This window comes from Lathyrus oleraceus, chromosome 7 (genome assembly GCF_024323335.1).
Source record: "Lathyrus oleraceus cultivar Zhongwan6 chromosome 7, CAAS_Psat_ZW6_1.0, whole genome shotgun sequence".
Lineage (NCBI taxonomy): Eukaryota > Viridiplantae > Streptophyta > Magnoliopsida > Fabales > Fabaceae > Lathyrus > Lathyrus oleraceus.
In genome coordinates this window covers 140,544,285-140,688,463 of record NC_066585.1, presented here as the reverse complement: position 1 = coordinate 140,688,463, position 144,179 = coordinate 140,544,285, and positions in this window count along the sequence as shown.

Below are 144,179 nucleotides of genomic sequence, written 5' to 3'. Positions count from 1 at the left end.
AAGGAAGAACAAGAGGTGAAGCTGTGGCATAGACGCCTTGGACATCTCCACTTACGGGGAATGAAGAAGATCATATCCAAGGAAGCAGTCAGAGGAATTCCAAAGCTGCTTATTGATGAAGGAAGAGTCTGTGGAGAATGCCAGGTGGGAAAGCAAACCAAGATGTCACATCCGAAGCTGGGACATCTTACTACTTCCAGAGTTCTGGAACTGCTGCACATGGACTTAATGGGACCTATGCAGGTTGAAAGTCTGGGGGGAAAGAGATATGCATACGTGGTGGTTGATGACCATTCCAGATACACGTGGATAAGTTTCATCAGAGAGAAGTCAGATACATTTGATGTCTTCAAAGACCTGTGCATCAGACTCCAAAGGGAAAAGGACAACTGTGTTGTCCGAATTAGGAGTGATCATGGTACGGAATTCAAGAATTCCAAGTTTGATGAGTTTTGTTCGTCTGAAGGAATAAGTCATGAATTCTCTTCTCCTATAACTCCCCAGCAGAATGGGATAGTTGAAAGGAAAAATAGAACTATCCAAGAATCTGCCAGAGCTATGATTCATGCCAAGAAGCTCCCTATGCACTTTTGGGCTGAAAGTATGAATACCGCGTGCTATGTTCACAACAGAGTCACCTTGAGAAAAGGAACCTCCTCCACTCTGTATGAAATATGGAAAGGCAGAAAACCCACTGTGAAGTACTTTCATATCTTTGGAAGTAAATGCTACATTCTCACAGATCGTGAACAGAGAAGGAAACTGGATCCCAAAAGTGATAAAGGTATATTTCTAGGATACTCCACTAACAGCAGGGCGTACAGAGTGTTCAACTACAGGACCAATGTCCTGATGGAATCCATAAATGTTATTGTGGATGATAAAGAGGAAGGAATCGATGTCATAGAGGATGTTGCAACATTCCCTGACAGTTCAACAGACATTCCAGTCAAGTCTGAAGAAGTATAGGAACCTCCTCCTGAATGTGAAGTAGATGCAACCGCCAAAATGCCATCTATCAGAATTCTGAAAGACCACCCTAAGGATCTTATCATAGGGGATCCCAATAGTGGTGTGACTACCAGGTCAAGGGGAATAATCTCAAATTCCTGTTTTGTTTCCAAGGTTGAACCCAAGAATGTGAAAGAAGCCCTGACTGACGAATACTTGATTAATGCCATGCAAGAGGAACTTGAGCAGTTCAAAAGGAATGAAGTATGGGAGCTAGTTCCAAGACCTGAAGGGACCAACATCATTGGTACCAAGTGGATCTACAAAAACAAGTCTGATGAGAAAGGAGTAATTACTAGGAATAAAGCAAGACTAGTAGCTCAAGGATACACTCAAGTTGAAGGGGTTGATTTTGATGAGACGTTTGCTCATGTGGCTAGGCTTGAGTCCATCAGATTGCTGTTAGGTATAGCATGCATTCTGAAGTTTAAACTGTTCCAAATGGATGTGAAGAGTGCATTCTTGAATGGCTACTTGAATGAAGAAGTCTATGTGGAACAACCTAAAGGGTTTTGTGATCCTAACCAACCTAAGCATGTATACAAGTTGAGGAAAGCCTTGTATGGGTTGAAGCAAGCACCTAGAGCATGGTATGAAAGGTTGACCGAATTTCTGACCTCAAATGGATACAGAAAAGGTGGAATAGATAAAACCTTGTTTGTGAAGGATGAAGACAGCAAAATCATGATTGCTCAAATCTATGTGGATGATATAGTCTTTGGTGGTATGTCAGAACAAATGGTAACACATTTTGTTCAACAAATGCAATCTGAGTTTGAAATGAGTCTGGTTGGGGAACTAACCTACTTTCTTGGAATGCAAGTCAACCAAATGGAGGACTCTATGTTTCTCTCCCAAAGCAAGTATGCCAAAAACATAGTTAAGAAGTTTGGTATGGATAATGCTAGGCACAAGAGGACTCCTGCTCCTACTCATCTGAAGTTAACCAAAGATGATGGAGGGCCTAGTGTTGATCAATGCTTGTATAGAAGCATGATAGGCAGTCTACTATACCTAACTGCAAGTAGACCTGACATTTCTTATGCAGTTGGAGTGTGTGCTAGATACCAAGCAGAGCCTAAAGTGAGCCACTTGAATCAAGTCAAAAGGATTCTCAAGTACATCAATGGAACTTGTGACTATGGGATGCTGTACTCACATGGGTCTGAGCCTGTCCTATCTGGGTACTGTGATGCTGACTGGGCTGGGAGTGCTGATGATAGAAAAAGCACATCAGGAGGATGTTTCTTCTTGGGAGACAATCTCATATCTTGGTTCAGCAAGAAGCAGAATTGTGTATCTCTGTCCACTACAGAGGCTGAATACATAGCTGCTGGAAGCAGTTGTTCCCAACTGGTTTGGATGAAACAGATGCTCACTGAGTACAATGTCACTCAAAACGTCATGACATTGTTCTGTGATAATCTCAGTGCCATCAATATTTCCAAGAATCCCATCCAACACAGCCGGACCAAGCATATTGACATTAGACATCACTTCATCAGAGATCTGGTGGAAGACAAGGTGATCACCTTGGAACATGTAGCCATTGAACTTCAACTGGCTGACATATTTACAAAGGCTCTGGATGCTACTCAGTTTGAAAACTTAAGGGGCAAACTGGGAATATGTCTCTCTGAGAACTTATAGAAACCACTGATGTTTGGGATGTATTGTTTAATATCTCTGCCTATTAAACAATCGGAACTATGCTCTGATTGGTCAACAGATCATAGCTATGCCACTTGCAACAAGTGTGGCAACAGGAGGGTAAGGAGACAACCTAACGTGAGAAGGCCTATGCACCGGCAGGAATTCAAGGATGTTGTTCATGCAGGAGTGGTTCTGGATGTCAGAAACAAAGTCATGGCATCTGATATGGCTGTACCTACAGTAAAGCAAAAGTGGGTGATTACTTGATCAAAGTTGTGAAGCAAGATCAAGTGGGTGCTAACTTGGTTGAAACTGTGAAGTAAAACCAAGTCTGTAATTCTGTCATTTTTTTCTGTTTATGTTGTTGGCTTTGGCAACATTTTTGACAAAAAGGGGGAGTAACAGGTGATACCCCAGACAACAGATTGGTCTGTTAAAACAGACTTTCATGACAGATTCGAAGATTCCCTCCCCTGCAGCTGATGTGTGTTGAAGTTTTATTTAACTTTTGTACCTCTGTATGTGTGTTGTGGATGTGTGCTGCAATTAGAAGTTTTTATTTAACTTCTATATGTGTGATGTTATGTGAATTTTAATTTAACTTCCATGTGTGTGAGTGTGCTGCCACTCTGAGTGTATTAGCTAGGTCTATTTCCTGCTAGATGTGTGATTCCGCTACTATGAACTCTGTTATGGGGATCAAAGTGTTTTAGCCAAAAATTTGCCAAAGGGGGAGTTTATAGGTGTTTAATTGGCTGCATTATATGGTAAAACACTAGCTGGATTCTAATGTCTTGACTGATGTCATGACATGGTGTGTATGTGTGACTGCATTGTAGGTTAGAATATCTAACTGTACTCTGATGTCTTGACTGATGTCATGACACACTTGAGTAGTTACTGCAGGATTAGCTAATACAGGATTTATTGAATGTCAAACAGGATGTTGTGACATTCAGCAGATACTAAGGAATAGAACAGCTGGTGTTTTGTTAGAACTTAGTATTTATTTCCAGTCTGGTTATCAAGGAAATACCAGACCTGGCATAAGGCCTACTGACTGAATGTCAAACTGGATGTTATGACATTCAAAATTGACAGCATATACTGAACAATAGACAGAGTGGTGTTCTGCTATACTTCAACATGTTTCTTAGTCTGTTCTTCAAGAGGATAACAAACTGACTTAAGAACTGACTTAAGGCCAAATGTGTAAATGTCAAATTGGATACTTTGACATTTATTAATGTAAGTTGTTACTGTAGTATGGTCATTTTGGTCATATACAGGTCAGCAAAATTGTACAGTCTGTTTTCTGGAAAAACAAACTTAGCATATGATCCTTGATGTTAAGCTGAATGTCGTGACATTCATTCCTGACAGCATATGCTATATTGTAGATTGTTCAGTTTTCTATTTCAGCTTTTTCTCAGGCTATTCTTCAGGGATTCAACAGCTGAGAGAAAATCCAGGAAATCAACAACCAAGCTACATTTAATGAACCTAACAAATAGCCTATTTGTTAGTAACCTAGATGTGGAATTTAGGGGAACCCGCGTGACCTTAAATTTAGGAGAATACAAGTGCAAAGGCCCAAGTACTGCAATATAAAAGGAAGTCGTTCCTTCATTTAGAACTGGGGATTTTGAGGCGTGAAGATTGAGTGTGTCCATCATAATTCACTGTTGTATTTTTGTGAGTCTTGTATTAGACATATCTTGTAAGCCAAGCCATTATCACGTAGATGATTGCTTTGGCATAGGGTGTTCATTGAGTTGTAAGTGTTGTGTCGCTCAAAGCTTTTAAGAGTGAGTGTTGTGTATCTTGATTAAAGCTGTTAAGCACAATCAAGAGTTGTTTGAAGTGTGACTTCAAAATTGTCTTTAATATTGATTAAAGGTAGTAATCACTGAGGTGATTGAGGGGGAGTGAGTAGGAACTCTGATCTTAGAGTAAGATTGAAATTGCATTGGGTAGGGATTAAGTGAAGAGTTGTAAATGGGTGAGTTTAGCTTTGAATTAATACTACTGATAGTGGATTTCCTCCCTGGCTTGGTAGCCCCCAGATGTAGGTCATGTTGGACTGAACTGGGTAAACAATTACTTGTGTTATTTACTGCACTTACTTTTAAGTTCTGCATAATTCTTGTCTGTGAAGAATTGGATGTCATAACAACCCGTGTGACATCTAAAGTCTGATAACTAGAATTTCAATTTGGCTCACCAACCGATTGAAGATTATCAGTCAGTGCAACCCGATTTTCCTGACAAAGAGATTTTGTACTTGAAGATGAAAGATTGTGATGAACCATTGCTTGAAGAAGGGCCAGAACTTGGTTCCGGTTGGGGCATGGTATTTGATGGAGTTGTTAATTCATATGGTAATGGCATTGAGGTAGTGATTATTACTCCTCAAGGCACTCATTTCCCGTTTATAGCTAGATTAGCTTTCAAGTGTACAAACAATATGGCTGAGTATGAAGCTTGCATTATGCGGCTCGAAGAGGCCATTAATCTCAGAATAAAGTATCTTGACGTCTATGGAGATTCAACTTTAGTTGTGAATCAGATCAAAGGTGAATGGGAGACGAATCGGCCTGATTTAATACCATATAGAGACTATGTGAGGAGGATTTCAACTTTCTTTACAAAGGTTGAGTTTCATCATATCCCTCGAGATGAAAACCGAATGGCAAATGCTCTTCCAATGTTGGCTTCAATGATCATAGTAAAATTTTGGAATGAAGTTCCCAATTTGAATGTGATACGTCTTGATAGGCCAGCTCATGTATTCGCTATTGAAGAAGTTAAACATGAAAAGCCCTGGTATTTTGATATCAAATGTTTCCTCCAAAGTCAAATTTACCCGCCTGGAGCATCTTTGAAAGATAAGAAGACTTTGAGAAGATTAGCTGGCAATTTTTACCTGAATGGTGATGTGATTTATAAGAGAAACTTCAATATGATTTTGCTCAGATGTGTGGGTAGACATGAGGCAGACCTATTGATGACTGAAGTCCATGAAGGTTCCTTTGGTACTCATTCTAATGGACATGTTATGGCTAAGAAGATGTTGAGAGCAAGTTACTATTGGCTGACAATGGAATCTGATTGTTGCAAATTTAAGAAGAAATGCCACAAGTGTCAAATTTATGCAGATAAGATTCATGTTCCTCCGAAATTGCTGAATGTCATTTCCTCTCCATGTGGGGAATTGATATGATTGGCATGATTGAGCCCAAAGCTTTGAACGTACATCGTTTCATTATGGTGGCTATTGGTTACTTCACAAAGTGGGTTGAAGCGGCATCATATGCGAATGGGACCAAGCAGGTTATTGTAAGGTTTATCAAGAATCAGATTATATGCCGTTATGGTGTGCCAAGTAAGATAATTACTGATAATGGGTCGAACTTGAACAATAATGTGGTGAAAGCTCTTTGCAAAGACTTCAAGATTGTACATCATAATTATTCTCTCTACAGACCCAAGATGAATGGGGTTGTTGAAGCTGTGAATAAGAACATTAATAAGATCATCCAAAAGATGGTTGTGACATACAAAGATTGGCATGCTATGCTACCATTCACTTTGTATGGGTACCGAACATCCATTTTCACTTCAACAGGGGTGTCGCATTGCGCGAAAAACCGGCGGGAAAACAAGAACAACAGAGCCGCCACCTTGTGTTATTTATCCCAACAGAGGGAAAGGAAACGCTCAGAGTAAACCTGGAAAAAGCATGGTCTCGCGACCAAAGAGAATGGGATCGGGAGTCGGTTATGCGAAGGAAAGGTATTAGCACCCCTACGCATCTGTCGTACTCGACGGGATCCACGCACAATAGGAAGGAAAATGGTTGCTAAAACACTACTCACACACACACACACTGGCTGAAAGAGACACAAGAAAACAAACAAGACTGAAACTGACTCGGCAGGATGTCGCATCCTGGGCCTACTTAGTCGATCAGGCATAGACATCAGAGTCAAAGTAGTTCGGACTAGGGAAACGACACATGCTCGCTAGGATATCGCATCCTATGCATACGTATCTCCTTTGACGAAGGAGAATCAGAGCATTCGTAGCTCGGCTGACACGCACACAAACAACCACAGGCAAAGGCAAACGTGGAGCCTGAATGCCAATCACTGGACTTATATCAGCATCCGAACCGAACACACACAAAGAGTGTGGAGACACAAAGGTTAAAGAGAAAAGAAAAGGCGCCCGGAGAGATCAGCTCATCTCCTGCCTACGTACCTCATCTGGTATGAGGATCAGGGCGACGTAGTTCCCCTACGGAGGGACACAGGACTAGCCTAACCAGATAACAGAGGGAGACACAACTAGGGAGACTACGACTCGAGCCTAGATGTTATCATGCAAATTCATCCCTAAGTTAAGGTTTCTAGCTAACTTGCACAGGAAGCAAGCCTATCCTAAACATGACTTACACAGGAAGCAAGCCACACCTAACCTAACTTGCACAGGAAGCAAGCTAAACTAAACCTAACTTGCACAGGAAGCAAGTCAAACAAACACACAAGCACAAGTAGCACACACTATACACAAGCAATGGGCTCATACAAGGTTAGGTTTTAGTCGAGGGGTCATATCAACCTCAACAAACAAACCTCTGTAACTGGGTAAAGTTAGCTCTTAACCTTGCCATTGAGGGGCTAAGGTGAAGTAGATGAAAGGTGAGTGAAGATAAGACTTCACAGCTCTTATCCCTGGCCTGGGAGAGCTGAAGACAAGAATGTGTGGGTTCAAAAAGGGGGAACCCTTCTACACATTTAAAACTGACTCAACTGTACAATTGTACAAGATCTTGGGTTTGTATCTGCAATGCATCAACACAGTGGTGTGAGCAAAGCAGATGACACACAGAATAGCAGGGGATAGATTGCATATCCCTTGGGTTCTGCCAATTGCCTCTTCACTTAGGAGGTCTTTGACTCTATACAAGGACAAATGTAAACAGTCACAAACATTGCCTCTTAAGGAGGACTTCAGACAGTTGCCTGGCCAAGTAACAGGCCAGGTCTTCCAGACTACATGAAGATAAGAAATTATACCTCAATGCAAATTGCTCTTAAGCAAAGCAAAGCAAAGTTCTTAAAGAACTATAAGCAACTAAAGGTACCTGAAACCAGTCAGACAACATCAGTATACAATTCAAAGTTAAATCAAAATGGGATAGAGATCAACAGTCAACACAATCAGTTAAATATGCAATGCACAAGGCTCAAAGCATGTGAGCCAAGCAACCTACAAAACAAACAAGTTAGTCATGATAATCAATCAAGCTCAATCAATTTGTATTGATCTCTTTGGATATGTGTTGCTTAACCTGAAACAACAAACTTAAACATGAGCAACATGACCACTAGGAGAAGCCTAGGGTCAAAAAGAGATAAAAAAGTCAAAACAGCAAATGACAAGTGTCCAAAATCAAAATCAAACAATCAAGAAACAAACTCAATTGGTTTCATGTTCATATCAATCATCATCATTATTTCATCAACAAATTAGGTTAAGGCATGGCATATGGAAGCTCAAAGGAGTCAACAGAAATATGCAACTCAAATCCAACCACAAACAATTCCAAAAATTCTCAAATAATTCATGATCAAACATCATCCATAACATGATAAGCACACCAAATTTCAGCTCAATTGGATCATGGGAAATAGGGAAATGAAAATCAGAAAGGCAGGGCAAGTTCAAACATGCTCAAAGAAGTCAACCAAACATGCACCAACTTCAATAAATCATAAATCAGTGACAACATATGAGAAATGAATGGGATTAAAACCATGATAAACTTTAAGATGTCTACTAATCACATGTCAAATTTCATGTCCATCCAATAATGTATGAGAATTTCACAAATCAAATGAGAACAAGTGTCACAAAAGTCAACAATTTGGACAAACAGGGGAGAAATTATCAAACAATTAGGAAATGCCATCAATAATTCCATAAACAATCACACATATTCTCAACATCCACAAGCATGCTCATGAAAAAAATCATATCATTTAGAGTTCATTAGGCAAGGTAATTAAAATCATGAAGTTGGTCATCAATGGTGTGACACAAATTGTCACACCCTAATTCAAAAAATTATAACTCACAAGCCAGAAATGATAAATTCACAAACTCTACACCAAAATCACCATGAATGTGTCTAGTTTAAGCACAAACAATTTGGGAGTCATTGGATAATGTATCATCATTTCACAATTGATTTGGCAAAGTATACAAAAAATGGACCACATGAACAAACCCTAGCACAATCCAAAATTCACACATGCAAAAAATCTGGAAAAAACATGATAAAAAACTAGAGATCAAGATGAACATTTTGCAAAAAGTCCCATGAATTTTGGATGAAAATTGATTGACTTATGATTTTTGTAAGATGGTGTCACAAAATGAAATAAAAATTAAGAAATAAAATAATTTAGTTGAAATTGTAACACGACAGTGGCATTTTTGAAATTATCTGGAACTTTAAGTGAAACTCTGCGTTTCACTTAAAGTAACGCCGCGCCCTGATTGGCTCATGGCCAATGTAACAGTACTCCCATGCAGACGGAAAAAACCAAACACGGGCAAATGGAATTTCTGGGCTGAAGAAAGAGCTAGGGTTTGCTACAGTACATGTTCATCCTCGATGATGAACAAAATTCCAGAAGTGGGAATCAAGCATAGTATTCAAACCAGCAAACATCATACAATCCAAATCCAAGTTTATTTTTCATTAATTCGAGCTGAACAGTAAGAAACAAACACAAACATATATGATAACCAAACTTTGAATCAACATTTCTTCCTTAATATCCAACCATTTTTCTTGGTTCAAAGCTCAAAACAATCATGGCAAAGAGATCTATAAGAAGCATATCATGATTTTGGGAATGGTTAAGTTCGAATTTCTTACCAGATTTGAAGAACTGAGTTGATTTGTGGTTCTTTGGCTTCAAATGGCTGAAACAGATGCTCATGAAGGTTTGTACTGGTGAATGGATGATGAATCTTAGCTCAGCAGCCTTGCTTCTAGCTTCAATCAAGATCTTCCATGGCAATGCTTCAATGGAACAGTAGCATGAAATGGCTTTACAGCTGGGGTTTAGGGCTTGCAATGAACTCAAAAATGATGGTGAATGATGAAACCACTAACACAAGCTCGAGGCCTTTGGAGTTTTCAGCAAAATTTTCCAATGAAGAAAATGAATGCTTGAGAGAAAAGTGAGTTTTGGTCTGTTTTCAAAGAGTGGCTAGGGCTTTTCAGAATGAAAATGAATAATATATAGTCTGTTTAAGGTTGGTAAGCATGATTAATTGAAATGGTAATTGGAAATTTGGTTAATGAGGTGTTTTTGCCATTTTGCTAAAATCCAAGCCAAATTACATGGGGTGTATGAATGTACACGAATTTGGGCTTTAGACAAACTCTAAATGTCATTTCTGAACCATTCCAAGTGGTAAAAATCATTGGAAATGCTTATTTTAAAATTCCATTTTTCCACCTCACTTAATTAATTCAAGTCACTTTGAAAATGGCCATTTTGATTGGTAAGTTTTTGATGAATTGTGATGACAAATTTGGAAAGAGGGCATCAAATATGACTTGTAGCAAAAAACCCCACCCAATTTGGCCAAATGGTTTGGAAGATATGCCACTTTGAAGTTCAAAAATGTTTGAGAATGATTTGATCATAACTTGCCAACCATACATGGGAATTGAGTTTTCTTGGACTTTTTGGAAAGGCAAGAACAAGATCTTCAACTTTCATGTTGGGCAAAAATTCATTTGAAGCTTGTATGATGATGTAATTTTGAGGATCAAGACTTTCCATTTTTGGCAAATTCCAATTACAGGTCAACTTTCTATTTTTGGAAATTTCTTGTTTGACTTCAAATTCTTCAATGTGGATGCTTGACATGTTATATGAGGCTTATATGGACATGAATGAACCCTTTCAAACCATCTCCCACCTTGAAATCCATAAAATCAGGCACAGTTGACCACAGTTGACCATAGTTGACTTTTTAGGGTTTCTGGTGAACTGTGCATTGACTGATGACTTCTGAGCATCCAATCCTTGACCAAAACACTTCAAAAGGACCCCTAGGTCATGTGAACATGTTGGACCAACCCTAGGGTCTTGCCTCCTTGGAAATTGTACTTGCTTGCTTGACTGACTGATCTCCTGACCAGTTTGACCTAATTTGACTGATGATCTTGCACTTGGGGCAAAGGACAATGCAATGCTATGCAGTGGACTATGTTAAATGTTATGACCTAATGTGAGAATGTATGTACAAAAGGTAGGTGCAAATTTGAGGTGCTACAAGGGGCAACCCCTTTCTCTCTTGTTTATGGCATGGAACCTGTGCTCCCCGTGGAGGTTGAGATCCCATCATTATGTGTTTTGATGGAAGCCAAGTTAACAGAAGATGAATGGTGCCAGACCAGATATGATTAGTTGAATTAATTAAAGAGAAGAGATTGACTGCGATGTGTCATGGTCAGTTGTATCAGCAAAGAGTGAATAAAGCTTTTGATAAGAAGGTCAGGCCTCGTGGGTTTAGAGAAGGTGACCTCGTGCTCTAGAAGATTTTATCCTTCAAACCTGATGCTAGAGGAAAATGGACTCCTAATTATGAAGGCCCATATGTTGTTAAGAGAGCCTTTTTAGGCGGTGCTTTGATTCTTACAATTATGGATGGCGAAGAGTTCACTCGTTCTGTGAACGCTGATGCAGTCAAGAAATACTTCGCCTAAAAAGAAAAAAGAATGGCTCCCTAAGTTGAAAACCCGAAAGGGAGACTTAGGCAAAAATGAGCGTCTCAGTGGATTGAAAACCCGAAAAGCTGATCCAGGCAAAGGTTAGGGACATAAAACAAAAAATTTATCCTGGTAGATTGAGTACCCCACCTTGGGGAAATCTAGGCAAAAATTAGGGATTATGGTAAGTAGCTGCATTCATTTGGTCCTAATCTTGGAACCGATTTTGAGCAAGTCATTTGGTTCTGATTCATCATTCTCAACTGAAGACAAGCACAATGGACATTGAAGTTGGTAGGGAGAGTGTAACACCCCAAAATTTGCCCTCCTCATTCGTGCATTCACTTTTTAGGTCATTTAGCATTTCATATCACATTGCATCATGTCAATCAGAATTAGCTCCAAGAAGCTCGGACATCATCCAGGACACTTTGTGGGTTCTACTTAGACGATCAGTCAACACAAGGAAAAGACTTGAGGTACTACCAACAGGGCCAGATGGGGCCTATTCACCGTGCAAATCGCCAGGCTGGAAGAAGCAAGAATCTGCTGCTGAGCTGTCATGCTCGCTAGGCGAGCAGATGCTTCGCCTAGCGAAAAGTACTGTCATGCTCGCTAGGCGAGCAGGTCCTTCGCTAGGCGAAGGGCGCGCACTTCAGAAAATATCAGAAAGATTTTGGGCTTGAGTTGCCCTCATTTGAGCCCACTACCCACGAAATCAGTCTATAAATATAAGAGTTGCAGTAGAGGACAAAACACTTGGAGTTTCACCGAAGAAAGGTCTTGAGAGAAGGAGACCTAGGAACTACTCTGCAACAATCTTCAGGCAGCTCTGAGAAGTTCACTCCGACTCACACACTCTTTTGCCTCCGCCTCACGCAAACCCTAACAGAGCTTTGCAAATCCAGCCGCGCCGTTCGATCGGCCTCTCTCATCAGGTATGCCTTTGTTCCTATTACTCTATGCGTTGAATTTGAATACTATGAATGCATGAGGTAACATCAGGTTTTGCACACGGGTTTATGTTTGCGTATGAATATGTGAATAGTGTCTTGAATGTTTAATAATTTCGTTTCCGAAATGAATGCCATAGGGTTTGGAATCCTTAAAATCGTACTGTTATCGATGAGAAATTCAAAACCCGCAGGTGCTCGCTAGCCGCTTCGCTAGGCGAGCACGCAGCGAAGCTTCGCTAAGCTTTCGCTAGGCGATGCAGTAGCGAACACGACAGTTTCCGTTTTTTCTTTGTTCTGTTTGTTCTAACCTGTCTTGTGTTGCCATGGCATTGTTTTTCCTGGATTTCATCTTGTTTGTCTAACCTTTTTGTCGAGTTTTTGTGAGGACTCACATACTATTGCAGGGATACCATGCGGATGTTTATTCTGATTACTCGTATTAACTGATTTTCTTTGATGGTCTAGCTGGAGAGATCTCAGGGTTGCTAATCCTTTAATTGCTGTAACTTCGGATCTTTATCCGTGTGGTAATTTTTTCCCTTTCTCGTACTTTATCGCTTTCTTAGGAGGCAATGTTTGATCCCCTTGGTGGCATTTTACTTTAAGATACATGTTTTGCATGGTGTGATCGTTTCCCCATGGGATACGAGGCTTCGGATAGTCTCCCGTTTGCATGCCAATTAAGGTAGCACTGTTCCTTCGTCTAGGACTTCCTTTTTGCATGCGCGTTCCTACAACGCGAACAAACCCTAAAACCCAAAGCAACATGTTATCTCCTTCTACTACAGGTGAGTAAGTCTCCAAAGGTCGAGCATCTGGTAGATTGCGTAGTAACGTTGTTCGTCCAAAACCCAATCCATAACCCCGTAGTTAGCCGAACTACGGCTTGCTCTAATTCTCATTCCAGATGAGATACGTAGGCATAAGACGCGATGTCTTAGCGAGCACACATCCCCCTAACCCATAGGTCAGCCGAGCTACGAAGACTCTGATTCTCATATTCAAATGAGATACGTATGCAGTGGATGCAACATCCGCGCGAGTCATTTTCATTTAACCCCCCTTTTTTTGTAGTAAATAAACACATTAGGTAAACCCACACCCTTTAGACAAGAACCACAAAAGTGGATCCCGTAGAGTACTACGGATGCGTAGGAGTGCTAATACCTTCCCTTCGCATGACCGACTCTTGAACCCAAGATTTGGTTGCGAGACCCCGTCTTGTCCTTTCCTTTTTCAGGTTTACTTCGAGCGTTTCCTTTCCCCTCTTTGAGATGAATAACGCACGGTGGCGACTCTTCTGTCTTTTTCCTTCGCCGATTGTTTTTTCGCACACTGTGTTTTTCAGGTTGCGACAGCTGGCGACTCTGCTGGGGACCAAGAAGTTGACCTCTTGCTGGTCCATCTTCCCTAAGCGAGTCCCTCCTAGCGTTTGTGATTTCTTGTTCATTGGGTGTTCATGCTTTTGTACATTTATTTACTTACTTGCTTGCATTCATCTGCTGTATCTGTTGGAGCTGTTGTTTGTTTGTTGGGATGGGATGTTCTACGAGAGATAAGCCCATTACCCAGGCTTGAGTGTACACACAGGTTTTAGAGTGGATAATCATGAGGCTTGCGTGGCATGTTGCTACGTTAAGTCGTTCGTGAAGAACCACACCCAGACGAGGTTTCTTTTGGATATATTATGTCCTACGGATGTTCCGTAACGACATGATGTTCCTTTAGAAATCGTCGACTCTGGTGACCATTTCCCGAGAACTCAGTCGAGGCCTCTCCTCCGAGACGTGATTATGTTAGCTCTAGTGGGCGCATTCTCGCTGATCAATCCGAGGACCCCGAGACTGGGAACTTGCTTTAGGATGTTCTGTTGAGGGGAGTCAGTGGAGGTCTTTTATCCCGTAATAATGCCAAACCTTCAGTGGTAAACGTATTATTCGCGACTGAAGGGCTGAAGTTGACGAACTTCTGTTCTTAGAACCTACTAGTGAGGGGCGGGCTAAATTCAGGAAACCTTAACCTCCAACCAACCCGGTTTTCTGGAGCAGAGCTTTGATCTTGTATTATATTCCTCAGTGGTTTTCTCTTCAGACAGTGCAACCCGACAGATGTTCAAGCAGATACAGCAATCCTGATTGACATGCCACTGCATTGCATTCACATCATCACATCATTTGCATTCATATCATTTAACACATGTTTATCCATTTCAAGGGGGTTTACATCTTCTTCTTGATTCCAGTCGGAGTTTTTCTGGTTCTCTTAAGATGGATATTGGCAGAAAGAGACTTGTCGCCTACAAGTTTCCGGTGGTCTGTCTGGAGCCCATTCAACAGTTGATGAAGTTAATGGATCCTGGTTCTCTAGAAGGATTCCGAGAGGATTACGGTTTGATTCTAAGTTTCGTCACAGTTATTTCCAAAGATCAACGTGACGCTCTATTCACACTGCTACAGTTTTATGACCCTCCACTGAGATGTTTCACTTTCCCGGATTATATTTTGGTCCCTACCCTGGAAGAGATTGCCAGTTTTCTCAGAGTTCCTATCAGGTCACAGTTATTATTCTACAGTTCTGAGTTTCCGCCCGATCTCAGTATGGTTGCTTCAACCACATATTTGGAGGAACCAGTCTGGAAGGCTAATATGTGTCAGAAGGGAGAAGTTAGTGGTTTTCATCTGAGTTTCTTACTGGGAGAAGCAAAGAAGAAGCTGGAAGACGGTAACCAGAGGGGTTTCAATGCTGTGTTGGCTCTTTGTGTGTATGGGATTGTCTTGTTCCCTAATGTTGCCAAATTTGTGGACATGGATGCAATACGCCTCTTCGTGTTGAGAAATCCAGTGCCGACCTTGCTAGGAGATTTCTTTCATTCAGTGCACCACAGAAATAAGAATAAAAAAGGAGGATTGTTGAATTGTTGTGTGCCTTTGTTTTATAAGTGGTTCAGTTCTCACCTACCCAAATCAGGAGTGTTCATTGATGTCAAGGACTCGTTGAGTTGGTCGAAGAGATTGATGGGGTTGAGAGCTGAAGATATTTCTTGGTGGTCCGACCGGAGCTTGCTTCGGGCAGATATTATTCATAGTTGTGGGAACTTCCCAAATGTTCCGTTGGTAGGAAGAAGAGGAGGAATCAACTATAATCCTTCTCTAGCAGTTAGACAGTTTGGATATGCTTTAAGAACTCCGCCTTTGGAAAAGGATGTGGAAGAATCTCTGTTTTTCCATTCTTCGCCTGATTTGACGGTATCCCGTAAGGCAGCTGAGGCCTGGCTCAAGGTGATCAAGAGAGGAAGAACCGCCCTTGGAAAAGGAGATTGTAGAACTTACCCTCGGTATGAAGAGTGGCTCCAAGGAAGAGTCGAAGAGTTTGGTCTGCCGTTCCCTATTGAAGAACCTTTGTATCCACCTACTCCTGAGCAGTCAACAATGGTGAGCCGAGAGGAGTACGATAAGTTGAAGAGTGCCATGGAGGGACTTCAAACCAAGAACTCAGAGTTAAGTGAGAAGTTGCAAGACTGTATGCATCAATTCCAGGAGGCAGAATATCAGAAGGGGGAAGCCGTCAGAGTGCAAAAGGAAGCAGAGAGGAAATTTGCTGTGGAGGTGGACTTCTTCAGGAAGACAGACGAAGCCTTGAGATCATCCAGTTCTGAGTTGAGGCGAGTCAAGCAGCAGTTAGTAGATGCTCATGGTAAATTAGCTGGGTGGCAGGAGAAATGGGATGCATTTTCAACTTCTCGGAAGGCAAAGGAGGAGGAGACAGTAGCCGAACTGACTAGTCAGATAGAGAAATTGACGACTTTGCTGAAGGGGAAGAACAATGAGCTTCTATGCGCTCGTTCTACTAATGGCTACATCACAGGTCAACTCCATGAGACTCGAGGACAGATTGAAGAACTCAAGATGTTGGCAGGTTTGAAGAAATCCAGACATGAAGAGGTATTCGGAGAAGATGATGGGAATTACTACAGAGAGCATATCAACGAACTGGATGGGATCATTCACAAGAGGAATCTACTTATCCGGCATTTGACAGAATCTCCAAATCATCCCGACACGGTGGCATTACTGGATGAAGTGAGGAGCAGTCCTTATAGGGTGTATACAGGAGGCTGATTCCTGGTTTATGTTCCTCCCTTTACTTTTTGTTTTGTTGTTGTGTAGTGATAATCCACAGGCTTGTTGTGGGGATCCTCTTTTGATGCACTTTTGGCTAAGGCCCCTTTCCTGGAACTCATTTGTATGTTGGTTTCCCTTTGTTGCATCTTGATCTCAGAAGTTTATCCATGACTCAGTCTTCTTGCACTATTCGCCTGATGTGAGACTGGAATCAAGGGGGTAGAATACCGTTTGGATTTGATAAACATGGCATTGCATTTACATATTCATTGTCATATCTTGCATAACAGGTACCGCTGCAGTGTTCTCATATTGTTTGGTGTCCCACTAGCAGGATAGCTGACTCAGGCATTCACCGATACGGTACCCGAAGGAATCAACAGAGAGCGATGGAGAGCCTACAAGCAGAGCTCGCCGAGATGAAGATTCGCATGAATCAATTCATGGATTTGGTTCAAGGGGTGGCTCAAGGACAGCAGGAGCTTAGATTGTTGGTGCAGAGGGATCCCCCTATTACTCAACCGGAGACGTTGGCTGATCCTCCAGCTGGAGAGGCTAATGGTCCCAATGGACCGGGGCTTATCCCAAACCCGCATGTCAACCTAGATCAACAACCCGTTCAGGATGGTCAGGATGATCAGTTCCCCTTGCTTCAGGAAGACTTTGGCATGGACCCCATGTTTAGAAGATTGGAAGAGAGGTTGAAAGCAGTGGAAGGACAAAATCCTCTGGGAGTAGATGTTGCTGACTTGTGGCTGGTCCCAGGTGTGAGAGTGCCACCGAAATTCAAGGTCCCGATATTTGACAAATACAATGGCAGCTCTTGCCCCAAAACTCACGTGCAAGCCTATTTCCATAAAATGGTTGCATACTCTGATGACGAGAAGCTACTTATGTACTTCTTCTAGGACAGCCTGGCTGGGGCATCTTTGGAATGGTATATGAGGCTGGACCGAGCCCACATCCGTTGCTGGAGGGATTTGGCGGAGGCTTTCGTGAAGCAGTATCAGTATAATGCAGACATGGCTCCGGACAGAACTCAACTTCAGAATCTGTCTCTTAAAAGCAACGAGTGCTTCAGGGAGTACGCTCAACACTGGAGGGAGACAGCTTCCCGTGTTCAGCCTCCGATGTTGGAAAAGGAAATGGCCAACATGTTCATGAACACTCTGCCCGGACCTTACTTGGAGCGTCTGGTAGGTTGCAATGCTTCCAACTTTGCTGATGTGGTCTCTATTGGAGAAAGGGTGGAGAATTACCTGAAGACCTATAAGAGCCAGAGTGGAGGTGGATGCTCATCAGGGGTGAAGAAGCCGTTCATTCAGGGACAGAAGAGGAGAGAAGGGGATGCAAATGCCATATCTTCTTATCAGAACAGGGATAACCGGAGGAATAACTTTCAGAATTAGCATCAGCAACCGTATGTTGCGGCTGTGACCATTCCAGCTGCAGCACCACTACAACAACAACAACCACAACGTCAACCAGCTCAGTATCAACAGCAGCAGCAACCGGGTAACAGACCCGCTTATCAACAGAGGCAAAGGATGATGGACCGGCGTTTCGACACCCTTCCAATGTCGTATGCTCAGTTGCTTTCTAGTCTTCAACAACTACAACTTGTGCAATTGCGCACTCTGGCTCCTCCTGTTGGTAGACTTCCGGTGGGTTACGACGCCAACGCTAGGTGTAGCTTCCACTCTGGGGCACCTGGCCACAATATTGAGAACTGCAAAGCTTTTAAGCACGTAGTTCAGGACCTCATAGATTCAAAGACCATCGACCTTGCACCAGCTCCGAATGTCGTTAACAATCCCATGCCCCGGCATGGTGGTGCGAACGTTAACATGATAGAGGGAAAAGCCAAGTCCATTAAGGATGTGTTGAAGTTGAAGACTCCATTGTTGGATATCAAAGGATGCTTGCTGAAGGCCGATGTTTTCCCCGGTTGTGGGAAGGGTTGTTTGGATTGTGCCACTCAGAGTGGAGGTTGTTTGAAGCTACAGCAGGGTATCCAGGCCTTGCTCGACAAAGGTATCCTCCAGGTTGAAGATTTGTCTGTCCAAGAGTTTGTGGAAGGGGTTGAGGAAGAAGGGTTTGAAGATGCTACTGATGAATTCGCAGATGTTGTTCCTACTGATTCTGTAATCCATGATGATGTATTTATTTTTTCCAATGTGGTTGATCCTGATGTAATTGAACTTGATCCCGATGTTTCGGATGCTTGCATTTCAATGAATGAGATTTCCGAGTACGACTGTGATATTGCTAATATCACTATTTTCTACCCAACCAATCAGATTAGTGTGCCAGAAGCGCAACCCGTGCCACCAGTGCGACGATCTACTATGACCATCACAACCCCTGGTCCTTTACCTTTCACCAGTGAAAGGGCCATTCCGTGGCATTATGGGGGGAGCGTGTATACGCACGATCATAGGGTGGAACGGCCACTGAAAGTAGAAGAGGGTCAGAAGCCTGAACTTGACGGTCCCGCAGTGGATAATGTCGGTGGAATCGGCTGATTCACCAGGAGTGGTAGATTGTTCTCACCACCGGTTACCCAAGCTGATAATGCTGATGCTGTGGCGAAAACCAAAGGCAAGCAGGTCGTGAATGAGGGTACCTCTGCACCCCAGGATGGTTCTGAGCCCACTTTTGCAAAGGATGTGGACGAGCTTCTGAGAATCATAAAGAAAAGCGACTACAAGGTAGTCGATCAGTTGATTCAGACTCCGTCCAAGATATCCATTCTCTCACTCCTGTTGTGTTCGGAGGCACACAGGGAGGCACTTCTGAAGGTTCTTAATGCTGCATATGTACCTCAAGAAATCTCGGTAAACCAACTAGAAAGGATCGTCGCCAATGTGCATGCAAGCAACGGGTTGGGTTTTACCGATTCTGACTTGACACCAGCCGAACGCAATCATAACAAGGCTCTGCACATCTCGATGGAATGCAGAGACACCGTGCTATCGCATGTTCTGGTGGATACAGGCTCCTCTCTCAATGTGCTACCCAAGAGAGCCCTGTCGAGGTTAGAAGTAGAGGGATTGGTCTTGAAACCTTCAGATCTTATTGTGAGAGCCTTCGATGGTTCTAAGAGATCGGTGTTTGGAGAGGTAGAATTTCCAATTCTGATTGGATCACAAACCTTCAACACTGTCTTCTACGTGATGGATATCAGTCCTTCCTACAGTTGCCTGCTGGGTCATCCTTGGATCCATAATGCTGGGGCAGTCTCTTCAACTCTACATCAGAAGATTAAGTTTTCGGTCAACGGACGAATTATCACCGTCTGTGGTGAGGAGGACATCCTGGTCAGTAACCTGTCTACATTCAAGTATGTAGAAGTAGAAGGTGAAATTCATGAGACTCTGTGTCAGGCCTTTGAGTCAGTTCAAGTCAAGGATGCAGCTCCGGTGGAAGAGGTTAAAGCGGGTGCCTCTATCTCATCCTTTAAGCAGGCACGGGCCGTGGTGGATTCAGGTGTTGCTCCCGGTTGGGGGCGTCTGTTGGACTTACCAATGAAAGAAGATAAGTTCGGGATTGGGTATCAGCCAGTTTTGACTTCTACAACTTCAACACTTCAGGGGCCGATTACTTTCTCCAGTGCTGGCATCATTCAGTATGGCCAGGTCTCTGCGGTCAACGAAGAAGATGGGGATACTGATTGTGACATTGACAACTGGGTGCGTCCGAGGATCCCGGGTGAAGTCATCAACAATTGGTCTTCTGAAGAGATTATCCAAGTCACTCTTCTTGAAGAGTAATTTTCTTTGTTTACTCATGCATATCCAAGTCTTACGTTCCTCCCAGGGCGTAATGACTCATTGTAGGGCTCATCTATGTGACACTTGCATTTTTATCATAAATCAAGGACGTATTTTTGCATTCAAATATTTCGTTCCCTGTCTTTCTATTTTTGCAGTTTTTCAAAATAAAAGAATGGAAATGTTTTGTTTAGTTTTCACTTCTTGTTCACATTCCTAAGCACATACCATCACTCATGCAGATGCACATCACCGGATCCTATTGATAACGGTTCTGCTATGGCTCGTTTCGACTTTGAAAATCCAATCTTTCAAGCTGAAGAAGAGGGTGATGAAGACTGTGAACTCCCTGAAGAACTTACCAGGTTATTAAAACAAGAGGAAAGGGTCATTCAACCGCATCAAGAGTCTGTTGAAGTGATTAATCTCGGCACCGAGGACGCCAGGAGAGAAATCAAGATAGGGGCTGCTTTGGAAGACAATGTGAAGAAGGGGTTGATTGAATTGCTGCAAGAGTATGTTGACATTTTCGCTTGGTCTTATCAGGACATGCCTGGGCTGGACACAGACATCGTGGTACACCGCTTGCCTCTCAAAGAAGGTTGTCCTCCGGTCAAGCAGAAGCTCAGAAGAACAAGACCAGAGATGGCTGTCCAGATAAAGGAAGAAGTGCAAAAGCAGTTGGATGCAGGGTTTCTAGCAGTCACCAATTATCCGCCATGGGTTACAAACATCGTCCCAGTACCTAAGAAGGATGGAAAGGTACGGATGTGTGTCGACTACCGGGATCTGAACAGAGCTAGCCCTAAAGATGATTTCCCATTACCTCACATCGATGTTTTGGTGGATAATACAACTCAGTTCTCGGTATTCTCCTTCATGGATGGCTTTTCTGGCTATAACCAAATCAAGATGGCACCAGAAGACATGGAAAAGACAACTTTCATAACCCCATGGGGCACCTTCTGCTACAAGGTGATGCCGTTTGGTCTGAAAAATGTCGGAGCAACATATCAACGAGCTATGGTGACTCTATTCCATGATATGATTCATCACCAAATCGAGGTTTATGTGGACGATATGATTGCCAAATCTCAGACAGAAGAAGAACATTTGGTGAATCTGCAGAAATTGTTTGAACAGTTAAGGAAATTCAAACTGAGATTTAATCCGAACAAGTGCACTTTCGGGGTGAGATCGGGAAAATTGATGGGATTTATTGTTAGCGGAAAAGGGATTGAGGTGGATCCTGACAAAGTAAAAGCGATACAGGAAATGCTTGAGCCAAGAACAGAGAAGCAAGTCCGTAGTTTCTTAGGGAGGTTGAACTACATTGCAAGGTTCATCTCTCACCTAACAACCACGTGTGAGCCAATTTTCAAATTGCTGAGGAAAGATCAGGCTATCAGGTGGAATAAAGATTGTCAAAGGGCTTTCGAGAAGATAAAAGAGTATCTACAGAAACCTCCAATCCTTATACCTCCAGTTCCTGGGAGACCTCTGATAATGTACCTGTCAGTGACTGAGAACTCGATGGGGTGTGTATTGGGACAGCATGACGAGTCTGGTCGAAAAGAGCATGCCATATACTACCTTAGCAAAAAGTTTACCGACTGTGAAATCAAATATTCGCAGCTTGAGAAAACTTGTTGTGCTTTGGCCTGGGTTGCTCGCCGACTGAGGCAGTATATGTTGAACCATACTACCTTGTTGATTTCTAAGATGGATCCAGTGAAATACATATTCGAGAAGCCAGCTCTCACCGGAAGGGTTGCTCGTTGGCAAATGGTACTGACAGAGTACGATATCCAGTATACATCCCAGAAAGCCATCAAAGGGAGTATTCTGTCAGACTATCTTGCTCAGCAGCCGATTGATGATTATGAGCCGATAAAGTTTGATTTTCCGGATGAAGACATCATGTTCCTCAAGATGAAAGAGCCAGTTGTTGAGGAGGGACCTGATCCGAACGAAAAGTGGACTTTGTTGTTTGATGGGGCTGTCAACGCCAGAGGAAGTGGAATTGGTGTTGTCATTACTACTCCGAAAGGTGCCCACATGCCTTTCACCGCTCGTTTGACTTTTGAGTGCACAAATAATGAAGCTGAGTACGAGGCCTGTATCTTAGGTATCGAGCAAGCCATTGATCTGAGAATCAAGACTCTAGACATCTTCGGAGATTCAGCTCTAGTGATCAATCAAGTAAATGGTGATTGGAATACTCTCCAACCCACTCTGGTCCCCTACAGAGATTACACGAGAAGACTGTTGACTTTCTTCACAACAGTAAAATTATATCATATACCTCGTGATGAGAACCAGATGGCAGACGCACTTGCTACTCTATCCTCCATGATCAAGGTAATTCGTTGGAACCATGCTCCCAGGATCGAGGTGATGTGCCTTGACAGGGCCGCGTACGTGTTTGCTGCTGAACTGGTAGTCGATGACAAGCCCTGGTATCACGATATCAAGTGCTTTTTGAAGAATCAAGAGTACCCTGCAGGGGCATCCAACAACGACAGAAAGACTTTGAGAAGATTGGCAGGCAGTTTCTTCTTGAACAAAGACGATGTGTTGTATAAGAGGAACTTCGACATGGTTTTGCTCAGATGCGTGGACAGACACGAGGCGGACATGTTAATGCAGGAAGTTCATGAAGGTTCCTTCGGTACTCATGCCGGCGGACATGCAATGGCTAAGAAATTGTTGAGAGCGGGTTCTTATTGGATGACCATGGAATCAGATTGCTTCAAATATGCTCGGAAGTGTCATAAATGCCAAATTTATGCTGATAAGGTGCATGTGCCACCAAATCCTCTGAATGTGATGACTTCGCCGTGGCCGTTTGCTATGTGGGGCATTGACATGATTGGAAAGATTGAGCCGACTGCTTCCAATGGGCATCGCTTCATCCTTGTTGCCATCGACTATTTCACCAAGTGGGTCGAAGCAGCGTCGTTCGTGAATGTCACCAGACATGTGGTTGCCCGTTTCATCAAGAAAGAAATCATTTGTCGCTATGGGATTCCCGAAAGAATCATTACTGATAATGGTTCTAATCTCAACAACAAAATGATGAAGGAGTTGTGTCAGAACTTCAACATTCAGCATCACAATTCTTCCCTTTACCGCCCTAAGATGAACGGCGCTGTTGAGGCGGCAAATAAGAACATAAAGAAGATTGTGCAGAAGATGGTCGTTACGTACAGATATTGGCATGAGATGCTACCCTTCGCCTTGCACGGGTACCGTACTTCAGTACGTACGTCGATTAGGGCAACCCCTTACTCCCTGGTGTATGGTATGGAAGCAATCCTACCTGTTGAAGTGGAGATTCCTTCTCTAAGAGTCCTGTTGGATGTCAAGTTAGACGAAGCCGAATGGATTCGGACAAGGTTCAATGAGTTGAGTCTTATCGAAGAGAAGCGAACGGCAGCCATTTGTCATGGGCAGTTGTATCAGAGTCGTATGAAGAGAGCCTTTGATCAGAAAGTGCGTCCTCGTTGTTTCCAAGTCGGAGATTTAGTGTTGAAAAGGATCCTTCCTCCTCAGACAGATCACAGGGGCAAGTGGACTCCTAACTATGATGGACCGTATATTGTCACCAAGGTTTTTGATGGTGGGGCCTTAATGCTTGCAACTATGGATGGTGAAAAGTTCACTTCCCCTGTGAACTCAGACGCAGTTAAAAAATACTTCGCATAAAATAGACCCGCTGGACAGTAAAAAGAATAGTCCAGGCAAAAATGGGCATCCCGACGAACCAAGAAAATGAAAAGGTTCGGGCAAAAATTAGGGATTAAAAAATAAAAAAGATCGTACACCCGGTAAGTTGAAAACCTGAAAAGGCAACTTATGCAAAAATGGGTATCCCGGTGGATTGAAAACCCGAAAAGGGCGATCTAGGCAAAAATTAGGGATTAAGCGAATGACTGCGTTCTGAGTTAGTTCTGAATCTCATCTCATGTCGATGACTGGAAATTTTCGAAAGGTAGGAAACAGTCCAATCACCTTTTCAGAAGGCTGATCATCTGGAGGATCTTGAAGACTGGCAAGTCATAGCAGAATTGGAATCCAATAGAAATCCATTTCACATTGCCATTAGATTAAGTTCTGTTTTTATCTTTTGTGCGATTACCTCTTTCCAGGGATTACTTCCTGATGTAAATGCTTATTCAGAGGCCATTCAATCAATAAAATCATGTTATTCAGCATATCTCTGTTTTCATTTTCATTTTACTGTTTTGTTTGCAAAAATGACGTCCGAATTTTTGATAAACATTGCATCATGACACATAAGGGCTTTACAGGTACATGCTTAATAAACATTTAAAATTGTTGTAAATTTTAAGTGCTTTGGATCGTCTATTCAGAACAGATACCCTCGGGGCATTTCCTTAAAATCCCTTGCAGATGATCATGAATATCTTCTCCAATGAAGTCGCCAACAGACGAATTCAGTGTCTTATCCCTGCAGAGCTGATCAGAGTGTTGGATTCTTCAATCCCCAGCAGGTTCTCACCACTGTACTTCCCAAAGCGTTTGTTTAATGACATACACTCCCCAGTAGAGTTGACAGTGCCAGATTGTATATCCCCAGCGGAGTTGACTGTGCCAGACTGTATCTTCCCAGCAGAAGTGGCTGCTCCTTAGAGTTCGAGGCCAGATCGATAAACCCAATGCCAGATCCATGGTTTCTTTCCTTGAAGTAGAACCTCGGTACCGTATCAGTGTTTGCTTCCCCTGCTGAGTCATCTCTCGCAGATCGTGGTTGCCAGAACCACTATCGCTTTCCCCTACAGCAAGTTTTCAGTGTCGTTCTCTCCCCAGTCAGAATCTCGGCATTTCATCATTGCTAGAACACCGTGTGGCGGGTCATTTCACCACATATTTCCTTACGCTGTGCATCTCCAGCAGCCTTGCTAGAGCCCAAAGGATGGTGATCATTGCCCCAGCAGATCCCCTTGCCTCAACTTGGCATTCTACCCAGCATTTCGCATCCCTGCATGTAGAATCATATTGCATTGCATTCTCCCAAATCGCGTAGCATTTCCATTTTCATGGAGCATTACGCCATTGAAAAATTCAAACATACGCATGTAAGCATAAAACATTCTCGGTATCCCAAGTGATAAGCTAGAAGTTGTTTCCAGTACTCAGACTGAAGATTGTTCATGACTCACCTTGGTTATCCCCAGCAAGTGTCATTAGCCCATGCACCGCCTCTATTATCCTTCCCTATTTCTGCCGATGCTGACGGGCATGAAGTTTCCGGTATCCAGACCGAATTGGCGTTCAGGCCAGTGTTCCGATATTCAGATCGAAGTGGCGTTCAGGCCAGTGTTCCGGTATCCAGACCGAAGTGGCGTTCAGGCCAGTTTTCCGATGTTCAGATCGAAGCAGTTTCCGACGATCAGGTCGATGCAACTTATGGCATTCAGGCCAGTGTTCCGATATTCAGATCGAAGTGGCATTCAGGCCAGTTTTCCGGTATCCAGACCGAAGTGGCATTCAGACCAGTTTTCCGGTATCCAGACCGAAGTGGCGTTCAGGCCAGTTTTCCGGTATCCAGACCGAAGTGGCGTTCAGGCCAGTTTTCCGATGTTCAGATCGAAGTCCTTTCCAGTATTCAGACTGATGAGCGGCATTCAGGCCATGGTTATTTCTGTGTTACCATTTATTTTGGTATCCAGTTTAACATTCTTTGTCGGTATTCAGACGGACATTCACCGTACTAGACGGATTCTTCTTTCAAGACCACCTCTTTGCCGATTTTGACGGGCATTGTTACTTCACTTTACTTCAGTGCAAATTTTTGGGCTTTTATTGTATTCAATCCCTTGATACCTCGAAAGTACGAAAGTCGCCGCCATCTTCTTTCCGGGTCTCCAGTTGATTGAATAGGGGCAGCTGTAACACCCCAAAATTTGCCCTCCTCATTCGTGCATTCACTTTTTAGGTCATTTAGCATTTCATATCACATTGCATCATGTCAATCAGAATTAGCTCCAAGAAGCTCGGACATCATCCAGGACACTTTGTGGGTTCTACTTAGACGATCAGTCAACACAAGGAAAAGACTTGAGGTACTACCAACAGGGCCAGATGGGGCCTATTCATCGTGCAAATCGCCAGGCTGGAAGAAGCAAGAATCTGCTGCTGAGCTGTCATGCTCAATAGGCGAGCAGATGCTTCGCCTAGCGAAAAGTACTGTCATGCTCGCTAGGCGAGCAGGTCCTTCGCTAAGCGAAGGGCGCGCACTTCAGAAAATATCAGAAAGATTTTGGGCTTGAGTTGCCCTCATTTGAGCCCACTACCCACGAAATCAGTCTATAAATATAAGAGTTGCAGTAGAGGACAAAACACTTGGAGTTTCACCGAAGAAAGGTCTTGAGAGAAGGAGACCTAGGAACTACTCTGCAGTAATCTTCAGGCAGCTCTGAGAAGTTCACTCCGACTCACACACTCTTTTGCCTCCGCCTCACGCAAACCCTAACAGAGATTTGCAAATCCAGCCGCACCGTTCGATCGGCCTCTCTCATCAGGTATGCCTTTGTTCCTATTACTCTATGCGTTGAATTTGAATACTATGAATGCATGAGGTAACATCAGGTTTTGCACACGGTTTTATGTTTGCGTATGAATATGTGAATAGAGTCTTGAATGTTTAATAATTTCGTTTCCGAAATGAATGCCATAGGGTTTGGAATCCTTAAAATCGTACTGTTATCGATGAGAAGTTCAAAACCCGCAGGCGCTCGCTAGCCGCTTCGCTAGGCGAGCACACAGCGAAGCTACGCTAAGCTTTTGCTAGGCGATGCAATAGCAAACGCGACAGTTTCCGTTTTTTCTTTGTTCTGTTTGTTCTAACCTGTCTTGTGTTGCCATGGCATTGTTTTTCCTGGATTTCATCTTGTTTGTCTAACCTTTTTGTCGAGTTTTTGTGAGGACTCACATACTATTGCAGGGATACCATGCGGAGGTTTATTCTGATTACTCGTATTGACTGATTTTCTTTGATGGTCTAGCTGGAGAGATCTCAGGGTTGCTAATCCTTTAATTGCTGTAACTTCGGATCTTTATCCGTGTGGTAATTTTTTCCCTTTCTCGTACTTTATCGCTTTCTTAGGAGGCAATGTTTGAGCCCCTTGGTGGAATTTTACTTTAAGATACATGTTTTGCATGGTGTGATCGTTTCCCCATGGGATACGAGGCTTTAGATAGTCTCCCGTTTGCATGCCAATTAAGGTAGCATTGTTCCTTCGTCTAGGACTTCCTTTTTGCATGCGCGTTCCTACAACACGAACAAACCCTAAAACCCAAAGCAACGTGTTATCTCCTTCTACTACAGGTGAGTAAGTCTCCAAAGGTCGAGCATCCGGTAGATTGTGTAGTAACGTTGTTCGTCCAAAACCCAATCCATAACCCCGTAGTTAGTCGAACTACGACTTGCTCTAATTCTCATTCCAGATGAGATACGTAGGCATAAGACGCGATGTTTTAGCGAGCACACATCCCCCTAACCCGTAGGTCAGCCGAGCTACGAAGACTCTGATTCTCATATTCATATGAGATACGTATGCAGTGGATGCGACATCCGCGCGAGTCATTTTCATTTAACCCCCTTTTTTTTTGTAGTAAATAAACACATTAGGTAAACCCACACCCTTTAGACAAGAACCACAAAAGTGGATCCCGTAGAGTACTACGGATGCGTAGGGGTGTTAATACCTTCCCTTCGCATGACCGACTCCCAAACCCAAGATTTGGTTGCGAGACCCTGTCTTGTCCTTTCCATTTTCAGGTTTACTTCGAGCGTTTCCTCTCCCCCCTTTGGGATGAATAATGCACGGTGGCGACTCTTCTGTCTTTTTCCTTCGCCGGTTGTTTTTTCGCACACTGTGTTTTTCAGGTTGCGACAGAGAGTAGTGATCATTGTATTCAATGTAGCCATTTTCCATGTAAATTACTAGTTTTCAAACTTTGTAAAGTTCTATGGAGTCTCGTCATTTACGGACTACCATTCTATTAAATAAAGTTGAGCTTTTATCCAATTGATTTTATTCTTATTTACTTATGCTAAATAAAATTGAATTTTTATGATGATAATTTTGAAATAAATTAATGAATAATAATTGTTTTTCTTAAAATAATAAAAATAATCACTTTAAAAATAATCGATTTCGGCAAGGAATATCAACAACAATCTGAGAACAGGTAAGTCTTGAAGTGTGAAGCATTGATGGTCTTCCCCAAGCAGTTGGTATGATAACTTGTTTCCTCCCCAACAGTTTATCATTTATCCCCATCTTGGTTGATGAGTTTCTCCCCGAATATCTCATCATCCCCAGTAAAGCCAGTGGGTTTCATCTCCAGTTGAGCTGATGATTGATCCCTTTTGCGAATTCATGTTCCCCAGCCAAGGTGTTCATGTTTGGTATCCTCCAGTCTTATAATTAGACCTTGGAGATTCGGAACCTTTATTTGGTTTCCATTTACATAATTGTGTTACGTAACTTCAGCAGTTTCTCCCTTGTGTGAATCAGATCCGGTTATCTTTGCCTTGGAATTGGTTTATTTTGCAATTTACAAGAAGAATTCAATGAGTATTGAGGAATGTGACGATCTTGGTCATAGCATCCCCCAACAATTTGCTTAGACGCCCTACAGAGTTTTACCTCTTGTATTTCCTGGGGAAGTTCATCTTTTGATATGAAAACCCCTTGTTCCCGTCAGCATTGGATTCTGAGATGTGTTTGTTTTTGTCCCCTGCAGGGTTATCTCCTATTTGATATGGTGTTGACCAAAAATTCCCCACAGTGTTGATAATTTTGATCCTCAACAGATCTTTTATCTATCCTCGGCATGATTAGTTGATCTTCCTTCAGTAATATTCTCTTCTTCTCATGGAGTTTGTTGTGATTGATTGGAAGCATTTTCTCCATGACTTTCTCAACAAGAGTTTATTTATTCATAGCCGGATTATTTATTTTCATCCTTAGCATTTTCTCCAGTTGGTGTTTCCATCTTGTTGAGATTAGTCGAGTGTTGCAGCAGTGATTCAAATCTTTGTTATTTGTATCCTTTGCGTTGTTTATCAGCATAATCATGAATCATATACATGCATATTCATGCATAAAACCCAGCGTCATATATTTCATTACACATTTTATCGCATTTGATTTCTTTATTATGATCCCCTACTTCGGTAATATCATTTACCTACGCCGATTTGGTGTGTTTGTCCTCCTTCAATTGAAGAGTGTCATCCCCTTAAGCAGAAAGAGTTTAACCTTTCTCATTTCCCCACAGAGTTATTTCCTCGTGGATGATTTTTATTCCATTTTCCTCCCTAGTTAATTATCTAGACGGAACCGCTCCCCTTGAGTTATATCCTCATTGGGTTGAGTCTTTGTTTGACCGTTTCTTCTCGATTCTTGAGTGCTTTACTTTTGCTCAATACCCGACAAAATGGAATCTGCTTCCTTTGCTTTCCCCAGCGGATTCGTTTCACGTTTCCCCAGGTAGTCTATCCTTAATATAATCACTTTAACTGGTGACGTATATTCTTCCCTTTGTGGTTTTCTACCCAGTAAAAAGGTAGTTGTAATCCCTATTCTTATTCCCTAGAGAGTCCATCCTTGATATGTTCACTTTAACTGATGATAGATTTTCTCTCCCTTTTTGGTATTCTACCCAGTAACCGGTAGTTATAATTCCTATTTTATCTTTCCCCTCTAAGTCTATCCTTGATATGTTCATCCTAACCGGTGACGGATATTCTCTCTTTGGTATTCTATCCAGTAACTAATAGATATAATTCCTATTTCTTCCTGGCAGTTTATCCTTGATATGTTTACCGTAACCGGTAACGGATATTCTTCCCCATTCCCCAGGTGGTCCATCCTTGATATGCTCATCCTAAACGATGACATATATTCTTCCTTTGAGTTTATCCTTGATATGTTCACTTCAAGAGGTGACACATACTCTCTCTTTTGTCTTCTGCCCAGTAACCGGTAGTTGTAAATCCTATTTGAATTCTCTCCCCAGTAGGTTATTCTTACCCAATAACAGGTAACGAATACACCTCGTTCTCCTTAGTAAGTCATCCTTAATTAGTTTACCCTACCCGGTAACGGATGTCCCTCTGTCAAAGTGTATTATCTTCCTACCCAGTAACCGATAGTAGATAGCATATCTCTAGTACTCTAGCGTTGAAGTTCATTTTTCCCCAATTGAGTTTGAGTGCGTGTTTCCTTAGTGGAATCTCCAATCCTCTATTTGGTTTCAATACTTCAATTTTGTTCTGATTTATTCCTATCCCCTGCATATTTCCCTTATCCCCGGACCGAGTCCTTCCATTGATTTATTTTCATGGAAATCCCCTCGTGTCTCCAATAGTTTTTTAGTTGTAGCCTGGCCTACACATAGCTTTTTATTCCCCCCAGAGTCTTTGTCTCCCCAGTGGTTTTTCCTTATGGAATGCATTACACTCATGTGGATTTTCAGTCTCTCCAGATTCTTTTTCGTTGTGGCAATATATTCCCTGCAAAGATTATGTTAACATTCATATCATACGCATAATGAGGCCTATTAGGGACCAAAATTTATTTCTATCTGTTGTTATTTAAGTCCATTCTACTGAGTTGATACGAAGATTTTAACCTTCACATCCTCAGTTAGAATTTCCTTAACTAGGGGAAGCTTTAAGACCCCAATTTTGACCCTAAGATCCCTCATGATATCTCATCATTTGCATTGGCATTGGGATCACACCTTGGAATCCTCCTTACCCCCCATTCATTGAGTTTGCATTGGGAGAGATCACCAAGCATATTTGATTATAGCATACTTTTTTTTTCATTGTTTACTAACCAAAATACCAAAAATATATCTATGTATAGCTTTGTTTCTTTTGTAGGTAGTGTGTGCATCCACCAATGCCTCATCAAGCTCATATATAGGGTTTGAGACCCTCAATGCAAGGATATTAATCAAGATATAGCTCACATTTTTTCTAGACATCATATATGGATCCCCATGTTCTTCATTTGTCATTTTGATCAACAAATCATCATGAGTTTGAACCTTGTTGGCCTTGGAAGCCCTAATTCATCTAGGTATCCTGTGTGACTTCCTTAGGAAGTTTCTTCAACATTTGATCAACTATATCAAGGTATACTTAATTATACACCATCTTATACATATATGATCCTCCATTAGTCCAATAGATCAAGATAACCTCAAGTTTTCAAGTTGGTTCATGGTGGTTGACCAGAGAAAGTCAACTGGTCAAAATTGGGGTTCACTAGACCCTATATAATACAATATTTGTCATATGAAAATGGTTCCAAGAGAAACATTACTCCTTATGACATTCCAAACAACTTTCATGTTGAGGTCAATAGCTAGTTTTGTTTGGAAAGTCATATTTTATGGTGAAAGATTATAGGTCATTTTGTCTGAACCCTAGTTAGGAGGTCAACTTTCAAGGACCATAACTTGCTCAATTTTTATAAGATGAAGGCCATCCAAGTTTCATGATAAATTTAAAGATGTACTCTCCAAAGTTTATTATTTAGGAAATTTCAAATTCAGATTTCAAGGGCAGGTGCCAAGAGGAAACCTTATAGGTCATTTTGGGCCATTACCATTGAACAAGAGATTTTCCTCAACTTCTAAAATACATAACTCCTTCATGCCAAATACAAATGAGGTCAAATTTGTGACCAAATTGAAGAGGTTTGAAAGAGCTACAACTTTTATGAAGGAACGTTTTCCATTTGAATCCCATAGCAAAAGTTATTCAATATGGAAGTAGTGGACATTTAACTTGGTACTTAGAAAAATTTCAAATATGTTTAATTTCCCAATCTTCCACCTCAAAATTGATCATGATACAAGCTTCAAATGGAAAAGTTTTCAACATGAAAGTTGTTCCCCTTGATCTCACCTTCCCAGTAAGTTTAAAATCACTTGATTTTGCCAAGGATTGAATGACTTTCACATGGCTTTTCTTCAAGGTCCCATTTGGATGATTCTCATTACCATTTCCAAATTCCAATTGCATGACTTCATGACACACTTTCAGCATTGCTCATGATCAATTTTGGACCGTTTGACATCATTTTTTGGGACTATCACACGCCCATGCATCCATGTAAGTGAGAATTACTATTTTTGTAATTTTTATCGAATTGTATGGAAATCAATTGCATTGCCTATAAATACAACCCACTCTGCTTAAAATTGGGGAGACTTTTCCCAAGCTTTGATCCTGAAACCCCACCCTTCACCATTAGAGGATAAACTTGAAGGTTTTAAATTGAAAATCAAGTTTCAATTTCACTTCTATTTTAATGTTGATACTCCAAGAATCCAAGTCATTCTTTGATCTAATTCTACTCCTGCAAGCTTCTGAAGTCAAGCAAAGGCCAATTGGAAGAAAGATCAAGCAAGACTTAACCTCCTCGAAGGTGATTTTTCAGAAACTTGATCTCTTCGATTCTCTCTCAATTCTTCACCATTCTCTTTGATTTTTGGTTGGCTGAAGTCCTACCAATGTAGGCAACAAGATTGAGTTGCTTTGAGGTCAAATTGAAGCAACTCAGTTCATGATCCTCAAAATTCAAACCATTGTATCTTTCAATATACTTGGAATTGGAGAAAATTGAGGCCATATTCGAGCTCCTGAGCATTTTTCCTTTGAAATAATGTCCTTGTTTTTCATTTTTCATTGAGTTGAAGGTGGACAAGTTCGGTGAGGTCCACCGGAGAAGATGACCGGAGTTAGGGCTCCGGTGGTGTGTTGGCATCTTCTCATCCATCTGATTATGGTCCAATGATCTAATCCTAGCCTTTGGTTTCAATTACCCACTTTACAGCGTGTTGACTTGGATGTATGGTAGACACCACACGTGTGGCCATCAGATCTGCCACCTCAATTAATGAGGGAGATCTGATGGCCCTTGTTTTTTCTTATTTTATTTTAAATTCTAATTTTATGTTTAATCCTTCTATTTAATTTAATTCATAGAAATTCCATTTTTAATCCAAAAAATATGGGACTTTCACAAAAAATCTTTAAATATTTTTCCCTTCCATATTCTGAATTTAAATTATTTTTTGGATTAATTTTGATATTTTTCATGAATTAAATGTTTTTGTGCATATTTTTAATTGTTTAAAAGTACTCCTGACTTTCCAAAAATAGTGAAATTTTTTGTCTAAAGTCCTTTGACCTTGTTTGACCTAGGATAAATCCCTTGGCAATTTATTTGGTGTTTTGAAGGGATTTTAGGTTTTGACCAACTTAAAATGCATTTTTATTCATTTTTTAAATTGATTTTTAATTGTTTAAATGCTTAAAAATATTATTGAGCCATTTTTTATGGTCTTGTAATGTTTAACTTTCTGTTTGAGCCTTGGTCAAGATTGATTTGACTTTTGTTGGATCAAAACCTTTGGATTTAGGGGATTGATGAAATGTATGATTCATCTCCTAAAATGAATGAATGGTTTTGATTTGATGAAATTCCTCCCATGATCAATTTGTGTTTCAATCTTCCCCTCCCTCTTCATCTTCATCCCTATCATTTCCCATTCCCTCATTTGACCAATGAAATCTCCAATGTCTAAAGGTTAATTGGTTCATCAATGACATGGTGTCAGATGAATCAATACAAGTGTGACTGAGATAGGTCCATCCCTTTTGATCTTTTCTTTTAGTGTGTGGTATGTTTTAGGAGTTTGGTTCTTCATACCAAATCTCTAACATGCATTAACACCTAAATTTTAATTGATCGGCCTCAGATAGTCGTGACTTCTACATAAGTCCAATTACAATTGCTTAACATAGAGCTAAATTTGACCCTTATGGCATAGAATTCTAGTAAGTGAGATTGTAAGTCTCCCATTATTCATGGCATTGTATGGAGACTTGACCTTTTTTCCTTTCATGGGAGCTAGTGGCATATTTGTTGAATTATCCAAGCTGGAGCCCTTCTCATGGAAGATGTCTTGGTTTAAGGAGCCCTTCTCTATTGTCCTATATGAATGACCTTATCACTATAACCCCACAGAGAATTTAAAAAACCGTTATAGTCGATCCCTCAAGAAATAACTCACTAACCATTACTCGGAGCTTTATATCCCTAGTCCGCCAGCGTAAGCAGGGTTAGGTGATGTATAAAATGTTAATTCTCTATGCCACTACTCAGTGTCGCATCACGCGAAAAACCGGCGGGAAAACAAGAACAACAGAGCCGCCACCGTGCGTTATTTATCCCAAAAGAGGGAAAGGAAACGCTCAGAGTAAACCTGGAAAAGACATGGTCTCGCGACCAAAGAGAATGGGATCGGGAGTCGGTTATGCGAAGGGAAGGTATTAGCACCCCTACGCATCCGTCGTACTCGACGGGATCCACGCACAATAGAAAGGAAAATGGTTGCTAAAAACACTGCTCACACACACACTCACTGGCTGAAAGAGACACAAGAAACTGACTGAAACTGACTCGGCAGGACATCGTATCCTGGGCCTACTTAGTCTATCAGGCATAGACATCAGAGTCGAGGTAGTTCGGACTGGGGAAACGACACATGCTCGCTAGGATATCGCATCCTATGCATACGTATCTTCTTGGACGAAGAAGAATCAGAGCATTCGTAGCTCGGCTGACACGCACACAAACAAACACAGGCAAAGGCAAACGTGGAGCCTGAACGCCAATCACTGGACTTACATCAGCATCCGAACCAACAAACCCACACTGGAACCCGAATGCCACTCGATGGACTTACATCAGCTTCCAAGCACACAACAAGACAAAACAAAGACACAGGCGCCCGGAGAGATCAGCTCATCTCCTGCCTACGTACCTCATCTGGTATGAGGATCAGGGCGACGTAGTTCCCCTACGGAGGGATACAGGACTAGCCTAACCAGATAACAGAGGGAGACACAACTAGGGAGACTACGACTCGAGCCTAGATGTTATCATGCAAAATCATCCCTAAGTTAAGGTTTCTAGCTAACTGGCACAGGGAGCCAGCCTATCCTAATCATGACTTGCACAGGAAGCAAGCCACACACACACTTAACTTGCACAGGAAGCAAGCCAAGCAAAACCTAACTTGCACAGGAAGCAAGTCTAAACTAACCCTAACTTGCACAGGAAGCAAGTCAAACAAGCATACAAGCACAGATAGCACACACTATACACAAGCAAGTGGCTCAATCAAGGGTTAGGTTTTAGTCGAGGGGTCATATCAACCTCAACAAACAAACCTCTGGAACTGGGTGAATGTGCTCTTAACCTTGCCATTGAGGGGCTAAGGTGAAGCAGATGAAAGGTGAGTGAAGATAAGACTTCACAGCTCTTATCCCTGGTCTGGGAGAGCTTAAGACAAGAATGTGTGGGTTCAGAAAGTGGGAACCCTTCTACACATTTAAAACTGACTCAACTGTACAATTGTACAAGATCTTGGGTTTGTATCTGCAATGCATCAACACAGTGGTGTGAGCAAAGCAGATGACACACAGAATAGCAGGGGATAGATTGCATATCCCTTGGGTTCTGCCAATTGCCTCTTCACTTAGGAGGTCTTTGACTCTGTACAAGGACAAAAATAAACATCCACAAACATTGCCTCTTAAGGAGGACTTCAGACAGTTGCCTGACCAAGTAACAGGCCAGGTCTTCCAGACTACATGAAGATTAAGGGATATACCTCAAAGCAAGTTGCTATTTAAAGCAAAGCAAAGCAAGTTCAAAGAACTAAGCAACTAAAAGCACCTGAAATAGTCAAGCAGATGTTAGTATGCAACTCAAATCAAAGCAAAAGGAAACAGACATTAACAGTTAATCAGAAGCAAATGGATGTGCAAGGCACAAGACTTAAGGCATGTGAGCCAAGCCAACTACAAAACAAACAAGTTAGTCAATGATATTCAAACAAGCTCAATCAAATAGGAATGGTCTCATTGGTCATTTGTTGGTCAACCTGAAAACATGAGCTCAAAGGTGAGTAACAGGACCACTAGGACAAGCCTAGGGTCAAAAGGGAATGAGAAAGTCAAAACAGCAAATGACAAGTGTCCAAAATCATGTTCAAACATTCAAGAAACAAAACCAATTGGGTTCACATTCATATCAATCATCATCATCATTTCATGAGCAAATTAGGTCAAAACATGGCATTTGGAAGCTCATAGAAGTCAACAGCAAGACTTAACTCAAAAGCAATCTTAAACATTTCCAAAAATCACCAAATAAATCATGATCAATCACAACCCACAGCATGGTAAGCATGTCAAATTTCATCTCATTTGGACAAGTGGAAGGCAGTCAATGAAAATCAGAAAGTCAAAGCAATCTTGAACATGCTCAAAGAAGTCAACCAAACATGTATCAACTTGAAAAATTCATAAATCAGAGATGGCATATGATAAATGAATGGGACTAAAACCATGGCAAGGATGAGGATGTCTAGTTATCTCATGTAAAATTTCATGTCCATCTAATAAAGTATGAGGATTTCACAAATGAAATGGCAACATGTGTCACAAAAAGTCAACATTTGACTAAGCAGGGGAGAAAATCCCAAACCATTAGGAAATGCGACAAATAATTCCAAGAAAATTAACATGTAAACTAGACACACAATAGTACATTCATGCAAAAATTCAAATCAATTGGAGGTCAAGAAGCATGGTATCAAAAATCATCAAGTTGGACATCAATGGTGTGATACAAATTGTCACACCCTAATTCAAAAAAATCATAACTCACAAACCAGCAATGATAAATTCACAAACTCTACACCAAAATCACCATGAGTGTGTCTAGTTTAAGCACAAAAAATTTGGGAGCCATTGGATAAAGTATCACCATTTCACAAATGTTTTGGCAAAGTGTACAAAAAATGAGCACATGTCACAAACCCTAATACCAATTAAAATCCACTCACCAAAAAAATCTGGAAAAATCATGATAAAAACTAGAGATCCAGATGAACACAATGCAAAAAATCCCACGAAATTTGGAGTTAAAATGGACGAGTTATGAATTTTGTAAGTTGGTGTCACAAAATGAAATAAAAATTGAAGAAATAACATGATTTAATGGTTTAATTAGGGCACGGTGGCAAACTTGTAAATATGGGGGCACTTAACCAAAACGCAGCGTTGCGTTTACAGGCGTGGCGAGCTACCATTGGCCACATGGCCCAGAAACGTGGAAAAACATGCAGGGCACGGTTTGGAAGATCAAACATGGTTTTGGCATGAAGAAAATTAGGGTTTTGGCCGTGTTCTTCATTTCAAAATTCCAGATTTCCAGCAAGAAAAAGTTGCAACCAAAATCAACAATCCACATACCATTGTGTTCATCTCTTAATGCTCATCAATATTCCAAGATCAATTTACCCTAATACGAACTAACGAGGATGAACCGAGCCAAAACAAATTCACACATCAAACTTCAATCCAACATAACTTTCAAAATAAACAACCATTTTCAATCATTCAAAGCGCAGTGTGATCAGGGAAAGGTGATCTACAAAGTGTGTATCATGGTTTTGGAAAAGGTGAGAGTCGAAATTTTACCAAGTTGGAAGAGCAATGTTGATACAGTCGTTATTTGGTGTTTTTGGCCTGAAACAGATGTCCCAAAGGTCTTCAAATGATGAATGATGAAGAAGGTTTGGCTTGAAATGGCTTGGTTTGGATGCAAACAACTTCTGCCATTGATGATGCTTTGCAAAAACAGTCCACAAAAAGCTCTTACAGTTGAAGAATGGTGGTTGAAATGAGCTTAAGATGATGCCTAGATGGTGAAACAACAATGTTTGCTCGTGGTCTTTTGAGGGTTTTTGACAGATTTTTGGAAAATGCAAGAAAATGGATTTTTGAGAGAATGAGATAACCAAGGTTTTTCTGTGATATCTTGTGGCTGCTTCTAGGGTTGCTTCTTGCAGAAAATAATCTCTAAGTACTCTGTTTGATAGTACCAAGCATGGTCCATGAAAGAGTGGGATAGAGTTGGTAAAAGTGTACTTTCTTTCCAATTTTCAAGCAAGTTAGCATGGGTGTATGTACTGCATGGGAATGGGCTTCCAACAAGTTTTAAATAACATTTCTGAACATATTCCAATGGCCAAAGTGATTACAAATGGTTATTTCAAAAAGTCAAAATTCAACTCACTTGAAATTAATTAAGGCAAGTTCAAAAAGGCCATTTTGATTGGTGAAGTTTTGGTGAATGATGGTTACATTTTTGGAAAGAGGGGATCAAATGTGACTTGTAGGAAAAAACCCCACCCAAATTGGCCAAATGGTTTGAGAGATATGGCCTTTTGAAGTTCAAGAATTTTTGAAAATGAATTGATCATAACTTGCCAACCATACATGGGAATTGAGTGTTCTTGGACTTTTTGGAAATGGGAGAACAAGATCTTCAACTTTCATGTTGGGCAAAAATTCATTTGAAGCTTGTATCATGATGTAAGTTTGAGGATCAAGACTTTCCATTTTTGGTAAGTTTCAGTTACAGGTCCAGTTTCCATTTTTGGAAATTTCTGATCTGGCTTCAAATTCTTCCATGATGGTGTTTGACATGATATGTGAGGCCTATTTGGACATGAATGAGACCACTCAAACCAATTTCCATCACCAAATCACTGATTAAATGGACAGTTGACCAACAGTTGACTTTTAGGGTTTCTGACTAACTGTGCATTGACTGATGACTTCTGAACATCCAATCCTTGACCTAATCACTTCAAATGGACCCCCAAGTCATGTGAACATGTTGGACCAACCCTAGGGCCTTGGCTCCTTGAGAAATGCACTTGCTTGCTTGACTGACTGATCTCCTGACCAGTTTGACCTAATTCTCTTGATTGGCTTGCACTTGAGGCAAAGGGACAATGCAATGCTATGCAATGGACCATGATATGCTATGACCTAATATGAAAATGTATGTACAATGATAGGTGCAAATTTGAGGTGCTACAGCTGCCCCTATTCAATCAGCTGGGAACCCGAATGGATGATAGCAACGGCTGTCAGACTTTCAGGGTAAGCAGGGATTGAATACCAAGAACCGTAGAAATTTGCACTCTGCCGGATATGATACAAGAAGAACCACGTCATTTACTGATGACGCCTGCAATTGACAACTTCAGAAAGGCGAAACCATTTACCGATGGTTAGAAGATGGTAACTTGATATTTACCGATATCAACTTCAGCAAGACCATTTACCGATGGCTGTTGGGAAACAAATCTGATGTAAAAGGAAGCAAGACCATTTACCGATGGTGGCTTCGAAGAAACTTGACATTTACCGATATCAACTTCAGCCCGACCATTTACCGATGGCTACTGCAACTGGGGATCTGATATTTACCGATATCGAAGCATACGGGGCCATTTACCGATGGCGTCTCCACTTGAGGAGGAACAAAAATCTGTGTGGTGTAATCAGACAAGACGTTTACCGACGACTTCTGGGGATCTTGATTTTATCAACAAGGAAACAAAGCATGACCAGACATTTACCGATGACTGGGATGAGACTCGACGTTTACCGACATCGAAAGATGATGTTTACCGACATCCAAAAACGACCAGACATTTACCGATGACTGGGGAACACTTCACTAAAGGAAAACAAATATTTGCAACTGGAAACCAGATAGGACATTTACAGATGACTCTACTGGGGATTTCTAGCTGGGGATTTATCAGACATTTACCGATGACTGAGGAAAAGACTCGATGTTTATAGACATCGAAAGAGGATGTTTACCGACATCAAAAAAATGACCAGACATTTACCGATGACTTCAGAAAAGACTTGATGTTTACCGACATCGAAAGATGATGTTTACCGACATCAAAAAATGACCAGACATTTACTGATGACTGGAGAGAAAACCCGATGTTTACAGACACCGAAACAATGGTGTTTACCGACACCAAAAATGGTGACCAGACATTTACTGATGACTGGGGAGAAAACCCGATGTTTACAGACACCGAAACAATGGTGTTTACCGACACCAAACAAAGAAACACACGCGGGTGCTAGCATGACACTTACCGGTATCACAAGAACGACATCTTAGATATGTCAAGGCAAGGTTGACCACTTGCTGGGGGTCTCACTGGGGAGAGACAAATTTTCTGTCACCAACGGGTGAGGAAATAAACTTCTGTGGGATATCAATCCTGAATGCTGTCAAGAGCAACTGTAGCAGACTTGCTGTGCTGATGTTGAATGAAATGATCCGCCTCTGCCGGGGATACGGTCTGGTGAGGTTAACACATGAATGCATATATTTGAATTTTTCTATGGCGTAATGCTCCATATGGAATGGAAATGCTACGCGGTTTTGAGGATGCAATGATCACTACATGCAAGATGCAAAAATGATGAAAAACTCCGGGTGGGGAGCCAAAACTGATCGGGTACTCCAACTTTGCGGGGAGACTCTGCAGGGAGAGCAACGACTTCTCACTCCTGTTGGAGAATAGCACTGCTGCTGGGGGAAGGTAAACTCCGCTAGGGATATCCTTCAGTCCACAGATAGGATAAATGTTGGAGATAAATTTCAACGAACCTGCCTCACTCGGGGAGGAAATCGGCAAATACGGGCCTACTGGGGATAGGCAATCCTTGGATCTGCTGGGGAATAGAAGGCACTATCCACAGACGTCTCCGCAGGGGAACATAGCTCTGATAGCTTCCAAACTTTGCTTGGGGAAAATATCTGCTGAGGAAACGTCCTCACAGATGCCAATCTGAAAAACAGCACAACAAAATGCCCCAGGGGATATATGGACAAGATACGCTCAAGTGTCCTCGACATTCAAAATGATTTTCAAATGTTTTGTCATCCTGCACGTTATTGTGTAGCCTTCATGTTCTTATATATGCAATGCTTATCAAAAATTCGGACATTTTTGCAAACAAAACAGTAAAAATAAAAACCAAAGAGCTATTTATCTGAATAACGACTTTTATTGATTGAAAATGTGCCTGAAAAGGCAAATACATTGGGAGGCAATTCCTAGAAAGAGGTAATTGCGCACAAAAGGAAAAATCTATCCTAACGGTAACGTGAACACGGCATCCACTATTTCCCAATTCTGTTATAACTCACAGATCATCAGTTTTCCTCCCAACTCTTTGCTTTCTGAGAAGAATGACTGGACGGATCACATCTTTCGAGATGGCAGACGACAAAGCTTGATGAAGTACAGACAACTCAGACTATAGTCTTTGCTTTAATCCCTAATTTTTGCCTGGATCGCCCTTTCGGGTTTTCAATCCACCGGGATACCCATTTTTGCCTAAGCCGCCCTTGCGGGTTTTCGACTTACCGGGTGTACAAATTCTTTTCATTTTATCCCTAATTTTTGCCCGAACCTTTCCTTTCTGTTTTTTGGTTCGCCGGGATGCCCCTTTTTTGCCTGGACTCTTTTTTTCTTTTTGTCCAGCGGGTCAATTTATGCGAAGTATTTTTTGACTACATCTGAGTTAACAAGAGACAGAAAATCTTCACCATCCATAGTTGTAAGCATCAAGGCTCCACCGGAGAATACCTTTTTCACAACATACGGACCTTCATAATTAGGAGTCCACTTGCCCCTGTTGTCTGTACCGGGAGGGAGGATCCTCTTCAAAACTAGATCACCGATCTGATAGCTTCGAGGACGCACTTTCTGATCAAAGGCTCGCTTCATCCTTCGCTGATACAACTGTCCATGGCATACAGCTGCTAGCCGTCTCTCTTCGATAAGGCTCAACTCGTTAAACCTTGTTCGAATCCACTCGGCTTCGTCCAGCTTGACATCCAATAAAACTCTCAGAGAAGGAATCTCCACTTCAACAGGTAGGACAGCTTCCATACCATACACAAGGGAGTAAGGGGTTGCCCCGGTCGACGTACGTACTGAGGTACGGTACCCATGCAAAGCGAAAGGCAGCATCTCATGCCAATCCTTGTACGTAACGACCATCTTCTGCACAATCTTCTTGATATTCTTGTTCGCCGCTTCTACAGCACCATTCATCTTCGGTCTGTAAGGAGAAGAATTGTGATGTTCAATCTTGAAATCTTTACAAAGCTCTTTCATCATCTTGTTATTGAGATTCGAACCATTGTCAGTGATGATTCTCTCAGGAACTCCATAACGACATATGATTTCTTTCTTGATGAACCGGGTAACCACTTGTTTGGTAACGTTAGCATAGGAAGCTGCTTCCACCCATTTGGTGAAATAGTCAATCGCAACCAAGATGAAGCGATGTCCATTCGAAGCAGTAGGCTCAATCTTCCCAATCATATCAATGCCCCACATGGCAAACGGCCAAGGCGAATTCATGACATTCAGAGGGCTTGGTGGTACATGCACCTTATCAGCATAAATTTGACACTTATGGCACTTCCGAGCATACTTGAAACAATCGGATTCCATAGTCATCCAGTAATAACCCGCTCTCAACAATTTTTTAGCCATTGCATGTCCGCCGGCATGAGTACCGAAGGAACCTTCATGAACTTCCTGCATTAACATGTCCGCCTCGGGTCTGTCCACGCATCTGAGCAAGACCATGTCAAAGTTTCTCTTATACAGCACATCATCCTGATTCAAATAGAAGCTTCCAGCTAGCCTTCTCAGGGTTTTCTTGTCATTCTTCGACGCACCTTCAGGATACTCCTGAGTCTTGAGGAAGTTCTTGATGTCATAATACCACGGCTTCTCATCAATCACAACAGACTCGGCTGCAAACACATACGCAGGCCTCTCGAGTCGATTCACCGCAACATGTGGCACATGATTCCACCAATGAACTTTGATCATGGACGACAAAGTTGCCAAAGCATCAGCCATCTGATTCTCATCCGGGGGACATGATACAACTTCACCTTCTTGAAGAACGTCAGTATTCTTCTGGTGTAATCTCTATACGGAATCAAATGCGGCTGATTCGTATTCCAATCTCCATTGACTTGATTGACCACTAGAGCTGAATCTCCATAAATGTCAAGAGTTTTGATCCTCAGATCAATGGCTTCTTCTATCCCCATGATACAAGCCTCATACTCAGCTTCGTTGTTGGTGACGTCAAACGTCAATCTGGCAGAAAAAGGTATATGAGCACCTTTAGGATTGATCAACACTGCCCCACACCGTTACCGTTCATATTCACAGCCCCATCAAACATCAGTGTCCATTTGTCATCCGGATCCGGTCCTTCCTCGACAAGAGGCTCTTCGCAATCTTTCATCTTAAGATACATGATGTCTTCATCAGGGAATTCAAACATCATAGGCTGATAATCTTCAATCGGTTGCTCGGCGAGGTAGTCTGACAGAATACTACCTTTGATGGCCTTTTGTGACGTGTACTGAATATCATATTCTGTTAGAATCATCTGCCAACGAGCAACGCGTCCGGTGAGAGCTGGTTTCTCAAAGATGTACTTCACTGGATCCATCTTAGAAATCAATAAGGTAGTATGGTTCAACATATACTGCCTCAGTCGGCGAGCAGCCCAGGCCAAAGCACAGCAAGTTTTCTCGAGCAGTGAATATCTTGTTTCACAGTCGGTAAACTTTTTGCTAAGGTAGTATATGGCATGCTCTTTTCGACCAGACTCGTCATGCTGTCCCAATACACACCCCATCGAGTTCTCAGTCACTGACAGGTACATTATCAGAGGTCTCCCTGGAACTGGAGGTATAAGGATTGGAGGTTTCTGTAAATACTCCTTTATCTTGTCAAAAGCTTTCTGACAATCATCATTCCACTTGATTGCTTGATTCTTTCTGAGCAGTTTGAAAATTGGTTCACACGTGGCAGTTAGATGAGATATGAACCTTGCAATGTAGTTCAACCTCCCTAAAAACCCACGGACTTGCTTTTCCGTTTTCGGTTCAGGCATCTCTTGAATAGCTTTGACTTTCGCTGGATCAACCTCAATCCCTTTTTCGCTGACAATGAAGCCTAACAGCTTCCCTGATCTCACCCCAAACGTACACTTGTTCGGATTCAACCTCAGCTTGAACTTTCTCAACCGGTCAAACAGCTTCTGCAAATTAACCAGGTGCTCCTCTTCTGTCTGCGACTTCGCAATCATGTCATGAAAAAGAGTCGTCATTGCCCTCTGATAGGTAGCACCAGCATTCTTTAGTCCAAATGGCATCACCTTATAGCAGAACGTGCCCCAAGGTGTAATGAATGTCGTCTTTTCCATGTCCTCTGGCGCCATCTTGATCTGATTATATCCAGAGAAACCATCCATGAAAGAGAATACCGAGGATTGAGCCGTATTATCAACCAATACATCAATGTGAGGTAATGGGAAATCATCTTTCGGACTCGCTCTATTCAAATCCCGGTAATCGACACACATTCTGACTTTACCATCCTTCTTCGGCACAGGAACGATGTTGGCCACCCATGGGGGATAACTTGTAACAGCCAAAAAACCTGCATCCCACTGCTTCTGAACCTCTTCCTTGATCTTAGTTGCCATGTCAGGACTCGTTCTACGAAGCTTCTGCTTGACCGAAGGACATCCTTCTCTAAGAGGTAATCGATGCACCACAATGTCTGTATCCAACCCAGGCATATCTTGATATGACCAGGCGAATATCTCCACATATTCTCTCAGCATCTCAATCAGCCTCCTCTTGACAGAGTCCTCTAAAGCAGCCCCAATCTTGATTTCTCTTTTGGCGTCCTCAGTACCCAAATTAACAACCTCCAACTCCTCCTGATGAGGTTGGATGACCCTTTCCTCCTGCTTCAGCAATCTGACCAATTCTGCAGGGAGTTCACAGTCTTCCTCACTCTCCTCTTCAGCTTGGTAGATGGGATTGTCGAAATCATACTGAGCCATAACAGAACTGTTCATAGTGAATGCCATAAGATCGCTTCTGCATGTTTAATGCTTTGTTTTAGAAAAAGAGTTCAATAAAGTCACAAAAACAAAAACATTGCCATTTTTATTGTTTTTGAAAAAAGATGAAAACAAAAAATAGAAAGACAGGGATCACAAAGTTTGATTTCAAAAAATGTCCTTCATTAATGATAATCATTAAAACATGATGAGGCCCTACAATGAATCACTACGCCTTGGGCAGATCGTAGGATTTTCATGCAAAATGACAAAACAACAGAAAATTACTCTGTCAGAAGAGTAACTTGAACCACTTCTTCAGCCGTCCAGTTGTTGATAGACCCCCCTGGTGCACACGGGCGAACCCAGTTGTCCAGATCACAATCACTGTCACAGTCTTCACTACCGGTTGCAGAGACGTCGCCATGATTCATCAGCCCAGCGCTGGTAAAAGTACTCGGACCCGCTTGACCATTCTGCTCTGCTTGGAGAGGCTCGTAACCAACGCCAAATTTGTCTTCTTTGACAGGCAAATCCACCATCTTGCCCCAGCCTTCAGCTTTGCCAGAATCAACAACCTCCTTAGCCTGCTTGTAAGAAGTAATTGAAGCACCTGGCTTCCTCTGCTCAGCGTACGCCACTTTCTCAAGAGCCACAGTCTCAAACGCCTGGCATAAGGTTTCGTGGATCTCGCCATCCACCTCAACATATTTGAACGAGGATAGATGACTCACCAGAATCTCTTCTTCACCGCACACAGTCACAATCTGACCGTTCCAGACATACTTGAGTTTTTGATGGAGAGTCGACGAGACTGCCCCTGCTGCATGAATCCATGGACGCCCCAATAAACAACTATAGGCGGGCTGGATGTCCATAACATAGAAGATGATATCGAATACCTCAGGACCTATCTTCACAGGCAAGGTAACTTCCCCACACACAGAACGTTTGGATCCGTCGAAAGCACGAACGATCAGGTCACTGGGAGTAAGCACAAACCCTTCCACATCAATCTTCTTCAGAATCTGCTTAGGCAACACATTCAGCGACGACCCGGTGTCTACCAATACGTGAGACAACACTGCCCCCTTGCACTCCATGGTGATGTGCAAGGCTTTGTTATGGTTTCGCCCTTCAGGCGGTAAGTCCAGGTTGGTGAATCCTACACCATGCCTGGTGCTCACATTGGCCATCACACCCTCCAGTTGATTGACAGAAATCTCCTGAGGCACGTAAGCCAGATTCAACATCTTCAGCAAGGCATTACGGTGTGCCTCAGAGCACAACAACAGTGAAAGTATAGAAATCTTGGACGGAGTTTGATTCAACTGATCTACAATCTTGTAGTCACTCTTCTTGATTATCTTCATAAACTCCTCCACGTCCTTCTCAAATGTCCCCTCGGGCGCTTCCTTCTGGACAGGTTCTTCCTCAACCACAGCTTGCTTACCCTTTGCTTTGGCGAGAGCCTCAGCATTATTGTCCCTCAAAGGCTGCGGTGCGAACAGACGACCGCTTCTGGTAAAACCTCCTGGACCCCCTACATTATCCACAGCCGGACCAACAGTTGCAGGAACTCTATTCGGTAAACCAATTGTCACTGGAGTTTGATTCACTGGTCTCGTCTGACTTTCAGCCCTTCTGTTACTGCGGTAAGCATTATCATACTTCCACGGCACGGCTCTACTATTCTCAACAGCCCTTCTTCCAGACGCGGCGATAGTAGTTGGAGCACTGATGGTTACAGGCACGGAAATGGTAACTGGGGTACCATTTGTTGCAGGTGCACTAACGACCCTTTGTCCACGTCCTTCAGACGGTTTAAAGTAAATGGTGATAGTTGACACTGTTCCACGATCTTTTACAGCCCTACTGAATTGCAAACAACCCTCATCCATCATACCCTGGATACCGGCCCTTAACTGGTCGCAACCATTCTCAGATTCTGCACAGCCCAAACAATCCTCATCACAGCCCGAGTAGACACCCCCATTCAGCAGACGGCCCTTCACAACTAGCAGAGAAGTCTGAACATCATCAACATTAACAACCAGATCTTCAGCTTCTTTCCCCTCAATATTGTTCACTCTATGCCCACCATGCTGAGGCATAGGGTTGTTTACGACGTTAGGCACTGGAGCGAAGTTGATCGCCTTGGCATCGATCAAATCTTGGACCTTGTGCTGGAGAGCCCGACACTTCTCAGTATGATGCCCTGGTGCCCCAGAGTGAAAGTCACAACGGACGTTGGCGTCGTACCCAGGAGGCAATACTGTAGGCGGAGCCATTGTACGCAACTCAACCATCCCCAACCTGAGTAGTTCGGGCAGCAGTTCGGCGTACGACATGGGTAGCGAATCAAAACGTCGATCAGGCATCCTTTGTCTGGGCTGATACGGACGTTGTTGTTGTTGTTGTTGTTGTTGCGGTTGTTGAACTCTTTGTTGTTGTTGTTGACGAGGTTGAGGTGCCGGAATGGTCACTGCAGCAGCTTGACGGTATTCAATTCTGTTCTGATCTCTGCGGTGTTGAACAGCATTAGTTTCACCCTCTCTTCGACGAGGTGCCCCAGCAAACGGCTTCTTAGAAAACGAGGAACCAGCATCTTGGATCTTCCCAGTTTTAATCAAGCTCTCAGTCCTCTCTCCACAAATGACAACATCAGAAAAACTACCGAATGGGCAGCTCCCCATCCGGTCCATAAACACACCCTGAAGAGTACCGATAAACATGTCTGTCAACTCCCTCTCCAGCATAGGGGGTTGAACTCTAGCAGCCAGTTCACGCCACCTCTGGGCGTACTCCTTGAAGCTCTCATTGGATTTCTGACAAAGACTCTGCAGCTGAGTCCGGCTAGGCGCCATGTCCATGTTGTGTTTGTATTGCCTCAAAAAGGCCTCACCCAGATCCCTCCAACAGCGGATAGAATCTCTCTTCAATTCCATGTACCAGTCCAAAGAAGCCCCAGATAGACTATCTTGGAAAAAATACATCCACATCTTTTCATCATCGGTATACGCAGAGATTTTTCGATAATAAGCCTGCACATGGGTGCGAGGGCAAGAAGTACCGTTGTATTTATCGAAGGACGGTGCTTTGAACTTGTAAGGGATTCTCAAACCTTCCACCAACCCCATATTGGTAACATCAAAACCGAGAGAATTCTGACATTCCATAGCTCTAATTTTCTCAGCAAGGGCATCAACTTTACGATCCCTCTCATTAACCCTTCCCAGAACGTCTTCGTCTTCACTGAGCAGAGAAAACATATCCTCTTGTCTGTCAACAATCGGAACAGGATTACGGGCCGGGGCACGGACTGCTCTGGCATTAGCGGCATCTGGAGCAATAGGTTGACCGTTGATTCGAATACCCCCCAACTCATCACCTACAGCATAGTTGTTGATGGGTACAGCAGCAACAACATTGTTATCATTGACCGGGCCTCCCTCTGGCGGAGCATGGTTGACCGGTGGAATTGCAGCCTCTTGTCTCTGAACCATGGCTCGAAGTTCTTCTTGACCTTGTGCAACCCCTTGCATCATATTCATAAACTGGGCCATGTTAGCCTTCATCTCAGCCAACTCAGCTTGAACTTGATCCATACCTCTCTGTTGATTCAGTCTTGTTGAGTAGCGGTGCGGACGTTGATCAGCTATCCTGCCTGAACAGGAACCAAGAGTGAGAAGTCACGACCAAGAACACCTGTTATGCAAAATGATATGAGTATGGTGCTAATGATGCGTATGATGCACATGATATGTTCATTCCTCAGGCATTCAAAGAGCCTGAGTCATCCTCAAAAGATGGCAACCTGCAGCAAGAACAACATAGAAGCACAGAAACAACATACACAAGAGTGATGAGTACAAGGTGAAACCAACAACCTCATCTATATGAGTAACAGGATCATACAACAAAGTCGACAAAGAAAATCCAAACAATCGGAGTACAACAAAAAATCCCATCCAACAAGCCTGGAGGTGATTCTCAACATACATATCAAAGATACAAGCTAAGACAAACGGCCTCCCGGAATGAGAGTCTTCAAGTACTGACACTGGTCTATCAACAGGTCACATTCTGAACATTCTGGCAAAAGAGTGATCTTCTCCTTCAGTTGTCGTCTAAGCTCTACCACTTCTCCTCCAAGGTGGTTCTCTGATGCCTGTCTCAAGTCTACTTCTTTCTTCAACTGGATGTCTTTATCTCTGAGTTGCTTCTCCAAGTCTCTGATCTTCTTCTGATAGCTGGCCTCAACCCTCTGCAGCCTCAAGCACTCCCGGTGTTCTGCATCTAACATGCTCTCCATCTCCTCGTAGGATCTCTTCTTGCTTCTCAGTCTGCTAGCATCTTCTTCTCGCACTCCTCTGAGTTGATGAGCCAAGTTCAAACTATCAGCTTTGGCTTTGTACAGCTCCATCTGGGTATCTTGCTCCTTCCCTCTCAAACGGCGATTCTCCATCAGGGCTTGCTTGTAGTGCTCCGCAGGCACACTCTCAGCAAGGATCAAAGGTGGTTGCTCCTGCAACGGCTCCATCCTATCGTAGGGTAACAACAAAGTTTCTACTCTCTCCTTGACCCAATCAGTGTAATCAGGCATAGCAACGGCAAACTTCTTCCCTAAGACAGATCCATCCTTCATACCAATAGACTTCCAAGCTCTTCCTATCTGCTCCAATCTATCCGGGTCACTCTGCTTCTCAAAATACACACTTTCAGCTATCTCAGCCTCAAGTGGTCTCCCTCTCATCACAAACCCCAACTGGCGAAGAGAAAGAACCGGGTTGTAATTGATGCAACCCCTAGTCCCTACGAGTGGCACATTACGGAATCCTCCACAGCTCATAATGACGTTACGCACATCCATCCGGTAAGATTGCCACCTGATATCATAGGAGGTAAGAGACATAACCCTCTGAGTCCACTTATGCGTGCTCTGAGCATCCACAAAAGGTCCACTGACTGGCAGAAGAGACAAGAACCATCTGAGCAAAAGCGGGAGACAACACCTGATAGCCCCACCCTTACCATGCCTACTGTGAATAGCATAGTAAGTGTCAGCTAATAGAGTAGGAACTGGATTTCCTCCAATGAAAATACTGACTGCAGCATAGTCAACAAAATTGGGCATACTCGGAAACAGGACGATCCCATAGATCATGACGGCCAACTGAGCATGAAAGGCTTCCCAACTTCCCTTCTCTGCTTCTTCTCTAGCTACCCTCAACAGAAACTTCAAAGGCAATCCTACAACATCCCCACTGGACTTCCAACTATCACTGACTTCCTTGATACCCAAATGGAGAGCTCTGGCAACAACTCTGAAATCAACCTCCTTGGGCACATCCAAGAAAGGAACCTGATACCGGACCGGGACACTCAGCAGAATGGAGTACTCCTCAAGAGTAGGCGCCAACTGATAATCTTGAAAGGTGAAACAATGAAGCTCTGGGTCGTAGAACTGTAGAAGAGTCTGCAACGGCACCGGATCGACTACCATCTTCAACAGGGTCAGAATATCTCCATACTGGTCAACAAACCCCTTCTGGTTACCACTGGTCATAAGGTTGCTCAACTCTATCAGAGACGTCAAAGGTTCACGGTGAAAGCTGTAGGAACAAGTCTTCGGCTTCAACTCTGGGACTGTCGCCGTCTCTATTAGTGAACAAGCTCTGGAATGTACCTGAGAAATGATATGCATGCAGGGATTAGTTTTTTTTTCTTTTTTTTTTCCCTTTTTTTTCTTTTATCTTTTTTTATTGCGTTTCTTTTGAAAATAAACATGCTATGATGCAAATGATGCAGACACGACTGGTTGGCTGTGTCTCTCAGAATACAGGATCAAAACTTCGGCTTGAACTCGGAACCACAAATTCATCTGAAACCCAAAGTCATCTGAGACCCCAAAATTCTGAACCAATAGTCACCAACAGGATCACAAGTCACCAACAAGTCACCAACAAGTCACCAACAAGTACCTGTACCTGTAATAATGATCATTCCCTCCCCACTCACGGGTGTCATCTAGGCCAGGGTAAGGTCGAGAGAAACGCAGCATAAATAACCTTTCGCAGAACATCATCATATACACACCCGAAGTATGTAACGATAATATCCCACCAGGGTCTGAACTGCTCGTGATATCAATGTTCCGCTAAGTGGCGCAATACCACCCGCTTCCCATGAATCACTCTATTCCTAAGTATCCTAGATTTCACTCATAGCCTGGGTATTGGGCCTTTTACCTCATGTAACTCCCACCCCAACAGAGAGAAACAGACAACCAGCCAGATGAACAATGAATGAATGCAAACATTAATGCAAACAATAAATGCAAACAGTAAATGCAAATATATACAAATGAATGCAATAAATAACAGCACAAAGCAACCAAAGCCCTAACCTAGAGAGCGCTAGGAGAGACTCGCTTAGGGAAGATGGACCAGCATAGGTCAACTTCTCTAAAATCCCCAGCAGAGTCGCCAGCTGTCGCATCACGCGAAAAACCGGCGGGAAAACAAGAACAACAGAGCCGCCACCGTGCGTTATTTATCCCAAAAGAGGGAAAGGAAACGCTCAGAGTAAACCTGGAAAAGACATGGTCTCGCGACCAAAGAGAATGGGATCGGGAGTCGGTTATGCGAAGGGAAGGTATTAGCACCCCTACGCATCCGTCGTACTCGACGGGATCCACGCACAATAGAAAGGAAAATGGTTGCTAAAAACACTGCTCACACACACACTCACTGGCTGAAAGAGACACAAGAAACTGACTGAAACTGACTCGGCAGGACATCGTATCCTGGGCCTACTTAGTCTATCAGGCATAGACATCAGAGTCGAAGTAGTTCGGACTGGGGAAACGACACATGCTCGCTAGGATATCGCATCCTATGCATACGTATCTTCTTGGACGAAGAAGAATCAGAGCATTCGTAGCTCGGCTGACACGCACACAAACAAACACAGGCAAAGGCAAACGTGGAGCCTGAACGCCAATCACTGGACTTACATCAGCATCCGAACCAACAAACCCACACTGGAACCCGAATGCCACTCGATGGACTTACATCAGCTTCCAAGCACACAACAAGACAAAACAAAGACACAGGCGCCCGAAGAGATCAGCTCATCTCCTGCCTACGTACCTCATCTGGTATGAGGATCAGGGCGACGTAGTTCCCCTACGGAGGGATACAGGACTAGCCTAACCAGATAACAGAGGGAGACACAACTAGGGAGACTACGACTCGAGCCTAGATGTTATCATGCAAAATCATCCCTAAGTTAAGGTTTCTAGCTAACTGGCACAGGGAGCCAGCCTATCCTAATCATGACTTGCACAGGAAGCAAGCCACACACACACTTAACTTGCACAGGAAGCAAGCCAAGCAAAACCTAACTTGCACAGGAAGCAAGTCTAAACTAACCCTAACTTGCACAGGAAGCAAGTCAAACAAGCATACAAGCACAGATAGCACACACTATACACAAGCAAGTGGCTCAATCAAGGGTTAGGTTTTAGTCGAGGGGTCATATCAACCTCAACAAACAAACCTCTGGAACTGGGTGAATGTGCTCTTAACCTTGCCATTGAGGGGCTAAGGTGAAGCAGATGAAAGGTGAGTGAAGATAAGACTTCACAGCTCTTATCCCTGGCCTGGGAGAGCTTAAGACAAGAATGTGTGGGTTCAGAAAGTGGGAACCCTTCTACACATTTAAAACTGACTCAACTGTACAATTGTACAAGATCTTGGGTTTGTATCTGCAATGCATCAACACAGTGGTGTGAGCAAAGCAGATGACACACAGAATAGCAGGGGATAGATTGCATATCCCTTGGGTTCTGCCAATTGCCTCTTCACTTAGGAGGTCTTTGACTCTGTACAAGGACAAAAATAAACATCCACAAACATTGCCTCTTAAGGAGGACTTCAGACAGTTGCCTGACCAAGTAACAGGCCAGGTCTTCCAGACTACATGAAGATTAAGGGATATACCTCAAAGCAAGTTGCTATTTAAAGCAAAGCAAAGCAAGTTCAAAGAACTAAGCAACTAAAAGCACCTGAAATAGTCAAGCAGATGTTAGTATGCAACTCAAATCAAAGCAAAAGGAAACAGACATTAACAGTTAATCAGAAGCAAATGGATGTGCAAGGCACAAGACTTAAGGCATGTGAGCCAAGCCAACTACAAAACAAACAAGTTAGTCAATGATATTCAAACAAGCTCAATCAAATAGGAATGGTCTCATTGGTCATTTGTTGGTCAACCTGAAAACATGAGCTCAAAGGTGAGTAACAGGACCACTAGGACAAGCCTAGGGTCAAAAGGGAATGAGAAAGTCAAAACAGCAAATGACAAGTGTCCAAAATCATGTTCAAACATTCAAGAAACAAAACCAATTGGGTTCACATTCATATCAATCATCATCATCATTTCATGAGCAAATTAGGTCAAAACATGGCATTTGGAAGCTCATAGAAGTCAACAGCAAGACTTAACTCAAAAGCAATCTTAAACATTTCCAAAAATCACCAAATAAATCATGATCAATCACAACCCACAGCATGGTAAGCATGTCAAATTTCATCTCATTTGGACAAGTGGAAGGCAGTCAATGAAAATCAGAAAGTCAAAGCAATCTTGAACATGCTCAAAGAAGTCAACCAAACATGTATCAACTTGAAAAATTCATAAATCAGAGATGGCATATGATAAATGAATGGGACTAAAACCATGGCAAGGATGAGGATGTCTAGTTATCTCATGTAAAATTTCATGTCCATCTAATAAAGTATGAGGATTTCACAAATGAAATGGCAACATGTGTCACAAAAAGTCAACATTTGACTAAGCAGGGGAGAAAATCCCAAACAATTAGGAAATGCCACAAATAATTCCAAGAAAATTCACATGTAAACTAGACACACAATAGTACATTCATGCAAAAATTCAAATCAATTGGAGGTCAAGAAGCATGGTATCAAAAATCATCAAGTTGGACATCAATGGTGTGATACAAATTGTCACACCCTAATTCAAAAAAATCATAACTCACAAACCAGCAATGATAAATTCACAAACTCTACACCAAAATCACCATGAGTGTGTCTAGTTTAAGCACAAAAAATTTGGGAGCCATTGGATAAAGTATCACCATTTCACAAATGTTTTGGCAAAGTGTACAAAAAATGAGCACATGTCACAAACCCTAATACCAATTAAAATCCACTCACCAAAAAAATATGGAAAAATCATGATAAAAACTAGAGATCTAGATGAACACAATGCAAAAAATCCCACGAAATTTGGAGTTAAAATGGACGAGTTATGAATTTTGTAAGTTGGTGTCACAAAATGAAATAAAAATTGAAGAAATAACATGATTTAATGGTTTAATTAGGGCACGGTGGCAAACTTGTAAATATGGGGGCACTTAACCAAAACGCAGCGTTGCGTTTACAGGCGTGGCGAGCTACCATTGGCCACATGGCCCAGAAACGTGGAAAAACATGCAGGGCACGGTTTGGAAGATCAAACATGGTTTTGGCATGAAGAAAATTAGGGTTTTGGCCGTGTTCTTCATTTCAAAATTCCAGATTTCCAGCAAGAAAAAGTTGCAACCAAAATCAACAATCCACATACCATTGTGTTCATCTCTTAATGCTCATCAATATTCCAAGATCAATTTACCCTAATACGAACTAACGAGGATGAACCGAGCCAAAACAAATTCACACATCAAACTTCAATCCAACATAACTTTCAAAATAAACAACCATTTTCAATCATTCAAAGCGCAATGTGATCAGGGAAAGGTGATCTACAAAGTGTGTATCATGGTTTTGGAAAAGGTGAGAGTCGAAATTTTACCAAGTTGGAAGAGCAATGTTGATACAGTCGTTATTTGGTGTTTTTGGCCTGAAACAGATGTCCCAAAGGTCTTCAAATGATGAATGATGAAGAAGGTTTGGCTTGAAATGGCTTGGTTTGGATGCAAACAACTTCTGCCATTGATGATGCTTTGCAAAAACAGTCCACAAAAAGCTCTTACAGTTGAAGAATGGTGGTTGAAATGAGCTTAAGATGATGCCTAGATGGTGAAACAACAATGTTTGCTCGTGGTCTTTTGAGGGTTTTTGACAGATTTTTGGAAAATGCAAGAAAATGGATTTTTGAGAGAATGAGATAACCAAGGTTTTTCTGTGATATCTTGTGGCTGCTTCTAGGGTTGCTTCTTGCAGAAAATAATCTCTAAGTACTTTGTTTGATAGTACCAAGCATGGTCCATGAAAGAGTGGGATAGAGTTGGTAAAAGTGTACTTTCTTTCCAATTTTCAAGCAAGTTAGCATGGGTGTATGTACTGCATGGGAATGGGCTTCCAACAAGTTTTAAATAACATTTTTGAACATATTCCAATGGCCAAAGTGATTACAAATGGTTATTTCAAAAAGTCAAAATTCAACTCACTTGAAATTAATTAAGGCAAGTTCAAAAAGGCCATTTTGATTGGTGACGTTTTGGTGAATGATGGTTACATTTTTGGAAAGAGGGGATCAAATGTGACTTGTAGGAAAAAACCCCACCCAAATTGGCCAAATGGTTTGAGAGATATGGCCTTTTGAAGTTCAAGAATTTTTGAAAATGAATTGATCATAACTTGCCAACCATACATGGGAATTGAGTGTTCTTGGACTTTTTGGAAATGGGAGAACAAGATATTCAACTTTCATGTTGGGCAAAAATTCATTTGAAGCTTGTATCATGATGTAAGTTTGAGGATCAAGACTTTCCATTTTTGGTAAGTTTCAGTTACAGGTCCAGTTTCCATTTTTGGAAATTTCTGATCTGGCTTCAAATTCTTCCATGATGGTGTTTGACATGATATGTGAGGCCTATTTGGACATGAATGAGACCACTCAAACCAATTTCCATCACCAAATCACTGATTAAATGGACAGTTGACCAACAGTTGACTTTTAGGGTTTCTGACTAACTGTGCATTGACTGATGACTTCTGAACATCCAATCCTTGACCTAATCACTTCAAATGGACCCCCAAGTCATGTGAACATGTTGGACCAACCCTAGGGCCTTGGCTCCTTGAGAAATGCACTTGCTTGCTTGACTGACTGATCTCCTGACCAGTTTGACCTAATTCTCTTGATTGGCTTGCACTTGAGGCAAAGGGACAATGCAATGCTATGCAATGGACCATGATATGCTATGACCTAATATGAAAATGTATGTACAATGATAGGTGCAAATTTGAGGTGCTACACTCAGGGTCTCTTATTTCTATTCAACCAGCGTAAGTAAAACAATTTCCCTAGGTCCAACACATAAACTAATGGCCAGTATTCCCTATGTGCCCAAAATGAGATTAAAAGAGTATCTCATATAAAAATCATTAAGAATAATAAGCAATTGGATAGCATTATAGATCAAAAGGTTCATACAAAGTCAAATTTACATAGAATCCAACAATATTGATATAAGTTAATCATAACACAACCTAACCTAGAGGACCTTAGCTACTCATAATGCAATTAACAATCTCACAATTGATAGATGAAAATAATATGAAATCCCTTGAAGTAATGGCCTCAAATGGATTCAAATACTCTAAAAGTCACCCTTTATGCTCTCAAAATCGTGCTTGCTCTCTCCAAAATCGTAACCCTTGTGAAAGTGCAGAAAATCCCATTTTATTGGCTTCAGAATGGACAAGAACACGTTAGAAAATCCTGAAAAAAGTGACCACCACGCGTGTGATGACTTGCATCGTGTGATGCAACTTTTATGACCCTATTGCGCACGCGATGTTGCATGATGGTGAATGTGATTATTTCTGAAGTTGCATCCTTTTTTGCTCCTTTTTCACTCAAATTTTCACTAAGTCCACAATCCTCACACTTATCTATTTTTTCCTCATTCTTTGGTATTTCTTCTTCATTTTGGTTCATCTTTCACTTGCTTTTCTCTGACTCTTCGATTAAATATATGCAATGACAGACTGTCACCAGCCACATACTAACTAAGATGTTGGACCGAGTAAGAAATGTCAGGTTGTCTGTTGGTGAGGTACAAAAGTCAACCAATAAACTTTCTGTAGGAAGAAGGATCATATAAGGTAACTTCTTCAATGGATGAGAGCCTCACATTAGGGTCAAAAGGATTTGAGGCATGTTTAGCTCCAAGGAAGCCTGTGTCTTCAAGCAATTCTAGGACATACTTCCTTTAGTTGAGGAAGATACCCTTGTAAGACCTTGCAGTTTCCGTCCTAAAAAGTACATGAGTTGGCCAAGGTCCTTAATGCGAAACTTGGTATGCAAAAAGGCCTTGAAATTGTTAATTTCTATAATGGAATCAACTGTTAAAACGATGTCATTAACATACACCAGTAATGCAATAAAACCATTAGTAGAGTTTTTGGTATACATGGAGTGATCAGCCTCATATTGAATATAGCCTAAATAGATTAATGCAGATGAAAGTTTAGCATGCCATTGACAACTAGCCTCTTTCAATTCGTACGTGGATTTTATTAACTTGCATACTTTGTTGGAATTAGGAATACCATAGCCAGGGGGAAGGGACGTGTATTTTTCTTCATGGAGATCTCCATGAAGAAAACCATTGTTGACATTAAGTTGCTCAAGATGCCAACGCTTAATAGCTGCAAGTGATAGTAGAACCCTTACATTAGTGATTTTAGCAACATGGGAGAAAGTATCAAAATAGTCAACACCCTCTAATTGGGTGTAACCCTTGGCTACCAGCCTAGCCTTGTATCGCTATATGGTCCCATTTCCATGATACTTGATCTTGTAAACCCATTTTCAACCAACTGGAAGTTTTCCTGCAGGGAGATTCACAATGATCCAAGTCTAGTTGTCCTTAAGAGAAGACATCTCAGCACCCATGGCCTTTTTCTAACAATCATGTTTGGAGGCTTGGGTATAAGATTTTGGTTAAGGAAGGGATGAAATGGTACAATAAAATTGCTTTTAATTAGGGGAACATTTATCATATGGAAAAGAGTTAGAGATAGGATAAGGAAAGGAAGTAGAGAGATTAACAAAATAGGTGGGAAGAAGACTACAATGATAGTCTTTGAGATAACTTGGTGGATTTTTGGATCTGTTAGATTTCCTAACACGTGGAATAAATGTAAGAATTGATGTAGTTGGCAAAGTAGTGTCGAGGTCTGTATCGAGACTAGTATTAGGGTAATCACTAATGGCATTAGGGTCAAGGTCTATAACAACATGGATATGATGATTTAAAGGTGAATTGTGAGTTGGAAAGTAAGGTGAATTGGAAGGACTAAGTCGTGTTGTCAGGTCAGGGGCAAAATGTACAACAGGTGTGTTTGGAATAAGTATTGTATTAGTATCAGTTACAACAGGTACATGTGAAATATCAATCTTAAGGTCATAAGTATTGTCCATAGGTTTAAGTAATTGTTCAGAGGGAGGTTTTGTAGTACTTTTGAAAGGAAAGGATGTTTCATAAAAGATGACATTGCGTGACACAAACAAGTCATGAGATTGTAATTCATAAAGTAGGTAAACTTTTGTACCATCTTTAAACCCGAGAAAAAAAGGATTTTCTAGCCCTAGACTGAAACTTTGTCTTATGGTTTTATAAAGTGGTTGCAAAACAAAGACAACCAAACACTTTCAAATGGATGGTGACAGGGAAGGTGTTGAATAACATTTCATAAGCACATTTTGATTATAACAATCGGATAGGAATCATATTAATAAAGTGAATTGCATGCTTAATTCTAAAGTTCCACAAGTTTATATATATGTTGGAATGAAAGGTAATAGCTCTAGTCACATTAAATATATGTTGATACTTTCTCTCAACTACCCCATTTTGTTGGGGAGTTCCCACACAAGAATTTTGATGGTTAATGCCTTTTGAAAAGAAAAAGTTATTGTGTGATCTAAAACATTTGAGTGTAGTGTTAAATTGGTTTTATAATGAGGAAACAAAGTGAATTATGCTCTATTTGGTTTCATACTTTGTTTTAAGAAATGTAAACCTAGAATAATCATCTATAAGGGTAAGGAAATATTTGTGTCCCAAAATGGATTCAGTGGCAATGGGCCCCCACAAGTCAGCATGTAAAAGTTCAAAAGGTGACTGAGTAATAATAATGCTATTGGGAAAAGGTAATCTATTTTGTTTGGCATAATGGCATGAGTCACAAGGATCCATATTATTTTTACAAGATATGAGAGGAAAACTCTTAGCTAGAGTTAGAAAACTAGAATGAGAATCATTGCCTAATCTTAAATGCCAAGTTTCAAAAGAATTAGAAGCAACATAATTATAGTGAGAAATAACATCACAAGTATATATCACATAGAGGCCTCTTTGAAAGCTAGTTGTACCAATCGTTTTCTTAGAATGGTTATGCAAAATGTGACACATGTTTCAAGAAAAGTTCAGACGACAATCATTGTTACTAGTCAACTTAGGAACAAAAATAAGATTGACATGGAAAATGGGGATGTATATAATATTATATAAGGTCAAAGAAGAATAAATAACAACTTTGCCATCTATACAAGCATTCATATGTGAACCATCAATTAAAGCAACAGAAACAAGAATAATCGTTCTTCCACAATGAGTACAAACTCGATTTGCTCCTTTTGAAGGACGAGTCCATTTCCCTTTCTGAAACTGATATCCTTTGCCATTAGAAGGACCTTGAACATTAGCATGTAATGTTGTAGCTGCAGAACCGATAGATTCTATGGGAGTATATTCCGTTCTCGTTCTTGTTGAATAACCCGTGAAAAAACCTTATAGATATTAGGTAAAGGGTTCATCATCATTATCTGAGATTTGGAGTGGATAAACCACTTATTTAAGCCTTTCAAAAACCTAATCACATAGTTTTGTTCATAGTTTCTTTTAGCAGAATCAACAATATCACAAGAACAAGCAAAAGAACATTTATAACAAGGAATGGGACGTTAGTTTTCCAGTTCATCCTAAAACATTTTCAATTGGGTAAAGTATTCAGAAACATCAAGAGTACCTTGGCGAAAGCGATAAAGTTCTTCTTAAATATCTGAGATGCGAAAAATGTTGCTCTATGAAAACCTAACTTAAAGATTCTTCAAACGCTCGTTGCGGTGTCGATTAATAGAACAAATTCCACAATCGAATTTGAAATTGATTGTTGAATCCAAAAGAGAACCATATTATTGCATCGAATCCATTGAGGGAATAACAGATCGAAACAAAAGGTTTGAGAAATGAACCATCAATGAACTTATCTTTGTTCTTTGAAATCAGCGCAAGATGCATTGATTAAGACCAAGTGTGGTAGTTCTTGTTATCCAAGGATAGATCAACAAGAATCAACACATGACTCTTATTTGGATGAAGATAATAGAGATTTGCAGAGTTTGTTGCAAAATTTGAGTAGCTTTAGAAATCCATAGGAGAAGAACAAAGAACATGATGAAGAAGGATTCATGATCTGAAGTGAGAAAGATGAAAAATATTGGTCACCGGAGCTCATACCATGACAATATTGCAATAATGGAAGAGATTGAAAGAAGAGAGTTTTCATTATGAATGATTAGTCAGTGTTTACCCATTGAGATATAAAGCTCTTTCATATAACTTTTATATATATATATATATATATATATATATATATATATATATATATATATATATATATATATATATATATATATATATATATATATATATATATATATATATATATATAAAATATCTCTAACTAACTTTTTATATTTACATAACTAATTTAAACTAACTGTGATAGTTATGTTGATAATTTGAGACTCAAAAATTGAATGAAAAAATACTTTTCCAATCTCTAATTACTCACTCAATTTTTCCTAGCATTACACTTTTTTTTTGAAGCATTATCTAACTAACTGCTACTGTAGCAGTAGTTATTCTATCAATGTCCTTGAGAAGGTTTAAATCATGGAACAGCTAGCTCCAAAGGGCTTAATATTAAAACTCCATTTCTTAGCCCCACGTCAAAATAGTTTTGCTGGTACTATACTTGCACTTGAAATTCCATACTTTCATTTCATTATATGTTTATTTAGAGGGAGTTTGTATCTTCAATTCTTCCAGCAAGGTTGATACTCAACGCATGAATTTGTAAAAGGACTAGCTGCATTAATTAAACACCTAGTTCTTTACAAGAAATTTAAAGATAACGGGACCCTACTAATGACATACGTCCAAAATTAACACCAGATAAAAGTGACGGTACAGATATCGTATGTTCCTTCTAGCCCTTTGTTAAGCCAACGTTTAATTATAATTGAGTTATAACAATTGTATTTGACAAATTAATAAGATGCATCTAACCCCACAAAATTTACTAGATACCTATGTAAATGTTGAACAATTAATAGATTGTATTGGATTATTTACTTAAAAGTGGTGTTGAGGTAAATCATGTGAATCTCCATATACCTTTACGCTGAAATTCTTTATGATATTGATTTCGCAGAAGATCTCACTCGATTTTTTTCCCACTGTCTCGATTTATTATTATATATATATATATATATATATATATATATATATATATATATATATATATATATATATATATATATATATATATATATATATATATATATATATATATATATATATATATATATATATATAAATTTTAGCTCATTTTTTTAAATTGGTGGTTTTAATTAATAATGATGTTTGAGGTGAATAAAATTAGGGATGTAAGCGGATCAGAAAAAATTAATTAAATCGACAATCTAAACCAATCAAATCGAAAAAAATCAATTATTTTTGGTTCGATTTAAAAGTCGAACCAAATAAATTAAAATCAAGGTGGTTTGGTTCGCTTCTCGGTTTTAGATTTTAGGAACCACAAAACAGATGAACCAAACCAATGACTATAAATACCTACTTAATCTTTTATTTATCTCATCATTAAGTTCAAATTTTGTATCGATCCAACACTTCAGTATTTTTTTTAAGCTTCTTTTCTTTGAACAAAATATGTAACCAAAACCAAACTTCAAATATAAAAAACATAAACTATAAGCCATAAAAATTTGTTCTCGCAAAACTGTTAATTTGGCTGCCCAACACCGTCATTCTTATAGGTTATGATAGGCTTATTTATTTTCAAGTTCTCTTTCTTAGTTTTGATTGTTTTACCTTTTATGTTTCTTCTTCAATGAATTTCCTTCTAGTCTTGTTACAAAATAGTTTTGATGTGTGTTTGAGGTGTCAAACATGTTAATTTATGTGTATTGAAACTTTTTGTTTTTATTATTGTGTTTTATTTGTTAAACTTTCAAATCATTTTCGAACTTTCTCATGTCAAGTGTCAACTTTTGTATTCGATAGTGAACTCATTTCATGACGTATGAAAATTATGCCAATGCTTCGTATGGATTAAAAATAACTTGTAAATTGTTTGAAAAGTATAGCATTAAATATATTATTTAAAAAAATAATAGCAAAAACTAAACTGAAAAATATGATGGCAAATAATACACAGATGACTATAATATTTAGAAAAAAAGTGTTGTAAAACCGATCAACCAAACCAAATCAAACCGAACCAAATCTGTTAGTTTTGTTTGATTCTATTTTTAAAAAACACTAAAAATCGAGCCAAAGCAAACGATGGAGATATAATAGATTCAGACAATTTTTTGATCAAAAACAAATCCAAACCGAACTGGTTACACTCCTAAATAAAATAATGCCTCAAATATTTTGACTTATGATGAGAAATAATTTTTATCATCCTAGATGAACCTTGGGTTTGGATAAGTTGTCTAAGATATACACCAGTAAGACACTCATGCGTCTGCACGAGTAAGCTTATTTAATATAGTATAAAAATATATTTAGATACAAATGTAAATTTGAAATGAAAAATAAAATTTGAAGAAAGAAAAAAAATAAATTTTTCATATTTGAAAATAAAGAATTTATCTCTCAAATAAAGTTAATTATTGATTAAAATAAAATTGATATTATCCTTATAGTGATCCGTGAGATAGAAAGTTAGTGGTGTGCATCATTATTGAGTGTTATCGAATTTGATATAATATAAAATATATTTAGATACACATGTTAATTTAAAATGTGTTACTTAATTGTAAAATAAATTACGATCATATAAACTCAATTGTATTAAATAATCATAGAAGAAAGAAAAAAAGAGACTCGTGAGACGGAGAAAAAGAAATCAACATTTGAAAATAAAGAATTTGTCTCTCAAATAAAGACAATTGTTGATTAAAATAAAATATATATTATCTTGATAGTGACTTATGAAATAAAAAGTTAGTTGTGTATGGTGTAGGTGTTACCCCAGCAATACATGAACACTTGTAACACCTTTTTTTTTGTATTTAATTAATTATGCTATTTTAATTAAATTTATGATGTATTGGTGAATTATTTTATTTTATGTGTTTGGGGTGGATGACCTAAGTGGAGAGAGTACACCCTTTAGGTAACATGAGATTTTTAATCAATTATAATTTATTTAATTATTTAAATTGAGAAAAATAGTTTGGGGGTAGAAATTAGGAGTTAGTGTAAATTTGGGGTGTGTGAGTAATTAGCAAGAGATATGAGTATCATAATTAATATTAGAAATAAGTAATTAGTTTTTATCTGTTTTGTTTTCATAGAAAATTGAGAGAAAAAGGGTTTAGTTTTTACATTACGTGAAATAAGAGCATTTTGAGAGAAGAGGCCAGCAATGATTTGGAAGACGGAGAGTTAGGAAGAGACACCATAACCAAAGATTAGAGAATTTTCTATTCTAAGGTAGGGGGAAAACTATTAATGTGTGGATGCTTAGGAAAAGAGGATAAAGAGGGTTCCTTACCCTCATCCTTTGGGGGTTTTCCTTTTCACCATTGTTGAATGGTTTAGAGCTTGAGATGAGTTTTCGTAGAACTCTTTCATGATCTCTGTGTTTTGATGTCAACTTTCGTGTGAATTTATCTAAACAAGATCTAAAATTTGTGTTCTTATGAGTTGTTTTGCAATTGTTGAAGGTAATGATGATTTTGAATCAAAACGATGTAATATGTGATAATATGTGCCTATTTGATTGCTTTTAATACTATATTAACATGTATGATTGAATTTCGTATGTTTGGGGTCGATTGGGGTCGAAATCGGAGTTGTGATAGGGCTTCAATGATGGAGAAATCGTATTTTGGGTTTCTAATCTGAGCGATCTCGCCTAGCGAGGATGAATTTCACCTAGCGAGAGCTCACCCGACGAGAAATGTCTCGTCCAACGAGATATGCAGAATTAGGAAATTCTGTTTTTTGAGATGTGCGCCCAATGAGAGAATAGCTTGCCTAGCCTCTCCCAACGAGTTGTAGGTCGCCCATCGAGGGTGATAGTGCAAAACCGAGTTATGTTCGAGTAGATTTTGTGACAATGTGATGTATTGATGATTTAATGGTACTGTTGTGTAATGTTTGAAATTATTTGATTCTATTAACATGAATTGATACATTTTATTGATTTTATGTTATTGGATTTCCGATATATTCTTTTGGAAAAATCCTTTCTTTTTGTCTTCTATCTTACTTCCCTTTTTCCAAAAAGATACATCAGCTAAAGTTAACATTAGGGAAAGTAAAGAAACTACTCTTATTCTTAGGATAAAAATGTCTCACCTTATGCCCTTCTTTCCCAAGCAACAATGGGAAAGAAAACTAAAATTATTCATGTTCGATGCATTATGTCCATGTATCCTGATGAGTATATGATCAACAAGTTTCATTGTGAGGGTGTTCCTTTCTTTCTTTAGGATAGAGATTTTTCCAAACAATGGATATGTAACATTGCGCCCTTTACTGGGTAGATGTTTGCTTAAGCCCTTCACGAACCCCTATGAAGATTGGAAGTACAAGTTCGTGTGAGTGAAAGGGCGAGGCAATGCCTTTCCACTCACTACAGGGACGGGGGCAACCCTCTTTTTCCTTTATCATGGACGTCGTATCATCAGATTATCCAAGGAGTGGAACCAAGTGTTCTTTCTCTCCTTTATAAGAAAGTGATTCATATTTTGAGATGTTTCTAGTCTCTGGATTCTTGCACCCTCATTACTTGGGATCATGAAGACGTCGATAGGGTAAAGGCGTACTTAGGTATGAAAGAATACCCTTTTGACCTGATCCCATACTTGTTACTTTATATGTCCTAACAACATTCTTTTCCATGTAGATGATATGGCGGATACCCCCCTTTATGAGAGAACATATGTGGCATACCCTAATTTTTAACCCTAAGATCTCACATACCATTGGCATCCTTGCACACCAACAAGGTCACCTCTTGGTCCCTCTCCCTCTCACCTTTGGGGGTTTCCTTTTTCAGGGATCATCAAAAACTTCTTTGTTGGGGGTTTTTACCTTTGTGTTTTCATGTTCATTACTCATCTAACCATTAATCAAAATAGAAAAAAATATGTTTTTTTTCCTTAAATTTATTATGCAAGGTAGGGTTTTTCATCAAGAGTATCAAGCATGATTCCTCAGCTAGATTTTCTTTTTGATTCCTCAGCAAAGTGTGGCCAACTATTGATGTTCAAGGAGGCTATATTCCAATGCATTATCTCAAAGGTTCTAAATCACCTTTCAATTTCATTTTGATCAAGAGTACATCAAAGTTTTGTTGCTTACCTCTCAAGAAAAAGTCAAAGGTTCTTGTGTTTATTTCCATGCCTTTTTCACCAAGTTACCTCAAGCTTTGATCAATCTAATCAAGATACATTCAAGGAAACTTTATTTTGAGCTCATATGATCATCGTACGACCCCAATTTTGATCCTAAGATCCCTCATGCTATCTCATCATTTTACATTGGCTTTTGAATCACACCTTGGTATCCTCCTTACTGTAAGACCCCAATTTTGGCCCTAAGATCTCTCATGGCATCATAACATTGCATTTGCAAAGCCTCAAGGATCATAAGCATCTTGGTTCCCTTTGCCTTTGGGAGGGGCTCCTTGTGAGTGGTTTGAGATCACCAAGCATGCTTGAATTGAATATTATCTGCTTTTCTTACTTTGTTTACTAACCAAAAGCACAAAAATATGTCACTAACATCTTTTGTTTGTAGCTTGAGCAATCAACAAGGTCAAGAGCTTCAAGGAAATCATTTGTACAAAGATATGGTCAAGAGAAGATGAAAGCAAGCATGGTAATGGTTCCCAAAGCTCTCATCCATCAAATATGCCTCCCTAGTATATCAATTCATCATTTTGATCAAAGCAAGTCAAAGGGTTTGAGGTTTGTTCCCCAAAGAAACCCTAATTCATATGTGCACTACAATGCCTTGCTCTTGAATTAACCTCAACCCATGGTCAAATACAATCAAGGGAAGTTCTTTAATTCATCATTTCATGCATATTTGAACTTATTTGAGTGTCCTCAATCATCAATCCATCAAGGTATGGGTCATGGACTTGAGAAGTTGATCAGTCAATTCATTTGACTATTTTGAAATTCACTGAGACCTAACTTTTTATGTGTTGGTCAAATGGATATGATTCCAAAAGAAACAATGTTATTAAGGACAATATGAACAACTTTCATGTTCATCAAAAATTTATTTGAAGCTTGGAAGGTCATCATCCATTCCAAGACATTATAGGTCATTTTGACTGAAAACCTAATTTTGGGTCAACTTCCCAAGGACACAACTCATTCATTTTTTATGATTTTGAGGTGGGATCAAATGCATTGGAAATATTAAGATGTCTAATTCAAATGTTATGTTGAAAAAAATTTCAAAATCTCAAAGGAAATACATGTGATAATGCAAAACATTATAGGTCACTTTGAACCAAATGCATTGAAAGGCAAAAAAGTCCAACTTCAAGTGCCCATAACGCTTTCATCAAAAATCCAAATGATTCAAAATTTAAGTCCATTTTTATTTTCTTGAGAAGATCTACAACTTTGATGTTGGAGGTATTTTCATTTGAGGTTTGCATCATTGAAACAGAGGGGCTTGAACGTTGGCCAAATTTAGAAACTTTGCCTTTACATGTTTTGCACCTTGCACTTTAAACTCAAATTTCACAAATTTCCACATTTCAAATGGATTTTTGCCCAACATAACAATTGTTCCTTACATCAAAACCTTTCCAACCATTACTCACATGATCATATTTGGATTTGGCAAATGGTATTTTTGAAGAGGATAAGTTTTTGGTTCAATTATGCATAACACATCAAAGCTCCATGCACAAGCAATTACCATTCAAATTACACGTCCATTTCACTTTGGTATGATTTCAGATTGTATTTGGCATTGAATTTGGGCCTTGTGGATGATCATGCAAGCCCATGCAATGAATGTTCAATTCCATGCACACAGATTGAATTACACTTGCCTTGCCCTTCCCTCTATAAATAGAAGCCTTACTCCATTCAAATATCATCCATGAATCAACCTGAAATGCTGCTGAACTAAAAACCTAACCTCTCACCAAAGAAGCAATTTCACTTTTCTTCAAATTTTTCAGATCTAAAATTCAACTACATCTGGTTGAATCTTTGGATCTAAAGCTTCTAGACCTTCATCCTTTAGTTCATTGATCTTTTGTTTTGATAAAGGAAGCAAGGAATCAAGCTCAAATCTCCAGAATCCAAGTTTGCTCTTCAACTGGTATTTTCTTCGAAACTCATCATCTATTGATCTATTTGTTTGGATTTTGTGTTGGCTGAAGTCCTCTCAATAGAGGCATCATTTATGTGCATTTAATTTTTGAAATCCATCAAGCTCACATGAACATCACAGAATTTCCATCTCTGATTTCTCTCAATATAGAGATCTAGAGTGGAATTGAGTGGTACAGGGATGATGTACACCATCTCAGCTTTCCAATGATGTATGGATCGTGTATTTTGGTTAAATTTTTTAAACCTGCAAATTTGGCCGGAATTATGAAGCTCACCGGAGAAGAAGGTGGCTCCGGTGGCCGTCCCTTGCCAGTTTGAATCTGAGCCATTGGATTGAGTTTTCTAGATCTAATCCTGGCCTTTGCTTCTTATGACTTGTGTTAATGAAGCGTGTGTTTCCTTTGACTAATGCCTACCATATGCGCGCATGCCATAGCCATTTGATGATCCAGCTCAATTAATGAGCTTAGATCCAACGCGTGTGGATTTTCCATATTTTCTATTTCTGATTAATTTCTTTTATTTCCATTATTTTCAAAAATTCATATCTTCTTCATTTTAAATCCAAAAAATATGGGACCAATTGTATTCTTCTCCAAATAATTTCTAGTTTCTAATTTTGATTTTTAATATTTTTTATTTTGTCATTTGATATTTTTTGTGAATTTTCTATTTTCTAGTTGTTTTTAATTCATTTTAAATAGTTTTAGATATTCAAAAAATACAAAAATATTTTCCTAACCTATTTGGATGATGATGAATCTATGAAAAATATTCTCATCATTTTTTAATTGATTTGAGATTTATTTGAGATTTTAGTTCAATTAGGTTATTTTTATTCATTTTTAATTAATTAAAAATAGTTTCTGACTTTTAAAAATGCTGAAATTTTTTGTCAAATTTTGTTTGACCTTGTTAAGCTTAGGATAAATCACTTGGACCTTTCAAGGTTGATTTGAAGTGATTTTGAAGTTTGACCTTTCTTTTATTTTTAATTCAAGTTTATTTTAATATTAAAAATGCCAAAAATATTTTGCTTATTGTTTGATTTCCAATCTTCATCTCATTTCTGATTTCTCATTCATTGACTTTGACTTACAATGTCATTTGGTCAACACACATGGATTGGTACATTTTATTTCACCTTTATGCATTTTATTCTTTCATTTTTTTTCTTCTCCATGATTCATCTCTTTCTTCTTTTTTTTTTCTTCTTTTGATCAATGAGTTGAAGGTTGATAAGTTAGCATTGATTAGGGAGACTTAACCTTCCTTGATTCAAATCTAATTCATCTTGATCAATTGATCAAGTGAATGGCTTTGCATTATGGATAGGTTGTTTCCTAAATCATGCAAAAGGCTTAAACCAATACAAGATCAATTCTCTTCTTCTTTTTGGCATGGCAAGTTGTTGGAAGTTGGTCCACTAATCAAGACTTCTAACTTGTGTTGTTGCCTACATTATTATTCACCGGCCTCAGATAGTTGTGACTTCTACATAAGTCCAATTACGATTGCTTAACATAGCGCTAAATTTTGCCTTATGGCACACTAACTATTAACCACTAACAATTAACATTTACTTTATGCACTTTACTTTATGCAATTTACCATTCTTGTACATATTATTCATTTGCTTTTTCCTTTGCTCATTGGAGCACATGTTTATGTTAATGCCCTTTGCCTTTTGCTCACTTGAGCATATAATCGTGTATATATCTTTTGTGCTTGTGTTTGTCTGTTTGTTGTGAACCAAATGCAAAGAATTGGACAAAATGGACTTAGATTTTAGGACCTTACCCAAGCAAATGGAGTTTGAAGAGCAACTAGGCCTCATGCCTTTAGAGTGCTTAAATGTCAAAGAGCAACTAGGCCTCATGCCTTTAGAATGCTTAAAGCTTAAGGATGAACATTGAAAGAACCATATTCTAAACTCCCTCTTGTCCATTATTTGATTGTATTATAGAATCTTTTGATGTGTGTTTTCTTGTGCTAGGAGTTCCAACTTGAGCTTAATTGAGGAACCATTACCATGAGCTTCTAAGAGAGAGAGATCCAAGACCTTGAAGAGCCTTCCAAGAATTCATTGATTGTTGATTGTTTGAGTAATTGCTTGTGATTGCTTATTCCAAAGGATGGGAGCTACTTGGATCATCAATATGATCTCAAGAAAGGAACTCCTTGTGTGGTTTTGTTCTCTTCTCCCTTACCTCTTGTATGTGCAGCGGTGTATTCGTCACTTTATGATTTATTGACTAAATCAAAAGCAAAGCATACAAAGAAATCGAGTCGCCACCGCACTTTTATTTATCCAAAGGATTGGCTAAAAAGCGAACAAAAGCCTAAGAAGTTTTACACATAGAAAACTAATGAAAAGATCAAAGAATCTGGGTAAGGGGTTAATTACGCAATGGGAAGGTGTTAGGCACCCAAAACGTCATAGGTACTCCTAGGGAGCCCTTTTCACACTTGTTGTATAAAAAAGTTTATTTGTTTATGACATATTGTGCAAACATGATTGGGAAGATGAGGAAAGAATATACAATTTATTATTTTTGTGTTTGAACGGATGAACCCGTTGCCTACGTACCTTCCATGAAAGGTAAGGATCAAAACGCCGTAGTTCGGCTAAAATTTTTCCAAAATGTAGGTGAATTGATTTTAAAACAAGAGCACTAAGGCTTTTCATTATCAACAGGAGAAAACTCAACCAAGACCAACAATCCACCATGCGAGGATAGCTTCAACATACTAGTGAGGGGTTAACCCTATAATAAGTATGGAAGACTTACAATCAAACTCACTAAGGATGTGGTGAGATTTATATCAACCACTATGATAATTGAAACCTATGGCTAATGTATGAAAACAAATCAACAATGGACAAAGCCACAAAACAATTGAATGAGTGTGATTAACCAATTATGAGTATTTACAAAATATGGTCAAAGTATGATTAGAATTCAATTCAAAGAAGTGTTATGAAATGGAGTTTGAAAAAATCAAACGCCTAAAGCCTAGGTTTCTAATTTGAAAAAGGTGAGAATGTTTGCACAATAGTTCAAAGTTTTTGAATTAACAATGTGAAAAGGGAGTTTTGAAAACAAAGGGTGTATGGGTGAAAGAATGTAAAACTTCTTAGATGTTCACCTCTTGAGATCATATAGAAGATGATTCAAGTGTGTCCTTAGGAATGAGGCAACAATGCAAATAAGCAAGTGAACAAAGCAAGGTGATACCGGATGCCAATCAATGGACTTATACCAATCTCACAAACAAAGGTGGATACCGGATACCAATCAATGGGTTTACACCAATCTCCTAAAACAAAACAATGATACCGGATGCCAATAAATGGACTTATACCAATCTCATAAACCAAGGCGGATACCGGATACCAATCAATGGATTTACACCAATCTCCTAAAACAAAACAATGCTACCGGATGCCAATCAATGGACTTATACCAGTCTCACAAGGCAAAACAAAACATGGATATCAGATGCCAATCTATCTGGGCTTATACCAATCTCCAAAGGATGATCATAGGAGTACAAATGCCAACAACATGGACTTACAATTGCATCCTCACATACAACAAACAAACAAGAATAATAAGCAAAGAGGATACTAGTTGCCAACAAATGGTCTTACACTCAATCCCTTCCAAATCATAGGAACAATGGCCAATGAATGGACTTACAGTTGATTCCTCAATGGACAAACAAAGATGTCACAGAGATATGAAATGATGATCATGTAATAATGAACAATTAATGATGATAAATGCACAAAGCACACAAGCAAGCATGCACAAATGAATCAAGCAATCAATCAAGCAAGTCAGATAGCACACACTATATACAAGCAATTAGGCTCAAGCAAGGGTTAGACTTTAAAGTCAACTGGAATAGGGTAAGTTGTGCTCTTAACCTTAACATTGAGAGTTAAGGTGAAGCAGATGAAAAGGAGATGAGGGGTGTGCCTCATAGCTTCTATCCCTGGCCTGGGAGAGCTTTGAATATTAGAAGGTGTGGGAGTTCAGAAAGTTGGAACTCTCTCCACAAGAGAATGACTCTATAGATCTTGGGTTAGGATCCACAATGCATCAACATGTAATGTGAGCAAAGGGATGACACACTGAATAGTAGGAGATGGACTACACATCTCTTTTATCTACCAATTGCCTTATCAAAGGACTTTTCCTGCTTGGGGACAGAAAGTATACAATCACAAGCATTGCCTCTTAAGGAGGACTTCAGACAGGTGCCTGGCCATATAACAGGCCAGGTCTTCCAGACTACATGAAGAAGAGAGGTTATACCTAATTGGTTAAGAAACCAAGCAAAAGCAAGTTCAAAATGAACTTAAGCAACTAATGTACCTCAATGAAGATGCAGCAGTGGAATCGTGCAATTCAAGTCCTGAAATGCAGAAACAGATGTTCTTCCAAGCTTAGATGAATGAATGGATGAGGAAGAATAGCTCAATCGTGCTTGCTTTGTCCAGAAACTTCAACTGCCATGGATGTGCATAAACTTCAACAACTTCGATTCTTGATGAATTCTTCAGGATCTTGCTTCAATCTACTTCCACAATGCTTATGGATGATGAACAAATCAAGAACAAAGCAAAAGATATCAAGAAAATTGAAGAAAAGTGAGAGAGAAAATTGTGAAGTTTTGATCTAGATCTGAATTCTGGTGTTGTTAATGATGAATTCTGTTATGCTTTGCCTTTTATATGGTGTACTAATCAAGCTTGTTAATCACAATTAGCCAAAATGCCAAGGATTAGTGAAATTGAAGTGTTTTTGCAAATTGGCCAAAACACCCTTACATGTGTAATGCAATGCTACAGTGCATGATTTCTGAGTTAAATCCACTCCAAATGTTGTTTAGAACCAAATGCCATTGGAAAAATGTAAAGGCAATGCATATTTTTCAAATTGGAAATTTCCCTACAAAATTCAAATGAAATTCAAGTGAAAATGCCAATATTTTTGTGATGGAAATGCATGTTTTATGATGCATGTTTTGGATAGTAGAGATCAAGAGAGAAATTTTCCAAAAAGAACCACTTCAATTGGCCTTGTGGTTCAAAAGTTATGCAAGCTTGAAGTTCAAATTCACTTGGCCATGTTTTGATCATAATTCTTCAACCACAAGTGAGAAATTCATGTTCTTGGACTTTTTGGAAAGGTGAGAGCAAGATCTTCAACTTTCATGTTGGACAAAATTTCATTTGAAGCTTTCTTGATGATGTCAACTTGAGGAGAAAACCTTTCCATTTTTGGCAATTTTGAATTACAGGTCACTTACTATTTTTGGAAAGTTTTCCATCTGACCTCAAATTCTTCATTGTTGATGTTTGAAATGTTAAATGAGACTTTTATGGACATGAATGAGGCCTTTCTAACCATCTCCCACCTTCAAATCCATGATTGAATGCACAGTTGACTTGTGTTGACTTTTCTAGGGTTTCAGTTGACCTGGCTATGCTCTGATGAAATTCAAGCCTCTACCACTTGAGATCTTGATTCAAAATGATGCCATGGTTCATATGAGCTCTTGTGAATGATCATGGTGCCCAAATTCTTCAGAATGGCCACCATCTATAGCTCAATGACTGCCTTGACCTGTAATTGCTTCATCTGCAAGTAACAAGGTTAAATGACATATTTTTGTATTGTTAGTTAGTAATCAAATGAAAAGCAATGATATACAAATGCAAAACATGCTTGGTGATCAAGAACCACTCTCAAAAGACAACCCACCCACAGGGAAGTAAGCAAAGGTCCACAATGAACCTTGAGGCAATGAAATGAAATTATATGATGCCATGAGGGATCTTAGGGACAAAATTGGGGTCTTACAGATGCCCCTATTTAAGGTCATTCTAGTCGGAGAAGTGAAGTTTAGAAATCTTCATCTCGACGCGGTAGAATGGGCTTAAATAACAGTGATGAGACAAATTTTGGTCCCTAAGAGACCTCATGATGCAGATGTATGCATGTAAAAGACACAAACTCTGTGGGGATATGGTTCACACAGAAGAAAAGACGATCCATCGGAGTAATACACTCACCAGGAACAGAGATTCTAACAGGACTCTTGTGGGGATAATAAAAAAGAAAAAGAAATGCGTGAGCAGGACACGACTCTGAATTAGGGGAACAGGAATAGACACTGCGTGAATGAGAGACGACTGGACTGGAGACCTCACTGGGGAGTGAAGGACTCACACTGGGGAAAAGAAGATTTCCAAGGGAAGACACATCCATTGGAAAGACACAAGCTGACTCAAACTATCCACGAAGGATACCTCGGATAAAAATCCGGACTCGGACCAGGAAAAGATTCACAAAGAACCTCCCTGCCAGGGAAAAAATTGCATATATTGGGGAAAACGCCAATATAGCAAAGGGTAAAAATCACAACGGAAACTCCACTGGAGAAGGTCTAACAAAGAGATTCTCACGGGGAAGCAACAATGAATGAGGTGTTACCGGTATAAGGGTAACAAACTCAGGAAGAATGAATATCTAAGACCGGTATAAGGGTGAGAGATATCAATCAACCAAACATCTGAGAAAGACCTGAAAAAGGTACAGCAACTCAGGAAAATCTGACTTCACAGGGGGGCCGAGGTCATAATAGGGAGCAGAAAGGAAGGAACACCAGGGATATCGGGGTATATAATAGGTGACCGACCAAAGCGTGAATTGGTATATATGCCAAGACACTCATCATCCGAAAGGAGGGCTTGAAAAAGCAAATCGACTTACAGGATGGACATTCGGATCCGCAACCGGAAAACGAATCTTACTCAGTTGGGGACACAAACCTAAAGAGTGCATGAGATATAATATCCATTACCGTCAGAACGTGGATAGAATACTCGCATGAGATATATTATCTATTACCGTCAGAACGTAGACAATACACTCGCATGGAAGGAAACACCAGGGATACCAAGGTATATAATAGGTGACCTACCGAAACGTGAATTGGTATATATGCCAAAACACTCATCATCCAAAACACAAACTTGCTAAAGGATGGATATTCGATTCTACAAAGAATACGAATCTTACTCTACTGGGGAAAATCAACAAAGGATTCCAACCAAAGAGTGAAAGAGATATATCATTCATTACCGTCAGAACGTGAATAATATACTCGAAAGGAAGAGACGCCAGAGATACCGGTTAGGGCATATAATAGGTGATCAACCAAAAAGAGAGAGACAATCGTCACCAACAACAACAGGGTAAACGAAAGATAACTCGCTGGGGATAAATTGCAAGCATCCGGCAATTATCCAAGGACAAAGAAATATTCGATTCCACAAAGGAATAACGAATCTTACTCGACTAGGGAAACACAAAAGGCTTCGACTGAAGAGTGCATGAGATATATTATCCATTACCGTCAGAACGTGGATAACATATTCGCATGGAAGATTATCCACAACCGGTTACTGGGTTAATAAAGGATAAATCGACCGAAAAGAAAGGCATCGGGATACCACAACTAGGTATATAAAGATGACCAATCAAAGGGAGAAACAATCATCACCAAGCAAAAGGATAAATGAAAGGAGACTCACTGGGGATACATTGATACAAAATCAATGATCCGGGGATGAATTGCATAAACAACAAATATCCACAAGGAATTTGCTGGTGACCTCAAAGAGGATAACATTGCAAGCATACGACAATGATCCAGAAGACAGCTGGGGATACAATTGCTAGCAAAAGGCAATTATCCAAAAGCAAGGGAGGAATATCAACATCGAATATTGACTGAAGATAACCACAAAGAGCAACCCTCATCGGTTAGGATGAACAACAAGATTAACTCTGCAAGGGGGAAATTAGGGTTTACAACTACCGAGTACGGGGTAGAATACCAAAACTCTGGCTGGGGGTAAAATTGCTAGCATCCGGCAATTATCCATAAAAAGCACAGACTCCGTTGGGAATAAAACCACAACAACACCAAAATCCAACATCACCCAGAACGAACCACAAAGGTTGCCTCTGCTAGGGTAAAAGAGATAGGACTTACAACTACCAAATACGGGGTAGTAGCCATCAACTCTGATGAGGGTAAAAAGAATTAGGGTTTACATCTACCGAATACGGGGTAGAAAACCAACAACTCCACGTAGGGAATGAAAGAATCACAAAACCGCACGGGAAACAAAATAGGGTTTGTAACAAACCACAAACTGCTGAAGAGCAGGAAAACTAGGATTTACGACTACCGAATATTGGGTAGAAAACCAAGTCAACTCTTATTGAGGAATAAAAGGTATATAACCACAAATTCCGCCAAGAAGAGGAAACATAGGACTTACAACTACCGGTATAAGGGTAGAGGCCCAAACAGATTCCGCTGGGGATAAAAGAATTAATGCCGATTACTGGGCAATTATTCATTTATTCCACAGGGAAGCACGAGAAACAGTTGACAAATAGCCAATTCGGGATTAATCCGAAAAGACAGACTGAATTAAGACTCGTCCTATGAGGATATAACTCAATAGGAAAATCCATCCCAATATATGTGTTGGGAGGAAACGGAAGAAACCATCATCCATGAGGATATATCTCAGTGGGGAACTGCAGAAGGAAAGACAGACGCTTTCTGCTTATGGGGCTAACTCTATATGGAGAGATTAGACACCCGACATCTGCTTGGGGAGATCTATTGGAGAGATCTATGGAATCCATAGCAGGAGACAACAAACAAAAGATATATGGCAAAAAATGCAATATGAATATTTGAATGTTTTATGAATATGCATGAATATGCGTAATTTATGTTTGATGAATGCTGACAAAACAGACATATCTAACACAAACATGGCCCAGGAATCAAACGCCCGGTACTACACTTCCAGAGGAAAAAACCAACTGGAAAACCAATCTGCTGGAGATCTACGTGCTGAAAAGCAAAGATCTGCGGGGAGGCAAAAGATGAGAGATATCAAAAAATCTCCGAGTGATGGATCAACAAACAACCCAACTAGAGAACAGAAAGTCACAACAGGCAACAACGGCCACAAAGACAAATCTGTTGGGGAGATGGAAGAAGTCCCGAGATATCTGCAGGGGGATCCTCAGCATCAAAAGTTCACTGCACAAGCGAGAACTGCTATGAAAGCAACTCCACACAACTCCACTGGGGAACAACCCACAAAGAGAGAACAGATCATCCATGTAGAATCTACTGCGCAAGCAACTCTACCTAGGGAGAACACAAATAGCCATTCCTTCGGGAATACACCCACTGAAGGAAAAAACAGATCACACAAGTAGATTCTGCAACAAGCCACTCTACTGAGGATCAAAAGCAATCAGGGGATCAACCCAATCTCTGGATGCTAGACCACCAACCAACCCTACTGGGGAAACAGAGGTTTTAACAAGCAGAAACTGCCACAAAAGCAACTCTGTCGAGAATACCAGCTCTGGCGGAGACTCTGAGGGGAATATCACAGATGCACTCCTGACTCTGTTGGGGATACCAACTCTTTCGGGGATTTTGCATAAATACAATCCACCAAACCACAAATCTACTGACGTCTAGGGAATCCACTGAGGGGCCCACTGGGGGATATGGAGGAGAGCTGGGGAATCACCCACTGAATGCTACACCTTCCACACACAAATCAACAACTGCTGAGGAGGAAAATAATCACTACCCTGCTGAAGGCTAAACGCTCTGATGGGGAGCTAGCAACAAATCTGCAGGCGACTGCACTGAGGAAAATGGTAAAGTATCGGGATATAAATCCACCCACCACTGAATCTTCAAAAAGAGAGCAACCATGCTGAGGAGATAAACCATAACTCCGCGGACGACTGCACTGGAGAGAGACTACTGCTAGAGAAGAAAACGAAGTCTTCAACAAGCACTCTGCTTGGGGAACAATCCACAACAACAACTCTGCTTGGGGAACAACCCCAACAACAAAGTAGGATAAAGAGGATACAACCATGCCAGGAATATGAACAAATGTCTTACCTGTTGGAAATCATGCCACCCTTGGGAGAGCACTGAGAAGTTCTTAAGTATCCTTTCATCATTGTGAAAGTTCACTTTGTTCAAAACAACAATTTGAAAAAATTTATTTGTTTAAAACAATGACATTTTATCAATTAAAACATGCAACACATTTGTTGAATTGAAACAAATAAGAGTGCAAATGATTAGATAAAAAGGCTCAAATTTATTTGATGGAATGGTAGCCTGCAAATGGCAAGACTCCATAGATCTGTACAAATTTGAAATCAGTGATATATATTGGAAGAGGGCTACATTGAACATAATGATCCTTTCTCTACCAATTTGAATCTCGATGTATTCGAAGCTTCAGCTGACGACGAATCGAGAATTTCTGACGAAAAGACAACTGCGGAACAGAAAGTCTTGTCAGGATGCAGTTACTTGCCAAATCCCTAATTTTTGCCTAGATTGCCCCAGGATGAGGTACTCAATCTAGCGGGATGCAAATATTTTCCTTTTTTCCAAGTCTCTAATTTTTGCCTGGATCACCCTTTCGGATTCTCCACCGAGACGCTCATTTTTGCCTAAGCCGCCCTTTCGGGTTTTCAACTTAGCGAGCTATTCTGTTTTTCATTTGCATATATTTTTTATTTAGGCAAAGTATCTCTTGACTGCATCTGAATTCACAGGACGAGTGAAATCCTCCCCATCCATTGTTGTAAGAATCAAAGCACCGCCTGAAAAGACTCTCTTAACAACATATGGACCCTCATAGTTTGGAGTCCACTTGCCCCTGGAATCGGGCGCGAAAGACAAGACTTTCTTGAGCACGAGGTCACCTTCTCGGAACACACGAGACTTGACCTTCTTATCGAATGCTTTCTTCATTCTCTGCTGATATAACTGACCATGGCACATGGCAGTCAATCGCTTCTCTTCAATCAGATTCAACTGGTCATAACGACTCTGAATCCATTCAGCATCAGTCAACTTGGCTTTCATCAAGATTCTCATTGACAGGATCTCCACCTCTACTGGGAGAACAACCTCCATGCCATAAACAAGGGAGAAAGGGGTTGCCCCTGTTGAAGTGCGGACAGATGTACGATAACCATGCAAAGCAAATGGCAGCATCTCATGCCAATCTTTGTACGTAACTGTCATTTTCTGGATAATCTTCTTGATATTCTTATTAGCAGCTTCAACAGCCCCATTCATCTTAGGTCTGTAGGGAGAGGAATTATGGTGTGCAATCTTGAACTCAGCGCACAACTCATCCATCATCTTATTATTCAGATTAGATCCATTATCAGTAATGATCTTATCTGGCACACCATAACGGCAAATCAGCTGGTTCTTGATAAACTTCACAACCACCTGCCTGGTCACATTCGCATACGAAGCGACTTCAACCCATTTGGTGAAGTAATCAATTGCTACGAGAATAAACCTGTGTCCATTGGACGCTTTCGGTTCAATCATGCCAATCATGTCAATTCCCCACATAGAGAAAGGCCATGGTGATAAAATCACATTCAGAAGTGTCGGAGGAATATGAATCTTATCCGCATAAATCTGACACTTGTGGCATTTCTTCACATATTTGCAGCAGTCAGACTCCATTGTCAGCCAATAGTAGCCTGCTCTCAACATCTTTCTCGCCATGGCATGTCCATTGGAATGAGTACCAAATGAACCCTCATGGACCTCAGTCATCAACAGGTTTGCTTCGTGTCTATCCACGCATCTGAGCAAAACCATGTCAAAATTTCTCTTATAAAGCACTTCACCATTGAGGTAGAAACTGCTTGACAACCTTCTCAAAGTTTTCCTATCTTTCACAGATGCCCCAGGCGGGTAGACCTGGTTCTGGAGGAAATTCCTGATATCAAAATACCAAGGCTTGTCATCATTCACTTCTTCCACTGCAAACACGTGAGCTGGTCTATCCAAGCGCATCACGACAATGTTGGGAACTTCATTCCAATACTTGACTACAATCATGGAAGCAATCGTAGCAAGAGCATCTGCCATCCGATTATCCTCTCGAGGAATATGATGAAAGTCAACTTCTGTAAAGAACGTTGAAATCCTCCTCGCATAATCTCTATACGGGATGAGACCAGGCTGATTCGTCTCCCATTCACCCTTGATCTGATTAACAACCAGGGCCGAATCACCATACACATCAAGATGCTTGATTCTCAAATCAATACATTCTTCCAGTCCCATAATACAGGCCTCATACTCAGCCATATTATTCGTGCATTTGAAAGTTAGCCTTGCTGTAAGCGGAATATGCGTGCCATGAGGAGTAATGATTACTGCCCCAATTCCATTTCCATACTGATTTACAGTGCCATCAAACACCATCGTCCATCTGGAACCAGGTTTCGGACCTTCATCAAGTGTAGGCTCATCACAATCTTTCATTTTCAAATACAGAATCTCCTCATCAGGGAAGTCATACTGAACAGACTGATGATCTTCAATCGGCTGGTGCGCTAAATGGTCAGCCAAGATACTACCTTTGATAGCTTTCTGAGCTCGATACTCAATATCATACTCAGACAACAACATCTGCCAATGGGAAATCCTCCCAGTTAAAGCAGGCTTCTCGAAAATATACTTAATTGGGTCCATTCTGGATATCAACCAAGTTGTATGATTTATCATGTACTGGCGCAAACGCTTAGCAGCCCAAGCCAAAGCACAACACGTCTTCTCAAGCATAGAGTATCGAGACTCAGAATCAGTAAATTTCTTACTGAGGTAGTAGATAGCAGATTCCTTCTTCCCTGATTCATCTTGTTGACCGAGTACACAACCCATCGAGTCCTCAAGAACAGTCAAATACATAATCAGAGGTCTTCCTTCTACAGGCGGAGACAAGATCAGAGGTTCAGACAGATACTCTTTGATACTGTCGAAACCTTTCTGGCAATCCTCGGTCCAATCATGAGACTGATCTTTCTGAAGGAGCTTGAATATCGGCGCACATGTGGCACTCATGTGGGATATAAATCTGGAAATATAGTTCAAGCGGCCAAGAAAACCTCGGACTTGCTTCTCAGTTTTGGGTGCAGGCATCTCTTGTATTGCTTTGACCTTTGCAGGATCAACTTCAATACCTCTCTCGCTGACTACAAAACCCAACAACTTGCCGGAACGGACTCCAAATGTACATTTGTTCGGATTCAGGCGAAGTCTAAACTTCCTCAAACGCTGAAGAAGCTTCAACAAATGCTCAACATGTTCAACTTCCGTTCGGGACTTAGCAATCATATCATCGACATAGACCTCTATCTCCTTGTGCATCATATCATGAAAAAAGGTAGTCATAGCTCGTTTGATACGTGGCTCCGGCGTTCTTCAAACCGAAGGGCATCACTCGATAACAGAATGTTCCCCAAGGTGTGATGAATGTTGTCCTCTCCATATCTTCGGGTGCCATCTTGATTTGATTATAACCGGAAAATCCGTCCATAAAGGAAAAGACTTTGAATTTAGCTGTATTATCTAACAACATATCGATGTGTGGTAGAGGGAAATCATCTTTCGGACTAGCCTTATTCAAATCTCTGTAATCAACACACATGCGGACTTTTTCGTCCTTCTTAGGCACAGGCACAATATTGGCCACCCATTGAGGATATGTAGAAGTCACCAGAAACCCCGCATCAATTTGCTTCTGAACTTCCTCTTTGATCTTCACTACCATATCTGGATGAGTTCTTCTGAGCTTCTGCTTCACGGGCACGCACTCAGGCTTCAAAGGCAGGAAATGTTGCACAATATCTGTATCTAGACCCGACATATCTTCATACGACCAAGCAAAGATATCAGAATATTCTCGTAGCAAACTGATAAACCCCTTCTTGACAGACTCTTCAAGAAGTGCCCCAATCTTCACCATACGAACACAATCCTCAGACCCCAAGTTGACTGTTTCCAGATCTTCAAGGTGCGGCTGAATGATCTTCTTCTCGTACTCAAGGAGACGGGTAATTTCATCAGGAATTCCTTCAACATCATCTTCCTCTGCCTCGAATACAGGGAATTCAAAATTGGGAGATGGCGTTGGATCATTATGTTCAATGGGTTTTAGAATCAACCTGCATAATGATTTTGGTTAATAAAAAACTTCAAAATTTAAACAAGCAAATCATTATGCAGATGAAAAGATTGCTTTTATTCTTGTTTTTATGGGTTTTTTGTGATCATTGATTTCATGCAAAAGCAAAAAGTGAAAACAAATGGAAAAACAAATGTTTAACAATGCATTAATTGAATGAAAACATCATTGTATAAATGCTGCCAACAATGTCATCACTACTCCTTTTGGCATGGGAGAAGGGTTTTGAACAAAGTGAACCATTACTCTGATCTATGAATGACTGTAGGAACATCTACAGCGACCCAATTGTGGCAGACACCACCAGGTATGATGAAGTTGTCTAGACCCTCTGCATCCTCTTCCAAGATAGCAGCAGCTTCTTCAGGTTGATCAGCATGGATGAATCCTGCGCTCTTGAACAACCCAAGCTCGTTGAATGCCCCAGAACAGTAGCCAATGCCAGCCCGGGATTTATTGTCTTCAAGCTCAATCATCTTCCCCAAACCAGCAACTGCACCACATTCAGTGGCCAGTTTCGCATCACGGTAGGAAGCAAATGAATGAGACTTCTTCTCAATTGGTTCATCAATAGATAAAGCTTGGAACGGAGTTCCAACTTCATCCTCAATATCAATATAGGAGAAAGAAGACAAGTGGCTAACCAGGAGAGCCTTTTCTCCCCCTACCACGACCAGTTTCTTATTCTTGACAAATTTCAGCTTCTGGTGTAGGGTGGATGTCACGGCGCCAGCCTCGTGAATCCATGGTCTACCAAGGAGACAGCTATATGATGGGTGGATATCCATAACCTGGAAGGTAACTTGGAAATCACTAGGTCCAATCTTGATTGGGAGATCAACTTCCCCAATCACAGTCTTACGCGAACCATCAAAAGCTTTCACAACAACACCACTCTGCCTCATGGGAGGCCCCTGATATGACAATCTGGAGAGTGTAGTCTTTGGCAATATATTCAAAGATGATCCAGTGTCCACCAGCACATTGGACATGGCATCAGTCTTGCAATTCATAGAGATATGTAAAGCCATGTTGTGGTCTCTTCCCTCCTCAAGGAGATCAGCGTCACAGAAACTCAAAGTGTTGCAAGAAGTGATGTTTGCAACAATACTGTCGAACTGTTCTATGGTGACATCGTGATCAACATATGCCAGATCCAAAACTTTTTGCAGAGCCTCCCTATGGGGTTCTGAATTCAGAAGCAGAGATAAAACGAAGATTTTGGATGGCGTTTGTAGAAGCTGGTCTACAATATTGTACTCACTCTTTTTGATGAGCCTCAGCATCTCATCACATTCTTCATTCACAGTGCCACTCGGGCCAACAGAAGAAACATGAGTCTTTTGTACAGAGGAGGGTTTGGCAATAACAAGTGCCGGGTTCTGAACATTAACAGCCGTCCCAACCGGACGCTCAGCAGAATCAGAAGCAACAGCTCTAGCCTGAGGCTTCGGAGCAGAAAACACACGACCACTCCGGGTCAACCCGCTCATGTCAGCAATATTAACCATAGAAGTTGACGGCAACGGCACTTCCTTCCCATCTTCCACAACAACGGGATTATATCTGAAGGGAATTGCTTTCTCTGAGGAATAAGGCACAGGGCCGACGGGCTTGATCACCAATGAAGGAGAGACCTTCGGCTTGCTGCCATCATAACGGATGACAATAGGCTCGGGTAGCTTGAACACAGGAGAAATAACATTTACTTCTGGTTCATCTTCATCAACATTACGGTTCTGAAGAATCTCTATAGTACCTTCATCTAACAGGTCTTGAAGCTCTCTTCGCACTTGGAGACAACCCAGTCTATTGACGGAGCAAATGCGACACCTGTCATGGTCATGCTCCATATGGCTGTACTGACACAGCAAACGATGTAACTCGACCAATGACTGTCTAATATGACTCACATATTTGACTTTATATTTACCAGGGCACCCCTGGACCATGTTCACTGATTTCCCATGCTCGGGCAATGGGTTCTTCATAACATTGGGGCCCGAGTCCTCGAAGCTCAAAATGCCGCATCTCATAAGGTCTTGCACCTTAGTTTTCAATGAATAACAATTTTCGATATTGTGTCCCGGAGCACCGGAATGATAAACACAGTGTTGATCTGGCTTATACCACCATTGCGGATTCGCAGGTACAGCTGGAGGATCCCTGGGAGTAACCAGTTTCCTCTCCAAGAAGGAAGGATACAATTCAGCGTATGACATAGGAATGGGATCGAAGCTGATCTTCTTCCTATCATAATTCAGGTTAGCCTGGTTACTAGTACTGCCACGAGGCTGGTAAGCCTGTTGTTGTGGACGATGTTGTTGCTGATACTGAGGTTGCTGCTGATGCTGATGCTGATTAGGCTGCTGATACTGAGCACTATCTCTGAAGACAGGTGCTATATGAGCCACCCGGTGCTGATTGCTAGTACGACATACTGGCTTCCTCTGCACAGAGGGTCTTCTTGGCTTAGCATGGGATTGCACAGCATGTGCCTCCCCATCTTTCTTCTTAAACGCCCCATACCATTTAGAAGAGCTCTCATCTTTTGACAAACGTCCTTCACGGACTCCTTCCTCCAAACGCATCCCCATGTTCACCATCTCGGTGAAATTAGAGGGAGCGCTCGCAACCATCCGCTCATAATAGAATGAGCTAAGAGTCTTCAAAAAGATCTTAGTCATTTCTTTCTCTTCTAGCGGAGGAGTAATCTGAGCTGCTAACTCTCGCCACCTCTGGGCGTACTCCTTAAATGTCTCTTTATCCTTCTGGGACATGGCCCTGAGTTGATCACGGTCAGGTGCCATATCAACATTGTATTTATATTGCTTGACGAAGGCTTCGCCAAGATCATTGAAGGATCGGATGTTTGCACTATCCAGGCTCATATACCAACGAAGAGCCGCACCGGACAAACTATCCTGGAAATAATGGATCAGAAGCTGATCATTATCTGTCTGCGTAGACATTTTCCTGGCATACATAACCAGGTGAGCAAGAGGGCAGGTGTTCCCCTTATATTTTTCAAAGTCAGGCACTTTGAATTTGATTGGAATTTTCACACCAGGAACAAGGCAAAGTTCAGCAGCAAACTTGCCGAACAGATCTTTCCCTCTGAGGGTCTTCAATTCCTTTCGCAGCTCAAGGAATTGATCATTCATCGCTTCCATCTTCTCATTGACATCTGGGCCCTCAGACGGCTCAGAATGATAGATGGTGTCGTCTACCCTGGGGATGGTATGCACGACAGGAGGAGCAGCAGCAAGGACCAGGCTAGATGCCGGCATAGAAGCAAAAGTCGGTGCTGGAATATCTGGCATGAAACCCGGAGGCATACCCCACGGAAACCCGGCTGGCATGGCATGTGGGATAAAGTGAGCACTGGCAGCTGGCACAGTCGGAGCAACAACTTCAGATATAACCGTCCTCTGGGGAGGAGTTGCAGGAGGTGGAGAAGGTTGATTTTGGGCAGACAGAAACTGCTCCATCAAAGCACTCAGACGAGCGACCTCTTCCTTCAATTCTCTATTCTCTTGCTCAAGTTGATCCATTACTCTTGCAGAATTGGCTCTTGTATAGTACCGGTGAGTCAGCTTGTCTTCAAAATAAATGAAGAGCACAGAGTTAGGCCACAGACAAGAAGACCAAGAACGACACCTGCTTATGCAAAATGATGCATGCAATGTTTGTGCATATGCTTTGTTTTTATTTTCAAGGAACTTTTAGGGTATTTATTTGCAAATTTTGAATATTTAAAGCATTTAATAGCATATGGAAAATATCTCATCAAATATATTTGGAACAAAGAAGTACAGCATTGTTTGATTATTACAAGGGAAAAGGAAAACAACATCCTATGGATCCCTAGAAGCTCGAGATGCTGGAAGACGAGATGCACAAAGCTTTTTTATCTCTCTCTCATAGGCTGCTTCCATATCCGCTTTCTCCTTTGCGAGTCGATCATACTTCCTCTTCCAGAATTTGGCAGACTGAGGAAGCAGAGAAGTCCAAGTATCATTCGGATCATCGATCACCTAATGCTCGAGAAACTCAATCAGAGCGTCCTTCTCCTTCAGCTGCTGAAGCAACTCCTCTTTTTCACGGATCCAAGCACGTGAAAGGTCTTCTTCTCTCAACTCCTCTACACCTTGGTTAGGGAGGGTTGAAGGCCCAACCACAACCAACGGTGTAGGTCTCGGATGATCGTACGGCATAAGGTACTCAGAAGCTCTCTGTCGGACCCAAGAGGTATATGGCTCCAAAGCAATGCAATTCTTCGGACCCAACTCATTCCCACCCTTCTTCTGAATCTTGCGCCAAGCGCGGACAAATCTGGCTTTCAGGCCTTGGGAATCTTTACCCTCCTGAAAGAACACACCTTCTAACAGAATGTTATGAGGTTTATCCTTTAGGGGAAACCCAAGCTGACGACGTGCTAATATAGGATTGTAGCTGATCCCACCACATGTACCAAGAAGAGGCACATTAGGGAATTCACCACAATAATCAATAATCTGCACAGTATCATACACGCGATCATACCAAGAGATATCATCATTAGTGAGAGACATAAGTCTCTGAGACCATCGTAGACATCCCTTGTTCTCCTTGAAAGCAACTGTCTGCGGTAAGTGAGAAATAAACCACTTATACAGCAGAGGCAAACAACACACAATAACTCCTCCACCCTTCGCATTCCTCAGATGCAAAGAGAAATAGGCATCACCCAACAGAGTCGGAACGAGATTAAGAACTGAGAAGATCCTAATGGCGTTCACATCCATAAATTTGTCGATGTTGGGGAATAATACCAAACCATAGATGAGCAGCACAAATAAAGCCTCAAAGGCATCCTCACTCCTGGCTTTCCCATAAACAGTAGCTTGAGCGATGAGGAACTCGGAAGGAAAACCCTGAATTCCACCTTTGGTAGTCAGATTAGCTTTAATCAAGGCTTCATCTATGTGCAACAAGTCTGCAATCTCTCGAGCGGTCGGAATACTCTCTAAGCCACTGAACGGCACCTGATCCAGAATCGGGATCCCAATAAGATGAGCATACTCCTCAAGCGTGGACAATAACTGAAAATCCGGAAAAGAGAAGCAATGATACAGAGGATCATAAAACTGAGCCAAGGTGCTCATCAGTCCCTCATCAACCTGAGTAGTCAACAGAGGCAGAAGCTTCCCATAACGAGCTTTGAAACCCAAGGGATCTAATACATAGGATGTCAGGTTCCTTAACTCTTTCACATCAGGTTGTCTAAAGTTGTACTTCTTTGTATGCCTTTTTGGTCTTTCCATGTCTGAAAATTTTGCAAATAAACCCTTTAAGTTCCTTGAAAATTTTCTGATTTTTCTGATGACATGAATGCAGATGAATGCATGAATGCATGAATGCAACAATCACACTCAAGGATCAAGCAAGACACACCAGACAAAGGTCATGGGAAAGCTCAATGTATCCCTAATATCAATCATCCATTTTGGTGGATTTAGGTTTTCACCTTATCAACACCCAAGTTCCATTGATATTAACAATACATGAACCGGCTCAGTCATCCTTAATATCAATCATCCATTTTGGCGGATTATGGTTTACACCTTATCAATGCCCAGGTTCCATTGATATTAAGGATATCTGAACGACTCGACCATGAATCACGGGTTTGTTGAGAGTCACGAGCATGGAGTCTTGGTTAAGAACCACCCAAAGGGAGTGTACTAGGGTTTAAACCTGCCAGACATGTTCTACCAGAGGTTCCCATAATCATCGTCCCATCTTTCGGATATTATCGGAGGAACGAGTACTCGTATTCCAAAAATATTCTCAAGAGAGACTCTTATGAGTGTAGTATCGCGTGACAATCACATCAGAACTGACATCTGAACGACCTCCGCACTACGTCCTAAAAATAGGCCAAGATGGGCTTGGTAAACTAAGGTCCTTGGCTTCTAAGGCACATGATTGAAAGAATAATGCCTATCCACAAATAACTTGTGTGACATTATTAATCCAACATGACCTCCACCAAGTGAATGGACTCGCAAGTCAACTGGCTAAGGAATACTCCACACCAGTCAACAAGACTACGCCATTCTCCTATCCTAGAGTGCACTCGAGTTCGGGTATAGAACTCATCTCACAGAGATCACCAAAGCAAACATCAATTGTATATCAAGCAATTCAAACATTACAATCAATACAGTTATCCCAAATTGTACAAAAATATGTCACATAACAGATAAACAATATCATACAACAAGGGTGAAAAGTAGGCAAAACCACCAAGGAAGGTCTAATGTCTTTTCCCCAGCAGAGTCGCCACTTTTCTGTAGCGGTGTATTCGTCACTTTATGATTTATTGACTAAATCAAAAGCAAAGCATACAAAGAAATCGAGTCACCACCGCACTTTTATTTATCCAAAGGATTGGCTAACAAGCGAACAAAAGCCTAAGAAGTTTTACACATAGAAAACTAATGAAAAGATCAAAGAATCTGGGTAAGGGGTTAATTACGCAATGGGAAGGTATTAGGCACCCAAAACGTCCTAGGTACTCCTAGGGAGCCCTTTTCACACTTGTTGTATAAAAAAAGTTTATTTGTTTATGACATATTGTGCAAACATGATTGGGAAGATGAGGAAAGAATATACAATTTATTATTTTTGTGTTTGAACGGATGAACCCGTTGCCTACGTACCTTCCATGAAAGGTAAGGATCAAAACGCCGTAGTTCGGCTAAAAAATTTCCAAAATGTAGGTGAATTGATTTTAAAACAAGAGCACTAAGGCTTTTCATTATCAACAGGAGAAAACTCAACCAAGACCAACAATCCACCATGCGAGGATAGCTTCAACATACTAGTGAGGGGTTAACCCGTATGGAAGACTTACAATCAAACTCACTAAGGATGTGGTGAGATTTATATCAACCACTATGATAATTGAAACCTATGGCTAATGTATGAAAACAAATCAACAATGGACAAAGCCACAAAACAATTGAATGAGTGTGATTAACCAATTATGAGTATTTACAAAATATGGTCAAAGTATGATTAGAATTCAATTCAAAGAAGTGTTATGAAATGGAGTTTGAAAAAATCAAAGGCCTAAAGCCTAGGTTTCTAATTTAAAAAGAGGTGAGAATGTTTGCACAATAGTTCAAAGTTTTTGAATTAACAATGTGAAAAGGGAGTTTTGAAAACAAAGGGTGTATGGGTGAAAGAATGTAAAACTTCTTAGATGTTCACCTCTTGAGATCATATAGAAGATGATTCAAGTGTGTCCTTAGGAATGAGGCAACAATGCAAATAAGCAAATGAACAAAGCAAGGTGATACCGGATGCCAATCAATGGACTTATACCAATCTCACAAACAAAGGTGGATACCGGATACCAATCAATGGGTTTACACCAATCTCCTAAAACAAAATAATGATACCGGATGCCAATAAATGGACTTATACCAATCTCATAAACCAAGGCGGATACCGGATACCAATCAATGGATTTACACCAATCTCCTAAAACAAAACAATGATACCGGATGCCAATCAATGGACTTATACCAGTCTCACAAGGCAAAACAAAACATGGATATCAGATGCCAATCTATCTGGGCTTATACCAATCTCCAAAGGATGATCATAGGAGTACAAATTCCAACAACATGGACTTACAATTGAATCCTCACATACAACAAACAAATAAGAGCAATAAGCAAAGAGGATACTAGTTGCCAACAAATGGTCTTACACTTAATCCCTTCCAAATCATAGGAACAATGGCCAATGAATGGACTTACAGTTGATTCCTCAATGGACAAACAAAGATGTCACAGAGATATGAAATGATGATCATGTAATAATGAACAATTAATGATGATAAATGCACAAAGCACACAAGCAAGCTGTAAAGACAAAGAGTCAGACAACATACGATCGCAAGTTTCGATGATAACAAAGGACCATCATGCACGTCTACAAACAAATGCAACACATTACCCATCATATCCTTTTCTACGTTTGTCTAAATCTATTATAATCATTAAAAACATATGGACAAAGTGTGATCATGACGAAATGCATGAAAATCACAAAACACAGTTTTTATGCAGATCTGAAGGCTTTGAGTCGACCATAGGGGTCAGCTCAAAGCTCACGGGTCAGCGCAAAGCTCAGCCCAACTGAAGATGGTCAGCGCATGATGCCTTGCGTCGACCATAAGGGTCGGCGCATACCTCACGGGTCAGCGCAAAACTCCTTTGAGTCGACCATAAGTCAGCGCTCAGCATATTGATGCTATCCTGGCTCAGCGCATGGAACAATGGGTCGACCATAGGGGTCGGCGCATAACTCACGGCTCAGCGCACGCCGACCTATGGTCGACCGCTCGCGCGCAAACTCAGTTTTCTGAGTTATTTCAACTGTTTGAAATTCTGTTATGTTTGTTTGGTTTTGTCTGTTACTATATATAGAAGTCAAAACACTTCTATTAACCAACATTTGTCAATTTGTATTCAAGTGTTCAAGGAAACAAGAAAGAGTGAAAAAAGTGTCAAAGATTCATCATCTTCATCCTCAATAGTTCACAATACATCAACTGCACACAATAACGTTTGATGTGATTCGTGATAGATTGAAGGTGATAAGGTTCGTAGCTGCGATTGGAGAATCGGGTTCGAGTTGAAGTCTTGGCAGGTTCTTTCTTGAATAAAACCATTAGGGTTTTATCCTCCAATACCGGTTTGTGTTTGGGGGTTTTTGGACGAATTGCTTCATTAACATTCAGCTGAGCGAAGGTGACTGATAAGAGAACGTCTTCATCAGTTTAGTAGCGGAGTCGGTGTTTGTGTAGTGAAGGATTCAGGTTTGATTCGTTCGTGTTTGTGATCAGCCGGGCCAAGGGATTGAAGAACGGAAGGTTCCTCAACGAGTGGCAGGAAACGGAGGTCCAGCATCAACGATCAAAGGTCTTGATTCATCTTGAATCAAGGAGCAAGGATAAGAAGTATCATTCAACATATTGGAAGTTCTGTTGTTTACATACTTTACAATCCTTGTATAAACGATTAAATCTCACAGGTGATATCTAATTAATCATCTCAATTCTATTTTTAGAATTGAGGGCAGACGTACCCCGAAGCGAGGACGGCGGGGGAACTGCCTCATCAAATCTGCGTCTTCTTTAATTTTCTGCATAATTTGTTTTTCAGCTTAAAATTTAAGTGATTTTAGTTTAAGCAATTTTTTACCAAACGTTGATATAAGTTGAGTAAGAGATTAAAACTGCTGTTTGAATAATAAGTACAATAATATATTGTACTAGGATAAATTGAATTACTTACTCAACTCAAATATCACTTGGAGTGTTTATGCACACCAAGTGTTTGTAAATTTGCTTAAGCCAAAGTTGTCTTAAGTTTGCATCAGTTTAAATTTGGTGTTTTGATTCATTGGAACTAGGCTTGCTAGTAAGTGAATTATATCATTGATTGTGCAATTAGTGTAGTGACTTGTATCTCAATTTATCACTTATCCATTAGCTTAACGCATATCCGGTTTTCCAATAACGGTTCGTTTTAGACTAAATTTTCCTCGGCCGCTTCCGCACCTAAAACAATTTTTAAAACCAATTTTTCTTTTAAATTGGTAGCGTCGACTCAAGTTTTTAATTGGGATCTATTCAACCCCCCCTTCTAGATCCGTCCCATAGTCTAACAAGTGGTATCAGGAGCTCCGGTTCACTCCGTGCTTCAAAATACAACGTTGATAGAAAATGGCTAACGAACCTAAAGGGGCTTACAATAGAGCTCCCGTTTTCAATGGTGAAAATTATAGTTATTGGAAAGACTGTATGCGGGTGCACATAAATTCCATAGATAGAAAAATATGGAATGTTATTCTCAATGGTCCAATTCAAATAACCATGACCAATGAGAACAACGAAGTTGTGCCTAAGCCCGAAGCACAATGGACCGATGATGATGAAAAGAAATACAATTATGATTGGAAAGCCAAAAATATCCTAATCTCCTCATTAGGCGTAGATGAATATTATCGTGTATCCCATTGTCCTACTGCTAAGGCTATGTGGGATTCACTATAAATTGCCCATGAGGGGACGAATGATGTTAAATTGGCTAGAATCAATACACTAACACAAGAGTTTGATCTCTTTTTCATGGAGCAAGGGGAAACCATTGCCGACATGCAAAAGAGATTCACTTATCTCATCAATCGATTACATTCACTTGGTAGGCCTGTTTCCAATGATATTGCTACTAATAAGATCTTAAGATGTCTTAACAGGGAATGGCAGCCGAAACTGACCGCCATAAAAGAGGCAAATGATCTTACCACATTGGACTTGACAACATTGTTCGGTAAACTACAAGAGCACGAACAAGTTCTCTTAAGCCTGGAACAACACGAAAAGAAAGACAAGAAAGACAAAGCAAAGGTGAGTGAAAAGAAATCAATAGCTCTAAAGACTTCCTCCTCAAAGTCTCAAGCAAAAGAGCAAAGTGATTATTCATCAAGTGACGAAGAAGAAGAGGACAAGAGTGAAGATATGGGGTTGTTCGTCAAACGCTACAACCGTTACGTGAGAAAGAACGGCATCCAACATTCCGAGAAGAACTTAGTAAACTTCCGGAAGCAATCAAGGTTCTCTAAAAATGATTACTCAAAAGGAAAAACAACTAGAGGGTCGTGCTATAAGTGTGGAAAGCCCGGTCACTACAAACCGGACTGTCCGATGAACAAAAAGACAAAAGAAAAAGATTCATACAAATCACACAAGAAACCATCAAAGCCAAGGAGAGCATATATAGCTTGGGAAAGCGATAGCGACTCCTCCGATGATGAAAGCTCTAGTGATGAAGATGAAAATGCAAATCTATGTCTCTCTGCTCATCAAAAGAACAAAAAGAAACAGGTACGACATGCTAAATATGAAAAATCCTCTAGTATGTCTCATCATGAATTGCAAACTGTTTTTGAAACTTTACACTGTGAAGCAAAAGAGGCCTTTAAAAGACTTGCCTCAAATAAGAAATTTTTTTCTCATTTAGAACAAAAAATTCAAGAATCCGAAAGGAAACTTGAGGCACTTAAGGCTTCTATAGTGGAAAGCACAAAAACAAGTTATGAGGACCTTAAAAGTAGAATGGTGAACTTTGGGTGTGATACTTGTTACATTTGGCAAAGTGAAGTAAGAAACCTAAAAGCCAAACTTGACAAGGCTCTTGAGCCCAAGATTACTTTTGCTATCGACAAATCAAATTTTCAAAAAAGTATGGTTAATCCATATCAAAAATATAAATATGTTGTAAGAGATGAAGATAGCAAAAGCAATCCAAATGCAACTTTCTCTTGTCTCTATTGTTGCAAGAAAGGTCATTCCATTGCCAAATGTAGATTTAGGAGGTTTTTAGTTCCTAAAGGCATTTATCAATGGATGCCCAAATGCAACCATTTTGTTCCTCACCACTTAGGACCCAATAAGCCATTGGGTACCTTCTCTTGTTAATTATCTTGTCACAGGTACAATGCCTCGAGACTACCGAGAGAAGATGGTTTCTCGACAGTGGATGCTCAAGGCACATGTCAGGTGACATATCTCTCTTCATTGACTTTGTGGCTAAGAAGAAGGGATATGTAACTTATGGTGACAACAACCGTGGAGCAATACTTGGTAAAGGTAGTGTAGATAATCCCTCCTCTACTACTATTTCTGATGTGTTGCTTGTCGAAGGTCTTAAACACAATCTAATTAGCATCAGTCAATTATGTGACAAAGGATACAATGTATCGTTTTCAAAAGATTGTTGCAAAATTGTACATAATGATGATAAGAAGAGTATGTTTAATGGTCTTCGTGTGAACAATGTCTATATGCTTGACTTAAATGAAGTATCGTTAACAAGTGACAAATGCCTCGTAACAATGAGTGAAGATTCATGGTTATGGCATAGGCGTTTAGCACATGTTAACTTTGACTTACTCAACAAAGTAGTCTCAAAAGATCTAGTCCTAGGTCTCCCCAAAATTAAGTTCACCAAGGATCACCTTTGTGATGCTTGTCAAAAAGGGAAGCAAACGAGGATCTCATTTAAATCCAAAAATATCGTTTCAACAACGAGACCTCTCGAGCTTCTCCATATGGATTTATTTGGGCCATCTAGGATTAAAAGTCTAGGAGGAAACCATTACGGTTTCGTAATAGTGGACGACTTTTCTCGATTTTGTTGGACTATTTTCTTAGTAAGTAAGAGCAACACTTTCGCCGCCTTTGAACGATTTGCTAAGCTTTCCCAAAATAAACTAAACACAAACATTGTTGCAATTAGAAGCAATCATGGAGGTGAGTTTGAAAATCACTTATTTGAAGAATATTGCGGTAACCATGGTATTGATCATAACTTCTCCGCTCCACGTACTCCTCAACAAAATGGGGTTGTGGAGCGTAAAAATCGAATTTTGGAAGAATTGGGAAGAACAATGATCAACGAAAGTGGCTTACCGAAATATTTTTGGGCCGACGCCATTAGTACGGCTTGTTATGTTTTGAATAGGGTGCTTATACGCCCCATTCTAAATAAAACACCGTATGAACTTTTAAAAGGGCGAAAGCCAAATGTTTCTCACTTACATGTCTTTGGTTGCAAATGTTTTGTATTGAACAATGGAAAGGAGAACTTAGGGAAATTCGATTCCAAGGCCGACGAAGGTATCTTCCTCGGATACTCTCAATCTAGCAAAGCATATAGAATATACAACAAGCGATTACTTACTGTAGAAGAGTCTGTACATGTTACTTTTGATGAATCCAATCCGAGAAACGTCGGAAAGGGTAGTGTTTTTCATGGTGCAGGTACATCTACCAAAGACATACTCAAAGGTGGCGAGCCGGGGATTGATCAACCCGACATGGTCAAAATTGAGGAGGACAAAGATGTACACCATGATGAAACCGAGGTAGCTCATCCGCCTTCAAACGATGATCTTCCTCAAGCTTGGAAGTCTTCCAAAGACCATCCAATCGACAACATTATCGGAGCTATCTCAAAGGGTGTAACAACTCGATCTAAGCTAAGTAATTTCTGTTATCACTTCGCTTTCGTTTCGCAGGTGGAACCTAAAAACTCTAAAGAAGCCCTACTCGATGAGCACTGGTTTTTATCAATGCAGGAGGAACTTAATCAGTTCACCAGAAATGAGGTTTGGGACCTTGTCCCTCCTCCGCGAGATCATCGAGTAATCGGCAGCCGATGGGTGTTTAGGAACAAGCTGGACGAAAACGGGGTAATAACCCGTAATAAGGCGCGTTTAGTCGCGCAAGGGTATAACCAAGAGGAAGGCATCGACTATGAGGAAACTTATGCGCCGGTTGCCCGACTCGAGGCTATACGCCTTCTCCTTGCCTTCGCTTGTGCAAAGGACTTTAAGCTATTCCAAATGGATGTTAAGAGCGCTTTCCTTAACGGTCACATAAATGAAGAAGTTTATGTCGCACAACCTCCGGGTTTCGAATCCCATGAGCATCCTGATCATGTTTATAAACTGAAAAGAGCTTTGTATGGCCTCAAACAAGCTCCTAGAGCTTGGTATGAGAGACTGAGCAAGTTCTTACTCGATCAAGGTTACTCAAGAGGAAAGGTTGACACAACCCTCTTCATTAAACGTCAAGGAAAGCACTTGATATTAGTGCAAATTTATGTAGATGATATTATTTTTGGGTCTACTAACATGAATCTTGTGAGAGAGTTTTCTGACACTATGCAGGGCGAGTTCGAGATGAGTATGATGGGGGAGCTCACATACTTTCTCGGTCTGCAAATTAAACAGCTCAAGGAAGGAACTTTCGTGAGCCAGACAAAGTATTGTTTAGACATTATCAAGAGATTTGACATGGCAAAAGCTAAGGCCATAGACACCCCCATGCCTACGTGTACCAACTTGAACAAGGATGAAGACGGTAAGGAAGTAGATGTAAAACGATATAGAGGTATGATTGGTTCACTCCTTTATCTTACTGCTTCTCGTCCCGATATTATGTTTAGCGTATGCATGTGTGCAAGATATCAATCATGTCCCAAGGAATCCCACTTAAAAGCTGTCAAAAGAATACTTCGATACCTATCCGGTACTCCGAAGTATGGACTGTGGTATTCCAAAGGTAATGATTATTCCTTGGTAGGTTTTTCCGATTCCGACTTTGCCGGTTGCAAATCGGATAGGAAGAGTACCAGTGGCACCTGTCACTTATTTTCAAACTCTTTGGTCAGTTGGCATAGCAAGAAACAGGTTTCTGTTGCCTTGTCAACCGCCGAAGCGGAATACGTTGCCGCCGGAAGTTGTTGTGCCCAAATCCTATGGATTAAGCAACAACTATTGGATTTTAACCTCAAACTTGAACGTATTCCCATTTTTTGTGACAATACAAGTGCCATTAACCTGACCAAGAATCCTGTGCTACATTCTCGCACCAAACATATCGAAATACGACACCACTTTCTTCGGGATCATGTAGAGAAAGGTGACATTGTGTTTGAACATGTCAATACTGAAAATCAACTAGCGGACATTTTCACAAAGCCGCTAGCCACTGAACCTTTCTTTCATATCCGCCGAGAACTTGGCATTCTCGATATTTCGGAACGGGGACTATAAACTGCTGCTTTACCTTATTCCATATAAGACTTTAATCTTTTACCTCTAACCAATCTATGTTGTTGTAAGCACAAGTCTACCGTTCACTAAGTCACTCCGGCATTGAGGTGATACTGTTCCTCTCTTTCTCTCCCTCTGCAAAATCTCATGACTACAATATCTTTATCTCATAATGATGTTGTTTATATATATATAATTGATATCTCTCTTTGGTTGTTTATTGCTGTATGAACTGTTAATTATGCATCAAACTGGTCATTGCATGTGCTAAATAGTGAAAAATGGAAATTTGAACTGTATGAGTCGACCGCAGCAGGGCTATGGTCGACGCATGATTAAATAATTTTTGCATTTTCTCAAAAATCAAACAGTATGCGTCGACGCATACAGGGGTATGGTCGACGCATCGCTCGAAAATTTCGTTTTTCTGCAGAAAAATTTAAATCATCTCTCATGCATTCCCATTCAAAAAAAAAAACCATCATTAAGTGTGCATTTACATTCCATCACCTTTCAAACTACCCACTACCTTGTAACTTGCATCTACCTAGTGGCTATTGTTCTTTGTTCTTCCATCTTCCCAAAACCCTAACCTTTCCACTATAAATTGGGAAAAACCTCTCTCTAGAAGAATCACTCTCAAAACCCTTATTAAACCTTCTCTCTATATCCAAACACTTAGTTTCAAACCTACTCAAATGGCTTCCTCATCACGCAGACCTTCCGGCAAGAGAACCCGAGAATCATCCGCCGCATCTCTTCCCTTATCTGTTGTATCACTCGTTCCACCCACTCGTGTTGAAACCTTCAACAGTGATTTCAGCAAAAGAGGTGTTGTGCAACAACATGCGTTCTACAAACTTGAAGCTGAACGCATGCACCTTCCGGAAGTCCTGTCTCTACTGCAGCATCAAGGCTTCATAAACTTCTTGGAGTGCAACACTAAATACAGTGAAGACCTTGTCCGAGTTTTCTACGCCGGTCTTCATGAGAACTTTCGCGGGCACAAGCTTTCCTCCAGAGTTGGCTCTACAAAGGTATCGCTTAAATCAAATATCTGGAACAAATATTTTGATATGTCTGTGGATGATGCTGAAAATCCTCTACCTGAGGTGACTGACTCTCACCACATAGATGGCTATGAGTTTAAGAGTGCATTGAATGACATGTTGAAACGGCCATATCCTGATGAGTTTGTGAACAGTGACTTGTTCCCACGAACTGTCACTGCCGGCAAGCTGAACGCCGGAGAAAGGATTCTTCAGTGGATTGTCTCACGCATCCTGCGGCCCAAGAAGGGCGGTCTCTCCAGAGTCGAACAGGCCGAGGTTCATCTGATTTACATTCTGAAAAATAAGATAAAAATCAACTGGCCGTACTACATTGCCAGTAGAATGTATAATCTACGTGATTCCGGACGAGGAACTGCTCTTGCCTACGGATCCTTCATTCAAGAAGTCCTTACAGCAGCCAACGTTCATCATCCGCCCTTCCCATACACCTCTATTTCATCTGACAAAGAGTTTAGCACAAAAACCATGTCTATGATGGGATATCTTTGGTGCAATGAGCGGAGAAAGTATAAGTTTATTAGAAGAGGATACGTTCCTCCAAGGGTTGACAGTGATGAAAGCGAAGAACAAGACGATGAAGTGGAAAATGAAGAAGAAGAAGAAGAAGCAAGGCACGATGCTGCTTACAATGGTGGAGATGACAGTCCTTCACCCGTTGGCACTCATGACTACTCCGGCTCTGCTTGGGTTCAGCAGCCGGATACAAATGAAGAAGATGTTCCACGCTGGGGTGGCTGGGGTGACTGGCAACATACGGGCTGGACAACTCAACGTGAATCTTACCAGCCGTATCACCAAGTTGAGGAAGAATTTCCTCCGTCCCCTCCACAGGAACCAGATTCTTCAGAGCTGTTGGATATGATGCGAAACATGCAACTTGCCCAACAATCCTTCATGCAAACCCAGGATGACCGATATGCTCAGATTAACAGTCAACTTCAAACCCAAAATGAGCGGCTCGACAACCTCTCCACAAGCCTAAATGGACGGTATGCAGATTTGGAACGGTGTGTCGACAGGAGTCTTAGGCATCTGGAAGGTGTTTCTGATTACCTATCAACTCTGGCTGACCCCAGCAGAAACCCAGACGTCTGCTACCATCCAGGCCACCGTCACCTAAGACAATAGACCTTCATTTGCATATTACATGTTGCTTGTTGTTTTTGAATGCATTCCTGTTTTTCTCTGCTTTGCCTGTTTATGCAACCGTAATTTCTTTAATGTATTTTCTTCATTCAATTAATGACTATTGATAAGAAATGATATAAGTGTGATATTATTCTATGTCTCTACTACTACCTGTGAAGTTTTTCGTTGTTATCTTGAATAATCACTCTGTCTCTCTTTTTGATGTTGTCAAAGGGGGAGAAATGTGCAGACAAAAATACCCACAACTAACTGTCGCCTTCTGCAGATAGCCTTAGATTACAAAAGAAAGGGGGAGTGTGCAAAATGTGTCAATACCGCATGTTGTTTGTTACGATTGATTTATACAGGTTGTCATCATCAAAAAGGGGGAGTATGTAAAGACAAAGAGTCAGACAACATACGATCGCAAGTTTCGATGATAGCAAAGGACCATCATGCACGTCTACAAACAAATGCAACACATTACCCATCATATCCTTTTCTACGTTTGTCTAAATCTATCATAATCATTAAAAACATATGGACAAAGTGTGATCATGACGAAATGCATGAAAATCACAAAACACAGTTTTTATGCAGATCTGAAGGCTTTGAGTCGACCATAGGGGTCAGCTCAAAGCTCACGGGTTAGCGCAAAGCTCAGCCCAACTGAAGATGGTCAGCGCATGATGCCTTGCGTCGACCATAAGGGTCGGCGCATACCTCACGGGTCAGCGCAAAACTCCTTTGAGTCGACCATAAGTCAGCGCTCAGCATATTGATGCTATCCTGGCTCAGCGCATGGAACAATGGGTCGACCATAGGGGTCGGCGCATAACTCACGGCTCAGCGCACGCCGACCTATGGTCGACCGCTCGCGCGCAAACTCAGTTTTCTGAGTTATTTCAACTGTTTGAAATTCTGTTATGTTTGTTTGGTTTTGTCTGTTACTATATATAGAAGTCAAAACACTTCTATTAACCAACATTTGTCAATTTGTATTCAAGTGTTCAAGGAAACAAGAAAGAGTGAAAAAAGTGTCAAAGATTCATCATCTTCATCCTCAATAGTTCACAATACATCAACTGCACACAATAACGTTTGATGTGATTCGTGATAGATTGAAGGTGATAAGGTTCATAGCTGCGATTGGAGAATCGGGTTCGAGTTGAAGTCTTGGCAGGTTCTTTCTTGAATAAAACCATTAGGGTTTTATCCTCCAATACCGGTTTGTGTTTGGGGGTTTTTGGACGAATTGCTTCATTAACATTCAGCTGAGCGAAGGTGACTGATAAGAGAACGTCTTCATCAGTTTAGTAGCGGAGTCGGTGTTTGTGTAGTGAAGGATTCGGGTTTGATTCGTTCATGTTCGTGATCAGCCGGGCCAAGGGATTGAAGAACGGAAGGTTCCTCAACGAGTGGCAGGAAACGGAGGTCCAGCATCAACGATCAAAGGTCTTGATTCATCTTGAATCAAGGAGCAAGGATAAGAAGTATCATTCAACACATTGGAAGTTCTGTTGTTTACATACTTTGCAATCCTTGTATAAACGATTAAATCTCACAGGTGATATCTAATTAATCATCTCAATTCTATTTTTAGAATTGAGGGTAGACGTACCCCGAAGCGAGGACGACGGGGGAACTGCCTCATCAAATCTGCGTCTTCTTTAATTTTCTGCATAATCTGTTTTTCAGCTTAAAATTTAAGTGATTTTAGTTTAAGCAATTTTTTACCAAACGTTGATATAAGTTGAGTAAGAGATTAAAACTGCTGTTTGAATAATAAGTACAATAATATATTGTACTAGGATAAATTGAATTACTTACTCAACTCAAATATCACTTGGAGTGTTTATGCACACCAAGTGTTTGTAAATTTGCTTAAGCCAAAGTTGTCTTAAGTTTGCATCAGTTTAAATTTGGTGTTTTGATTCATTGGAACTAGGCTTGCTAGTAAGTGAATTATATCATTGATTGTGCAATTAGTGTAGTGACTTGTATCTCAATTTATCACTTATCCATTAGCTTAACGCATATCCGGTTTTCCAATAACGGTTCGTTTTAGACTAAATTTTCCTCGGCCGCTTCCGCACCTAAAATAATTTTTAAAACCAATTTTTCTTTTAAATTGGTAGCGCCGACTCAAGTTTTTAATTGGGATCTATTCAACCCCCCCTTCTAGATCCGTCCCATAGTCTAACACAAGCATGCACAAATGAATCAAGCAATCAATCAAGCAAGTCAGATAGCACACACTATATACAAGCAATTAGGCTCAAGCAAGGGTTAGACTTTAAAGTCAACTGGAATGGGGTAAGTTGTGCTCTTAACCTTAACATTGAGAGTTAAGGTGAAGCAAATGAAAAGGAGATGAGGGGTGTGCCTCATAGCTTCTATCCCTGGCCTGGGAGAGCTTTGAATATTAGAAGGTGTGGGAGTTCAGAAAGTTGGAACTCTCTCCACAAGAGAATGACTCTATAAATCTTGGGTTAGGATCCACAATGCATCAACATGTAATGTGAGCAAAGGGATGACACACTGAATAGTAGGAGATGGACTACACATCTCTTTTATCTACCAATTGCCTTATCAAAGAACTTTTCCTGCTTGGGGACAAAAAGTAAACAATCACAAGCATTGCCTCTTAAGGAGGACTTCAGACAGGTGCCTGGCCACGTAACAGGCCAGGTCTTCCAGACTACATGAAGAAGAGAGGTTATACCTAATTGGTTAAGCAACCAAGCAAAAGCAAGTTCAAAATGAACTTAAGCAACTAATGTACCTCAATGAAGATGCAGCAGTGGAATCGTGCAATTCAAGTCCTGAAATGCAGAAACAGATGTTCTTCCAAGCTTAGATGAATGAATGGATGAGGAAGAATAGCTCAATCGTGCTTGCTTTGTCCAGAAACTTCAATTGCCATGGATGTGCATAAACTTCAACAGCTTCAATTCTTGATGAATTCTTCAGGATCTTGCTTCAATCTACTTCCACAATGCTTATGGATGATGAACAAATCAAGAACAAAGCAAAAGATATCAAGAAAATTAAAGAAAAGTGAGAGAGAAAATTGTGAAGTTTTGATCTAGATCTGAATTCTGGTGTTGTTAATGATGAATTCTGTTATGCTTTGCCTTTTATATGGTGTACTAATCAAGCTTGTTAATCACAATTAGCCAAAATGCCAAGGATTAGTGAAATTGAAGTGTTTTTGCAAATTGGCCAAAACACCCTTACATGTGTAATGCAATGCTACAATGCACGATTTTTGAGTTAAATCCACTCCAAATGCTGTTTAGAACCAAATGCCATTGGAAAAATGTAAAGGCAATGCATATTTTTCAAATTGGAAATTTCCCTCCAAAATTCAAATGAAATTCAAGTGAAAATGCCAATATTTTTGTGATAGAAATGCATGTTTTATGATGCATGTTTTGGATAGTAGAGATCAAGAGAGAAATGTTCCAAAAAGAACCACTTCAATTGGCCTTGTGGTTCAAAAGTTATGCAAGCTTGAAGTTCAAATTCACTTGGCCATGTTTTGATCATAATTCTTCAACCACAAATGAGAAATTCATGTTCTTGGACTTTTTGGAAAGTTGAGAGCAAGATCTTCAACTTTCATGTTGGACGAAATTTCATTTGAAGCTTTCTTGATGATGTCAACTTGAGGAGAAAACCTTTCCATTTTTGGCAATTTTGAATTACAGGTCACTTACTATATTTGGAAAGTTTTCCATCTGACCTCAAATTCTTCATTGTTGATGTTTGAAATGTTAAATGAGACTTGTATGGATATGAATGAGGCCTTTCTAACCATCTCCCACCTTCAAATCCATGATTGAATGCACAGTTGACTTGTGTTGACTTTTCTAGGGTTTCAGTTGACCTGGCTATGCTCTGATGAAATTCAAGCCTCTACCACTTGAGATCTTGATTCAAAATGATGCCATGGTTCATATGAGCTCTTGTGAATGATCATGGTGCCCAAATTCTTCAGAATGGCCACCATCTATAGCTCAATGACTGCCTTGACCTGTAATTGCTTCATCTGCAAGTAACAAGGTTAGATGACATATTTTTGTACTGTTAGTTAGTAATCAAATGAAAAGCAATGATATACAAATGCAAAACATGCTTGGTGATCAAGAACCACTCTCAAAAGACAACCCACCCACAGGGAAGTAAGCAAAGGTGCACAATGAACCTTGAGGCAATGAAATGAAATTATATGATGCCATGAGGGATCTTAGGGACAAAATTGGGGTCTTACAGTATGCTTAGGACTTTAGCCCTTTTTCTTCTTCTCTTCCCTCTAACCCAAGCCAAAAATTTTGTGCAAACATCTAACATTTGTTTTCAACATTAGAAACCTAAGCCTTATGCTTTTGATTTTCAAACTTTCTTTTCATAATACTTATTTTGAATTGAACCTTTAAGTCAACTTTGACCCCTTTGTACATACTTCTAATTGGTAAATATAACCCATCCAAATACCTTTTTGTGGCTTCAATGGCCACTTTCTAATCAAAACTTTTTCATAACCCTTTAGCTAGTAGGTTTGTGTTATCTTTGTGGTAGATGTAATACTCACCTTTATCCTTAGTGATGGACAATGAGTCTTCCATGCTTATTATAGGGTTAACCCCTCACTAGCATGTTGAAGCTATCCTCACATGGTGGATTTGTGGTTTTAGGTTGAGTTTTCTCCCTTAGATAACAAAAGACCTTAAGGATTTTGGACCAATCAATTCACCAACTCATTTTGAGATTTTTATCCCGAACTACGAGGTTTTGATCCTAATCTTTTTTAAGATGGTACGTAGGTGTAGCACCTCAAATTCCCCCCCCCCCCCCCCCGTTCATGCATTCACTTTAGGTTATTCAACATTTCATATTGCATTTCAGCAAAGTTCATCTGAATTACCTCTGGTTAACTTTGGTCTACTGAAGGTCAAATGGCTAGGGAATAACTTGAGTTACTTCCAACATGTTCAAATGAGGCTTATTCATCATTCAACATATTACTCTTGAAGGAATAAAGGTCCAGTGCATAGGTTACACATTTGGATAGATGACTTGAACTGTCATGCTCGCTAGGCGAGCAGAATGGTTTGCCTAGCGAGCCACCAGAGTCTGAACTGTCATGCTCGCTAGGCGAGCAAATCCTTCGATAGGCGAAGCTCATGCGTTTTAAAAAAAATATATATATAACAGAGAATCATGGGCTTGAGTTGCCTTCATTCTGAGCCCACAAAGTCACGAAAAATCAGAGTATAAATTCCAAATGTCATTGAAATAAAACCCTATTCCATTTTACCCTAAGAAGAGAGGAGAAGCTATTCTAATAAAATTCAGAGCAGTCTCCATACACACTGAAGAAAACTCATTTGCACAGAATCACCTCTACCTCATATAAACCGTAAGATTGTTCTACAAACCGAAGGGTGCAATTCAATTTCATTCGATCTCTCCAATCAGGTTTGCCTTATTCCCATTACTCTATGCTTTCAATTTGAAATTTCTAAATGTATAAGCATTATGGGTAAATTTGGAAGAGTAGGTATCGTTAGGTTTTGCATTTGGGTTTAGATGTGCATGAATGTGTAAAATAATTCCTTGAATGTTTAATCACTTCGTTTCTAAGATGGATACCATAGGGTTTGGGATTACTGAAATCGGACTGTTATCAAGGAAGAAATTGGACTGTTTCTAAGCAAACATGTAGCGAAGCTTCGCTAGCACCTCGCTAAGCGAAGCAGTAGCGATCGTGACAGTAGTTGTTTTTTTTTCTGTTTGCTCTCTAATCTGTTTTGTGTCTGTTGTGACATGTTTTCTATTGCATCCGTGCACTGTTTACCTGACGCTGTTGTCGTTATGTTTCTTTTGTTATTCTAACCTGTTTGTTGAGTTTTTGTGAGGGCTCACATGATTCCGGAAGAAATAGCTTGTTTGGTATTCCACTTTATTTGTGGGATACCATTGGGAGATTTATTCTGACTACTTTGCTGATTTGCTTTCTTTGATGGTGCCAGCTTGAGAGATCGTTGGGTTTCTTGTTTCTTTAGTTGCTGTTACTTCGGATCTTTATTTGTGTGGTAGATCTTTTGATCTCTTTTACATCTTTCCCGCATTTTACCGCTTTCTTAGCTGGAAGACCTCGATAGGAGGCAATGTTTTTGCGTGTTTATTTTTGTGCCCAAAGACCTCCAAGAAGAGGCACCAGTGTTAAAGACCTCCATGAAGAGGCAATTGACGGATAAAAGGGATTAGTAGCCAATCCCCCGTTATTCAATGTGTCGTTCTTTATGCTCGCACTACGTGTCGACGCTTCAGAACAAAAGCCCAAGATCTTTTGTCCGGTCAGTCAGTGGAGAGGGTTCCACCTTTCTGAATCCCCACTTTTTGTCATGAGCTCACCCTGCCCAGGGTTAAGAGCTATGAGGTCTTATCCTCATTACCCTTTTGATCTGCTCACCCTGACGTTCAATGTCAGTGGTTAAGAGCCCATTTGATCACCCTTTCATGGCTTGTTTGTCGAGGTTGATATGACCCCTCTTGACTAAACCCCTACCCATGTATGTTTGAGCCCCCTTGTTGGCGTGTTTACTTTATGCTATATGTTTTTGTGTGGTATGGTCGTCTCCCCCATAGGATTGCTAGGCTTCGTATAGTCTCTCATCTGCATGTCAATTAAGGTAGCACGGTTCCTTCGTCTAGGACTTCCTTTTTTCATGAGCATTCCCAAAACACAAACAAACTCATTGATTTTTCTTCTCCTAAGAATACGTTAACTCCTTCTACTACAGGCGAGTAAGTCTCCAAAGGTCGAGCATCCGGTAGATTGCGCAGTAACGTCGTTCACCTAAAAAACACAAAACAAACAAAATAGGTTAGCCGAGCTACGGGGCTCTGTTTCTCAATCCTTCTTGAGATACGTATGCAGCAGGGTAGGGCCTGTGCGAGCAATAACTCTTTATTTTCCCTACTTTGATTTTTTTCTCTTTCGCATTGCATATAGGACTTTTTATACACACACTTTAGACATAAATAGCAAACGTGGATCCTGTGGAGTACCACAGACGTGAAGGGGTGCGATAACCTTCCCTTCACGTAACCGGCCCCCTTACTCAGTTTTTCTTTGGTTCGAGACTTTGTTTTATCCATTCCCTTTTGGTTATGCAATACTACCTTTCCCTCCACTTGGGGTAAAAGTACACAGCTGGCGACTCTACTCTTTCTTCCTCGCCGCCTCTTTTCACATTTGTACCTGGATTCGGGAAATCCTAGGGAGCGACAGCTGGCGACTCTGCTGGGGACTTATTTTCCCTAGCGGGCCTTTCCTAGCGTTTGTTTGTTTATTGTCTATTGTGTGTCATTTGTTGCCTTGAATTTTTATCTGCTTGCATTGCATCCTATGTGCGCTTTACTATTTCATGCATACTGTGTTGGCTGTGTATCTGTTTCACTGTTGGGTGGGAGTCACAAGAGGTAAAAGGCCCAATACACAGGCTATGAGTGAACTTTAGGACACCTAGGAATACAGTGATTCATGGGAAGCGGGTGGTATGGCGCCACTTAGCAGAACATGGTATCACGAGCAGTTCAGATTCTGATGGGGTATTATCGTTGCATACACCTGGTGTGCATATGATGATGTTCTTGAAAGGATTGTTTATCCAGCGTTTCTCTTGACCTTACCCTGGCCTAGATTACACCCGTGAGTGGGGTGGGAATGAATCATTTACAGGTACTGATGGTGACTTGTTCTGATGGTGACTTGTTCTGTTGGTGACCGTGTCCTGTTGGTGACTTTTGTTTGGTTCTTGTTGGTGACCGTTGGTTCTGAAGTATGGGTTCTAAGTTGATGACTGTGTTTTATGGTTCCCGGTTCCGAATTCATGCTGAAGTTCTGATCCTGTGCTTCATGATACACAACCAACCAGTCATTATTTCATCATTTTGCATCATAGCATGTTTATTTTCAAAAAAAAATAATGCATAAAAAAGAAAAAAATTTAACCCGCATATGCATATCATTTCTCTTGAATACCTGAGAAATGATAAAACATAGCATACGCATCATACACATATCATTCTTGCATCATTACAGGTGCTCTTGAAGAGGATTTCTCATTCTTGTTCCCGTTCAGGCAGGATTGTCGAGTATCGTCTGCACCGTTACGCAACAAGGCAGAACCAACAGAAGATCATGGATCAAGTTCAAGCAGAACTAGCAGAGATGAGGACCAACATGGCCCAATTCATGAGTATGATGCAAGGGGTAGTGCAAGGGCAAGAGGAACTCAGAGCCTTGGCCCAGAGACAAGAAACTGTGATTCCCCCTGTCGGTCAGAATCCGCCAGAAGGAACCCCTGTCAATGACACCGCTACTGCTACCAACACTGTCAACAACTATGCTACTGGTGACGAATTGCGTGGTATTAGAGTCAATGGACAACCCCTCATTACAGAGGCTGTTAATGCTCGAGCGGCACGTGCCCCAGTTCGCCATCCTTCTCATTTGGTTGACAAGCAAGAAGATATGTTTACTATTCCCAGTGATGATGATGAATTTAGAAAGGCAGAAGAGAGAGATAGAAAGGTTAACGCCCTTGCTGAAAAGATTCGCGCCATGGAGTGCCAGAATTCTTTGGGTTTTGATGTTACTAACATGGGTTTAGTTGATGGGTTAAGGATCCCGTACAAGTTCAAAGCGCCATCTTTCGACAAGTACAATGTCACTTCTTGTCCCCGAACTCATGTGCAAGCTTACTACCGGAAGATATCCGCTTATACTGATGATGAAAAAATGTGGATGTACTTTTTCCAAGACAGCTTGTCTGGAGCCTCTTTGGATTGGTACATGGACTTGAGAAAAGAATTTGTCTGAAGTTGGAGAGAGTTAGGTGAAGCTTTTCTGAGGCAGTACAAGCATAATATGGACATGGCTCCGAGCAGAACCCAGTTGCAGAGTTTGTTTCAAAAGACCGGTGAGAGTTTCAAGGAATACACCCAGAGGTGGCGTGAACTAGCTGCGAGAGTACAACCTCCGATGTTGGAGAGAGAATTGAATGATATGTTCATTGGAACCTTGCAAGGTGTGTTCATGGATCGTATGGGAAGTTGCCCATTCGGTAGTTTTTCGGATGTTGTGATTTGAGGAGAAAGAACTGAAAGTCTTATCAAAGCGGGAAAACTCCAAGACCCTAGTTCTTCAAGTTCTTCAAGTGCTAAGAAACAATTTTCAGGGGCACCCAGAAGGAGAGAGGGCGAGACAAATGCTATACATAATTAGAGAAATGGAAACAGAGGACAACAATACCGTCAAGTTGCTGCTGTGACTATTCCAGCAACCCAACCTCAACAACAACAAAGGGGACATCCACAACAACAACAGCAACGCCAGTTCCAACCAAGATAAAGAATGCCAAAGCGTCATTTTGATCCGTTGCCAATGACTTATTCTGAATTACTCCCTGAACTGCTCAGGTTAAAGTTTGTTGAACTTCGCACTATGGCTCCATTAACAAGGATTCCCGCTGGTTATGATGCTAATGTCCGTTGTGATTTTCATTCCGGTGCGCCACGCCACCACATCGAGAATTGTCGGGCTTTTCACCATAAAGTTCAAGATTTGATTGATGCCAAGACGATTAACTTTGCTCCTACTCCGAATGTGGTGAATAATCCTATGCCTCAGCATGGAGGGCCCAGAGTAAATAGTGTGGAAAATGGGGAAAATTTGAATTTGGTAGTCAATATTAATGATGTTCAGACTTCGTTGTTTGTAATGAAGGAACGCCTGCTTAGAGGGGGAGTATTCCCGGGATGTGACAAGAATTGTTCAGATTGTGGTATTCATGAAAACGGCTGTGTGAAATTGAAAGAAGGTATCCAGGAATTGATGAATGAAGGTTGTTTACAGTTTGATCGAGTAGTGAAAGACCGCGAAGAGGTATCGACTGTTACCATCTACTTTACACCGTCAGAAGGTCCTGTACGTGCTCCAGGAAGTATTAGTGCGCCTGTGACTATTGGTACTCCTGTGACCGTAGCTGCGCCCGTGACCATATCTGCTCCGGTGACTGTTGGTGTTCCCGTGACTTTTAATGCTCCAGTAACTATCAGTACTCCTACCACCATTACTGCTTCTAGTGGGAGACTTTTTGAGAATAGTAGGGCAATTTCGTGGCAATATGACAATGTTGTTTGCAGAAATAGAAGATCAGAGAATCAGACCAGATCAGTAAATCATACTCCAGTGACGATTGGTTCGTCAAATAAGACTCCAGTAACAGTTGGTTCGGCTGTGGGTAATGTGGGAGGACCTGGAGGATTTACGAGATGTGGTCGTTTGTTAGCACCACAAGTTTCGAAAGATAACAATGCTGAGGCTCTTGCTGGAACAAAAGGAAAACAAGTTGCAGTTGAAGAAGAACCAGTGCGAAAGGAAGTGCCCGAGGGTTCTTTTGAGAAGGACGTGGAGGAATTTATGAGAATTATCAAGAAGAGTGATTACAAGATCGTGGATCAGTTGAACCAGACACCGTCAAAAATCTCTATTCTCTCTCTGTTGTTGTGTTCTGAGGCACATCGCAACGCCCTGTTGAAAATGTTGAATATGGCTTATGTGCCTCAAGAGATTTCCGTCAACCAGCTTGAAGGTGTTATTGCAAATGTTAACACGAGACATGGTTTGGGATTCACGGATCTAGACTTGACACCTGAGGATCGCAATCACAATAGAGCCCTGCATACCACGATGGAATGCAAAGGCGCCATTTTGTCGCATGTTTTGGTTTATACCGGTTCTTCTTTGAATGTACTGCCGAAAAAGGCTCTGAGTAAGCTTGACGTCGAAGGGGTTGTTCTCACACCAAGTGATCTTGTTGTCCATGCTTTTGATGGATCCAAGCGATCAGTTTTTGGTGAAGTCACGTTGCCTGTGAAGATCGGCCTGGAAGTGTTTAATATTGTGTTTTATGTGATGGATATTCAACCAGCATATAGTTGTCTGTTGGGGCGTCCCTGGATACATGGAGTCGGAGCAGTTTCTTCGACTCTCCATCAAAAGCTATAATATGTGTGGGATGGTCAAGTTGTGACCGTGTGTGGCGAAGAGGACATCTTTGTGAGCCATTTATCCTCCTTCAAATATGTGGAGATGGATGGCGAAATTCATGAAACTCTATGTCAAGCTTTTGAGACTGTCAGTATTGAGAAGGTGGTTTTTGTTGAATAGAAGAAACCAGGTACCTCGATTGCGTCCTATAAACAAGCTCTGGAAGTCATTCATTCAGATAACGCGAAAGGCTGGGGCAAGGTGATTGATGTGCCCGTAAAAGAGGACATGTTTGGCATTGGTTATCAGCCTTTTCAATCATCAGAGCAGGGTGTCCAGAATCAGAAAGGGTCGTGTACTTTCACTAGTGCTGGATTGATGAATCACGAGGATGTCTTTGCAACAGACAATGCAGATGGTGACAGTGATTGTGATATGGATAATTGGGTGCGCCCGTGTGCTCCAGGGGAGAAGATAACCAACTGGATTGCTGAAGAAATAGTCCAAGTTACTCTTCAGACAGAGTAATTTTCTTCTGTTTTTTCATTTTACATGAAAGCCCTACGCTCTGCCCGAGGCGTAGTGGTTCATTGTAGGGCCACATCATGTTTCGAATTTTCAATGATTATCATCAATAAAGGACGTTTTGCAATCAAATTTGTGCTCACTGTCTTTCTGTTTTTATTACTTTCATTTTCAAAACAATAAAAATGGCAATGTTTTTTTCTCTTTTTGTGACTTCCTTGAACTCTTTTCTAAAATAAAGCATGAAACATCGTTCGTGCAGAATTGATCTTGCAGATTCCATTAAAAACAGTTCTGTTATGGCTCAGTATGATTCGATAATCCCATTTACCAAGTCGAAGAGGAGAGTGAAGAAGATTGTGAACTCCCCAAAGAATTGGCCAGACTATTGAAATAAGAGGAAAGGGTCATCCAACCTCATCAGGAAGAGTTAGAAGTCATTAACCTTGGTACTGAGGACACAAAGAAAGAGATCAAGATAGGGGCTCCTTTGGAAGAAAAAGTCAAGAGAGGGCTGATTGAAATGCTGCAAGAATACGTGGACGTATTCGCATGGTCGTATCAAGATATGCCTGGTTTGGATACAGATATTGTGGTGCACAAGCTACCTCTCAGAGAAGATTATCCTCCGATAAAGCAGAAGCTTCGTAGAACTAGTCCTGATATGGCTGTCAAGATCAAAGAGGAGGTTCAGAAACAGTTGGATGTAGGTTTTCTAGCAGTTACCAAGTATCCCCCTTGGGTGGCCAACATCGTACACGTGCCGAAGAAGGATGGCAAAGTCAGGATGTGTGTCGATTACCGAGATTTAAACAGAGCCAGTCTGAAAGATGACTTCCCATTACCTCACATTGATGTATTGGTCGATAACACTGCTCAGTCCTCGGTTTTCTCTTTCATGGATGGATTTTCTGGCTATAATCAGATCAAGATGGCGCCAGAAGACATGGAGAAGACAACATTCATCACACCTTGGGGCACGTTCTGTTATAAGGTAATGCCATTTGGGTTGAAGAACGCCTGTGCTACCTACCAAAGATCTATGACGACTCTCTTTCATGACATGATGCACAAAGAAATTGAAGTGTACGTGGATGATATGATTGCGAAGTCTCAGACAGAAGAAGAACACTTAGTAAACTTGCGAAAGTTTTTTGAAAGATTGAGAAAGTTAAAACTGAGGCTGAATCCAAACAAGTGTACATTTGGAGTGAGATCTGGAAAGCTGTTAGGTTTCATTGTTAGTGAGAAAGGGATTGAGGTTGATCCAACGAAAGTAAAAGCTATTCGAGAAATACCTGAACCAAGAACGGAAAAGCAGGTCCGTGGGTTTTTAGGGAGGTTGAACTACATTGCACGATTCATATCTCACCTAACAGCCACGTGCGAACCAATATTTAAATTGCTAAGAAAAGATCAAGCAGTCAGGTGGAACAGTGATTGTCAAAAAGATTTTGATAAGATAAAAGAATATTTGCAGAAACCTCTAATTCTTATACCTCCAGTTCCTGGGAGACCTCTGATAATGTACCTTTCAATAATAGAGAATTCGATGGGGTGTGTATTGGGACAACATGACGAGTCTGGTCGAAAAGAGCATGCAATATACTACCTTAGCAAAAAGTTTACCGATTGTGAAACAAGATATTCGATGCTCGAGAAAACTTGTTGCGCTTTGGCATGGGTTGCTCGACGACTAAGATAGTATATGTTGAACCATACTACCTTGTTGATTTCTAAGATGGACCCAGTAAAGTATATCTTTGAAAAGCCGACTCTCACCGGACGAGTGGCTCGTTGGCAGATGATTTTGACAGAGTATGATATCCAGTACACGTCGCGAAAGGCCATCAAGGGTAATATTCTGTCTGATTACCTTGCCGAGCAACCAATTGATGACTATCAGCCGATGATGTTTGAATTCCCCGATGAAGATATCATGTACTTAAAGATGAAAGATTGTGAAGAGCCTCTTGTCGAGGAAGGACCGGATCCCGATAACAATTGGACACTGATGTTTGACGGGGCGGTAAATGTGAATGGAAATGGTGTTGGGGCAGTACTCATTAATCCTAAAGGTGCACACATACCTTTTTCTGCCAGATTGACTTTTGAAGTAACCAACAACGAAGCTGAGTACGAGGCCTGTATCATGGGGATTGAGGAAGCCATCGATCTAAGGATCAAAACTATGGACATTTATGGAGATTCTGCTCTAGTAATTAACCAAGTCAATGGAGACTGGAATACTCATCAACCGCATTTGATTCCTTATAGAGATTACACCAGAAGGATCCTGACTTTCTTCAAGACAGTAAAGTTGTATCATGTACCCCGAGATGAAAATCAAATGGCTGATGCCTTAGCCACATTGTCTTCTATGATTAAAGTTCATTTGCAGAATCATGTGCCACATGTTGCTGTGAATCGACTCGAGAGGCCTGCGTATGTGTTTGCAACCGAGTCTATTGTTGATGAAAAGCCGTGGTTTTATGATATTAAGAATTTTCTCAAGTCAAGAGTATCCTGAGGGAGCGTCAAAGAATGACAAAAAGACGCTGAGAAGGCTAGTTGGAAGCTTTTACTTGAACAAGGATGACGTGTTGTACAAAAGGAACTTTGACATGGTTCTACTCAGATGCGTGGTTAGACACGAAGCAGACATGCTAATGCAGGAAGTACACGAGGGATCTTTTGGTACCCATACTGGTGGTCATGCAATGGCGAAGAAGTTGTTAAGAGCCGGTTATTACTGGATAACCATGGAATCTGATTGTTTCAAATACGCTCGGAAGTGCCACAAATGTCAGATCTATGCAGATAAAGTGCATGTACCACCAAACCCTCTGAATATTATGAAATCTCCTTGGCCATTAGCGATGTGGGGCATCGATATGATTGGAAAGATAGAACCTACTGCTTCTAATGGACATCGCTTCATCCTGGTCGCGATTGATTACTTTAACAAGTGGGTGGAAGCAGCTTCTTGTGCTAATGTTACCAGACAAGTGGTTGCTCGATTCATTAAGAAAGAAATTATCTGTTGCTATGGGGTTCCTGAGAGAATCATCACTGATAATGGTTCGAATCTCAATAACAAGATGATGAAAGAGCTTTGCAAAGACTTTAAGATCGAACACCATAATTCTTCTCCTTACAGACCAAAAATGAATGGTGCGGTAGAGGCGGCAAACAAGAACATTAAGAAGATTGTGCAAAAGATGGTTGTGACAAACAAGGATTGGCATGAGATGTTGCCTTTCGCTTTGCATGGGTATCGTACCTCAGTGCGTACGTCAACCGGGGCAACTCCGTTTTCACTTGTTATGGCATGGAGGCAGTCTTGCCAGTAGAAGTTGAAATCCCTTCTTTAAGGGTGATGATGGATGTAAAACTTGACGAGGCTGAGTGGGTTCAAGCCAGGTTTGATGAGTTAAATTTAATTGAGGAAAAGCGATTAGCAGCTGTGTGCCATGGACAACTATATCAGAGAAGGATGAAGAAGGCATTTGATCAGAAAGTGCGTCCTCGAAGCTATCAGATAGGTGACTTAGTTTTGAAGAGGATCCTCCCTCCCGGTACAGATAACAGTGGCAAGTGGACTCCGAATTATGAAGGTCCATATGTTGTTAAAAAGGTCTTTTCGGGTGGAGCCTTGATGCTTACTGTCGCATCCTGCGAAAAATCAACCGGCGAGCCTAAAAATAAAAACACACAGAGCCGCCACTAAACGTTATTTATCCCAAGATAGGGAAAGGAAACGCTCAGAGAAACCTGGAAAAGACATGGTCTCGCGACCTAGAGAATGGGTTCGGGAGTCGGTTACGCAAGGGGAAGGTATTAGCACCCCTCACGTCCGTCGTACTCGACGGGATCCACGTCCTAGAATAAAGAATAGGTTGCTAAAACATCACACACACACACAGGGAACGCAGGTGGGGTTAAGAGGAACGAGCTCGATAAGGTATCGCACCTTATGCCTACATATCTTGTCTGGAACAAGAATCAGAGCCTCTGTAGTTCGGCTTACGCACGCCAAACAACACAAAACAAACAAACAGATGGCAAACATGGAGCCCGACAACCACTGGATGGAATTACGTCGGCATCCGAACCAAAACACACTCAAAAGGGCAAACGTGGAGCCCGACTGCCAATCACTGGGCTTACGTCGGCATCCGAGCCAAAACACACAGTCAGATAACAAGTAAACACACGCAAAAAATAAAAAGGTTGCCCGGAGTGGTCTCGCACGACCACCTGCCTACATACCTCGTCTGGAACGAGGATCAGGGCGATGTAGTTCCCCTGGAAGGGACTAAATTGCTAACCAGAAACCGAGGGGAAAACACGACACTAGGGAGCTGAGACTCGAGCCTAATGTTGTCATGCATCGCTTACCCTAAGTTCGGTTTTCTATCCTACTTGCATAAGCAAACTAACCTAACCAGGAAAGAAGCTAGCACACAAGCATACAACATATATCAAATGAGAACAGGCATCTCAAACAAGCATGTCAATCAGAGATTCACAGAGCACGCACTATAGCCAAAACAAGGGGCTCACACAATAGGTTTGACTGCCTCAGCAAGTCGTCTGTACGGGCTGTGTTTGCTCTTAACCTTGCCATTACGAGGCTAAGGTGAAGCAGATGAAAGGATGAAGTGAGGATCAGACCTCACAGCTCTTATCCCTAACCAGGGAGAGCTTCTGACAAATGAGCATGGGTCCAGAATGGGGGGACCCTTCTATACTCGATGACTCTGACACAATGTGCACTGCACAGGATCTTGGGCTTTTGATCTCAATGCTACAACCATGTAATGGGAGCAAGGAGAAGACTCAACTGAATAGTGGGGGGTAGGTTGCATACCCCTACCTTCCACCAATTGCCTTATTTAAAGGACTTTCACCTGCTTGGGCTTAAAAATAAACAACCACAATCATTGCCTCTTAAGGAGGACTTCAGACATTTATTTGCCCGGCCCGGTAACAGCCGGGTCTCCAGACTACATGAAGTTAGGAAGTTATACCTCTATGCAAGTTGCTTAAGCAAAGCAAAGCAAAAGTTCACAAGGAACTGAGCAACTAAAGTACCTGGAAACAATCAAACACAATTAGTACTCAGACAGACAAAACCAAACAGCAAGTTCAATCAGACAAACTATACAAGCTATGCACAAACAAAGCAAGCCAAGGCTCAAGCCTATGCTTCACAACCTGCAAAACACAATTATGTTAGTGTACAAACATCAACAACATCAATTAAAGTTAATTTGAATCATTCTCCATATGCATTGCCTTTTTGATCCTGAAAAATCAAGCAAACATTAGCAACTAGACCACTAGGCCAAGCCTAGGGTCCAAAGCAAGAAAAAATTCCTAAACAGCAAGGTATTCACCAACCAAACTCAAATTAAAGTCAAACAAGAGCAAACACCATTGGTCTCATGTTTATATCATTCATCATGTTCATGCTATGCACAAAATAAGGCAAACTAGTCCAAATGAGGCACCAAGCATACAAACAGAATTATTGCATTCAAATCCACATCAAAACAAATCTAAAAATTATCAAATAAATTACACCTAAACAGGGGATCTTCAAAGTCTACCATGTCAAATTTGAGCTCAATTGGGCAAATAGAACCATGTCAATGAAAATCAACAAAAACAGTCACACTTTCATGCTTCAAACCACAACATCAATGCATACATCCACTTCAAAAATTCATAACTCAATGAAAACAGTAAAGAAATGAGTGAGACCAAAACAGGGAGGTCCTAACATGTGTCTACAGCATTCATACCAAATTTCATGACCATACAATACCATATGAGGATTTCCCAATCATTCTACCAAACTATGTCACATGAGCTTGCAAATTTAATCACCAGAAATGAAAATTCACAATCAATTAGAAAATGCAGTGTAAAATTCCACAAAAATTCTCATAGCTTCCTAACATGTTAACTAAGCATCATGCAAAATTTCAATCAATTCCAACATGTATAGGTCACTCAAATAATTCCAACAACTTGACATCAAGAGGTGTGACACACATTGTCACACCTAAGTTCCAAAATTCACATCTCAATGGCCAGGTATCAAAAATCCACAAAATTTACATATAAATGAACATCAACCAGTCAGGAATCATCACAAAAATTGGCACAAATTTATTTTATGATATGAGCATTTCATGGATCAATTGGCAAAATGTAGCAAGAATGCACACATGTTAGAAAACCCTAAGCCAAACAACATTTTTACCAAGCACAACTTTGACCAATAGGTCAAAAAAATCCTACACAAGTCAACCAAGTCACAGAAAAAATCTCCATATTTTTATGATTTTTTACTATTTTTTATGAATTTTTAAAGGTGTTAAAATATTTTTTAGAATTTAATTAAATTAATTAAAATAACAGTGGCATAATTGTAATTAATTTGGCGCGGGAGGGAAACACCAGATTCAAACTTTCAAACGCTTTTTTGGATCTACAGCACATTCAGTCATCATCTTCAAGCAACAATTTCCAGAAATTGAAAAAAACGAAGAACATCAAAAATTCACTAAAATGGACGTGGCTATAGTCATTCGAACCGTCTCAACTCCTACAATCCAAATACGAACCTAATTTCTCCTAACAATTGCTAAATCTTCCAAATCGATCGCCCTAGGGTTTATCCTCAAAATTTCGATTCCAGATCTCTCAGCCTATGGTCAACCATTTGCTAAGCTACAACTATCATTAGAACCTACGTGAAAAGATCTTTCGAACGCATATAAGCATTAAGCAAATGGTGAAAGTCGAATTTTGCTCAAACCTGGAAATGGCAGTGCTTATGGAGCTGTTCTTCGCGCTTTTTCTCTTCAAACAGATGAGCAAGGGAGATAAGGAAGGTGATAGGTGTGTCCAGTTTCAGTTGATGCTGCCTCTAGAGTCCTTAATTCGAATTTGCCATGGATGAGGGATTCTTGAACAGTCACGATGCAGTGTTCTTCATGCTCCAATCTTCCAAAACAGTTGGTGTAGATGATGATGTGAGTTCAAATTGAAAAGAATTATGAGAAATGGTTGAGAATTGGTGAAGAATTTTGAGATTGAAGATGTTGAGTTCTTGAGCAATCTTGAGAGAATGAAGAAGTTTCAGATCCAATCTTGGTAATTGTGAGAGTCTGTTATGATTAGGAAGTGATTTGGTTTATATACATTGCACTAATCCATCACTAATCATGTAATTAACCAATTTGGCATAGTTAGTGAAAATGGCAATTTGTAAACAAGGGCAAAAATGTAAATACACTATGCCAGCTCATGCCAGCTGTTTTGACAGCTCATGCAATCTCCAAATGACACATGTGAACCACAGAAACTTGTCCCATGCTTATTGGTTGCTCCATTCTCAAATTCACATGTGAATGCAAAATGTCCAATTTTCACCATTTCATTTTTCAAACCAAAACTCAAACCATATGCTTTGGCCACAAAGTGATGATTCAAACAAGCTCAAAATGCCATTCCTGAGGTGTTGGAAAAAGTCCCATTCAAAAATTCCAATTATTTTGAGAGTTGGACAATTTTGCCCCTGGTCCAATTCAGCTGTCCAGTTGAAAAGTGACTTTTTGCCTTGGCCATTTTTGAACAAATCCAATGATGCACCCTCAAAGTACATGTCAAATGGAGTTTGTGCATATAAAGAACTTGCAATTTGGACAAAGTATGTGGTAATTATGGCCTCCTGATTACGGGTCATTTTTGAAATTCACTGAGCCATAACTTTCCAACCATACATTGGATTTTCAAGTTCTTGGACTTTTTGGAAAGGTGAGAACAAGATCTACAACTTTCATGTTGAACAAATTTGCATTTGAAGCTTCCTTGGACACGTGGCTTTGAGGTCCAAAACTTTCCATTTTTGGAAACTTCAGTTACAAGTCACTTTCTATTTTTGGCAGTTTTTGTCCTGACTTGATTTCCTTCATTCTTAAGCTTTGAGATGTCATTTAACACTTGTTCCAACATGAATGAAGTGTATCCAACTCATTTCCACCTCCAAATCCATCAAATCATGTACAGTTGACCACAGTTGACTTTTCCACTGATAGATGAATTTGGCAATGCATAGATCAAATTGAGCTCCAATCTTCAACTGAAATGGCTCAAGGGTGCAACCCTAGCCTCCATAAGCACAAAATAATCACATAATGAACCCCATAACCATCATAACCCCATCTCCTGATCATGCCCTGACTGGCCCAATACAACTGATTAGGGTTGACCAGTGGTCAAAACCCTAATCTCAAGGAATCTTCTTCCATCTCCTGATGACATCCAACCATGATGATGATGATGTATCACTTCAATCAAGATGAAGACCAATATCCATTGAGAATCATGAAACCCTAATTCACAGTCCAATCCTCAGATGGCCCATGATCAATCAATAAAACCCTAGGCTTGCACTTGACTTCCTCATCCTTTGATCAAGACATGGGAAGATGGCTTGCACAATGTAACCACATGTTATGCAATATGAAATGCCTAATGCCCTAAAATGAAATGCAAATATGTTAATGCTAGTCCCAAGAGAGGAGGGCAAATTTTGAGGTGTTACAGCTGCCCCTATTCAATCCACTGTGAACCTGTCGATACGAAATAGCCTCGGCTTTCGGATGATCAGGATGAAGAGTGATTGAATACCAAGAACAGACGAACAATTTGCACTCTGATGGGATATAATTAACAGCGCCTGTCAGCATCGGCGAAGCAACAACCTCTGAAATCAAAAAGACGTCGACCTGGATACCAAAATAAATGGTAACGCAGGGATAACTATGACATGAACGCCACACATCCACGCGGGATTATTATTCTCTCTTCTTTTTCTTATTTTTTTTGAACCCCCAAAATTTTCTCTGCGCACACGATCCTCGGATCTCTGCATTTGAACCCCAGAAAATGCCTCAGCACTCCTTTTTGCCAAAATAATGAACCCCATCTCCAGTTTGAACCCCAGTCGCCTGACGATAACTCTCGATCGCCAGAATGAACCCCGTTCTCCGGAAAATGTATCCACATTTCCTTTTCTCCATTTGAACCCCGTCTCCAGAAAATGTATCCACATTTCCTTTTCTCCATTTGAACCCCAGAAAATGCCTCAGCACCTCCTTTTCTCCAATCTCACGTGATAATTCCGCTGGCAACGACGGAACTAACACCAAACCACTCTGAGGGCGACATGTCAGAGGGTAACCCTTCACAACGGAAGGTAGCATGTGTATCTCTTCCTCAGAAGACACCTATAACGACCTCCACTGGCATCCGCCAAAGCCTAAGGTGACACATGAACAGAAGACGGTCCTAAGGACCTCATCCCGGATGTAATCTTCAACTCCATCTCCATTTGAACCCCAGAATCGCGCTGATCGCGTCACGATGTTGAACTTTATCTAAGTAACATCTTCACCATCTGGTGAAACCAAACCTTCAAGCGGTAACCACGGCTTGAGTCACGCTGAACGCGTCATGATGTTGAGCTTATCCAAGTAACATCTTCACCATCCGGTGAATCCAAATATCAAGCGGTATCCACGGCTTGAATTGCGCTGATCGCGTCACGATGTTGAACTTATCCAAGTAACATCTTCACCATCCGGTGAAACCAAATATCAAGCTGTACCCACGGCTTGAATTGCGCTGATCGCGTCACGATGTTGAACTTATCCAAGTAACATCTTCACCATCCGGTGAAACCAAATATCAAGCTGTACCCACGGCTTGAATCGCGCTGATCGCGTCATGATGTTGAGCTTATCCAAGTAACATCTTCACCATCCGGTGAAACCAAATATCAAGCGGTATCCACGGCTTGAATCGCGCTGATCGCGTCACATTTCCATCTCTGTCCGACGGAAAAGCTCCTCCAGTATCGCACTACTGGGGTACAACAAATCTCAAGCGGTAACCACGGCCCGAGTAACTGATGCTTGCAATGCTGATGTTGATCTTCCAACCAGTGAAACCACTCCTCAAACGGTAATCACGGCTCGAGTTGCATCTTCACCCACTGGCAGAACCATATCTCAAACGGTAACCACGGCTTGAGACTAGCCTATGCTTGCAATGATGCATGATTGATTTTTCTGCGTAATGCTCCATAATTATGGAAATGCTACGCGATTATTTATTTTTTCTATGCAATATGATATGCTTATTTACATGATGAATGCATAAAAAATATCCCCCTCAAGGGACTCTTCTGGGAAGCACGAGACACTCTGCTGAGGAACTCGCCATTGCTCCAACTCCACCCTGCTGGGGAATAGCACTGCTGCTGGGAAATAGGCAACCCTTGCTGGGGAAACCTCCTTTGTACCCAATCCGCTCGGGAATTTGCTGGGGATAAGAACCACCAATGCACTCTGTGGGGATACAACAATCTTTGACTTGCTGGGGATATACATCCCCACCTTGCTTGGAGAACCCTCACAGACACCTGGCAACTTCACTGGGGAAATGCCCACAGATACTCCGCTGGGGAAACAGCAACCTCCAGTCGTGACGACTGGGAAAGCATCGATCTGAAACCTGCTGGGGATAACCATCCTGACCCTGCTAGGGAAACGAAAGCTACTCCGCTGGGGACAACCCATGCAATCCATAGGTAGAATCAACTCAGCTGGAGATGCAAACATCCGTCCGCTACGGGAACTTGTTCAATCCTCTGGTAGGATGAACACTGTTGGAGATATATTTCTTTGAAAAAGACCCGCTCCACTCGGGGAACTGCTGGAGATATATTTCTTTGAAAAAGACCCGCTCCACTCGGGGAACTGTTGGAGATATATTTCTTTGAACCCGCTCCACTCGGGGATCTGCTGGAGATATATTTCTTTGAACCCGCTCCACTCGGGGAGTAACAACCTTCAGACCTGGCTGCTGAGGAAACACCGTTTTACACCTGCCGTAGATAACCACCATGACTCGGCTGGAGAAAGTCCACAGACCTTGGATCTGCAGGGGAGCTAGTCCTACAACTCTGCTTGGAGACTTAGCTGGAAAAATGAGAAAAGTTGGTACAGAACACCCGTCGACTCGTCGAACCATGGTATCCACCTCCCAATCTAGTATCAGCTTTCCACTTTTGAGAATTCCCAGACTCGTCTGGACCTTTTCTGCTCCATCATCTTGTATTCCCAATCGCTCCACGCTCGACGGGAGAGCGTACTCCTGGGAGTTATACAGAAATTTCAATTTTCCGACTTTGAAGAGTCTTCTTGGTTAATTCCAAAGGTCGTCGGACGTCTCGACGTCTCTCACTGCTTCTCTACCCATCCATTCGTTCCTGAGCGAACTCTCTGGGGATCTGTTACAAAGCTTCCACATCACAACATGCAAGTGAGTGAAAATATCCAACAGTTCCGGCAAAACAGACCGTTAGATAAAACCGTGCCCCAGGCGTGTCAAGATTTCAACACTTGGGTCACTCAACCTTCCAAATAAGATCTCCAGCTTTCAATCTTATAAACATGCATTGGAAGGAACCTGTATGTCTTAAAATGCAAGATTCTTTATCAAAAATATCTGGATGTTTTTGCAATCAAAGCGGTTATGAAAAACAAAAACAAAATTATTTGACTGAATTTGCATTTTATTGATTGGAAAAGTGTGTGGCTCAAATGAGCAATACAAAGGAAGCAATTCCTGAAAAGAGGTAATTGCGCACAAAAGGAAAAATCTATCCTAATGGCAATGTGAAACCCGTGATCTCATCGAGTTCCAACTCGGTTACACCCCATATGTCCTCAGACTCTCCATGCCTTCTGCCTTCTGAACAAGACGATTCCGATTGATCCCTACCGGGTATTATCCATGATGCTTTAACCAAAGCGCGAACGATTATGCTAGACGCAGTTGTTCGTTTCAATCCCTCTTTTGCCTGGACCGCCCCTTCGGGTTTTCAGTCCACCGGGATACCCTTTTTTGCCCAAGTCGCCTTCTCAGGTTTTCGACTTGCCGGGTGTACATTTTTCATTTTTATCCCTAATTTTTGCCCGAACCTTTCTTTCTGTTTTTGGTTCGCCGGGATGCCCCATTTTTGCCTGGACTATTTTGTTCTTTTCGTCCAGCGGGTCCATTTATACGAAGTATTTTTTAACTGCGTCCGCATTCACAGGGGATGGAAAATCCTCGCCATCCATGGTCGTTAACAACAAGGCTCCGCCAGAGAAAACCTTCTTGACCACGAATGGACCTTCATAATTCGGTGTCCATTTGCCCCTTCGATCGTTTTGAGGAGGAAGGATCCTTTTCAGCACCATATCACCCACGTGATATACCCGAGGTCGCACCTTCTTGTCCAAAGCACGCTTCATCCTTTGCTGATATAACTGCCCATGACAGATGGATGCCAGCCTCTTTTCCTCTATCAGGCTTAACTCTTCATACCGGGTCCATACCCATTCCACCTCTTGCAATTTCACGTCCCTCAGGACTCTCAAAGAGGGAATCTGAACCTCTGCTGGTAACACCGCCTCCATCCCATACACCAATGAGAAAGGAGTTGCCCCAGTAGATGTGCGTACCGACGTTCGATACCCGGGCTACAAGCTTCGTACTCAGCCACCATTGTTGGTGCATTCAAATGTTATCCAGGCAACAAAAGCTTATTCACCTTAACCTCCCCATCAGACATCAGAATCCGTTCGGATTTGGGGTCAGGCCCTTCCTCCGGGATCGGTCACTCTCAATCCTTCGATTGGAGCACCTCGAGATGTCCTCATCAGGGAACTCAAACTTCATCGGTTGATAACCCTCAATGGGTTGCGGAGCGACGTAATCAGACAATGCCCCTTTGATTGCTTTCTGAGAGCATCACAAATCAGTAAACATTATTTTGCTCCTCTCACAACCCGTCCGGACAATGTTGGATTCTCAAACCCATACTTGATCGGATCCATCTCGGAAATCCACAAAGTGGTATGAACCAACATACACTGTCTCAGTCGGCGAGCAGCCTATGCCAAAGTACATCAAGTTTTTTCGAACAGTGAATGTATTGTTTCACAGTCGGTAAACTTTTTGCTAAGGTAAATTGCATGCTCTTTTCGACAAGACGCGTCATGCTGACCCAATACACCTCGTAGACCCCTCGAGGGCCGTCAAGTACAGATTTAACAGTCTCTCTCCATAGGGAGGCAACAAAATCGGAGGTTCCTGCAACTTATTCTTTTATTTTCAATGCCCCTTGGCAACCATTATTTCACCTGACCGTCTGATCTTTTTTTCAACATCTTGAATATGGGTTCACACGTGGCTGTTAGATGAGATGTGAACCATGACAGGTAGTTCACTCTTTCTAAGAAACCACGAACCTCTTTTTTCTATTTTTCTCGGTTCAGGCATTTCTCTTTTTTTTTTTTTCGGGAACCTCGATTCCTCTCTGACACTGAACCCCAACAATTTACCGGACCACACTCTGATAGTGCACTTACTCGAATTCAACCTCAGTTTGAATTGTCTCAACCAGTTAACCAACTTGGCCAGATCTACCAAATGCCCCTCTTCTGTTTGGGACTTTGCTATCATGTCATAGCATTCGATTTCATGATGAATCATATCATGAAACAAAGTCACCATGGCTCTCTGATACAGGCACTGGCGTTTCGCTTCTCTAGAGGACAGTCTCCTTTCTATGGGAGCTTGTGCACAACGACACCGGTATTCGACCTTGGTATATCCTGACATGACCAAGTGAATGCGTCCACCTGCTCCTTCAACAAGGCTACCATTCTGCTCTCGATTCGCCTCTGAAGCGGCTCTAATTTTCATCTCCTTCCTGACCTCGGCGGTGCGTGGAATAACAATCTCAACCCACTCCTCGGGCGGCTGAATCACCTTCTCCTCTTGTCTCAACAACCTGGTTAATTCCAGTAGATCACAATCTTCTTTGCCTTCTTCTTCAGCCTGATTGCTCGGATTGTCGAAGTCATATGAGGGGTAACCAAATTGTTATCAACGAGATCCGGAGAATTATTTTTCGACTTTGGGACGAGACAAATCAAAAAGGAAAAATGAAAATAAACATTGCCATTTTTATTTGTTTTTAAACTGCAAAAATAAATGAAAGACAGGGAACACCGCTTTTTTGACTGAAAAACATCCATTTATTAATGATGCAGAAAATGCAAATTATGAACATGAGGTGGCCCTTACAATGAACCATTACGTGTCGGGCAACACGTATGGCTTTCATGCAGATAAAATCAAAACAGAAATCATTACTCTTCCGGACGAGTGTCAGTGATGATCCTTTTAAGCCTTCCAGCTTCCTGGTACGCACGATTTTATCCATTGATCAATCTCCCAGTCACTGTCAGTTTCTTTACCCACTGTATAGGCGTGATCTGAATCTAGCATTCCGGCACTGACAAAGGTGAACGACGGACGACGTCCTCTGTTCTGCTCAGACGAGTCTTGACCTGGATGATAACCAATCCCAAACATATCCGCCTTTACCACAATGCCTATGATTTGTCCCCAGCCTGGGATCCCTCCATTTCTCAACATCTCCAGTGCCTGTTTGTAAGAAGACACAGACGGTTTTTTCTCTTTTCCAACACCAATGTCATTTTCCACCTTGACGGTTTCAGCTACCAGACTGGGTGTTTCAAATTTTCCACCGTCCATTTCCTTCACCTTCTGGATCATATCCCCCATCGGTACACCACCCTCTGTGGCGATGGCCATACAACAAGTATCAACACTAGGGAAAGTTCCCTCTTTCCTCCGAGGTTTTGGGACCACAGGCTTCGGCATTTTTAACCGATCCCCATTCACCAACCCAATCGTCTTCCTATCCTCAGAAATTGCATTCATCTCCACCTCACCATGCGCGGGCATATGATTAGCATTAACGTTGGGAAATTGTGCAAAATTAATGGCCTTGGAATCCACTAGGTCTTGGACAGCATGCTTAAAAGCTCTACAACCCTCAATGTTATGCCCAGACGCCCCCGAATGGAATTCGCACTTAGCATTCTCATCGTAGTTGGTTGGCCTCTGATCAGGTTCTAATGGAGCTAATGTCCTCAATTGTACCATTCCGAGATCTTTCAACTTCCTCAACAGAAGAGCATACGGTATGGGTGGCCTATCAAATTGACGATCAACCCCCTTCCCTCTTACCTGGTTCCCAACTCTCTGTGCTCCCGGGCGAGGTGACGGATGTCTCGGTGGTACAGATGAACCACCAACAGGAATGGTTGCAGTGGCAGCATAAGGGTGATAACGATCCTTACCGCATTCTCTTTTAGTCTGCGCACCACCTGATTCAACCTTCTTCTTGGGCTGACCACTGTCAAGGGATTTCTTCACCACAGAGCCAGAGGGATTTGTTACTTCAGATGACGGAGCCTTTCCCTGAACTTTCTCTTTGATCATCCAGCCCTCAATCCTTTCTAATCTCTCGGCCATGACTTTCTGCCCCAAGGCAAGCCCTTGCACAACACTGAACAAATCCCTCACCATCTCTTTCAGTTCGAGGATGTCGGCGTTGGGAGGATCCATCAGTTTGGATTTGTTGCCCCTAGCAGGATATCTGAGCAAACGAGCTATGCGCACCGGTCGACACCTACAAAATAGCAAATGGGTTAGTATGCATGAATGCAACGTCTGTCCATATGAGGAAGATTCTGTCCTTTGATTCTGGTTTCATCGAGACAGCTAATATTTTGACATCCACATTCTGAAATTCAAGATGTCTCTCAACCAGATTCTCAATCCATCATACTCCCCATATGGCCAGACGTAGGTTTGATGCAGATGAATGCAAAATGATGCAGATGTATGAATGCAATGCATTGCCATCCTCCAAGTCCTCTAATCATCTGTTGCTCTGAGTCACAACCTTGATTTCTGAACTGATCATAACCATCTGAGGAGTGTACAATCACAAATCTGACCCACGGGTTCCGAAATAAACGGAAGACAGACACATCATCATCATCATCAGTCTCTGAGCAGACACCCACAACCATCTGAATCGGCCCGGGGAATCCTGAAATAAACGGATCCCCACTGATAAATAACTCGGCCCGGGGAATCCTGAAATAAACGGATCCCCACTGATAAATGTCCACGGACAACACTCCGGCGTCACGACAATAAATGACCATAAATCCGACTTATAAATAGGACTCTGATCCACGGAACAATTAGTCACCATCTGAGTCACCATCTGAACATGCATCTGTAAGAATCACCCTCCCCTCACAGGTAAATTCTAATCAGGTCACCCTAAGGCGGATAATAGTCTCGACAATCGGGCAGAGATACTCAATGGGTTTGCCCTTTCGGGTGTGCCATTGCAGCTCTCCTGAGATCGTCTAAACCAAAGATCCGGGAAATGATCGGTCACCAGAGTCAATAGTTCAGATGAAGTAACTCAACCAAAGTGGAGTACCCCACAGAGGAAAGCACTATCAAATGAACCTCGTCTGGCTTGTGGTATGTCACGTTGCAACAATATGCTGATCCAGCAAATGAGGAACATGAGACCACACTAGTCCTAGGTGTATACTCGGGCCTGGGTTTTAGCCCCACTCAGAACACCCACCCCACACAGAGGAACCACCTGCATAGAGGACGGCAACAACATGATAGTATGATGCATGCAGACATTAATGCAAATATATACACTGGTCAGAATAATAAATGCAATAAATAACACACAACAAGCAACCCAAACCAATCCTAAAACGCTAGGAAGGACTCGCTTAGGGAAGATGGACCAGCATCGGTCTACATCAGTCATGAATCCCCAGCAGAGTCGCCAGCTGTCGCATCCTGCGAAAAATCAACCGGCGAGCCTAAAAATAAAAACACACAGAGCCGCCACTAAACGTTATTTATCCCAAGATAGGGAAAGGAAACGCTCAGAGAAACCTGGAAAAGACATGGTCTCGCGACCAAGAGAATGGGTTCGGGAGTCGGTTACGCAAGGGGAAGGTATTAGCACCCCTCACGTCCGTCGTACTCGACGGGATCCACGTCCTAGAATAAAGAATAGGTTGCTAAAACATCACACACACACACAGGGAACGCAGGTGGGGTTAAGAGGAACGAGCTCGATAAGGTATCGCACCTTATGCCTACATATCTTGTCTGGAACAAGAATCAGAGCCTCTGTAGTTCGGCTTACGCACGCCAAACAACACAAAACAAACAAACAGATGGCAAACATGGAGCCCGACAACCACTGGATGGAATTACGTCGGCATCCGAACCAAAACACACTCAAAAGGGCAAACGTGGAGCCCGACTGCCAATCACTGGGCTTACGTCGGCATCCGAGCCAAAACACACAGTCAGATAACAAGTAAACACACGCAAAAAATAAAAAGGTTGCCCGGAGTGGTCTCGCACGACCACCTGCCTACATACCTCGTCTGGAACGAGGATCAGGGCGATGTAGTTCCCCTGGAAGGGACTAAATTGCTAACCAGAAACCGAGGGGAAAACACGACACTAGGGAGCTGAGACTCGAGCCTAATGTTGTCATGCATCGCTTACCCTAAGTTCGGTTTTCTATCCTACTTGCATAAGCAAACTAACCTAACCAGGAAAGAAGCTAGCACACAAGCATACAACATATATCAAATGAGAACAGGCATCTCAAACAAGCATGTCAATCAGAGATTCACAGAGCACGCACTATAGCCAAAACAAGGGGCTCACACAATAGGTTTGACTGCCTCAGCAAGTCGTCTGTACGGGCTGTGTTTGCTCTTAACCTTGCCATTACGAGGCTAAGGTGAAGCAGATGAAAGGATGAAGTGAGGATCAGACCTCACAGCTCTTATCCCTAACCAGGGAGAGCTTCTGACAAATGAGCATGGGTCCAGAATGGGGGGACCCTTCTATACTCGATGACTCTGACACAATGTGCACTGCACAGGATCTTGGGCTTTTGATCTCAATGCTACAACCATGTAATGGGAGCAAGGAGAAGACTCAACTGAATAGTGGGGGGTAGGCTGCATACCCCTACCTTCCACCAATTGCCTTATTTAAAGGACTTTCACCTGCTTGGGCTTAAAAATAAACAACCACAATCATTGCCTCTTAAGGAGGACTTCAGACATTTATTTGCCCGGCCCGGTAACAGCCGGGTCTCCAGACTACATGAAGTTAGGAAGTTATACCTCTATGCAAGTTGCTTAAGCAAAGCAAAGCAAAAGTTCACAAGGAACTGAGCAACTAAAGTACCTGGAAACAATCAAACACAGTTAGTACTCAGACAGACAAAACCAAACAGCAAGTTCAATCAGACAAACTATACAAGCTATGCACAAACAAAGCAAGCCAAGGCTCAAGCCTATGCTTCACAACCTGCAAAACACAATTATGTTAGTGTACAAACATCAACAACATCAATTAAAGTTAATTTGAATCATTCTCCATATGCATTGCCTTTTTGATCCTGAAAAATCAAGCAAACATTAGCAACTATACCACTAGGCCAAGCCTAGGGTCCAAAGCAAGAAAAAATTCCTAAACAGCAAGGTATTCACCAACCAAACTCAAATTAAAGTCAAACAAGAGCAAACACCATTGGTCTCATGTTTATATCATTCATCATGTTCATGCTATGCACAAAATAAGGCAAACTAGTCCAAATGAGGCACCAAGCATACAAACAGAATTATTGCATTCAAATCCACATCAAAACAAATCTAAAAATTATCAAATAAATTACACCTAAACAGGGGATCTTCAAAGTCTACCATGTCAAATTTGAGCTCAATTGGGCAAATAGAACCATGTCAATGAAAATCAACAAAAACAGTCACACTTTCATGCTTCAAACCACAACATCAATGCATACATCCACTTCAAAAATTCATAACTCAATGAAAACAGTAAAGAAATGAGTGAGACCAAAACAGGGAGGTCCTAACATGTGTCTACAGCATTCATACCAAATTTCATGACCATACAATACCATATGAGGATTTCCCAATCATTCTACCAAACTATGTCACATGAGCTTGCAAATTTAATCACCAGAAATGAAAATTCACAATCAATTAGAAAATGCAGTGTAAAATTCCACAAAAATTCTCATAGCTTCCTAACATGTTAACTAAGCATCATGCAAAATTTCAATCAATTCCAACATGTATAGGTCACTCAAATAATTCCAACAACTTGACATCAAGAGGTGTGACACACATTGTCACACCTAAGTTCCAAAATTCACATCTCAATGGCCAGGTATCAAAAATCCACAAAATTTACATATAAATGAACATCAACCAGTCAGGAATCATCACAAAAATTGGCACAAATTTATTTTATGATATGAGCATTTCATGGATCAATTGGCAAAATGTAGCAAGAATGCACACATGTTAGAAAACCCTAAGCCAAACAACATTTTTACCAAGCACAACTTTGACCAATAGGTCAAAAAAATCCTACACAAGTCAACCAAGTCACAGAAAAAATCTCCATATTTTTATGATTTTTTACTATTTTTTATGAATTTTTAAAGGTGTTAAAATATTTTTTAGAATTTAATTAAATTAATTAAAATAACAGTGGCATAATTGTAATTAATTTGGCGCGGGAGGGAAACACCAGATTCAAACTTTCAAACGCTTTTTTGGATCTACAGCACATTCAGTCATCATCTTCAAGCAACAATTTCCAGAAATTGAAAAAAACGAAGAACATCAAAAATTCACTAAAATGGACGTGGCTATAGTCATTCGAACCGTCTCAACTCCTACAATCCAAATACGAACCTAATTTCTCCTAACAATTGCTAAATCTTCCAAATCGATCGCCCTAGGGTTTATCCTCAAAATTTCGATTCCAGATCTCTCAGCCTATGGTCAACCATTTGCTAAGCTACAACTATCATTAGAACCTACGTGAAAAGATCTTTCGAATGCATATAAGCATTAAGCAAATGGTGAAAGTCGAATTTTGCTCAAACCTGGAAATGGCAGTGCTTATGGAGCTGTTCTTCGCGCTTTTTCTCTTCAAACAGATGAGCAAGGGAGATAAGGAAGGTGATAGGTGTGTCCAGTTTCAGTTGATGCTGCCTCTAGAGTCCTTAATTCGAATTTGCCATGGATGAGGGATTCTTGAACAGTCACGATGCAGTGTTCTTCATGCTCCAATCTTCCAAAACAGTTGGTGTAGATGATGATGTGAGTTCAAATTGAAAAGAATTATGAGAAATGGTTGAGAATTGGTGAAGAATTTTGAGATTGAAGATGTTGAGTTCTTGAGCAATCTTGAGAGAATGAAGAAGTTTCAGATCCAATCTTGGTAATTGTGAGAGTCTGTTATGATTAGGAAGTGATTTGGTTTATATACATTGCACTAATCCATCACTAATCATGTAATTAACCAATTTGGCATAGTTAGTGAAAATGGCAATTTGTAAACAAGGGCAAAAATGTAAATACACTATGCCAGCTCATGCCAGCTGTTTTGACAGCTCATGCAATCTCCAAATGACACATGTGAACCACAGAAACTTGTCCCATGCTTATTGGTTGCTCCATTCTCAAATTCACATGTGAATGCAAAATGTCCAATTTTCACCATTTCATTTTTCAAACCAAAACTCAAACCATATGCTTTGGCCACAAAGTGATGATTCAAACAAGCTCAAAATGCCATTCCTGAGGTGTTGGAAAAAGTCCCATTCAAAAATTCCAATTATTTTGAGAGTTGGACAATTTTGCCCCTGGTCCAATTCAGCTGTCCAGTTGAAAAGTGACTTTTTGCCTTGGCGATTTTTGAACAAATCCAATGATGCACCCTCAAAGTACATGTCAAATGGAGTTTGTGCATATAAAGAACTTGCAATTTGGACAAAGTATGTGGTAATTATGGCCTCCTGATTACGGGTCATTTTTGAAATTCACTGAGCCATAACTTTCCAACCATACATTGGATTTTCAAGTTCTTGGACTTTTTGGAAAGGTGAGAACAAGATCTACAACTTTCATGTTGAACAAATTTGCATTTGAAGCTTCCTTGGACACGTGGCTTTGAGGTCCAAAACTTTCCATTTTTGGAAACTTCAGTTACAAGTCACTTTCTATTTTTGGCAGTTTTTGTCCTGACTTGATTTCCTTCATTCTTAAGCTTTGAGATGTCATTTAACACTTGTTCCAACATGAATGAAGTGTATCCAACTCATTTCCACCTCCAAATCCATCAAATCATGTACAGTTGACCACAGTTGACTTTTCCACTGATAGATGAATTTGGCAATGCATAGATCAAATTGAGCTCCAATCTTCAACTGAAATGGCTCAAGGGTGCAACCCTAGCCTCCATAAGCACAAAATAATCACATAATGAACCCCATAACCATCATAACCCCATCTCCTGATCATGCCCTGACTGGCCCAATACAACTGATTAGGGTTGACCAGTGGTCAAAACCCTAATCTCAAGGAATCTTCTTCCATCTCCTGATGACATCCAACCATGATGATGATGATGTATCACTTCAATCAAGATGAAGACCAATATCCATTGAGAATCATGAAACCCTAATTCACAGTCCAATCCTCAGATGGCCCATGATCAATCAATAAAACCCTAGGCTTGCACTTGACTTCCTCATCCTTTGATCAAGACTTGGGAAGATGGCTTGCACAATGTAACCACATGTTATGCAATATGAAATGCCTAATGCCCTAAAATGAAATGCAAATATGTTAATGCTAGTCCCAAGAGAGGAGGGCAAATTTTGAGGTGTTACACTTACAACTATGGATGGTGAAAATTTCCCGTCTCCTGTGAATTCAGATGTAGTCAAAAAATACTTCACATAAACTGACCCACTGGACAAAAAAAAAAGAAAGTCCAGGCAAAAAAGGGCATCCCGGCGAACCAAGAGAAAAAAAGAAAAAGGTTCGGGCAAAAGTTAGGGATAAAGAATGAAAAATAATATGTACACCCGGTAAGTCAAAAACCTGCAAAGGCGGCTTAGTCAAAAATGGGTATCCCGGTGGATTGAAAACCTGAAAAGGCGGTCCAGGCAAAAGAGGGATTAAAGCGAAGACTACAGTCTGAGTTACCTGTACTTCATCGCGTTTCAGCGTCTACCATCTTGAAGGATATGATCGGTCCAATCACTCTTCTCAGAAAGCAAAGAATCTGGGGAAATTGAAGATCTATGAGTCATAACAGAATTGGAAAATAGTGGAATGTCGTATTCACATTGCCAATAGGATAGTTTATTTTTCTCTTTTGGCGCAATTACCTCTTCCTAGGAATTGCTTCCTGATGTATTTGCCTTTTTAGGCCATTTTCAATCAATAAAAGTCGTTATTCAGTCAAATTGCTCTCTTGTTTTTTATTTCTACTGTTTTGTTTGCAAAAAACGTTCGAATTTTTGATAAACATTGCATCTAAAAACATGAAGGCTAGACAATGACGTGCGGAAAGATAAAACATCTGAAAATCATTTTGAATGTTGAGTACACTTGAGTATATTTTGTCCATACGATCCTCTGGGGCATGTAGGTCTTGCCGTTTTGCAGGTTACTACCTTTGATTGATGACCAAAGCAGACGAGCCAGAGTTTGTTCGAAGGAAGACCCTGTTGTTTCAACACTGTCCAGTCATGTAAGAAGTTGGGTCGTCTAAGTCGGGTTCAGAATTTGTTTCCCCAGCATAGTCGAGAGGTTGGTGTTTTCCCAACAAGTGACTCCCCAGTTGAGTTAGTTTCTCTACCGTTCCGAGAGTGCTATCCTCAGCAGAATTGTTGTATGTCCCCGCAGAGTTGGAGGATCGAATCAGAAATTGTGTGCTCAACAAAGCGATCATTTTCTTTCCCAGCAGGAGTTTTCCTCCCTTTGCATCTTGCATGTAGTAATCATCATGTGCATTCACATTCTCAAATTGCGTAGCATTTCCATTCAGTGTGGAGCATTACGCCATGAAAAAACTCAAACATATGCATACATGCATTAAACCAGATTGGATCTTATCCCCAGCAGAGGCAGATCATTTTTCAATAATAGTGTAGCACATTTGCAGCAGTCGCTCGTGGCAACATCCAGAATCAATAATCCCAGTGAGATTTATTTTCTCACCAGTCCGTGAAAGGAAAGCTTGATTCCCTCCCGATTTAGTCACCAGTAAGTGTCTGCCTTATTTACATATGTAAGTGTCATCCTTGCGATACCGGTAAGTATCGTGTTGATCCCCGTAAATGTCTGTGCTTTTCTTTAATGTCAGCAAACATCATCTTTCGATGTCGACAACGTCGAATTCCAATCGTTGGCCATCGGTAAATGGCATGTCTCTCATGATGTCTGCAAAAAAAACCGTTCTGTCAACACCCGTGTGGGTCCTTTCCTTTTTTGGTGTCGGTAAACGTCAGCCGCTTGTTAACCATCGGTAAATGGTTTTGTCGTTTAAATAACTGTGTGTTTTCGGTATCCGTAAATATCGAGTATTTGATTTTCGCCATCGGTAAATGGTTTCGTTTCATAAATGTATTCTTTCCTTGGTGTCTGTAAACATCTTTGTTTGATGTCGGTAAACATCGAGTTCCTTCCCAGTCACCGGTAAATGTCTGGTCTTGTTTTACTTATAAACATCATTGTTCGATGTCGGTAAACATCGAGTTCCTTCCCAGTAATCGGTAAATGTCTGGTCTTGTTTCATAAGTTCCTCCCCAGTAAAGCCGCCATCGGTAAATGGCCTCGCTTTCGTTGATATCGGTAAATATCAATTCTGTTTTGAAGCCGTCATCGGTAAATGGCCTCGCTTTCGTTGATATCGGTAAATATCAAATTTGTTTTGAAGCCGCCATCGGTAAATGGCCTCGTTTTCTTTGATATCAAATTTATTTTGAAGCCGCCATCGATAAATGGCCTCGCTTTCGTTAATATCGATAAATATCAATTCTGTTTTGAAGCCGCCATCGGTAAATGGCCTCACTTTCGTTGATATCGGTAAATATCAATTCTGTTTTGAAGCCGCCATCGGTAAATGGCCTCGCTTTTGTTGATATCGGTAAATATCAAATTTGTTTTGAAGCCGCCATCGGTAAATGGCCTCGCTTTCGTTGATATCGGTAAATATCAATTCTGTTTTGAAGGCGCCATCGATAAATGGCTTCACTTTCGTTGATATCGGTAAATATCAATTCTGTTTTGAAGCCGCCATCGGTAAATGGGCTCGCTTTCTTTGATATCAGTAAATATCAAATTTGTTTTGAAGCCGCCATCGGTAAATGGCCTCGCTTTCGTTGATATCGGTAACTATCAATTCTGTTTTGAAGCCGCCATTGGTAAATGGCCTCGCTTTCTTTGATATCGGTAAATATCAATTCTGTTTTGAAGCCGCCATCGGTAAATTTCCCTGCTTTCCTTGATTCGTCACCTACAGAGTGCAAATTCTCCGGTTCTTTTGGTATTCAATCCCTATTTACCTTGAAAGTCTGATAGCCGCTGCTTTCATCCGTTCAGGTTCACAGTCGATTGAATAGGGGCAGCTGTAGCACCTCAAATTTGCCCCCCTCATTCATGCATTCATTTTAGGTCATTCAACATTTCATTTTGCATTTCAGCAAAGTTCATCTGAATTACCTCTGGTCAACTTTGGTCTACGTAAGGTCAAATGGCTAGGGAGTAACTTGAGTTACTTCCAACATGTTCAAATGAGGCCTATTCATCATTCAACATATTACTCTTGAAGGAATAAAGTTCCAGTGCACAGGTTACAAATTGGGAAAGATGACTTGAACTGTCATGCTCGCTAGGCGAGCAGAATGGTTCGCCTAGTGAGCCACCAGAGTCTGAATTGTCATGCTCGCTAGGAGAGCAAATCCTTCGCTAGGCAAAGCTCACGCATTTTAAAAGTAAAAAAAATATATAACAGAGAATCATGGGCTTGAGTTGCCTTCATTCTGAGCCCACAAAGCCACGAAAAATCAGAGTATAAATTCCAAATGTCATTGAAATAAAACCCTATTCCATTTTACCCTAAGAAGAGAGGAGAAGCTATTCTAATAAAATTCAGAGCAGACTCCATACACACTGAAGAAAACTCATTTGCACAGAATCACCTCTACCTCATATAAACCGTAAGATTGTTCTGCAAACCGAAGGGTGCAATTCAATTTAATTCGATCTCTCCAATCAGGTTTGCCCTATTCCCATTACTCTATGCTTTCAATTTGAAATTTCTAAATGTATGAGCATTATGGGTAAATTTGGAAGAGTAGGTATCGTTAGGTTTTGCATTTGGGTTTAGATGTGCATGAATGTGTAAAACAATGCCTTGAATGTTTAATCACTTCCTTTCTGAGATGGATACCATAGGGTTTGGGATTACTGAAATCGGACTGTTATCAAGGAAGAAATCAAAACCCGCAGGCACTCGCTAGCACCTCGCTAAGCAAACATGTAACGAAGCTTCGCTAGCACCTCGCTAAGCGAAGCAGTAGCGATCATGACAGTAGTTGTTTTTTTTCTGTTTGCTCTCTAATCTATTTTGTGTCTGTTGTGACATGTTTTCTATTGCATACGTGCACTGTTTACCTGACGCTGTTGTTGTTATGTTTCTTTTGTTATTCTAACCTGTTTGTTGAGTTTTTGTAAGGGCTCACATGACTCCGAAAGAGATAGCTTGTTTGGTATTCCACTTTATTTGTGGGATACCATTGGGAGATTTATTCTGACTGCTTTGCTGATTTGCTTTCTTTGATGGTGCCAGCTTGAGAGATCGTTGGGTTTCTTGTTTCTTTAGTTGCTGTTACTTCGGATCTTTATCCGTGTGGTAGATCTTTTGATCTCTTTTACATCTTTCCCGCATTTTACCGTTTTCTTAGCTGGAAGACCTCGATAGGAGGCAATGTTTTTGCGTGTTTATTTTTGTGCCCAAAGACCTCCAAGAAGAGGCACCAGTGTTAAAGACCTCCATGAAGAGGAAATTTATGGATAAAAGGGATTAGTAGTCAATCCCCCGTTATTCAGTGTGTCGTTCTTTATGCTCGCACTACATGTCGACGCATCAGAACAAAAGCCCAAGATCTTTTGTCCGGTCAGTCAGTGGAGAGGGTTCCACCTTTCTGAATCCCCACTTTTTGTCATGAGCTCACCCTGCCCAGGGTTAAGAGCTATGAAGTCTTATCCTCATTACCCTTTTGATCTGCTCACCCTAACGTTCAATGTCAGTGGTTAAGAGCCCATTTGATCACCCTTCCATGGCTTGTTTGTCGAGGTTGATATGACCCCTCTTGACTAAAGCCCTACCCATGTATGTTTGAGCCCCCTTGTTGGCGTGTTTACTTTATGTTATATGTTTTTGTGTGGTGTGGTCGTCTCCCCCATAGGATTGCTAGGCTTCGTATAGTCTCTCGTCTGCATGTCAATTAAGGTAGCATGGTTCCTTCGTCTAGGACTTCCTTTTTGCATGAGCATTCCTAAAACACAAACAAACTCATTGATTTTTCTTCTCCTAAGAACACGTTAACTCCTTCTACTACAGGCGGGTAAGTCTCCAAAGGTCGAGCATCCGGTAGATTGCGTAGTAACGTCGATCACCTAAATATCACAAAACAAACAAAATAGGTTAGCCGAGCTACGGCGCTCTGATTCTCAATCCTTCTTGAAATATGTATGCAGTAGGGTAGGGCCTGTGCAAGCAATAACTCTTTATTTTCCCTACTTTGATTTTTTCTCTTTCGCATTGCATATAGGACTTTTTATACACACACTTTAGACATAAATAGCAAACGTGGATCCTGTGGAGTACCACAGACGTGAAGGGGTGCGATAACCTTCCCTTCACGTAACCGGCCCCCTTACTCAATTTTTCTTTGGTTCGAGACATTGTTTTATCCATTCCCTTTTGGTTATGCAGTACTACTTTTCCCTCCACTTGGGATAAAAGTACATAGCTGGCGACTCTACTCTTTCTTCCTCGCCACTCTTTTTTCGCGTTTGTACATGGATTCGGGAAATCCTAGGGAGCGACAGTAGGCAATGGGTTCATCCATTCAAACACAATGTAAATAACTTGTATATTCTTTTTCTCATCCCTTCAATCATGTTTGCAAAAATAATTTTTTCACAAAATACCAACCTTACAACAAATGTGAAAGGGCTCCCTAGGAGTACCTAGGATGTTTTGGGTGCCTAACACCTTCCCATTGCATAACCAACCCCCTTACCCAGATCTCTGACATTTTTACTAGTTTTTGATTTGATAAAGCTTTTAGGTTTTTGTTCGCTTTCTAACCATTCCTTTGGATAAATAGAAGTGCGGTGGCGACTCGACTTGTATGATTTACCTTGAATTTAGTCAATATATCCAATGGTAACGAATACCCCGCTACAGAAAAGTGGCGACTCTGCTGGGGATCATTTTCCTAGTGGGTTTTGCCTACTTTTCATATGAGTTGTATTGTATTGTATATTTGTTTTGTGACGTATTTTTGTGCAATTTGGGATTACTGTATTGTATGTAATGATTGAATTGCTTGAATATTAATTCCTTGCGTGCTTGGTGATCTTTGTGAGATGAGTTCTATACCCGAACTCGAGTGCACTTAAGATAGGAGAATGATATATTCTTGTTGACTTGTGTGGAGTTATTCCTTAGCAAGTCGACTTACAAGTCCATTCACTTGGTGGAGGTCATGTTGGGATCAATAATGTCACACAAGTAGTTGTGGTTAGACATTACTCTTTCCAATATAGACCTTAGAAGCCAAGGACCTTAATTTACCAAGCCCATCTTGGCCTATTCTTAGGATGTAGTGCGAAAGTCGTTCAAGTGTAAGATTTGATACGATTGTTACGCGATACTACACTCATAAGAGTCTCTCTTGAGAATATTTTTGGAATACGAGTAGTCGTTTCTCTGATAATATCCAAAAGATGGGATGATAACTATGGGAACCTCTTGTAGAACATGTTTGGCAGGTTTAAACCCTAGTACACTCCCTTTGGGTGGTTCTTAACTGAGACTCCATGCTCGTGACTTGCAACAAACCCTTGATTCATGGTTGATCCGTTCATGTATCCTTAATATCAATGGAACTTGGGTGTTGATAAGGTGTAAACCATAATCCACTAAAATGGATGATTGATATTAAGGATAATATGATCCATCCCATGACCTTTATTTGGTGTGCTTTGCTTGATCCTTGAGTGTGATTGTTGCATTCATGCATTCATACACCCATTTGCATCCATATCGTCAAAATAATAAGAAAATTTCAAGGAACTTAAGAGGTCTATTGGCAAATTTTAAGACATGGAAAGACAAAGAAGGAATACAAAGAAGTACAGTTTCAGACAACCGGATTTGAAAGAGTTAAGGAATCTGACATCCTATGTACTAGATCCCTTGGGTTTCAAGGCTCATTTTGGGAAGCTTCTTCCTCTTCTGACTACTCAGGTGGACGAAGGATTAATGAGTGTATTGGTGCAGTTTTATGATCCCTTGTACCGTTGCTTCCACAAATGCAGTGAAGCTGCCCATAGCTTTTCCCTCAATAATTTGTGGGTTAATCCTAAGCCAGCAACCTGGAATACTGAGCACAAGTGATATCCCTAGTAGAAGAAAACCTCCATTGTCAGTTCATTACAAATTATTTGAAGGCAGTCATGTCAATGACATTGTCATCACATTTGCTATGAAGAAGCCAGCCTCTCAAGGTGGTCTGATTGCTGAACTGAAAGAGACCTGTAAGGAATTGTAGACTGGGATAAGGGTGGCTAAAGCTAGAAAAGAAGCCTTGGAGGGTCTGATTAATAGCTTGGAGCAAGGAGATATGGATAATTTTGGTCAAGCCAAGGAAACAAATGCCCACACCTCAAGTGAGAGGTCTGAATCTCAAGACAAATCAAGTGGCAGTTCTAGATGTTTGATGTTTTTTTTTGGCAGTCTTGTATTGATGCCTTGATGTAATTTCCTGGGTTCTTTGTGTTTTCTCTGGATTTCTTTTATCTCAGCTTTTACAGCTGTGTATAATTATGTTTCTGTAACACCTGACAATATGTTTTAACATTCTATATGTTTTAACATTCTATGTGACATTCTCTGTTGGACTAATATACATTTATTTTGTCTCATTGGTCTCTTTGGTCTATTTTGACTAAAAAGGGGGAGAAGTATATGGAGAGCTGCAGTTAATAAGTGGAGAGCTACAGTTAATATGTGATGAAGTAGCTAGGCTATAAATAGATGACAACTGATGTTGAACAAAATGATGTTCTGTGTTGTACAGGTGATGTTAAAGGAGATGTCAGATGGGGTGATAGATGTTACATGTGTTGTTGAAGGAGATGTCTGTGTTGAACAGACTTAGGGGGAGAAGAAGCACATATGCGTTTAATATGTGTTTAATGTGTGTTTACTAGTTGCTATTACAACTAGTAAATGTGTGGTTTATTACTTCTGTTGCTGCTTAACTGCTGATATGTTTTTGTACTCTTGTGAGCAAATGGACTGATGTATGTTTTAGCCAAAATTTTCCAAAGGGGGAGTTTGTTGGTTCTATATGTTGGCAGCAATTTTGGTAAAACCTAGAGTGTTCACAAGTTGTCACAAGTGTTGTCTTGACATAAGATAACATGTACCTGCATGATGTTTAGAATGTGATTATGTAGGATTTCACTGTGATGTCAGACCCGATGTCATGACATCTGTATACAGAACATTCAGTCTGAATGATATGTATTATTTGATTACATTTTTAATGCTAATTTATGTTTGATTGATGAGATGATTAAACGCGCTATCAATCAACAATTACAACTAGGTTGACTTATTTTCCAATGAGATATAATCAGCTGTCTTGAGAAGATATGAATAGAAAATAGTTTTAGGTTTTATGATGTCCAATCCCAACCAATTGCTTCTATATAAAGGACATGGAAAACCTGGTTTTATACACAAGAAATAACGAACGAAATATTGAGAGAGAATAAGGGTTTTAGTCTTGTGTGGACGTGTGAATTGTAAGCCATTCATTCATCCATAGATGATTGAATTGGACTAATTTTTGAGTTGTAATTTGTCCACTCTAAGCTTGTAAGCATGAGTGTGTGTTTACTTGATTGAAGCTTTTAAGCAAGATCAAGTATGTGTCTTTGAAGAGTGTCTTCTTTTCATTGTAATTCTTGTTTTATATCACTGATGTGATTGAGGGGGAGTGAGTAGGATCTCATATCTAAGAGTTCTTAGGTAGAAGTCACACGGGTAGAGATTAGGTGAAAAGACTGTAACTTGAAGTTGTTTACTGAGAGTCTTTGAACTAATTCTATTTAGTTGATTTCCTTCCTGGCTTGGTAGCCCCCAGATGTAAGTGAGTTTGCACCGAACTGGGTTAACAATTACTTGTGTCTCTTGCATTACTGTTCTTTATCTTTAATCATGTTTGTATTGTTCAGATATTAGTGTCGTGACATTACCTTCGACATCTCATATCTGATACCAGAATTTCACTTAAAAATCAAAAACATCGCATTACATGCATCATTTGCATAATCAGGTTTCTTCATCCAGATGTCTTATTAGTTCTTCTTTTGTGTGTTAGCCAGGCTGACTCATCACTACAATACTCGAGCTAATCACCAAAGAAGAATGGATCATCTTGAACAAGAGAACAAAGAACTCAAGGAAGAGATTGTTAGGCTCATTGCTTTGATGGAGTTTATTATAGCTTCCCAGAATCAACCATCTCCACCTCCTGCTTTGATGGAGTCTATTTATAGAACCACTTGTGTGGGCTTCAAGCTAAAAATCCTACTTAAGTGTATTTTGGCCCATTTCTTATAATATGCCCAAAATCACTTAAGTATTTGGTACCTTACTGTAAGACCCCAATTTTGGCCCTAAGATCCCTCATGGCCCATATCATATCATATCATGGCCTCAAGGATCATTGCATGCCCTAGCTTCCCTCCTGGTGGGTGGGTTACCTTGTGAGTGTGGTTATTGATCACCAAGCATGTTTTGCATTTGTATATCTTTGCTTTTCATATGTTTACTAACCAAAAGTACAAAAATATTGTCATCTAACCATGTTACTTGCAGCTGAAGCAATCTACAGTCAAACAGTCGAATCAGTCATTAAGCGATGGATGGTGGCCATTCTTGCAGAATTTGGGCACCATGATCATTCATCAAGAGTTCATATGAGTTGTGACATCATTTGGAATCAAGATATCAAGTGGTAGGGGCTTGGAATTCATCAGAACATGGTTCAGTCAAGCAAAACCCTAGCAAAGTAAACTGAAGTCAACCTTGGTCAACTGTGCATTTAATCAGTGATTTGATGATGGGAATTGGTCTGAGAGGTCTCATTCATGTCCATATAAACCTCATATAACATGTCAAGCACCATCATTGAAGAATTTGAAGTCAGACAAGAAATTTCCAAAAATAGAAAGTTGACCTGTAATTGGAATTTGCCAAAAATGGAAACTTCTTGATCCTAAACTTACATCATCATAAAAGCTTCAAATGAATTTTTGCCCAACATGAAAGTTGAAGATCTTGTTCTCCCATTTTCAAAAAGTCCAAGAACACTCAATTCCCATGTATGGTTGGCAAGTTATGATCAAATCATTCTCAAAAAAAATTTGAACTTCAAAGGGCCATAACTTCCAAACCATTTGGCCAAATTGGGTGGGGTTTTTTGCTACAAGTCACATTTGATGCCCTCTATCCAAATATGTCATCATAATTCACCAAAAGTTCACCAATCAAAATGGCATTTTTGAACTAGCATGAATTATTTCAAGTGAGGTGGAAAAATGACTTTGCAAAATAGCTATTTCCAACCATTTCTACCAATTGAAAGAGTTATGAAATGATGTTTGGAAGTTGTCTAGGGCCCAATTTCGTGCAGCCTCATGCACCTCCTTGCAATTTGGTTGATTTTTTGCAAAATGTCAAAATACACTCATTAACCAAATTTCCAACTAACATTTCATTAACCATGATTAACCAACACTAAACAGAGCATATATATCACATTTTCTGCTGAACAAAGCCCTAGCAGCCACTCTTACACTAACAGAAAAAACTCTTTTCTCTCAAACATCATTTTTCTTCATCTTAACTTTTACTGAAAAATTGCAAAGAGCACGAACTTGTATTGGTTGCTTCATCATTCACCATTATTTTTGAACTCTTTGCAAGCCTCGAGCCATCACTGTAGCACCATTTCCCAGCTCTGTTTCATCAACCTCCTCCCATGGCAGATCTGGAGCAAAGCTTTCTTAAGGGTTGTTGAGCCAAAAGTCTATGCTCATTCATCATCTTGGACATTTTTGCACATCTGTTGCAGCTGTTTGAGGCCAAATCATCACTGCATCACAACTGTTCTTCCAAGCAAGTACCTTTAGTTGCTTAGTTCTTTAAGAACTTGCTTTGCTTTGCTTTATAGCAATTTGCATTGAGGTATAATCCCTTTTCTTCATGTAGTCTGGAAGACCTGGCCTGTTACTTGGCCAGGCAACTGTCTGAAGTCCTCCTTAAGAGGCAATGCTTGTGTGTGTTTACATTTGTCCCAAGCAGGAAAAGTCCTTTTAATAAGGCAATTGGTAGATCAAAGAGATATGTAACCTATCTCCTACTATTCTGTGAGTCTTCTCCTTGCTCCCATTACATGGTTGTAGCATAGAGATCCAAACCCAAGATCTATCGAGTCAATAATCTGTGGAGAGAGTTCCTACTTTCTGAACTCCCACACCTTCTGATATTCAAATGCTCTCCCTGACCAGGGATAAGAGCAATGAGGCACACCCCTCATATCTTTTCATCTGCTTCACCTTAGCCCCTCAGTGGCAAGGTTAAGAGCACCATTAACCCTATTCCAGTTGGCTTCAATGCCTAACCCTTTGTGTGAGCCTAATTGTTTGGTTATAGTGTGTGCTGAATGACTTCATTGATTGATTGCTTATCTCATATACACATGTCTGCTTGCATGCTTTGTGCAATTATCATCATTAATTGATCATTAGTGCATGATCATCTCATTTGTCTTTATGACATATCTTTGTTGTTTGCCCATTGAGGACAATTGTAAGACCATTCATTGGCCATTGTTCCTGTGATATGGAAGTGAGTATAAGACCATTTCATTGGCCACTCATCTTATCTTTGCTTGATGCACTTGTTTGATTGTATGTGAGGATGCAATTGTAAGTCCCTGTAAGTTGGCATTTGCTTTCCTATGACCATATGTTGCATTTGTTGGTTGTATGTGAGGATGCAATTGTAAGCCCGTGTAATTTGGCATTTGTATTCCTATGATCATATGTTGGAGGTTAGAGTAAGCCCAGATAGATTGGCATCTGACATCCAAATTTTGTCTTTGTTGTTGGAGATTGGTATAAGCCCAGATAGATTGGCATCCGGTATCCACTTTCATTTCTTTGTTGAGGAGATTAGTATAAGTCCATAGAGTGGCCTCTGATATCCGGTTTTGTTTTAGGAGATTGGTATAAGTCCAGTGATTGGCATCCGGTATCCGCTTT